A 121,896-nucleotide genomic window follows, 5' to 3' on the forward strand; every position below is an offset into this window, starting at 1 on the left:
ATCTCTACTAAAAATACAAAAATTAGCCAGGTGTGGTGGTGGGTGCTTGTAGTCCCAGCTACTCGGGAGGCTGAGGTTGCAGTGAGCCGAGATCACACCACTGCATTCCAGCCTGGGAGACAGAGTGAGATTCCATCTCAGAACAAGAAGAAAAAAGAAAAGGGAATGGATAATATTGTTGTTTAAGTACTATGATTCTCTTCTCCCCAGTCCCATCTATTTTTTTATTTTTTCTTCTTTTCTTTTTTGAAGTTTCTCGAGTTGAGACAGATTTGCACCTTTGAACTCCATGGCATATTCATCCTCTAACAGCGACACAGAGGACTACAGCTCCAAATCCAATTCCAACCTGAGCCTCTCTGTAGGCTATTTCCCCTGTGAGGACACAACCTCCTGTGAAGACGCAACTTCCAAGGGTCCTTCCATCCACTTTCTCCCTCCCATCCAAGGGGCATGGGGGACTGAAAGGATAAGGAGATGCATGAAGAGACAAGACCAAATTCAGGATGAACCAGAGCAGTTTTGCAAACTAAGCATCTTCCTGGCCTGGGACGTGGACGTCAGTTCCGATAACACAGACGCAATAGCTAATAGGCTTCTAAATGGAGACAACCAGTGGATAGATGAGTTACCAAAAGAGAGAAAAAAACTGTCTGTCAGCAAACTGAATAATCTTGTGCAAGAGTTTCAGACATTTCTAGAAAATCTGAAAGATAATGAAGATGATGATGCCGTGTTTCCTGAAATGACTCAGAAAGATTTCCAGCTGTCCGGCGGCTCCCCTCCGGAAATGGTTCAGGTCAGTCATCAAGAACATGATGCGTGTCAAGACCTGCCCAAGTGCAAACCACCAGAAAATAAAGATGTTATATAGTCTCCACAGACTCCTCTAAGGCTTAAGGAACATGAGCTGGCTGAGGAGAGCAGAGATGCCTCGCAGGACAGCAAGAGATAGGCCTGGGTTGAAGCACAGAATCTTATGATCACTGGGAGGAAGCAGGTCCCAGGGAGTCTGACATGATACCAGTGGGAGACAGATAACAAGGAAAGGAGTCAGGGTGAAGTTGTAGGGAAAAGACTGAGGAATGCTTAGGGAAACAAGAGGGTAGCAAGCAAGGAGAAGGGCTAGCAACTATATCTCCCTCCCCACCAAAAACATATATGTTTAGTATTAATGAGCATTGAAACTTTGCATTGACACTTGGGCTATTTTTGGTAAAAGGATGTGAGTTCCACAAATGAGTAAATGTTGACTTGGCTGCTGTCATGGTTATGCCTACCTAACACGTCCTTCATTTTCATGGCAGATGATAAGCCAGGCAACTACCAGCAAAAGGACAAGCACTCCAGAGATCTCCTCAATCCTGTCAGAGCAGCCGGAGAAGGATAACACTCCTTCCCACACACAGGCCCAGTGCTGCTTGAACTTGGGGTGGGCCTTCAGCTGGCTGAGTCAGCGTATCCTCTCCCCTCTGCTGAGGAGAGATCACCCTGTGAAGGCCACCAAGAGTCCCCATCGGCCAGCACCAAGGAAAAGACTCTTTCACAGAGGCAAGAGAATTCAACCTCAAGAAACCCTCGAATTAGGACATCCCATAGAGACAGATTTTTGAACTTTTTGGAACGTTTAAGATAATCCATAATGGGGATTCCATTAATAATCCCCATCGGTTTATTTTTTCCTCAATAAACAAAATAAATGCTCTTGTTACCCCATGTCTTCCTCTTAGCACACCATCTTGACTCACGTTTCAAGCATATGTGGGCCAGGTGTGGTGGCTCACGCCTGCAAGGGAGTGAGGCAGGTGGATCACCTGAGGTCAGGAGTTTGAGACCAGCTGGGCCAACATGGCAAAACCCCGTCTCTACTAAAAATACAAAAATTAGCTTGGCGTGGTGGTGGGCGCCTATAATCCCAGCTACTCAGGAGGCTGAGGCAGGAGAATCACTTTTAACCTGGGGGCAGAGGTTGCACTGAGCCGAGATCACGCCACTTCACTCCAGCCTAGGCAAAAGAGCGAAACTCTGTCTCAAAAAAATTAATTAATTAAAAAAAAATTAAAATTAAAGAAAATTTTTAAAAAAGAAAAGAAAGTATATCTGTTGTCTAGAAGACAAATTTATTCTCCGGAAATTTTAAGTAGTATTATGCTTCCTAAACTGAAGTATTGTTTTTCTCTCCTCTCACCCATTCTTACTATATTTTACCCTAGTTTATCTATTTTATGTGTTTTAACCTATTTTATCATTAACCCAAATCCCAATTTTCAGTAGGCAGCAGCGTGACCCATCAGATTTCCACAGTGGCAGGATGATTTGGGTTGAACTTGCAGGGCTTGAGCGAGTGGCAGTGGGTATTGAGTCACTGAGGAAATTAATTTTCATTTCAGGAGCTCGGACAGCAGTTCTGATACTCCCCAGAGACCTGACGGGTTCTAGCATGTGTTGCCTGGCTGTAGAAGTGGCCCACTTAGGAGCAATGTGAGGACTGTGAACGCTACTTCACCACTCTAGGTCTAGATGTTCTCATTCAAAAGATGTGGAAGATAATAACACATACCTCACAGGGTTAGTGTGAGAGTTTATGAGGTAACACAAGCACTTGATAAATAATATTACTGTTGTTGCAAGTAGACATTCTCCTAAGGAACTCTCCGGAGAACTTGTTCAAGGGATATCTAAGAGTGAAAGTTAATTAAGAGTCAATTCTCATTGAAACATTTCCCACACAGAGCTGTATTTACCAAAAGCTCAGAGTTTTCAGCAAATCTTAACCAAATCCTCTCCCAACCCATTCCATTCTGCCCTCTGAAACTCATTTGCAATTGTCATTGAACATTCCACTAAAAGTCAACTTCTTTGAGGAAGGCTGCCCTCACCCTTCTTGTCCTGACTCTTACCTCTCCAGTATCTCTACCATTCTCCTCATTCAACCACAGGTTCACTCAATGTCCTCCTTCTTCTGCTGACACTACCATCCTGTGTGACCTTCAGAGTTTATGTGGCAAAGCATATGACTCTTCAGTTTCAAATTCCTTCCTTTCCTCAATTTCAATTCCCTATCCCTCTCCTTCCTCTCTTCTTCCTTCCTTCTACAAATATTTACCAAATAGGGGTGCCAGATACTTTTCTAGCTTGCAAAAAAAAAAAAAAAAAAAAACAAAGAAACAACCCCTCACTCTTTAGGCTCAAGCAACTTGTTTAAGACATAAAGTCAGGCAAACATATGATTATAAAGGGTATGAGTGATAATACTCTGTAGTGAGTAAACACTGAGTTCTAATGAAAAAAATAACCCATTCAGCATGGGGAGGTTGGTTGTAAAAGGTTTCCTATATGAGATTCTTTGAGTTATAAATGGGGACTTCTTTTTTTTTTTTTTTTTTTTTGAGATGGAGTCTGGCTCTGTCACCCAGGCTGGAGTGCAGTGGCCGGATCTCAGCTCACTGCAAGCTCCGCCTCCTGGGTTTATGCCATTCTCCTGCCTCAGCCTCCGGAGTAGCTGGGACTACAGACGCCCGCCACCTCGCCCGGCTAGTTTTTTTTGTATTTTTCAGTAGAGACGGGGTTTCACCGTGTTAGCCAGGATGGTCTCGATCTCCTGACCTCGTGATCCGCCTGTCTGGGCCTCCCAAAGTGCTGGGATTACAGGCTTGAGCCACCGCGCCCGGCCAAGGTGGAGGACTTTAACTGACTTTAATTAGTGTGGAATGGAAGTATGAGATCTTGACTGGTTAATAATGCATGTGAAAGACGGTGTGGTGAATATGGCCCAGGAAAGGCAGTACAGTAGGAGGGAGGAGATTAAAAAAAATAGGGCCCTTTTAGGAATATACGCTCAAGGTCACACCCTGAGACCTCTCACTTCTTCCACCTCCCTGAGAACACCTGCCTAACCCACAACTCACTTGAACACACTCCTCCGCCTTTGCCTGCTCTTTGACTTCACCAAGATTTGGAGTCCTATCACCACACCCGTTCCCCGACTTCCATCCACTTCTGTCTAGATCCAACCCATACACCTCCTTCCCAAACGTGGCATGTCTACCACCTCTAGTAACATCTGCCACACCTTGCCCTTCTCTTCTCCCAAATCTTAAAATCTATACTTACCAAGTTCCCCAAGGGGACCCCCTTGCTCCTCACTGCAGCCAACGCACAAAACCATAGGGATATCCCTCTGCATTCCCTGACTGCCTGGGAGAATCATCCTTAAAGATCCTGCTCTAGAGTTACTATGGGACAATATTGATCCCTCAGGAAAAGGATCATGACCCTCCTTTAGCTGACCCCTAGTCCCTGCCCTGCCACTTTCTTGCCGTGACCTGTACTTTTCAGTCCTCTTTATAGATCTATTTTACCTGTAGACTGTGAGCTCTCAAGGACAAGTACCAGGTCTTAGTTCCTTTTTATTGCAAATCGTAACATAGTGTGCCAGGTGCAGTGGCTCATGCCTGTAATCCCAGCACTTTGAGAGGCCAAGCTGGGTAGATCACTTGAGGTCAGGAGTTTGAGACCAGTCTGGGCAACATGGTGAAATGTTGTCTCTACGAAAAATACAAAAATTAGCCATGTGTGGTGGCCGGTACCTGTAATCCCAGACACCTGGGAGGCTGAGGCAGGAGGATCATTTGTACCCAGGAGGCAGAGGCTGCAGTGAGCTGATATAGCACCATTGCACTCCAGCCTGGGCGACGGAGCGAGACTCTGTCTCAAAAAAAACAACAACAAAAAAACAAAGTCCTAACACGGTGTTTAGTAATGAGTAATCTAGCTCTCTGACTTTATGTAATTCTTTATATGTTCTTAATACATCCTGTCTACATAATTTTTAAAAAGTCAAATACAACAGCTTAAAGAGTTGCTATTCTTTAAGTCAAAAGTGACTGGTCAGTAGGGTCAGAAATAGGAATGAAAAGGGAGGCAGACAAGAAGAGAACATGGCCATCAAGTAGAAGTCAAGTGAGACGGCGACCTATCAATTGAGAAATCTATTAAGACTAAAGGAAATCAGAAACTAAATTGAAAATTTAATTCAACAAATATGCCTGGAGCCTTATTGTTGCTTTAGACTAGACACTATGATAGGCCTGAAAGAAAGATGACATCTCTTACCCTCAAGAGACTTGCAATCAGTTTTATTTTAATTCTTACTCTAGTAATTAAGCTCTAAGAAAAACTCCACCAAAATACTTTAGAAGACTGTCTACACAGAATAAGATGCACTGTTATTTAGTAAGATTTCTCACAAACTTGTGTTTATTCATCAGTGTTTTATAAACCTGCTTGGCAGGTATGAACCTGTCCCTAAAATTTAAGCAATGTGCTTTGCAAGCCTTTACAATAAAGTAAGCTTTCCATACCTTTGAGGTTGACTGGCATGCTATATATTAGAAAGCAGAACAAAGTATTTTAAAGTAGGAAGTATCTCAGTATCTCTTCATTATAGTTTCAAATATGTTATCAGCCAGGCACGGTGGCTCATGCCTATAATCTCAGCACTTTGGGAGGCTGAGGTGCAAGGATCGCTTGAGCCCGGGTCTTTGAGACCAGAAAATTCATGGCTCAAGAAGATGTATGGGTCCAAGTCTAACTGGTCACAAGAACAGTGTCTAAAATCCTCTTACAAAACAAAAGAAAAATGAAGCAAGTTATAAATGATTTCCTAGAGAGTGCTAAAGTCCTTACACCAAATATAAAGAAAATTTTGAAGGAACAGTTAATTGCTTCAAAAATATGTCTCCTCATTCTACATTGCAAGTGGGAGAACTTATATAGCATACAGGACAATCTCTAATTTCAAGATGGACGGGTGGGTTTTATATTGCAATGCCTCGAGTCAATCTTTTCCTGCCACCTACTAATACCTCAAACAAATAGAACAACGCTGTGCTTTCAGAAGTGAAATAAGATCTTCATCAGATAACACTCACTGAGTGAGCCAGTCATGAGCAGAATGAGTAAAAAGCCTCAGGATAAATTCCCCCAAAGGGTTATTAGCCTAGATCAAGAAGTACCAAGACAAAACAATTTCCGCTTTATTCCACCTTTCAAAGGAATTCCATGGTTTTAATGACCATTTGATTTCAATATAACATGCTTTATAAGGAACTACTTCTAAGGCATTTTCAAATGGTATGATATACACCATAGCTTTTCAGATTGTGGCATTGAAAGAAAATTCATCTCATTACTACTGAATTCTCTCAGTCCAAAAGAAAATCAGAATGGCAATTTATTTAGTTTTCCCTCATCTGCATCAGTAAAGATTAATTTAAGTACAAATCTCTAAAAGAAAGAGCTCTCACCCTAGGGTAGAGGTTTCCTGCATACCCACTCAGAAAGGAAAAGAAAACCCTTCAAACATCTTCATAGTTCGTGTGTGTTTGGATAGTTGTTTTCAAGTTTCACTTTCATCGATCCTTCTGTCATGCATCTTTGGGGCCAAGATTTTCCTCAAGCAGGGCATGGGGATGGAAAGGAGAACTTTTCTTCATTAAAATGACTTTAGAAATCAAGTTAGTACCATATTTCAACCATCAATTTAATAACTGATTCATATAAGGATCAAAAATAGATGTTAAAACTATTGAATGAATCACTGCCAGGGAAAAAACATGCACATAGTCTCTAAGATGACCCCGCAGGTGCCTTCTTAGTCATCAAGAGGATTGGGCACCTTTACAATGGAGAGGTCTGGTCAACACCAACTTAGCCAAGTGATTAAACTTAACCTAGCTAATATCATATACCTTTTGAAGAGCAGCAATGTACACTTGCTAGCAATGTTTAATTTGAATCTAATTATGAGGACACCAACAGTTAGATGAATCTAGACTATAGGACATTTTACCAGACAACTGTCTTTGACTTTTAAAACATGTTAACATCATAAAACACAAAATAAGAAAACACAAAAAAGACAGGGAGACAAGAGAGCTCATAAAAGAGATGAAAGAAACATGAGAACCAATTGCTCTTTGTAATTTTTTTTTTTTTTTTTTTTTGAGACAGAGTCTTGCTCTGTTGCCCAGGCTGGAGTGTACAGGTGCAATCTCGGCTCACTGCAAGCTCCACCTCCCGGGTTCATGCCATTCTCCTGCCTCAGCCCCCTGAGTAGCTGGGACTACAGGCACCTGCCACCACACCTGGCTAATTTTTTGTATTTTTAGTAGAGATGGGGTTTCTCCATGTTGGTCAGGCTGGTCTCGAACTCCTGACCTCAGGTGATCCACCCACCTCGGCCTCCCAAAGTGCTGGGATTACAGGCGTGAGCCATTTTTGATGGAATCTTTGATCAAAACCAAAAGCAAAACAAAAACTATGGTAAAGGCCTTTTTTTTTTCTGAATGTGGACTGTACATTAGATAATATGATTGAATATTTGCTGGGTATAATGAGAATATAATGGCTATATAGGAGAATGTCCTGGGTTCTTAGGAAATTTAGACTGAAATATTTAAGGATGAAAGTGTCATGATATCTGCAACTTACTTTCAATTTGTCCAGGAAAAAAGAGAGAGAGAAAATGAGAAAGCAAAGATGGGGAAAATATAAAGAAAAGCTCAGTAAGTAGGTAGCATAGATCTCTATTAAAGTATTACATCTGCTATATTTGTATGACAGTAATAGCTTATGAGGTATATATATATATATATATATATATATATGTATGTGTGTGTATATATATTTAAAACATTAAACATTTACTCTAAACAAAACTTAGATAATAATTTGATTTCTGAAGTGATATAAACTGGGCAAATTCTTTAATCTGGATTCATTCATTGATCCTGGCACCTGCCTTTAGGTTCACAGCTGGCTGCAAAGAATTTTCAGTCTCATAGATTGATAAATATTCATCCTTCAAGTCCTAACTATAAAAAGCCAAATTGGTTCAGTTGAAAACAGACTAGCATCTAGGTAATATTCCAGAACATGTAAGATTTCAGGAGTTTATCTAGCTTTGCTGAGATTAAAAAGAATAATTTTTGCCAAATGGAGAAGTAGGTCCTCTGTCCTTTGAAATGTTTGCAAGTTTCAAAGCCTGAATATCTCATGTTTACCTTCAAAACATAGTACATTTCTGTTTCTCACAAATCAAGAACAGCCTGACACTTATGATGCTAATAATTTCTTCAAATTGTTTTGACATTTTCCTTTATTTTGAGCAGTGACAGATTGTTCTGCTTCTACTAACCTAACAAGAACAGGCATAGTCACTGTATAATGTATTGTACATTCTGGGGGACTTCTGAGAGTGAGAGTGTGCTCTATATAGTCTTTTGTTGTTGTTGAGACAGAGTCTCATTCTGTTGCCTAGGCTGGGGTGCAGTGGCATGATCTCTGCTCACTGCAACCTCCACCTCCTGGGTTGAAGTGATTCTCATGCCTCAGTGTCCCAAGTAGCTGGGACTACATGCATGCACAACCACATGGGCTAATTTTTATATTTTTAGTAGAGACAGGGTTTCACCATGTTGGCCAAGCTGGTCTCGAAATCATGGCCTCAGGGAACTGGTTTTTTGAAAAGATTAACAAAATAGATAGACAGTTAGCCAGACTAATAAAGAAGAAAAGAGAGAACAATCAAATAGATACAATAAAAAATGATAAAGGGGATATCACCACTGATCCCACAAAAATACAGACTACCATCAGAGGATACTATAAACATCTCTACACAAATAAACTAGAAAATCTAGAAGAAATGGATGAATTCCTGGATGCTTATACCCTCCCAAGACTAAACCAGGAAGAAGTCAAATCCCTGAATAGACCAATAACAAGTTTTGAAATTGAGGCAGTAATTAATAGCCTACCAACCAAAAAAGCCCAGGACCAGATGGATTCACAGCCGAATTCTACCAAAAGTACAAAGAGGAGCTGGCACCATTCCTTCTGAAACTATTCCAAACAATTGAAAATGAGGGAAACCTCCCTAATTCATTTTATGAGGCCAGCATCATCCTGATACCAAAACCTGGTGGAGACACACACACACGGACGCACACACACACACACACACAATTCAGGCCAATATCCCTGATGAACATCAATGCAAAAATCCTCATAAAATACTGGCAAACCAAATCCAGCAGCAAATCAAAAGCTTATCCATCATGATGCAGTTGGCTTCATCCCTGGGATGCAAGGCTGGTTCAACACATGCAAATCAATAAACATAATCCATCACTTAAACAGAACCAATGACAAAAGCCACATGATTATCTCAATAGATGCAGAAAAGGCCTTCAATAAAATTCAACACCACTTCATACTAAAAAGTCTCAACAAAGTAAGTATTGATGGAACATATCTCAAAATAGTAAGAGCTATTTATGACAAATCCATAGCCAGTATCATACTGAATGGTCAAAAGATGGAAGCATTCCCTCTGAAAACCGGCACAAGACAAGGATGCCCTCTCTTACCACTCCTATTCAACACAATACTGGAAGCTCTGGCCAGAGCAATCAGGCAAGAGAAAGAAATAAAGGGTATTCAAATAGGAAAAGAGGAAGTCAAAATGTCTCTGTGTGCAGATGATATTACTGCACATTTAGAAAACCTCATCATCTCAGTCCAAAAACTCCTTAAGGTGGTAAACAATTTCAGCAAAGTCTCAGAATGCAAAATCAATGTACAAAAACCACAAGCTTTCCTGTACACCAAAAATAGACAAGTGGAAAACCAAATCATGAGTGAACTCTCATTCACAATTGCTAAAAAGAAAATAAAATACCTAGGAATACAACTTACAAGGGACATGAAGGACCTCTTCAAGGAGAACTGCAAACCACTGCTCAAGGAAATAAGAGAGGGCACAAACAAATGGAAAAAAAAAAATCCATGCTCATAGATAGGAAGAATCAGTATCATGAAAATGGCCAGGGGTCATAGCTGAACAAAAGGCAGCAGAAACTTCTGCAGACTTAAACGTACCTATCTGACAGCTTTGAAGAGAGTAGTGGTTATCCCAGCATGGAGTTTGAGATCTGAGAACGGACAGACAGCCTCTTCAAGTGAGTCCCTGACCCCCGAGTAGCCTAACTGGGAGGCACCTCCCAGTAGGGGCCGACTGACACCTCATACGGCCGGGTGCCCCTCTGAGCCGAAGCTTCCAGAGGAACAATTAGGCAGCAACATTTGCCATTCTGCAATATTTGCGGTTCTGCAGCCTCTGCTGGTGATACCCAGGCAAACAGGGTCTGGAGTGGACCTCCAGCAAACTCCAACAGACCTGCAGCTGAGGTTCCTGACTGTTAGAAGGAAAACTAACAAATAGAAAGGACACCCACACCAAAACCCCATCTGTACGTCACCATCATCAAAGGCCAAAGGTAGATAAAACCACCAAGATGGGGAGAAACCAGAGCAGAAAAGCTGAAAATTCTAAAAATCAGAGCACCTCTTCTCCTCCAAAGGAATGCAGCTCCTCGCCAGCAATGGAACAAAGCTGGATGGAGAATGATTTTCACAAGTTGAGAGAAGAAGACTTCAGATGATCGGTAATAAAAAACTTCTCCGAGCTAAAGCAGGATGTTCAAACCCATCACAAACAAGCTAAAAACATTGAAAAAAGATTAGAAGAATGGTTAACTAGAATAAACAGCATACAGAAGACCTTAAATGATGTGATGGGGTGAAAACCATGGCACAAGAACTACATGATGCATGCACAAGCTACAGTAGCCAATTCGATCAACTGGAAGAAAGGGTATCAGTGACTGAAGATCAAATGAATGAAATGAAGCAAGAAGAGAAGTTTAGAGAAAAAAGAGTAGAAAGAAATGAACAAAGCCTCCAAGAAATATGGAACTATGTGAAAAGACCAAATCTACATCTGATTGGTGTACCTGAAAGTGATGGGGAGAATGGAACCAAGTTGGAAAACACTCTTCAGGATGTTATCCAGGAGAACGTCCCCAATCTAGCAAGGCAGGCCAACATTCAAATTCAGGAAATACAGAGAACACCACAAAGACACTCCTTGAGAAGAGCAACTCCAAGACACACAATTGTCAGATTCACCAAAGTTGAAATGAAGAAAAAATGTTAAGGGCAGTCAGAGAGAAAGGTCGGGTTATCCACAAAGGGAAGTCCATCAGACTAACAGCAGATCTCTCGGCAGAAACTCTACAAGCCAGAAGACAGTGGGAGCCAATATTCAACATTCTTAAAGAAAAGAATTTTAAACCCAGAAATTCATATCGAGCCAAACTAAGCTTCATAAGTGAAGGAGAAAGAAAATTCTTTACAGACAAGCAAATGCTGAGAGATTTTGTCACCACCAGGCCTGTCTTACAAGAGCTCCTGAAGGAAGCACTAAACATGGAAAGGAACAATTGACACCAGCCACTGCAAAAACATGCCAAATTGTAAAGTCCATCGATGCTAGGAAGAAACTGCATCAACTAACAAGCAAAATAACCAGCTAACATCATAATGACAGGATCAAATTTACATGTAACAATATTAGCCACAAATGTAAATGGGCTAAATGCTCCAATTAAAAGACACAGACTGGCAAATTGGATAAAGAGTCAAGACCCATCAGTGTGCTGTAATCAGGAGACCCATCTCATGTGCAGAGACACACATAGGCTCAAAATAAAGGGATAGAGGAAGATCTACCAAACAAATGGAAAACAAAAAAAAGCAGGGATTGCAATCCTAGTCTCTGATAAAACAGACTTGAAACCAAAAAAGAAGGCCATTACATAATGGTAAAGGGATCAATTCAACAAGAAGAGCTAACTATCCTAAATACAAATGCAGCCAATAGAGGAGCACCCAGATTCATAAACCAAGTCCTTAAAGACCTACAAAGAGACTTAGACTCCCACACAATAATAGTGGGAGACTTTAACACCCCACTGTCAACATTAGACAGATCAACAAGACAGAAAGTTAACAAGGATAGCCAGGAATTGAACTCAGCTCTGTACCAAGTGGACCTAACAGACATCTACAGAACTCTCCACCCCAAATCAACAGTATATACATTCCTCTCAGCACCATATCCCACTTATTCCAAAATTGACCGCATAGTTGGAAGTAAAGCACTCCTCAGAAAATGTAAACAGAAATTATAACAAACTGTCTCTCAGACCACAGTGCAATGAAACTAGAACTCAGGATTAAGAAACTCACTCAAAACCGCTCAACTACATGGAAACTGAAGAACCTGTTCCTGAATGACTATTGGGTACATAACGAAATGAAGGCAGAAATAAACATGTTCTTGAAACCAATGAGAACAAAGATACAACACACCAGAATCTCTGGAGCACATTTAAAGCACTATGTAGATGGAAATTTATAGCACTAAATGCCCACAAGAGAGAGCAGGAAAGATCTAAAACTGACACCCTAACATCACAATTAAAAGAACTAGAGAAGCAAGAGCAAACACATTCAAAAGCTAGCAGAAGACAAGAAATAACTAAAAGCAGAGCAGAACTGAAGGTGATAGAGACAAAAAAAACTCCAAAAAAATCAATGAATCCAGGAGCTGGTTTTTTGAAAAGATCAACAAAATTGATAGACCACTAGCAAGACTAATAAAGAAGAAAAGAGAGAAGAATCAAATAGATGCAATAAAAAATGATAAAGGGGATATCACCACCGACCTCACAGAGATACAAACTACCATCAGAGAATACTATAAACACCTCTACACAAATAAACTAGAAAATCTAGAAGAAATGGATAATTTCCTGGACACTTACACCCTCCCAAGACTAAACCAGTAAGAAGGTGAATCCCTGAATAGACCAATAACAGGCTCTGAAATTGAGGCAATCATTAAGAGCCTACCAACCAAAAAACGTCCAGGACCAGACACATTCACAGTCGAATTCTACCAGAGGTACAAAGAGGAGCAGGTACCATTCCTTCTGAAACTATTCTACTCAATAGAAAAAGAGGGAATCCTCCCTAACTCATTTTATGAGGCCAGCATCATCCTGATACCAAAGCCTGGCAGAGACACAACAAAAAAAGAATTTTAGACCAACATCCCTGATGAACATCGATGCAAAAATCCTCAATAAAATACTGGCAAACCAAATCCAGCAGCACATCAAAAAGCTTATCCACCATAATCAAGTGGGCTTCATCCCTGGGATGCAAGGCTGGTTCAAAATATGCAAATCAATAAACGTAATCCAGCATATAAACAGAACCAAAGACAAAAACCACATGATTATCTCAATAGATGCAGAAAAGGCCTTTGACAAAATTCAACAGCCCTTTATGCTAAAAACTCTCAATAAATTCGGTGTTGATGGATCATATCTCAAAATAATAAGAGTTATTTATGACAAACCCACAGCAAATGTCATACTGAATGGGCAAAAACTGGAAGCATTCCCTTTGAAAACTGGCACAAGACAGGGATGCCCTCTCTCACCACTCCTATTCAGCATAGTGTTGGAAGTTCTGGCTAGGGCAATCAGGCAAAAGAAAGAAATCAAGGGTATTCAGTTAGGAAAAGAAGAAGTTAAATTGTCCCTGTTTGCAGATGACATGATTGTATATTTAGAAAACCCCATCATCTCAGCCCAAAATCTCCTTAAGCTGATAAGCAACTTCAGCAAAGTCTCAGGATACAAAATCAATATGCAAAAATCACAAGCATTCTTATACACCAGTAACAGACAAACAGAGAGCCAAATCATGAATGAACTGCCATTCACAATTGCTTCAAAGAGAATAAAATACCTAGGAATCCAACTTACAAGGGATGTAAAGGACCTCTTCAAGGAGAACTACAAACCACTGCTCAGTGAAATCAAAGAGGACACAAACAAATGGAAAAACATACCATGCTCATGGATAGGAAGAATCAATATCGTGAAAATGGCCACACTGCCCAAGGTAATTTATAGATTCAATGCCATCCCCAATAAGCTACCAATGACTTTTGTCACAGAATTGGAAAAAACTGCTTTAAAGTTCATATGGAACCAAAAAAGACACCGCATTGCCAAGACAATCCTAAGCCAAAAGAACAAAGCTGGAGGCATCACGCTACCTGACTTCAAACTGTACTACAAGGCTACAGTAACCAAAACAGCATGGTACTGGTACCAAAACAGAGATGTAGACCAATGGAACAGAACAGAGCCCTCAGAAATAATACCACACATCTATAGCCATCTGATCTTTGACAAACCTCACAAAAACAAGAAATGGGGAAAGAATTCCCTATTTAATAAACGGTGCTGGGAAAATTGGCTAGCCATAAGTAGAACGCTGAAACTGGACCCTTCCTTACTCCTTATACGAAAATTAATTCAAGATGGATTAGAGACTTAAATGTTAGACCTAAAACCATAAAAACCCTAGAAGAAAACCTGGGCAATACCATTCAGGGCATAGGCATGGGCAAGGACTTCATGTCTAAAACACCAAAAGCAACAGCAACAAAAGCCAAAATTGACAAATGGGATCTCATTAAACTAAAGAGCTTCTGCACAGCAAAATAAACTACCATCAGAGTGAACACGCAACCTACAGAATGGGAGAAAATTTTTGCAATCTTCTCATCTGACAAAGTGCTAATATCCAGAACCTACAAAGAACTCAAACAAATTTACAAAAAAGAAACAAACAACCCCATCAAAAAGTGGGCGAAGGATATGAACAGACACTTCTCAAAAGAAGATATTCATACCAACAGACACATGAAAAAATGGTCATCATTACTCACCATCAGAGAAATGCAAATCAAAACCACAATGAGATACCATCTCACACCAGTTAGAATGGCAATCATTAAAAAATCAGGAAACAACAGGTGCTGGAGAGGATGTGGAGAAATAGGAACACTTTTACACTGTTGGTGGGACTGTAAACTAGTTCAACCATTGTGGAAGACAGTGTGGCAATTCCTCAAGGATCTAGAACTAGAAATACCATTTGACCCAGCCATCCCATTACTGGGTATGTACCCAAATGATTATAAATCATGCTGCTATAAAGACACATGCACACGTATGTTTATTGTGGCACTATTCACAATAGCAAAGACTTGAAATCAACCCAAATGTCCATCAATGACAGACTGGATTAAGAAAATGTGGCACATATACACCATGGAATACTATGCAGTCATAAAAAAGGATGAGTTCGTGTCCTTTGTAGGGACATGGATGCAGCTGGAAACCATCATTCTCAGCAAACTATTGCAAGAACAGAAAACTAAATACCGCATGTTCTCACTCATAGGTGGGAAGTGAACAATGAGATCACTTGGACACAGGTAGGGGAACATCACACACCAGGGCCTATTGTGGGGAGGAGGGAGGGATAACATTAGGAGATATATCTAATGTAAATGACGAGTTAATGGATGCAGCACACCAACATGGCACATGTATACATATGTAACAAACCTGCACGTTGTACACATGTACCCTAGAACTTAAAGTATAATAATAAAAAAAAAGAATATGTGGCACATATAGGCCATGGAACACCATTTAGCCATAAAAAAGAATGAGTTTATGTACTCTGCAGGGACATGGATGAAGCTTGAAACCATCTGCCTCAGCAAACTAACACAGAAACAGAAAACCAAACACTGCATGTTCTCACTCATAATTTGAAGTTGAAGAGTGAGAACACATAGACAGAGGGATGTGAACATCACACACTGGGGCCTTCACAGAGTGGGGGCGAACAGGGAGGGAAAGCATTAGAACAAATACCTAATACATGTGGGGTTTAAAACCTAGATGACGGGTTGATAGGTGCAGCAAGCCAATATGGCACATTTATACCTATGTAACAAACCTGCATGTTCTGCACATGTATCCAAGAACCTAAAGTAAAGTAATAAAAAAAAGAAGAGTTAGATCTAAAACAAGTACAAAGTGCTCAGAATAGTCCAGAAAGACAGCTGATGACCTTTTTCTCGAAAATATCTTAATATCACAGTACCAAATAGCCTAACTATGTCAAGCTAAGCATATAACTACTACTAAACAGTAAAGGAAATAGGCGAAAAACAAACAACAAATAAGAAAAGCTGATGGAACAGTAAGAATTTGTGTTCTGAACCTCAAATGAGAACACACAAGACAATTAACTGTTGTATTGTACTTAGGATTCCACCACTGGTAAAGGATTACACCTCAGCTCAAGGTAATAGTCACAAGAAACTCTCAGGGCTATTTCTATCTGAAAGCTGCTATAATTCTACAGAGAGAGCACACGTTATCTTCTGCCTAGGGACTAAATGGATCCTGCTACAGTGGCTGTAAATTGCACATCCCTAATTTAAGTCTCCTCTTGGCTGTAGCAGCTCTGGGCTGTGATTTGACCAGAAGACTAGAACAGCTACAGTACAGAAGGAATGCAGACCCACACCCAGGAGACCCAATCTGGTTTCTTTGTTACAATGCACAGAGCCTTGAGATACTGCTAAATAATATATTTAAGAACTATTGAAATGCCTTTCCCCTCTTCTCTACTCCTGAAGCAATGGGAAACCATGGTTCACTGAAACGATGGAGTCAGAACCCAGGTTTCCCCAAAAGACCATAACATTAAACCACACATCCACTAAATAAGAGTAAAAATTGTCTTGGACCCTCGTACCCCTTCTTAAAAAACTGTTGAGGTTACATATCTAAAAGCCATCATAGATACTTAGGCCTCCTAATTAAATGTATAAATGCATGGAGACTTGAGAGAAAAAACACTACTTGTTCAGTTAGAGAGAAAAAACACTACTGGTTCAGAGACGGCATGTATGTACACACATACACACACCACTTATTTGATCATTTGCTAAATGTGAAAACTCTTCCTCTGTCTACAGTTATACACTAGCATATCTGTCTCATAGAGGAAAAAAAAGTCAAAGTCATTGGCTGCCAATTTCCTAAGAGGTGAGGAGAAAGCAAAGCAACTGAGAATGAAAAGACTGTTATGGCTTTGACAAGATGAGCAAATAGCTTCTAACAGCCCACAGACTACAGACACACACACACACACACACACACACACACACACAGCATCTGCTTGAAGGGAGAGTTCTAAAAGCCCAACTAAATCTCTATCTGATGGTAAAAGTGAGCCTAGATTTTTGGTAGGAAAAGGAGAGAGCACTAAAGAAAAAAAATGGAAAGGAAAACATTTTGTGAGTTCCATGATGAAAACAAGATCATTTACATATTGTCCAAGTTATCATGAACCAATTAAGCACAAAACAAACAATGTGACACAATTCCAAATAAGACTGCCATCCCCAAACAGCATTTTTATAATTTTTAGTACAAATTGCATAAAATAAGATTTAGTTCACAAAAGACAGTCAGGAGATAGAAAACCCCACTCCCCACATAACAATGAAAGTGATAAAGACTGCAAAAAGGGTATAGAGAAAATGGTGCAAAGGATAAATCCATAGTAGATGCTTTTCTTTGGGGATGACATTATCTCAGTGGCTACAAATTGACTACTTACAAACCACTACACTACAGGGTGGAGTGATGATACAGGCAGGCATGAGTGAACAGCTAACCCTACTGCCCCACAACCTTCCTTGGCCTAATGCAGAGAAGACAGAGATGAAGCTGGACAAGGGGCTCCCACCTCATTCTTGTACCTGGGTCCATTCAGCCTCAAAAATGGTATAACAAGACAGCATTCACCACTATCATCCATGAACTCAAGGACCACTGGCACAGAGGAGAGACTAGGGTTTTGCTTGCACTCTTAGGCAAATGAAATTTCATATATTTGCCAGTTCCCAGAACACCTAAGACTGAAAGTATAACCATGAGCAGTGGCTCACACTTGCAATCTCAGCACTGTGGGAGGTCAAGGTGGGAAGATCACTTGAAGACAGGAGTTCAAGACCTCAGCAATACAACAAGACTCTGTCTCTACAAAAAATTTTAAAACCAGCTGGGCATGGTGGCACACATCTGTAGTCCCAGCTACTCAGGAGACTGAGGTGGGAGGATCACTTGAGCCCAGGAGCTCAAGGCTGTAGTGAGCAAGGATCGTACCATTGTACTCCAGCCTGGGCGACAAACCAAGACTGTCTTTTATTAAAAAAAAAAAAAGGGAAAAAAAGAGTATAATGTATGAAATTACAAATTTCCTTTGTGCAAATCTCAGCTCCACATGTCTCTTTGTGAACTAAGTAAACGAGTTCAGACAACCAATAGTGTCTTCACTGACTCACCCTGGGGAGGGACATGCCAAGGACACATTGACAAATGTTTCCCTTCATCCTTCCTCTGAGTTTCAGTCTAAGATGAGGCAAGTAGAAAAATTCTTTTTTGGTTAGTATTCACTACACTTAAATTAAAAACTGAAGTCTCGGCCAGGTGCAGCAGCTCATGCCTATAATCCTAGCGCCTTGGGAGGCCAAGGCGGATGGATTATCTGAGGTCAGAAGTTCATAGACCAACCTGACCAACATGGAGAAACCCCATCTCTATTAAAAATACAAAATTGGCTGGGCATAGTGGCTCATGCCTGTAATCCCACCTACTTGGGAGGCTGAGGAGGGAGAATTGCTTGAACCAGGAGGCGGAGGTTGCCGTGAGCCAAGATTGCGTCATTGCACTCCAGCCTGGGCAACAAGAGTGAAACTCCGTCTCAAAAAAAAAAAAAAAAAAAAAAAAAAACACCGAAGTCTCATATTTTTAAAAAGTGATCTGAAAACTCTCATAAAGTATCAGATACAAATGGGTAATCTTAGTAACAAGAATGAGAAATATAATGACTATCATTTTTAGTGCTAGGTCTATGGGCCCTGAAGCATACTACTAACACTATTGTAGTCAATTGTTACAGCAAAATTTGGGGGCATCTTAGGAGTGGACATTTTACCATCCCCATTTTACAGACGTGGACGCTGACCCAGAAAGGTCATGAGACAAGAAAGTGGTGGAATTGTGATCTGCTCACCACATGCTCACATCCCGTATTTGTTTGGTAAAGTACATTTTTTCCTAGTTCTATACTTTTAAGTTCATTCTTGACTCAAGATTCATACTTTTAGGGACTGGTTTTTCAAAACTTCCTTAAAACAAGTTAGGCTTAATGAATTTGTTCAGAAAATTCTTTGAGAGCTCCTTCTGAGCTCAGGCCTGCCTCCATTTTTCTTTCTCTATTTGTCTCCCTAGACACATCGGGTCTCATAAGCTGAGTCTTCCCTGGGGCTCTTACTTTTCCAGGTTCTTGATCTGATTGGTAAGATATCCTGACAGTTTCTATGGGAATCCAGACACATCTCTCTTCTGGATCTATTTCTTCTTCCCCTACATAGTCCCTTCCTGTACCATGCAACTGAGACCCTTCTCTGCCAGGACAATAAGCCCCACCACACCACTCACATATCAGAGAGGGCTTCCATCTGCCCACACCCTGCAACAGTAATCTACGAAAACGTCTTCATCTGATCCTGTTGAGTAAGCACCTTGCAACATCATATTGAAGCAGACAAATCACTTGGCTACCTAAAGTTCAACATCTTTCCAAAGTGCCACCAAACCAAAATGACTTTAGTCCCTGAACAAACAAAATACAATCATCACGAAAAGATATGCACAACACATTCATAGGAGCACTATTAGTAATACACCTAAGCAAGAGACTACGTAAATGTCCAACAACTGTAAAATAGGTATACAACTCAACAGCATTAGAGCAAAGACAATGCAGAAAATATTGTATATAATATTGTAGATTTCACAAACATAATAAGCAAAACCAGGTAGACACAAAAGATTATTCACTGTATGATTATATTCATAAAGACAAACTAAACAAAGGCATCACAAGGCAGGATATTGGTTGCTCCTGGAGCATGAGGTGGGGAGGGCTCTGGGGTGCTGGTAATTTTCTACTAATCAAGGTGCTGACTGAAGAAGTGTGTCCACTTTGTGACATTTATTCCCTCAAGCTATCCACTTAGCGACGTGTGCACTTTCCTTCATGCATAAGGTCCTTCAGCAAAGAGCCGACTGAGACAGACCCTTGAGCACATCTGGTCCGTGCCCTTTGGATGGCATAAGATCAACGGTTTCCCATGGACATTAGATAGCTCATGGACACAGAGGAAATTCATGAGAGGACTGGAACTGGACATCAGATCTCTTAGCTCCCCACACAGGTACCAAAGCTGTGTGGCAGGATGTTTCTCTAACTTCCTTCCTTTCTGTGACTACAGCCAAGGTTTAAAAGGAAGAGAATCACATTCCTATTATGAATACAATCCAGGAGGTTCCAATCTCTTACTGACATCCATGCCAGGAAAACCATCTAAACATGCTTTAGGATATGGCGAATCAGAGAAAGTCAGACAGTTCACATTCACTGGCTAGGTGACCATCAGCACGCTCCTTACCTCTCTCGTATCCTCATCCAGATCACTGAAGTGTTAACTCCTACCCTGCAAGGGTGCCATGAGGATAAAGTAATAAGTAGTGTCAGGGCCATGCCTGGCACATGGCAAGCATTCAGAAACACTATTTGTGGAATGAATATGGAATCAAATTAATCAAATGCTTGTCACTTGGTAGAAGCTCAATAAATAGTAGTTATTATTAATGAGCAAGAGAAATAGGGAGCAAGTGGGTAAATATGTTTGTGAGAAACCAACACCTCATATTCTATGCCTACTGGGTCATTAATGTGTCAACTAGCAATTCTCACTGGTGTAGATAAGATAGTGAAATGGTCTGTGAGGTGGAGAGTGATGAAAGACTCGAGAAGAGGGCTGTGCTTTTTATCTTATGTGCTACCAGGTGTGTATTTTCCTTCTCAGTGCCAAATGAAGAGTTGCTCATTGCCTGCCACATCACGTCTAAATCCTACAGCCACCTATGTTATTCATGTTACTCTTAGAATTTACAGGTTTTAAAAGGGGGAGTGGATACAAACACTCCTAGACTTAATTAGTAGACTCACTAGAGTCAAGTAATTCTACTCCTGGAAAAAAATTCACATGCTCTAGGGGAAATTGCAGGCTTTAGAGAGGTCTGAAATGAATCATGTCCAGAAGTTACTTCACTTACATTTTTAAAAAGCAGGTTTAATACTGATTTTTTTTTTTCAGTTCTTCAAATCTTGGATGTATATAGCAAGCTAATCCACACAAGTTCTTTGATACTGAAAAGAAACAAATACAAAAATAAGTTAAAACTGATTTCAAATTATAGTACACCAGAAAAAATAAAAGTGGCAAATGGCTAATTATTATATAAACAAAGAACATCAAACTAGATAACATGAGTGTAATTGAAAACAGCAAAACATGTGTTAAGGACTTCCTTCCATCCATCCTTTCTCTCTTACCCTCCTTCTTTCATTCTTCCCCATCCAGCACTCCACCCTTCTCCGCCTTCCTTCCTCAGTTAACCGGACAACCTTAAATATTCCCTGATGACTGATTTTTTCTGCTGGAACCAAGGAGCACATTGTAGTACTCTATGAATGTTTGTTGAGTAAATGAATGAACCATATTTTCCAATATTTTGTTGTTAAGATTAAAAAAATAAGAAATGCCCATACTTTATTATTTTGTTGTCCAACAGGAACAAATTGTAGATAATATGTAGAAATACATATACTGTTTCTGACTTGATTTTTGATTCTCTTATCTCTTTTAAATAACTCATACTTAGGGGGAAATCCCTGTTAGTATATATGGGCACATACATCTCCACCATGATACAGTAATAAAATATATTTTGGTACTAAAAGATCATTTAAAAGAGTAAAATTTCCTTTTGAGATGCCCTCTCTTCAAATACCTCAGAACTATCTGCATCCAAAGGAGAAAGCAAGGTGTCTCCCAGTTAAATACAAGAGATATTGCCACACGTGTTTTACAAACGCATACAGAGTCAGGGCCAGTCCTGGACAAAATTATGACGTACGGATGTGGCTGTTTCCTTCCTTCTATCTGTCCTTTTCAGGATTCATTAACCCCAGATGTTTAATCAAGTAGGGAAACAAAAGGATCAGCTCCAAGGTTGCAACAACTTAATGGATATCCTTCACGAGGACATTTTTATTAAAAAAGAAAAAAAAGCTTCACAAAAGGCAGGTGCTTAACAGTGAAATAAAATGCATTACTGACTATGGAATTTCAGGAATGAATGGGGGTGTGGATTTTCATCGTGGAATTTCTCAACAACCCATCAAATCACATCAGGTAAGTATCTGACGTTCTGCTTTCTCCTACAGCTGGCTTCATATATGGCCCATATATACACACTAATCCCAGCAAATTTTAAGTAATTTATGATATATACATAGGCAAGCTCAAGTTTAAGACTAGGCTGTGCTCTGAAAGTTACAGTCATGTTAATGAGCAGTTTTCAAAGTGAGCTCCTAGGAATCCCACCCTCAGGTGCTTCTGAGAGCAGAGGCAGAAGTGAGTGGATGTGCAGCCTTGTGCGGTGCGATTTCACTTTCATGTTTCATACTTAGACCCAAGATTTAGTTGGGGAAGTGGTTCCTCCAGCTGCTTATGAAAGAGCTGAAACAATCAATGGAACCAAGTAACAATTAGATTAAAAGCTAGTGCAGAAAACCCCAGTCGTCAGTCCACAACACAGCTAATCTAACACCAAAATCCAACCACCACCTGTCATAGGGCCTTTATGGTAAAATACAAGTCCTAACCTGAGTCCCAGGGCAGAGGTCAGCCTGGGTCTGAGCAGATAGGACCTGGGCCTTCTCTTCTTCCCTACTCAGCCCCCTCATCTCCTGCCCTGGAACATCATGAGCAGAAGCAAGGCCACCTACACTTCCATGAGGACTGATCAACAGTGAGAGGGCAAGATTAGGGTGCAGGGGGCCTGCTGATGTTCACAGGATGGTGAAGCAAGACATGGCAGGTTTCTGTAAGTCAGTCACTTCCTAGGCCCTGCCCTGATCCCCACCAGCCTCTTTGCTGGGAATTCCATGTGCAAGGTTTACATGCTTCACCTGGATCAAGGCTCTTGGCTAGGAATGAGAAAGGAGGAAATTAATAGAACAGTTTAAAAAGAAGAAAAATATACCTATGTTCTATGAAATCCAACTCAAAACAATATGTAAAATCAAAAAAGGTGGAAATATGGGAGGAGAATTATGAGAAAATAAGCATTGCCTGAATGTGCTCCAGAGAAATTCACATTGACTAAGAAGCACTGAGTATATTCAATCCCTCCCTCAGCACAGGGCTCTAATTATTTGGCCCAACCAGGACTGAATACAAAAAAAAATTTATAAACATAAACCATTATATTTTTTGTTTTCATCATACTAAATAATAAGTATAAGTAAAAGTAGCTGTACTTGATGGCCCACTAGGAATAAACAAAAAACTACTGTTGGAGTACAACCTTGGCAGACTGAGGTGGGAGAATCACCTGAGCCTAGAGTTTCAGTTCAGCCCAGGCAACATAGCAAGTGCACGCTTTGAAAGAAGAAAAGACAGAAAGAAAAGAAAAGAAAAGAAAAGAAAAGAAAGAGGGAAGGAAGGGAGGGAGGGAAGGAAGGAAGGAAGGAGGAAGAAAAGGGAGGGAGGGAGACAAGAAAAAGAAGAAGGAAGAAGTAGAAGGAGGAAGAAGAAAAAGGAAGAATAAGAGGAAGAGGAAGATGATCAGGAAGAAGAAGCAGCAGCAGAAGGAGGAGGAGGAAGAAGGACGAAGAAGAAAAAGAAGGAAGAAGAAGAAAGAAGAAGGAGGAGGAAGAGTAAGAAGAAAGAAGAATAAGAAGAGAAAGAGAAAGAAGAGAAGGAGGAGGAGGAAGGAAGAAGAAAAAGAAGAAAGAGAAAGAGGAAGAAGGAAGAAGAAGAGGAGAAGGAGGAAGAGGACGAAGAAGGAGGAGGAGGAAGAAGAACAGAAGAAAGAAGGAGGAGGAATAAGAAGAAGAAAAGGAAGAAGGAGGAAGAGGAGAAGAAGAAGAAAAAGAAGAAGAAAGAAGAGAGAAGGAGAAAAAAGAATAAGGAAGAAGGAGAAAGAAGGAGAATGAGAAGAGGAAGAGGAGGAGGAAGAAGAAGAAGGAGGAGGAGGAGGAGAAGGGAAAGAAGATTTACAAGCTTACGTTTATTTTGGACTTCAATCTTTGTCTTAAAAACAGTTTCTGAGATAAGCAGTTTCATGCAAAAGGTTTACTGGAGAGTGATCTGGGGAGAGACACCTGTAAGGAAGAAAACAAGGGAGGATTAGGCAGATGGAGAAGTGGGAGGAGTAGTTGTAACTGAGGCCCAGCTGATCCTCCAGGTTGCTCTGGAGCTAGAGTGGTTCTTTTTTTTTTTTTTTTTTTTTTTTTTTTTTTATTTTTTTTATTTTTTATTTTTTATTATATTTTAAGTTCTAGGGTACATGTGCATAACGTTTATATCATGTATAACTCCCAATGCAATCCCTCCCTCCTCCCCCTCCCCATGATAGGCCCCAGTGTGTGATGTTCCCCTTCCCGAGTCCAAGTGATCTCATTGTTCAGTTCCCACCTATGAGTGAGAACATGCGGTGTTTGGTTTTCTCTTCTTGTGATAGTTTGCTAAGAATGATGGTTTCCAGCTGCATCCATGTCCCTACAAAGGACGCAAACTCATCCTTTTTGATGGCTGCATAGTATTCCATGGTGTATATGTGCCACATTTTCTTAATCCAGTCTGTCACAGATGGACATTTGGTTGATTCCAAGTCTTTGCTATTGTGAATAGTGCCGCAATAAACATACGTGTGCATGTGTCTTTGTAGTAGAGTAATTTATAATCCTTTGGGTATATACCCAGTAGTGGGATAGCTGGGTCATATGGTACATCTAGTTCTAGATCCTTGAGGAATCGCCATACTGTTTTCCATAATGGTTGAACTAGTTTACAATCCCACCAACAGTGTAAAAGTGTTCCTATTTCTCCACATCCTCTCCAACATCTATTGTTTCCTGACTTCTTAATGATTGCCATTCTAACTGGTGTGAGATGGTATCTCATTGTGGTTTTGATTTGCATTTCTCTGATGGCGAGTGATGACGAGCATTTTTTCATGTGTCTGTTGGCTGTATGGATGTCTTCTTTTGAGAAATGTCTGTTCATATCCTTTCCCACTTTTTGATGGGGTTGTTTGTTTTTTTCTTGTATATTTGTTTGAGTTCTTTGTAGATTCTGGATATTAGCCCTTTGTCAGATGAGTAGGTTGCAAAAATTTTCTCCCATTCTGTAGGTTGCCTGTTCACTCTGATGGTAGTTTCTTTTGCTGTGCAAAAGCTCTTTAGTTTAATGAGATCCCATTTGTCAATTTTGGCTTTTGCTGCCGTTGCTTTTGGTGTTTTAGACATGAAGTCCTTGCCCATGCCTATGTCCTGAATGGTACTACCTAGATTTTCTTCTAGGGTTTTTATGGTATAGGTCTAACATTTAAGTCTCTAATCCATCTTGAATTAATTTTCGTATAAGGGGTAAGGAAAGGATCCAGTTTCAGCTTTCTACTTGTGGCTAGCCAATTTTCCCAGCACCATTTATTAAATAGGGAATCCTTTCCCCATTTCTTGTTTTTGTCATGTTTGTCAAAGATCAGATGGCTGTAGATGTGTGGTATTATTTCTGAGGACTCTGTTCTGTTCCACTGGTCTATTTCTCTGTTGTGGTACCAGTACCATGCTGTTTGGTTACTGTAGCCTTGTAGTATAGTTTGAAGTCAGGTAGCGTGACGCCTCCAGCTTTGTCCTTTTGACCTAGGATTGTCTTGGCAATGCGGGCTCTTTTTGGTTCCATATGAACTTTAAAGCAGTTTTTTCCAATTCTGTGAAGAAACTCATTGGTAGCTTGATGGGGATGGCATTGAATCTATAAATCACCTTGGGCAGTATGGCCATTTTCACGATATTGATTCTTCCTATCCATGAGCATGGTATGTTCTTCCATTTGTTTGTGTCCTCTTTGATTTCACTGAGCAGTGGTTTGTAGTTCTCCTTGAAGAGGTCCTTTACATCCCTTGTAAGCTGGATTCCTAGGTATTTTATTCTCTTTGAAGCAATTGTGAATGGAAGTTCATTCCTGACTTGGCTCTCTGCTTGTCTGTTACTGGTGTATAAGAATGCTTGTGATTTTTGCACATTAATTTTGTATCCTGAGACTTTGCTGAAGTTGCTTATCAGCTTGAGGAGATTTTGGGCTGAGACGATGGGTTTTTTCTAAATATACAATCATGTCATCTGCAAACAGGGACAATTTGACTTCTTCTTTTCCTAACTGGATACCCTTGATTTCTTTCTCTTGCCTGATTGCCCTAGCCAGAACTTCCAACACTATGTTGAATAGGAGTGGTGAGAGAGGGCATCCCTGTCTTGTGCCAGTTTTCAAAGGGAATTTTCCAGTTTTTGCCCATTCAGTATGATATTAGCTGTGGGTTTGTCGTAAATAGCTCTTATTATTTTGAGGTACGTTCCATCAATACCGAATTTATTGAGCGTTTTTAGCATAAAGGGCTGTTGAATTTTGTCAAAAGCCTTTTCTGCATCTATTGAGATAATCATGTGGTTCTTGTCTTTGGTTCTGTTTATATGCTGGATTACGTTTATTGATTTGCGAATGTTGAACCAGCCTTGCATCCCAGGGATGAAGCCCACTTGATCATGGTGGATAAGCTTTTTGATGTGCTGCTGAATCCGGTTTGCCAGTATTTTATTGAGAATTTTTGCATCGATGTTCATCAGGGATTCTCTTTTTTTGTTGTGTCTCTGCCAGGCTTTGGTATCAGGATGATGTTGGCCTCATAAAATGAGTTAGGGAGGATTCCCTCTTTTTCTATTGATTGGAATAGTTTCAGAAGGAATGGTACCAGCTCCTCCTTGTACCTCTGGTAGAATTCAGCTGTGAATCCATCTGGTCCTGGACTTTTTTTCGTGGGTAGGCTATTAATTGTTGCCTCAATTTCAGAGCCTGTTATTGGTCTATTCAGGGATTCAACTTCTTCTGGTTCAGTCTTGGGAGAGTGTAAGTGTCCAGGAAATTATCCATTTCTTCTAGATTTTCTAGTCGATTTGCGTAGAGGCATTTATAGTATTCTCTGATGGTTGTTTGTATTTCTGTGGGGTCGGTGGTGATATCCCCTTTATCATTTTTTATTGCGACTATTTGATTCCTCTCTTTTCTTCTTTATTAGTCTTGCTAGCGGTCTGTCAATTTTGTTGATCTTTTCAAAAAACCAACTCCTGGATTCATTGATTTTTTGGAGGGTTTTTTGTGACTCTATCTCCTTCAGTTCTGCTCTGATCTTAGTTATTTCTTGCCTTCTGCTAGCTTTTGAATGTGTTTGCTCTTGCCTCTCTAGTTCTTTTAATTGTGATGTTAGAGTGTCAATTTTAGATCTTTCCTGCTTTCTCTTGTGGGCATTTAGTGCTATAAATTTCCCTCTACACACTGCTTTAAATGTGTCCCAGAGATTCTGGTATGTTGTATCTTTGTTCTCATTGGTTTCAAAGAACATCTTTATTTCTGCTTTCATTTCGTTATGTACCCAGTAGTCATTCAGGAGCAGGTTATTCAGTTTCCATGTAGTTGAGCGGTTTGGATTGAGTTTCTTAGTCCTGAGTTCTAGTTTGATTGCACTGTGGTCTGAGAGACAGTTTGTTATAATTTCAGTTCTTGTACATTTGCTGAGGAGTGCTTTACTTCCAATTATGTGGTCAATTTGGAATAAGTGCGATGTGGTGCTGAGAAGAATGTATATTCTGTTGATTTGGGGTGGAGAGTTCTATAGATGTCTATTAGGTCCGCTTGGTGCAGAGATGAGTTCAATTCCTGGATATCCTTGTTAACTTTCTGTCTCGTTGATCTGTCTAATGTTGACAGTGGAGTGTTGAAATCTCCCATTATTATTGTATGGGAGTCTAAGTCTCTTTGTAGGTCTCTAAGGACTTGCTTTATGAATCTGGGTGCTCCTGTATTGGGTGCATATATATTTAGGAGAGTTAGCTCTTCCTGTTGAATTGATCCCTTTACCATTATGTAATGGCTTCTTTGTCTCTTTTGATCTTTGATGGTTTAAAGTCTGTTTTATCAGAGACTAGGATTGCAACCCCTGCTTTTTTTTGTTCTCCATTTGCTTGGTAGATCTTTCTCCATCCCTTTATTTTGAGCCTATGTATGTCTCTGCATGTGAGATGGGTCTCCTGAATACAGCAGACTGATGGGTCTTGACTCTTTATCCAGTTTGCCAGTCTGTGTCTTTTAATTGGAGCATTTAGTCCATTGACATTAAGGTTAATATTGTTATGTGTGAACTTGATCCTGTCATTATGATATTAACTGGTTATTTTGCTCATTAGTTGATGCAGTTTCTTCCTAGCCTCGATGGTCTTTACATTTTGGCATGTTTTTGCAATGGCTGGTACCAGTTGTTCCTTTCCATGTTTAGGGCTTCCTTCAGGGTCTCTTGTAAGGCAGGCCTGGTGGTGACAAAATCTCTAAGCATTTGCTTATCTGTAAAGGATTTTATTTCTCCTTCACTGATGAAACTTAGTTTGGCTGGATATGAAATTCTGGGTTGAAAATTCTTTTCTTTAAGAACGTTGAATATTGGCCCCCACTCTCTTCTGGCTTGTAGAGTTTCTGCCGAGAGATCTGCTGTTAGTCTGATGGGCTTCCCTTGTGGGTAACCCGACCTTTCTCTCTGGCTGCCCTTAAGATTTTTTCCTTCATTTCAACTTTGGTGAATCTGGCAATTATGTGTCTTGGAGTTGCTCTTCTGGAGGAGTATCTTTGTGGCGTTCTCTGTATTTCCTGAATTTGAATGTTGGCCTGCCCTACTAGGTTGGGGAAGTTCTCCTGGATGATATCCTGAAGAGTGTTTTCCAACTTGGTTCCATTTTCCCCCTCACTTTCAGGCACCCCAATCAGACGTAGATTTGGTCTTTTTACATAATCCCATACTTCTTGCAGGCTTTGTTCATTTCTTTTTCTTCTTTTTTCTTTTGGTTTCTCTTCTCGCTTCATTTCATTCATTTGATCCTCAATCGCTGATACTCTTTCTTCCAGTTGATCGAGTCGGTTACTGAAGCTTGTGCATTTGTCACGTATTTCTCGTGTCATGGTTTTCATCTCTGTCATTTCGTTTATGATCTTCTCTGCATTAATTAGTCTAGCTGTCAATTCTTCCACTTTTTTTTCAAGATTTTTAGTTTCTTTGCGCTGGGTACGTAATTCCTCCTTTAGCTCTGAGAAGTTTGATGGACTGAAGCCTCTTCTCTCTCATCTCGTCAAAGTCATTCTCTGACCAGCTTTGATCCGTTGCTGGCGATGGGCTGCTCCTTTGCAGGGGGAGATGCGCTCTTATTTTTTGAATTTCCAGCTTTTCTGCCCTGCTTTTTCCCCATCTTTGTGGTTTATCTGTCTCTGGTCTTTGATGATGGTGACGTACTGATGGGGTTTTGGTATAGGTGTCCTTCCTGTTTGATAGTTTTCCGTCTGACAGTCAGAAGGACTGTCTGTTGGAGATTGCTTGAGGTCCACTCCAGACCCTGTTTGCCTGGGTATCAGCAGCAGAGGTTGCCAAAGATAGAATATTGCTGAGCAGCGAGTGTACCTGTCTGATTCTTCCTTTGGAAGTTTCCTCTCAGGGATGACTCCACCCTGTGAGGTGTGGGGTGTCAGACTGCCCCTAGTGGGGGATGTCTCCCAGCTAGGCTACTCAGGGGTCAGGGACCCACCTGAGCAGGCAGTCTGTCCGTTCTCGGATCTCAACCTCCGCCTTGGGAGAGCCACGGCTCTCCCCAAAGCTGTCAGACAGAGTCGTTCGCCTCTGCACCGCCCCCGCTGCTTTCCCTATTGGACCTCAGCTGTGGGCTGTCCCCAGAGGTGGAGTCTACAGAGACAGGCAGGTTTCCTTGAGCTGCTGTGAGCTCCACCCAGTTCGAGCTTCCCAGCGGCTTTGTTTACCTACTTAAGCCTCAGCAATGGCGGGCGCCCCTCCCCCAGCCTCGCTGCTGCCTTGCGGATAGATCGCTGCAGACTGCTGTGTTAGCAGTGAGGGAGGCTCCGTGGGCGTGGGACCCTCCCGGCCAGGTGTGGGATATATTCTCCTGGTGTGCCTGTTTCCTTAAAGCGCAGTATTGGGGTGGGAGTTACGCGATTTTCCAGGTGTTATGTGTCTCAGTTCCCCTGGCTAGGAAAACGGATTTCCTTCCCCCTTGCGCTTCCAGGTGAGGCGATGCCTCGCCCTGCTTCAGCTCACGCTGGTCAGGCTGCAGCAGCTGACCAGCACCGATTGTCCGGCACTCCCTAGAGAGATGACCCCAGTACCTCAGTTGAAAATGCAGAAATCACCGGTCTTCTGTGTTACTCGCGCTGGGAGTTGGAGACTGGAGCTGTTCCTATTCGGCCATCTTGCTCCGCCCCTTAGAGTGGTTCTTTAGAGTTATCCCAAATTGGGGAAAGGAGCCAGTTTTTTTTTTTTTTTTTTGAGACGAGTCTCCCTCTGTTGCCCAGGCTGGAGTGCAGTAGCGGGATCTCGGCTCACTGCAAGTTCCGCCTCCTGGGTTCACGCCATTCTCCTGCCTCAGCCTTCCGAGTAGCTAGGACTGCAGGAGCCCACCACCATGCTCGGCTAATTTTTTTGTATTTTTAGGAGAGACGGGAGTTTCACTGTGTTAGCCAGGATGGTCTCAATCTCCTCACCTCGTAATCTGCCCGCCTTGGCCTCCCAAAGAGCTGGGATTACAGGCATAACCCTCTGCCCCAGCTGGGGTCAGGATTTTTTTATCCTTGCATCATCCACACCTGGGAGGCATTGTAATCTTGGATCAAGGTGGTTCCCTGCAGCCAAGAGCAATTTCAAATGAAGGATGCACCTATGAGCCAGCACTTCCAGCAGCTTAGGAATGAGTACATCTTCCCTGAAGATGAGATCAAGATGGAGACCATAATACCTACCTTCTCCTTACAGACACGTTTATATTGGGACACATTCTCTTCTTCATTCTTCTACTCATTGTTCTGTATCAGGGCAGTTTACAGAGCACCTTATTACAGCCGTCCCAGTCTCTTTACATATCTCCCCTACGTCCTTTTCTTTGGGATTATTCACATTTATACAGTCAGATATCATTTTATAATTTTTTCCCTTTTTTCTGTTATATATGCTGTATTTGTCTGTTCTCACGCTATTAATAAAGGCATACCCGAGGATGGGTAGTTCATAAAGGAAAGAGGTTTAATGGACTCACAGTTCCACATGGCTGAGGAGGCTTCACGATCATGGTGGAAGGCAAAGGAGAAGCAAAGGCATGTCTTACATGGCAGCAGGCAAGAGAGAATGAGAGAGCCAAGCAAAGAGGGAAACCCCGTATAAAGCCATCAGATCTCACGAGACTTATTCACTGCCACGAGAACACTGTGGGAGAAACCACCCCCATGATTCAATTATCTCCCACCCGGCACTTCCCACAACATATGGGAATTATGCAAGCTACAGTTCAAGATGAGATTTGGGTGGGACACAGCCAAACCATATCATATAGTGTTTTTCTGAATCTTTATAAATCTGCTTTCTTAAACCTATACATTCTGTTAGAATGCTATTATTGCATAGAAACTTTCTCCCATATAACCAATCTTTTCTTTCTTGTTGGTTAGAAAAAATTTTTTTGAATATTATTTGCCATTTTGGTTTTATCTACTTTCTAAGAATGTTTTAGTTAGAGTTATTGGTTGTAAACAACAGAAAATAAATCTGGCTCAGTTAAGGAGGATAATAATTTTGGGAAGGGTTAAAGGTTGCACAATAAGCAAGAAAACTTACCAAACTTGGGCAGGAAGCTAGACAGACAAAGCACAGCCAAGGTCCTGCCCAAAGAGCCATTGGTGTAGGATGTTCTGCTGGCAATGATCCTGTGGGAGAGACAGCTGTGCTGCTGATGTCTGTAGCCTCTGGATGCTAACTCTCATGCCTCTGAACTTACAACGTCTCTGTAGATAAAGTAACTGTACTCATGTTACAGTCCATGCTCTAGCTACCAGAATTAAGGAGAAAGGCTGGGCCAGGCAGGGGGGCTCATGCCTGTAATCTCAGCACTTTGGGAGGCCAAGGCAGGTGGACTGCATGAGGTCAGGAGTTCAAGACCAGCCTGACCAACATGGTGAAACCTCATCTCTACTAAAAATACAAAAATTTGCCAGGCGTAGTGTCAGTTGCCTATAATCCCAGTTACTCAGGAGACTGAGGCAGAAGAATGGCTTGAAGCCAGGAAGCGGAGGCTGCAGTGAGCCAAGATCATGCCACTGCACTCTGGAGGACAGAAGACTCTGTCTAAAAAAAAAAAAATGAAGGGAGAAAGGCTATCATTCCCCTGCAGCTTCCATGTAGTGAACAGAGACTGGCATTCCTTATGTTTCCCCTTGTGACTTTCCCAAAGAGGAAGGTGGTCATACCATGATCTACCAAAATAATAAATGACCATTAACACAAGACTCAAGAAATGCAAGAATTGTAGCCAGGCACGGTGGCTCACGCCTGTAATCCCAGCACTTTGGGAGCCCGAGGCTGGCAGATCAACTGAGGTTAGGAGTTTGAGACCAGCCTGGCCAACATGGCAAAACCCCATCTCTACTAAAAGTACAAAAATTAGCTGGGTGTGTTGGCAGGCGCCTGTAGTCCCAGCTACTCAGGAGACTGAGGCAGGAGAGTCTCTGGAACTCAGGAGGCAGAGGCTGCAGTGAGCCGTGATCATACCACTGCACTCCAGCCTGGGAAAAGAGTAACACTGTCTCCAAAAAAAAAGAAAAAAATGTAAGAATTTGTCAATAGTATCCCTCAAGACAATTAGTTTTCGGAATGTTGGTATACTTGGATTCTTACATGCCACTTTTACTTGCCCCTCTGAAATGTTTATAATTTATGTTAGGAGAGCATCTTTTTAAAAATAATTAATTAATTTGAAAAGTTTTTGTAGAGAATGATGGTTTCTAGCTTCTCAGCAAACTATCGCAAGGACAGAAAACCAAACACCACATATTCTTACTCATAGGTGGGAATTGAACAATGAGAACACTTGGACACAGGAAGGGGAATATCACACACCCGGGCCTGTTGTGGGGTGGGTGGAGGGGGAGGGACAGCATTAGGAGATATGCCTAATGTAAATGACCAATTAATGGGTGCAGCACACCAACATGGCACATGTATACATGTGTAACAAACATGTATGTTGTGCACATGTACCCTAGAACTTAAAGTATAATTTTAAAAAAAGTTTTTATTTATTTATTTATTTATTTATTTTTTATTGTAGACAAGATCTCACTGCATTGCCCAGACTTGTCCTGAACTGGGTTCAAGTGATCCTCTGACCTCGGCCTCCAAAGTGCTCCAATTACAGGTGTGAGGCACCCAGATAAGAAAGAGTTTTTTTATATAATCTGCTGTTCTATGTCCTTATTATACTCACAACAGCATTTTTGTTTGTTTCTATTTTTTTCTAGGCTGAGGTTTTATCAGATGTTACAAATGTGTTCTGTGGGGGAAAATAATACGTCTTTAATCATATAAAATGAGAAGCGCCATAAACTATAATTCTCTTTTCAACACAGTAGCATATGAAAGGTTTTGAAAAATCCAGAAGTAAAGAGGTAGATGTAGGTTGGGCACACTGGCTCACACCTGTAATCCCAGCACTTTGGGAGGCCGAGGCAGGAGGATCTCTTGAGGCTAGGAGTCCAGCAAAAATGGGACTGTGGCTCCCAGAATCCTGAGCCATCACTGGAATTCCTAGCTTCTTGCAAAACAGCAGTGGCAGTGTGGTGTTAGAAATCTCAGCAGCACAGCACTCATGGGATCTGGGCAATGTTCCTTTCCCTTTTGCTCCTCTAGCCTTAGGAGTTGGCAGCTTCCAGTACTTACTGATATCTGGGTTGCATCCATTCACATTTTTGTCTCTTCAACCCCACTAACGCTTTTGCAAACTACCTGCTGTGTTAATGGCTCAGTGTTAGAAATACCTAGAGTGGTTTCTGTTGTTCTGACAGATCACTTAAATATGCAAACATGGTATTTTCCCCCCAAGAAAACATATTAACATTTTGTATGACTACAGTATTCTGCACACCATAGTTTAGGAAATATAAAAAACCTAGAGTTATTTATATTGTTCTGACTAGACACTGAAATATACAAACATGGTATTTTCTCCCCAGAAAATATATTGACATCTTTTATGATGATGATATTCTATATGACATTATTTAGGAAATGCAAATAGCCCAAATCCCCTTCACTTTTGTTTTCTAGTTGTTTTTTTCTGCAAATAGGAACTTTGACTACTACACTACTATTATTACTCACATTATATTACTTTTTTTTTTTTTTGAGACAGAGTCTCACTCTGTTGCCCAGGCTGGAGTACCGCAATCATGTCTCACTGCAGCCTCAACCTCCTGGGCTCAAGCAATCCTCCTCCATCAGCTTCCTGAGTAGCTGGGAGGATCACCTGAGACCAGGAGTTCAGGACCAGCCTGGGCAATGCAGCAAGACTTTTAAATAATTAATTAATTAATTACTTTTTAAAAGATGCTTCCCTAATATAAAAATACAAATACCATTGTATTTTTAGTAGCGACAGGGTTTCGTCATGTTGCCCAGGCTGGTTTCAAATTTCTGAGTTCAAACAATCTGCCTGCCTTGGCCTCCAAAAATGCTGGGATTACAGGTGTGAGCCACCAGGCCCTGCATATTACATATTTTTAACCAAAGTTTCACTTAAATTCTATATTCCACATACATGTTCCACCCAAGAATTCTTATTGATACCTATAAAATCAAATATCAAGCTTATTTTATTCACCATCATTCTGTCTACTGATATATGGATATAACTCTCAACCAACCCATTTATTTATTCTTGAGATAACTTACATGCAGTAAGGTATATAAATCTTACATGTACAGCTTAATTAATTTTTACATAAGCATCAACTAAAGATACAGATATTTCCAGCATTCCACAAAGCTTCCTCATCCCATTCCATCAATATGTCACTAAAAATGATGACGATCTGAACTTTACCATAGATTAGTTCTGCTTGCTTTTGAACTACATACAAATGAAATCATACAATATATTATTTTTATGTCTGTCTTCTTTCAATATTTTGTATGAGATTCATCTATGTTGTTGAACGTGGTTTGTTCATTCTTATTTCTGTATCATTATAGCATTATAATTCATTCACAATTTATTTGTTCATTTGACTCATGATGAACATTTGAATTTTTATCAGGTTAGGACCATTACTGTAATTGCTATGAACACATTCATCCATGTCTTTTGGTGGATATAAGCACTCACTTCTGCAGTGTTCATACTCAAGAGTGGAACTGCTGGTTCAACGAGTGTGTATACATTTGACTTTGTAGATACTGCCAGAATTTTTTCCAAAGTGGTGTACAAATTTGCTCTGCATCCTCACCAAAACTTGCTGTTGACATTCTGGTGGAGGTATAGTGTTATTTCATTATGGCTTATATTTGGTTTCTTGATACCTAAGCATGATGAACACCTTTTACACTTAGTGGCCATATGGATCTTCTCTTTCTTTCAGGTACACATTTCCACTCATTTAAGAATATTGAGTTGTCTGTATTTTTATCATTAATTTGTAGGAGTTTCTTACAGGAGGAGCCTTTGAAAAGTTCACGGAAAATGTGTATTATATGTTAAAAAAAAAAACTATGCATAGATTTATTTGTTTTTGCACCAAAATAAACTCATACTGACTTAATATAATATGTCTGAACAGGATCTAGTTTGAAGTCCTAAGAAGGATAAGACATCAATTTGAAAAGAGCCCTTATCAGAGCAACATGAATTCAGCTAAAATTGAAGCAATAACAAGACATCAAATTTATGGTGAAGCTTAAGTGGAAGAATGGTGAAATTATTGATGTTTTACAAAAAGTTTATGGGTACAATGCTTTAAAGACATTAGCAGTTTACAAACGGATAACTCATTTTAGGAGGGATGAGGTGATACTGAAGATGAAGCCTGCAACAACACACCACTCACATCAATTGGCAAGGGAAAAATGTAATTTTCTTCATGCCCTAATTGAATAGGACTGACAATTAACAGCAGAAACAATAGCCAACACTATAGACATCTCAATTGGTTCAGCTTACACAATTCTGACTAAAAAATTAAAATTGAGCAAACTTTCCACTAGATGGGTGCCAGAACCATTGTGCCCCACAAGAGCAGAACTTTCCATGGAAATTTTAAACAAGTAGGATCAAGATCCTAAAGTATTTCTTCAAAGAACTGTAATAGGAGATGAAACATGGTTTACTAGTACAATCCTGAAGATAAAGCACAATCAAAGCAATAGCTACCAAGAGGTGAAAGTGGTCCAGTCAAAGCAAAAGTAAACTAGTCAAGAGCAAGGGAGGGCTAAGCACAGTGGCCCATACCTGTAAACCTAGCACTTTGGGAGACCAAGGCAGGAGGATCACTTCTCAGGAATTCCAGACAAGCCTGTCAACATAGTAAGACCTTGTCTCTACAAAAAATTTAAAAATTAGCCAGGCAAGGTGGTTGTGTGCCTATAGTCCCAGCTGCTTGGGTGGCTGAGGTGGGAGGATTGCTTGAGCCCAGGAGTCCCCTTACATAGTCTATGTGTGAGTTTTTTATTGGATACATGTATTAAAGATATTTTCTCTCAAGGCCAGGCACAGTGGTTCACAACTGTAATCCCAGCAGTTTGGGAAGCTGAGGCAGACAGATCACTTGAGGCCAGCCTGGGGTGACAGAGCAAAACCCTGTCTCAAAAAAAAAAAAAAAACAAGAGCAAAGATGATGGCAACATTTTTGGGAGATGCTCACTTTGCTTATTGACTTTCTGAAGGACCAAAGAATGACAATATTGCCAGGTGTGGTGGCCCAATGCCTGTAATCCCAGCTACTTGGGAGGCCGAGGCAGGATATTTGCTTCAACCTAAGAGGGGGAGGTTGCAGTGAGACGAGATCACACCACTGCACACCAGCCTGGGTGACAGAGTGAGACTCTGTTTCAAAAAAAAAAAAAAAAAAGACAGTATTATGACAATGCTTATTGTGAGAGTTTTGAGAAAGTTAGCCAGTTAGCAGAAAAATGCCTGGAAAGCTTCACCAGAGAGTTCTTCTCCACCATGACAATGCTCCTGCTCATTCCTCTCATCAGTCAAGGGCCATTTGTGAGCATTTTGATGAGAACTCATTAGACATCTACCTTACAATCCTGATTTAATTCCTCCTTACTTCTTTTTGCCTCAAAATATCTTTAAAGGGCACCAATTTTTCTTTAGCTGATAATGTAAAAAAGACTTCATTGACATGGTTAAATTCCTAGGACCCTCAGTTCTTTAGGGGTGGACTAAATGGCTGGTATCTTCACTTACAAAAGTGTCTTGAGCCTGATGAAATATGTTGAGAAATAAAGTTCATGTTTTATCATTTAATTTCATTTTTCATGAAGTTTTGGAGTCCCCTTGCATAGTCTACGTATGAGTTTTTTATTGGATACATGTATTAAAGACATTTCCTCTCAAGGCCAGACACAGTGACTCACACCTGTAATCCCAGCAGTTTGGGAAGGTGAGGCAGGCAGATCACTTGAGGCCAGGAGTGCGAGACCAGCCTGGCCAACATGGCAAAATGACATCTCAAATGAAAATGCAAAAATTAGTGGGTGTGGTGGTGCGACTGCAATCCCAGCTACTCAGGAGGCTGAGGCATAAGAACTGCTTGAACCCAGGAGGCAGAGGTTGCAGTGGGTTGAGACTGCCACTGCACTCCAGCCTGGGCAACAGAGCAAGACTCCATCTCAAAAGAATATGTTTATGTCTATATCTATCTTCCCTCAGTCCATTGCTTTTCTACTCGATTAATTCTGTCTTTTGATAAATAGAAGTTCTTAATTATTTTTTCTTTGAGACAGGGTCTCACTCTGTCACCCAGGTTGAAGTGCAGTGGCCCATTCATGGCTCACCGTAACCTCAACCTCCTGGGATCAAGCTAATCTTCCACCTCAGCCTCCTGAATAGCTGGGACTACAGGCACGTGCCACCACACCTGTCTAATTTTTTAAAAATATTTTGTACAGATGGAGTCTTGCCATGTTGCCCAGGCTGGGTCTCAACCTCCTGGACTCAAGCTATCTGCCCACCTTGGCCTCCCAAAGCGTTGGGATTTCAGGTGTGAGCCAACACACCCAGCCTGAAGTTCTTCATTTTACCAAAGTATAATTTATCAGTCTTTTTTGTTACAGATAGTACATTTCTGTCCTGCTTATTGTATTTTTCTCTACACTAAGGTCATGAAGATATTTTCCTATATTTTCTTCCAGAGCTTTATTTGGACTGGTGTAAACCTACATCTAGGTCTTTGACCATCTCAAATTAATTTTTTATGGTATACAGTAGGAATGAGGGTTAATTTTTTTCCACATTGATACCCAGTGGACCTGGCACCATTTATCAAAAAGACCATTCTTCCCCCTGATGAATTGTAGTGATGTCTTTCTTACAAATCATGTGACTGTTTTCATGCAGATCTGTCCCAGGATCAGCATTCTGTTCCACTGACCTGTGTGTCTATTCCTGAACCAATATTACACAGTCTTAGTTACTAGAGTTTCAAAGTCAGTCTTGTTATTTCTTGGCCCTTTGCATTTCAATGTATATATTTTCAAGGAGAATCTTCAGTCTAATGAAATGTAATTATCAAAATGCTTGGGTTTAAGTGTACCATCTTTCTACTCCTTGTCTGTCTCATCTGTTTTTTATTCCTTTATTTCACCCTTCGTGTCTTGTTTTGTATCAAACTATTGTTATTTCATTTTTCTCCTCTATCAGCTATTAGAACTACAAGTGTGTGCCACAGTGCCTGGCTTTATTTTTTTTTTCTTTTTTTGAGGCAGAATCTTGCTCTGTCACCTAGGCTTGGATGCAGTGGCACGATCTTGGCTCACTGTAACCTCCGCCTCCAGGTTCAAGTGATTCTCATGCCTCAGCCTCCCAAGCAGCTAGGATTATAGGCATGTATCACCATGACCTGCTAATTTTCATATTTTTAGTAGAGATGGGGTTTCACCGCGTTGGCCAGGCTGCTCTTGAACTCCTTGCATCTGCTCACCTTGGCCTCCCAAAAGGCTAGGATTACAGGTGTGAGCCATGGCACCTGGCCTGCGCCTGGCTTTCTATTAGCATTTTGACAACTTTATTGAAATATAATTCATATATCATGTAATTCACCCATTTACAGTATACAATTCAATGGCTTTTAGTCTATTCAGAAAGTTGTGCATTCATCACCTCAATTGCTTTCACATTTTCATTGCCACAAAAAGAAATCCTGCAGCCCTTAGCTATCATCTTCAATTCCCCCATATCCCCCAGCCCTTGGTAACCACTAAACTAATTTTCTAACTCTATAGGGTTGCCTATTCTGGATATTTTATATAAACATTTAGAAAACTGTACACAATGGGTATTGGTGTGATATTATCTGAGTGTGTGTGTATATATAAGACAGTAAAAAGGAAAAAAGATAAACTTCTGAATAACACATGGAATGAGGAAAGAATGGGAAGAGAGAAAAAGTGGGGATAAATTTTTATATTTTCTTTTTTTTTTTTTTTTTTTTTTTTTTTTTTATTGAGACGGAGTCTTGCTCTGTCGCCCAGGCTGGAATGCAGTGGCTGGATCTCAGCTCACTGCAAGCTCCGCCTCCCGGGTTTACCGCCATTCTCCTGCCTCAGCCTTCCGAGTAGCTGGGACTACAGGCACCCGCCACCTCGCCCGGCTAGTTTTTTTTTTTTTTTTTTGTATTTTTAGTAGAGACGGGGTTTCCCCATATTAGCCAGGATGGTCTCGATCTCCTGACCTCGTGATCCGCTCGTCTCGGCCTCCCAAAGTGCTGGGATTACAGGCTTGAGCCACCGCGCCCGGCCTAAGTTTTATATTTTCATGGGCTTGGACAATCATGGGCACTTAAAGATCAGATTTATGTTTATAAGAAAAGAACAACTCTATTTAAAAGTGGGTGAAGGACATGAGCAGACACTTTTCAAAAGAAGACATATGTGCAGCCAACAAGCATATGGAAAAAAGCTCAATATCACTAATCAATAGAAAAATGCAAATCAAACACACAATGAGATACCATCTCACACCAGTCTGAATGGCTCTTACTAAAAGGTCAAAAAATAACAGGTTCTGATGAGGTTGCAGAGAAAAAGGAGCACTTATATGCTGTTGGTAGGAGTGTAAATTAGTTCAACCATTGTGGAAAGCAGTGCAGTGATTCATCAAAAAACCTAAAAACAAAACTACCATTTGACCCAGCAGTCCCATTACTGGGTATATACCCAGAAGACAAATCGTCCTATCATAAAGACATATGCATGCATACATTCACTGCAGCACTATTAATAACAGCAAAGACATGAAATCAACCAAAATGCCCATCAGTGGTAGATTGGACAAAGAAAATGTGGTACATCTACACCATGGAATACTATGCAGCCATTAAAAAAATAAGATCATGTCCTTTGTAGGAATGTGAATGGAGCTGGAGGTCATTATCCTTAGCAAACTAAGACAGGAACAAAAAGCCAAATACCACATGTTCTCACTTATATGTGGGAACTAAATGATGTGAACACAGGGACACACAGAGGGGAACGATAGATACTAGGGCCTGCAGGAGGTTGAAGGGTGAAGGGTGGGAGGAGGGAGAGGATCAGAAAAAATAACTAATGGGTACAAGGTTTAATACCTGGGTGACAAAATAATCTGTACAACAAACTCCCATGACACAAGTTTACCCATGTAACAAACCCATACATGTACCCCGTACTTAAAAGTTAAAAAAAAGAAATCAGATTTATAAATTAGGATGCTGAATTCCAGGTTCTTGGTGAAGTTTCTTAAAAGAAACTAACATTGCACAGATGTGCCAACAATCCTAAGTATAAAAGTTTTGGTTCTCAAATATCTGCTGAAGAAAGACTGGTACACATTTTGGCACTGTAATAAGAATCAACAAGCTGAAACCAGTTTTTTCCTTCAAAATACTTCAAAGGAAATGTGCACCTCAGCCACTCCTATCCTTTTCTCTAGAAGGTAAATAAAGATGACTGATGCAATTGGTGATTAAAAGCCTGTATTGTTCTTAAATGGACAAAAAGGGCCTTGTAAGGATTTTTAGTTTCATTCTTTATAATTATTTTTTCTTTTTATTTCAAGAAAGCGCCAAGCTTGTTCCTACCTTATTTGCACTTGCTGTTCCCACTGAATGAGTCCTGGTTCTTTGCTCAGTGGTTTCCTCTAATGATCAAAGTATTGAGGGCCGGATGCAGTGGCTCATGCCTGTAATCCCAGCACTTTGGGAGGCTGAGGTGTGCTGATTACTTGAGGTCAGGAGTTTGAGACCAGACTGGTCAACCTGGCAAAATCCTGTCTCTACAAAAAATACAAAAATTACCTGGGCATGGTGGCACATGCCTGTAATCCCAGCTGAGGCATGAGAATTGCTTGAACCCAGGAGGCAGAGGTTGCAGTGAGCCAAGATCATGCCTCTGCACTCCAGCCTGGGCAACAGAGTGAGACTGTCTCAAAAAAAAAAAAAAGAAATACTGAGTTCATATGCCACCTCCAAAGATAAGCCTTTCCATTTAACTATATCTAAGTCTTCCCCACTTCTCACCATCTCTTCCCATCTCCTGTATCCAATCATCCTGTTTTATTGTCTTCTTAGCTGTTATTTACACTATCTGAAATTGTCTTTTTTATGTATTTATTGATGGAATAAATGTTCTCCTCCCTCTACAATGTCATTTCTATAAGAACAAGAACCTTGTCTGATGTATCTATTGCTGTATCCCAGTAGTGCCTGCATACAATAGGGGCTGCAATAAATATTTGCTGGACAAATTAATATATAAAAGAACTTTCCTAGTATCCTCAGTTTTTCAGGCCACTGTGCTGAACTCTCTACAATATTGTCTCTGCCCTATTATCACATTAAGGTAACAAAACAACATATAGTCAACAGAAAATTAAATACACTCAATAATTAAATAACATATACTTTGTTCGAGGAGAGTCAAAGTTCAATATAACACACTTTTTTTTTTTATACAGAGTCTCGTTCTGTCACCCAGGCTGGAGTGCAGTGGTGGGATCTTGGCTCACTGCAACCTCTGCCTCATGGGTTCAAGCAATTCTCCTGTCTCAGCCTCCTGAGTAGCTGGGACTTACAGGCATGCACCACCACTACTGGCTAATTTTTGTATTTTTAGTGGAGACAGGGTTTTGCCATGTTGGCCAGGCTGGTCTGAAACTCCTGACCTCAGGTGATCCACCCACCTCAGCCTCCCAAAGTGCTGGGATTACAGGCATGAGGCATTGCGCCCAGTCTCATACACTTATTAATTCTACAAATCTTCTTAATTCGGTGAAGTCTAAGACCATGTAAGAGACTGAGCTTTTATGATGTTTCTGATTCCTACACTTACAAGACATAAATGAAATTTGTAGATTTAGAATGACATATTGGGAAGTGCCTTGTTTGGAATCACAGGAACTGCCACACACAGGCTCTGGGTCAATGGACAATTAACTTCTGAGCCTCAGTTTACTCTTGGGAATAAACTCAATTTACCCTTAGGGATACTGTCTTAGTCTGATTTGTGCTGCTATAACAGAATACTAGAGACTGGGTAATTTTAAGTGAATAGAAATTTATGTCTGCAGGCGGGGAAGTTCAAGATCAAGGTACCAGCATCTGATGAGGGTCTTCTTGTTATGACGTCCCATAGCAGAAGGTGGAAAAGCAAGAGAGGTTGAGAGACAGACAGAAACAAATGGGGCGCCGAACTTGTCCTTTTAGGAGGAACCCCGTCCTGTAATAATGAGCCCACTCCCACAATAATGTCGTTAATACATTTATGAGAGCTCTCATGGCCTAATCACCTCTTAAAGGTTCCACCTCTTAGTACTATTACAATGGCAATTAAATTTCAACATGACTTTTGGAGTGGACATTCAAACCATAGCAGATACCTACCCCACAATAACTACAGGGATGTTGTGAGGCTTAAGAAATAAAGCAAACCAGCCTGACATGGTGACTCACACCTGTAATTCCCGCACTTTGCAAGGCCAAGGCAGACAGATCACTCGAGCTCAGGAGTTCATGAGCAGCCTGGGCAACATGGTGAAACGCTGTCTACAAAAAGTATTAAAAATTAGCAGGCTGGGCACAGTGGCTCACGCCTATAATCCCAGCACTTTGGGAGGCCAAGGTGGGTGGATCATGAGATCAAGAGATCGAGACCATCCTGGACAACATGGTGAAACCCCATCTCTACTAAAAATATAAAAATTTTTGTATTTGTGGTGGCACACACCTGTAATCCCAGCTACTTGGCAGGCTGAGGCAGGAGAATCGCTTGAACCCAGGAGGTGGAGGTGGCAGTGAGCTGAGATCATGCCACTGCACTGCAGCCTGGTGACAGAGTAAGACTCTGTCTTGAAAAAAAAAAAAAAAATTAGCTGGCCATGGTGGTGTTTCTGTGGTCCCTGCTACTCGGGAGGCTGAGGCAGGAGAATCACTTGAGTGCCACTGCACTCCAGCCTGGGCAATAGGAGTGAAACTCTGTCTAAATAAATAAATAATAAAGCAAACCAATTATAAACAACATTTACTGGTCATTTAGTACCAGACTAAATCCTTTACATGTATTATTAATATAACCCACATAGGATCATGTGGGTTATATTAATAATACATGTAAAGGATTTAGTAAGTATTTAGCAGTATGTTATTGTTATTTTGTATATATGGTAACTGAGACACGGAGTGATGATGGGACTTAACCACGATCACGTGATGCGTAAGTGGTGGTATAGCCAAGGTTCAAACCCAGAGCCTGTGCTCTCACTCATTGTTCTTTATGTTTTCCGTATAGTAAAGAGTTTTTCAAGGATGATTTGTCAAGAATGCTTTGACCAAGAAGGTCTTGCAGCAATAATCAGGAGTTCACTTAGTAAGAGCTTGCCTTTCCTAAACTCAACTCATGGCTACTAAACCTACAGCCAATGTTACTGGTATTCTCGATAGCTGCATCTGATTCCCAGCAAAGTCATGAGACTAAAATGCAATGCTGAGTCATCCTATATGACCCAGGTTCTGCATAGTGTGCTTTACTTGGCAACAATTCCCTTGCTTTGCTTTAGCCAAACTGGGGGAAAAAAAAAAAGCTGACATTGCACTTAAATCTCAAGTCTGAAAAAGACTTTCTGAATTCCTATGAACCAACTGTTGTTAAAATAAGTACAAATCAAGAGAATTAAGTTTAATCAATCTAATAAATAAAGAGAGCCTTAGCCAGGGCTAGGGGTGTATCTGTTCCAGCAGTGTTCTAAGGAAGAATAGGTAATTACTGTACTTTTTGATTACTTGCTGATGCATTTAGAATAAGCCCAGTGTCTGAGACAGCATTCTATGTGAGGATGGAACTTAACTGTCTTCTAAAATTACAATGCATATTTAATCTCTTATTGGATTTTTTTTCTTTGGAAGGGACTTGTTCTCAATAATTTCTTCATTGTGCTGAGAACAATAATTTTAAGATTATGGATATGACCATGGTATCTAGGAGTTTTATTACATTTTTGGCTCTGGCAGAAAAAAATTGTAATTTAAGAAAAATTCTCCAACTTTTGCCAATTTGCGGTCTAAAAAATATAAATATAATTAATGTAAAAAGTCTGGATAATTCTTTTAAAAATGAACCTCTTTTACTCTCAGAAGAGTTATGTGATTTATGAGAGTCATCTATATTATAAGAATTCTGTTTTTTTTTTTTTTTAAAGTAGAGATGGGGGTTTCACGATCCAGGGTGGTCTCGAACTCCTGGCCTCAAGTGATCTGCCTGCCTCAGCCTCCCAAAGTGCTGGGATTACAGGCATGAGCCTCTATGCCCTCCCAAGAAATGTTTTAAAATATGCTTTGTTTTTATAAAATTTGGGTTGCTATTGATGGATTTCATTAAGCAATATTTCAAAAATAACAATTGTTAATATTATCACTGGTCTCATCATAAATATATCAGAAAAGTCTCTAAATAATGGGAAGCTGTCAGGCTCATAGGGAGGATACAAGTTTTCCAAAATTCCAATTTTCACTTGAAAACTCAAATTTTTTTCACTAGCAAACAATACTGTTCAGTTGTGTTCCTAGAAGTGACGGGAATACTTGCTTCATTTTATGAGATAAAATGATATGATGGTCTGGTTATAAGTTTAGTTTACTTCAATATTTGGTGTTAATGGCCCTCAAAGCTAAAAACAATCCTGCAGAGAAGTATGGATTCAAAGGGAAGGGTTAGCTTCACTTACTAAATCAGAGTATTAATTTTTCAGTTCATTCACCAATTAAAAAGATATGTTAATTACCCTGATCCAATCACTATACAGTATATGTATTGAAACATCACTATGTACCCCATGAATATGTACAATTATTATTTTTCCAGTTATAAAAACAAAACAAAAAAGAGGAGCAAAAAAGGGAAATTTTTGTTTAAGTAATAAATTTATATCTTCTCCGATGTCAATAAATTACTCTTGGAAGCAATAAAAGGTTTTGCATTTTCACATTTTAAACAAATAGGTTCAAAACTAACTTTGAAAATACTTAAAACTAGAACAGATAAATTTGTTTTAGCAACATTTTAAATCTTCAGATAGGAGAGTTTTATAGATGGACATACATCATTTTTGACAATAAACTCTTACAACTATGGAAATATTTCCAATTATCTTTTGTCAAAATGCATTTTGTTTTGGAGTTTTTTTCAAAATGTGGATATATATTTTCTCACTTATTGTAAAGTGTTCCCTTTTCCTGGAAGTGAAACATTAAACATGTTTTGGTATATACATTTATTTTATTTTGTTTCTCATTTTTATTTCCATACAACCACTATGAAACATTTACAGTGTTTTAAAAAAAATTAAATACTATATACACCTATTATATGATCCAGCCATTCTACTCCTAGATATTTACCTAAGAGAAATTAAAGCTTAAGTCCATACAAATACTTGTATGTAAATGTTCATAGCCACTTTATTTCTGTTGGGCAAAAATTAGAAACAACTGAAATGTCCTTCAACAAGTAAACTGATAATGGTTTAGTCATACAGTGAAATATGTCACAGTAACAAATATCTAAGTAACAAAAAGGTATGACCTATTGATACAAATAAAGTACATATTGTAGATTCCATTTATATAAAACTCTAGAAAATGCAAACTAATCTAAAATGACAGAAGGAAGATTAGTGGTTGTCTGGGGTAGGGAAGCAGGAGCAAGGAGGTCTCCCCTCCTTGAAGATAGCATTTCATAGGGGTATGAGAAAACTTTATATATTTACCATCAATATCATCAAGATGATCAATATATGTGTCATCTTGATTGTGTTGATTTCATTGGTGTATACATATGTCAAACTCATCAAACTGTACAGTTTAAATAGGTGCAGTTCATTGTATGTCAATTATACCTCAATTTTAAAATGAAATGAAAAAACTACAGTGAGTTACCACTATACACCCACTAGAATGGCTAAAGTTAAAAGACTTTGCCCAGTGCTGGTGAAGGTGTGGGGCAGCTGGAACTCTCATACACTGCTGGTGAGAACGCAAAAGGGTACAATGACTTTGGAAAATAGATTGGCACTTTCTTGAAAACTTAAAATACATTTGCCAAATATCCCAGCCATTCCACTCCTACATATTTATTCCAGAAATATGGGAACATGTCCACACAAAGACTTGTATATGAATATTCAAGGCAGCTTTATTCATAATAGCCCAAACCTGGAAATAGCCCAAATGTCCATCAACAGGTCAATGGATAAACATATTTGATAGCTCTATTAAATGGGATACACTATTCAACAATGAAAAGATTGATACACCAACAAGATATATAAATCTCAAAATCAATATACTTAACGAAAGTAGCCAGACCAAAAAAAAAAGAATACATGCTGTATGATTCCATTTATATAAAATTCTAGAAAATGCAAACTAACCTATCAGAAAGCAAATCAGGAGTTACCTGGGGCTGGGGGTAGAAGGAAGGATAAAATTAAAAGGAGCAGGAGGAAACTTTTGGGGTTGATGAAATGTTCATTGTCTTGATTTTGATAATGGTTTCATAGATATATGTCGAAACTTACCAAATGTGGAAGGTTAAGGTTGCAGTGAGCTATGATTGCGCCATTGCACCCCAGCCTGTGTGGCAGAGCAAGACCCTGTCTCAAAAACAAAAACAAACAAAAATTTAGCAAATTGTGCACTACACACACATACATACAAACACATATGTAGTTTATTGTCATAAATTATACTTCAATAAATCTGTAAACAAACAAAAAACTGGAATATGATGGTTGCTAAATGCTATCAATGAATACTTTGGGGGAAAAATGAAAGGCTAAGGGTATTAATCATCGATTGAAGGCAAAGTGTGAAAGCTAGAAGGCCTCTTTGGCAGCAGATGCTCATCTCTTGTAGTCTGGAGGCAGAAAAAACCGAGGATCAGATTCAGCCTTTAATTCCAAGAGTAGTGAACAAGCTCTAAGATATGTGATTCTCAACTCAGGCAAGTTGGCTTCATCAAGGTCAGGGAGGGTATTGATGAGAAGAACTGTGATCTTAAGACTTGGAATGGGTCCTCTTGGTTAATATACTGAAAATCTTGAATCACAATTCCCCTGATTCCTCTGGGCTGGCACAAGCAGCCTTCTCTTCTCCCTCTCTTAAAGGTTCTGCACATTTCCTGGAAGATGATGCCAAGTCCTCTGCTTTGCAAGATAGATGCCACCCCCCACCCACCCACCTCTGCCACCTGATATACTTTGGATGTGTGTCCCCACCCAAATCTCATATAAAAAATCCCCAGCATTGGAGGTAGGCCATGGTCAGAGGTGACTGGATCATGGTGGCAGATTTCTCATGAATGGCTTAGCACCATCGTCTTGGTACTGTCATCACAATAGTGAGTGAGTTCTTGTGAGATCTGGTTGTTTAAAAGCACCTCCCCCTCATTCTCTTGCTCCTGCTCTGGCCATGTGATATGCCTGCTCCCCCTGTACCTTCTGCCATGGTTGTAAGTTTCCTGAGGCCTCCCCAGAAGCCAAGCACTTGCTAACATTGTGCTTCCTGTACAGCCTGCAGAAACGTGAGCCAATTAAACTTCTTTTCTTTATCAATTACCTAATCGCAGGTATTTCTTTATGGCAATGTGAGAACAGAGTAATGCAACTCCCACCTCATATTCTGGCTACCCAATAATAAATTAGGATCAATCATGATATAACACAGCTTGGGGGTGCTGGGCCTGTTATGGAGGAAAAGGTGCTGCAGGTCCTAGTTAGGATACACTGGCAGGAGCTGAGAAAATACACATGAGACTGGAACATGAAAATGCAGTCAAGGAGAATAATGTTGGATAAGGGAGAGTATATCGACATAGGGATGGATCATTCTCCTGTCATATTACATTCAACATCTTGGGTAACAACTGGTTCATAAAATTTCTACAAATGTAACAATCTCGTGAGAGTTGATGAGAACAAGTCCATCTTGTGAGAGCTGGTTCTAGACACCACTGGCTAAGGCTGATGGTTGAGTTTGGTACCAAACTACGCTACCTGATGGCAATGAGAATAACAGGATCCCCAAACAAAAGGTGCCTGGTGGCAAACCTAAATCATCAGAACCAAAATAGGCTTAATTACTCTAATAACAGCAAAGTCTGAGTAGCAAGTAATGGAGTTTCTGACCCTCCGAGAGCTATGAAGATTAAGAGAAGATGAGTCCCTAAGAGCAAGAGAGATGGGCAGCATTGCAATCAATGGAATCAATTAAATGGGATGCTATTCAAAAATAAAGACTGATGCATTAACAATATGTGTAAATCTCAAAATCATTGTACTTAATGAAAGAAGCCAGGCAAGAAAGAGTATGCCATATGATATACAACAGATGACTAAAATCCTGAGAGCACTTCCCAACAAAAAGTCATGATCTCTTCCCTGTTTCAGAACTTGAGACCCTTTCAGATTCAGAACCCAATGACTGAATAACAATGAGGATCTTGCATGAGAAAAAACCCTATAACACAAGTGTTTACAATGATTCGCTCATACGTATCCCAAAGAGACTTGTGGCCATTTACTCAGGTTACTGTATACAAGGGAAAGAGACAAGCCAAGGCATTTTGAGGAGTGTTGGTGGCAGAGTCTGTTTTGACATTAATACCTAAGAATTAATGCAGAATTAATTCAAAGGGGCATTATCAATGGCCACCTTGCTGGGGAAAAGGGTTATGGTTGCCAGATAATACATGGGGTCCTCGCAAAGATCCCACTCACAGTAGGTCCACTGGTCCACTAGTTTCATGACCCATCACTGATTATTTCCCTGGTCACTAACTTTGTAGTTAGCACAACCCCCACACTGGTTTCTTAACCAGTGGTGTAAGAGCTGTGGAAGTAGGGAAAGTCAAGTGGAAACCCTGAAACTGTCCCTCTCATCATGTCTCAGCCAATATAGTAAATTTTAAAAGAATACTGCATTGACAATATTGTACACAAAAGACAAATATTATAAATAATTGTAAAAATGTAAAAAAATTATAATATATTGTAAATTAAAAACAATATTGCCTGGGATTATGGTAGACATTAAAGTCATCCTTAAAGACCCAAAAGTTGCAGGCACTGTGATCCCCAGCACGTGCCTACTTAATTCACTGGTCTGACCCTATAAAAACAAGATATGTCTTAAAAAGGATGATACTGGACTCCTGCTCATCTATAAACTGATTTACCTTCCATAAAAATGCCATGAGTTAGTTACTAATATTATCCTCATTTTACAGTTGCACTGAAACATAGGTAACTTGCCCAAGGTCACACAATTCAGTGGCAATGCTAGGGCTGGGAGGCACAAAAGCCTGTATTATTAATATTTTTATACTGCATTTCCATATAGGACTGTCCTTCAGCTATGAAGTGGCAGATTTCTGATGTGTGGTCTGTCAACACACACAACACATGCACGTGCACATAGAAGATAATTTATCATCCAGAGAAAGTGCTCACACAACTTTCTTTGTGGTTGATGCCGGTGCTTCACTTCTTTATGGTGGGCCTAAATGGACACATACCACGAAATTGTGTCCCTAATATTTTGTTTTGCTTTCAGATGAAATAAACATTTGGTCATCATATTCCTGTTACTGGCTCCAGGAAGATACCAGTTCAAACTAGAATCATAATACCAGCTTTGATTGGATTCCAGGGTAATCTTAACTTGTAGCTACTGCTACCAAGCTAGCTAATCCCCAGTAGTATTTGAGTCAGGAAACATCCTTTCCAACCATTTCCTCCAACCACTTCCTGTATAAAACCAAAGTTCACGCCTGTAATCCCAGCACTTTAGGAAGCTGAGGGGGGCGGATCACGAGATCAGGAGATCAAGGCCATCCAGGCCAACACGGTGAAACCTCATCTCTATTAAAAACACAAAAAATCAGCCGGTCGTGGTGGCACGCGCCTGTAGTCCCAGCTACTCGGGAGGCTGAGGCAGGGGACTCACTTGAACCCGGGAGGTGGAGGTTGCAGTGAGCCGAGATTGCGCCACTGCACTCCAGCCTGAACGACAGAGCGAGACTCCGTCTCAAAAAAAAAACAAAAACAAAAAAACAGTTCAGGGTCAAACTGCCCTCTTGTGGTGAAATATTGCTATCTGGTCTTCAACACTTGCCCTTTGCATGTAAGTTTTCGATCCGCCTGGCATTATTTATTTTATTATTTTATTTTATTTTATTTTTTTATTTTTATTTTTTTGAGGCGGAGTCTCGCTCTGTCACCCAGGCTGGAGTACAGTAGCGCGATCTCGGCTCACTGCAAGCTCCGCCTCCCGGGTTCACGCCATTCTCCTGCCTCAGCCTCCCGAGTAGCTGGGACTATAGGCGCCCGCCACCACACCTGGCTAATTCTGTACTTTTAGTAGAGACAGGTTTTCTCCATGTTGGTCAGGCTGGTCTAGAACTCCCGACCTCAGGTGATCTGCCTGCCTCGGCTTCCCAAAGTGCTGGGAATACAGGTGTGAGCCACTGCGCCTGACCGGCATTGATTTTTTAATTTTATTTTTCCCCCCCGCCCCGCTCTGTCGCCCAGGCTGGATGGAGTGCCAGTGGTGCGATCTCGGCTCACAGCAGCCTCGGCCTCCCGGGTTCAAGCGACTTTCCTGCCTCAGCCTCCTGAGTAGCTTAGATTACAGGCACGTGCCACCACATCTGGCTAATTTTTGTACTTTTAGTAGACATGGGGTTTCACCATCTTGGTCAGGCTGGTCTCCAACTCCTGACCTCATGATCCGCCCACCTTGGTCTCCGAAAGTGCTGGTATTTTTAAATATTTTTATAACAGTTTTATTGAGATATTATTCACATACCAGGCTTTAAAAATATACAATTCAGTGGTTCTTAGTATATTCACAGAGTTGTGCAACCATCACATCTAATTCCAGAACATTTTGATCACTCCTCCCAACTCCACAGGCATTGACTTTAATGTAATGGCATATGCATATATAGAAATACATATATAAACCAATTATTCTAGCACTAGATTCCATTCTTTCCCCAGGGACTGCAACCTCATCTCTCATAAATCAACTTTTCATGTCTGTGTGAATTTGGTTTTGATCTATTTAGAGACTGGTGTACAGTATTTGTCTATTCCTGCACAAATTATTAAAGCAAGCTTTGCCATTCTGTTATCCTTCCTCATGAGTATCTTGATTACTATTGGCCCTAACTCACCAAGTTCCACAGAAATCCCACTGGAATCTTAGTTAAAATTGTGTTATCTATGGACCAGTTGAAGAAAACTGACACATTTACAATACTGACTCTGTTCCACAAAGATGGTATCACTTTCTACTTATTTTGTTTTAAAATGTTTTAAATGAAGTTTTATAATTTTTTTGTTATATGCATCCCTAGATATTTTACATTTTTGTTATATTTGTTGTATTCCTGAATCCTTATTATTTAATATCACTGAAAATGTGCTTTAAAAAAAAAACACCTGTTTTTCTTACCATTTGTTGCTGGTATGGTACGTGTTGTTTTTATGTCCAACGACCTTCCCAAAACCTATCCATGGAATCTTCTTGATTTTCTATGTAATTATATCATCTTTAAGTAATGAGAGTTTTGTTTCCTTTTTCTCTTGTAATTTTTATTTCTTTCATGCTTAGATGTGTCGGTGAGAATCACCACCTCAAAGATGAGTAGATGTGGTGGTCTTAATAGGAAGCTCTGTCTTATTCCCAAGCTGAAAGGGAACAAATTTGAGCTTCCAGTAAGATGGTCACTATAGTTTTGTACATACCCTTTATATTTTAAAAATTCTTTGCTGTTTCTCCTTTGTCAAGAGCTTTTTCATAAATGGATTTTGAATTGTATCAAATGCTTCTCGCAAATCAAGATAGATGATCATACTGATTCTGATTTTGATCTGTTAGAATGGCAAATTACAGGCCGGGCGCGGTGGCTCAAGCCTGTAATCCCAGCACTTTGGGAGGCCGAGACGGGCGGATCACGAGGTCAGGAGATCAAGACCATCCTGGCTAACACGGTGAAACCCCGTCTCTACTAAAAAATACAAAAAACTAGCCGGGCGAGGTGGCGGGCGCCTGTAGTCCCAGCTACTCGGGAGGCTGAGGCAGGAGAATGGCGTGAACCCGGGAGGCGGAGCTTGCAGTGAGCTGAGATCCGGCCACTGCACTCCAGCCTGGGCCACAGAGCGAGACTCCGTCTCAAAAAAAAAAAAAAAAAAAAGAATGGCAAATTACATTACTATATTTGATCAAATCAAAGATTCTATCAATTTTAAAACACATCATTATTTTATGTTTCAGCAAGGAAGAAAATAAAACAGCTGCCCTTTGAATATTCCAATTTACAATGTTTTTTAAAAGGGCATCTCTAAATTGACAAAAATACAAAAACTACATTTTCTAAAGATAGAACTGTCATGCATTCCTGAGATTAAACATACATTTATTGGGATATATGTAATTTTTAATACCCACTGTCTCTAATTTGCTATTTTTCCATGTTTAAGAGTGAGATTTCGTTGTTATTTTTAATTTTTGTACTGATACTGTAAAATTTTGGCAAGAGTTATATACTTTCTATATAAAACTGGAATTCAAAGAAACATGGCATATTTAGCAAAACTAACTCACTAACTCACTATTCTCATTAATAAAACTCTAGGCTTGGTAGCTAGAAAGTTTTATTACTGCCTTTTGTTTTTGTTTTGAGACAGGGTCTGTCGACAAGTCTGTCACCAGGCTGATGTGTGGTGTCATGATCATGGCTCGCGGCAGCCTGTACCCCCCAGGCTCAAGTGATCCTCCCAACTGAGTAGCTGGAACTTCAGACATGCACTACCACACCAGGCTAATTAAGCGTTTTGACAGCTGGGCACAGTGGCTCATGCCTGTAATCCCAACACTTTGGGAGGCCGGAGGCAAGCGGATCACCTAAGATCAGGAGTTCAAGACTAGCCTAGTCAACATGGTGAAACTCTATCTCTACTAAAAGTATAAAAATTAGCCAGGCGTGGTGACTGGTGCCTGTAATCCCAGCTACTCAGGAGGCTGAGGCATGAGAATCGCTTGAACCCAGGAGACAGGGGTTGCAGTGAGCCAAGATCACGCCACTGTACTCCAGCCTGGGAGACAAGAGTGAAACTCCGTCTCCAAAAAAAAGAGTTTTGACCATTGAGTCAAATTGGGTGTGATGGCTCATGCATGTAATCCCAGCACTTTGGGAGGTCGAAATGTGCAGACTGGTTGAGCCCAGGAGTTTGAGCTCAGCCTGGGCAACATTGCAAAACCCCATCTCTACTAAATATACAAAAATTAGCTGGTGGAATAAACCTGCCATCCCAGCTACTCAGGAGGCTGAGGTGGGAGCATAGCTTGAGCCCAGGAGGTCACGGCTGCAATGAACTGTGATTGTGCCACTGCACTGCAGCCTGGAAGACAAGAGTGAGACCTTGTTTAGCAATTTAAATTTATTTATTAAATTATGTATTAAACTTTTTTTTTGAGATGGAGTTTCACCCTTGTTGCCCAGGCTGGAGTGCTCGGCTCGCTGCAACCTCCTCCTCCCAGGTTCAAGCGATTCTCCTGCCTTAGCCTCTCAAGTAGCTGGGACTATAGGTGCCCACCAACACGCCTGGCTAATTTTTTCTGTTTTTAGTAGAGACGGGATTTCACCATGCTGTTCTTGAACACCTGACCTCAGGTGATCCATCTGCCTCAGCCTCCCAAAGTGCTGGGATTACAGGCGTGAGTCACTGTGTTAGCCAAATTTAAACTGTTTTTGAAGTTTAAAGGATTAAGTTTGAATGATTTAAAGGACAATTTAAATTTTAAATAATTCAATCAATAGTCAAAACTCTCTTTTTTTGACCATACTCTTTTTGAATCTCAACTTTGGGCTTTGTTTATTCTATGGTATGGTTGTTTTCTTAATTTCCGCTGTTATCTTTATTGTTTCTTTCTCTTTCAGTTAGACACTGACCTTGTTAATTTTCAGCTTTTGATCCTAATATAAGCAAGAAACACTTGCATTTTCTCCTACATGCTGTCTTGACCGAACACCACAAGTTTTTATGTATAGTTTGTTTTCATTACGTTCTGAATTATGCTCTGATCTTTCTCATTTCTTCTTTTGACTCCTGAGTTATATCTTAGTATTGGATTTTTAACTCTTCACCTTTATTAATTTTATCCTGAATTGCACACAAGGTGATCTGAAACAGATTTCTTACCTCACAGTAAATGAGTGCCTCTGCTCTCTTTGCCCCAGCCTTACCCCTGGGGCTATCAGTGAGAGTCTATGAGATTTTTTTCCTACCCAAGTGAATGAGGTCAAGTCAAACAAACAAAAATCCAGACTAGGTACAGAATGACTATATTTGAAATGATTATTAAAATAGCACTATGCTCTGAATGCTTGTGTCCCTCCCAAGCCCACAAATCTGTATGTTGAAATCCTAACATATGAATGATGATGGGTCGAGCCTTTGAAAAGTGACTAGGTCAAGAAGGTGAAGGCCTCATGAGTGGGATTAGTACCTCTAAAGAGGCCCAAGAGTTTCCTTTGCTTCTTCTACCACGTGAGGACAGTGAGAAGGTGCCCCACCAGACATGAAATCTGCCAGTACTTTGATCTTTGACTTCCCAGGCTTCAGAACCATGGGAAATAAATTTATATTGTCTATAAGCTATTGGCTTATGGTATTTTGCTATATATAGCAGCCTGAATGGATGAATACAAACAGCGAGAGAGGAACTATTGGAATAGGGTCAAGGAGACTATTGCAATAAGGAGAATGCTTCAAAGGTAACATCTGCAAGCATCTCAAAGATCAGATGCAAACAGGTTTTTCTCTTTTTCTCTTACAGGGAGGAATAAACAGGCTAGAAAAAAACTAGTGTGGAGGAGAGGAGCAGGTGACATTAATGGGACAGTTGAGCAGGAAATGTCCTTCCTGGTGGCTAGCCAATTTTCAGGAGGGGCAGTTAAGGAGGAACTATTCCACAGTCCAGTGCTGGCTCAGGCTGAGGGTGGATCAAAGTCCAGCGGTTTACCGGGAAGGGAGCAGCATAAAATTGGGTCGAGTTAAAGGGCATTTTGTTCAGATTAGTCTATGAGGAGAAATAGTTCAACTAATTATTCTGAGGCCAAGAATGGGATTTGGAGGGTCTGAGTCTGGCTTAATCATAGGTAAATGAAGGGGTTATTCACAGTTCAAGTGGTTCTTTGCAATAAGCCATTTCCTGAAATGTAACAAGAGGGAGAGATTTCTTAACTGTCACTGTTTTCCAGAAGCACAGGGCTCAAGTAAAGGTTAATACTGTAGTCAAAGGCCAGGTACCACATAAGCAGGAGACAGGGAGACAGGTTGGGGAGTGTTTTACATGTCATACTACTACCTCTCTACATTTAGCATGTCCTCAATGGGACTATTCTCACTGGCATTTGTGTGTAGGGGAATAATAATTGTATCTATTCCAGCAACACATCTGAAGTAGAAGCCATGATCACAATGCATCAAGTCAACCTGAAGGGTCTTAGCTACCAAGTAATATTCATCTCCCCACCTCACTGGTTACCTTGCCCAGCCCCCAAGTTGAATTCAGGTGCCCCTTCTCCTTACTGGACCAGTTATGATAGTAATTTAGGCACCTGTATTAAGAAACCATGAAGCTTTTCGTTCCTCCTTTCCCATGGGCTTCCAGAAAATTTCAGCAGGGGTATAGAGTCTGTGGTCCTTCAAGAATAGAGAGAATATGGCTTAAACCTAAGGATTTTTCTCCTTTAAACAACTTAGATATGGGTAAAAGAAGAAAGAGGGACCAGGGAATGCAAGACACAACCATCGTTTTTGGTCCTCTCGAAGCTGGGTACCAGGCAGTAAGGTCATCGCTGATAAATCCATTTTGGCTTTGAGAATCCCCTAATCCAATAGTCGTATCACACAGTTTTCCAAGTGGGGCCAAGGGGTGTGTATGTCTTGGGTGACCTGGACTTAACTGGCACTACAATAACCTCGTTTAGCAATAATGGCTTCAGAGTGATGTGGTTAGTGAATTTTTTTTTTATTCTCCTTCTTTCATTCTTTCACTTCCCTAACTCTTCCCATATTTTGTGTAAATGCTAATTCCTTGATGAAATTTCTTATTCCTGTAATGTTTGTAGGAGCATTTTTTCTCATGGCTACATTGCATTAAGTCTACCTCACATTGACACGTTTTGCTACCAGAAGTGGTAGCGGAGACACAGAATCTTAGGGATGGAAATCTGGAATTTGTTCTCTGATCTGACTGGATCAAAAGGCAATAATGTTTCCATTGCCAAGGTAATTGACAGTCTATGGTAAAAGTTACTTATCACTTGTAGTCACTTGGTTTGTTAACTAACGCCTAGACACAGGATTTACTTATATAACACCTAGACACAGGATTTACTTATATTAAATCAAAGTGAAATGCCAGAATATCCTTCCTTGGTATACAGGGAATGGTATCAAGGAATGGTATCAAGGGGTGAAATTATACATAACTTACTCACTCACATCCTATCTTCTCTGGAAGGATCCAGAGGACACTCTCTTCATTAAGGCTTTAAAAAAAATCATTGGCAGGGGTACTATTCTTGAAAAGCTCTAATGGCTATTATCACAGGTCAGGAGTGATAAAGGATACTCCCATTGAAATTGGCTTCCGGCCAGGGGCAGTGGCTCATGGCTGTAATCCCAGCACTCTGGGAGGCCGAGGTGGGTGGATCACCTGAGGTCGGGAGTTAGAGACCAGCCTGATAAATATGGAGAAACCCCGTCTCTACTAAAAATACAAAATTGGCCAGGCGTGGTGGTGCATGCCTGTAATCCCAGCTATTCGGGAGGCTGAGGCAGGAGAATCGCTTGCACCCGGGAAGCGGAGGTTGCAGTGAGCCAAGATTGTGCCATTGCACTCCAGCCTGGGCAACAAGAGTGAAACTCCATCTCAAAAAAAGAAATTGGCTCCTTAAATTCAATGGAGATGATGGGAGTTAGGATGTAGTTAAAGCACAAGCGGAAAGATTTAACATCCAGAAACAAAGAGTTTGGTTACCATATCCGGCAGCAGAGCAAAATGGTAATCAAAATGGTTTCACCCACAGAAATCTTTAGGGTTAACTGACAGTGGTGCCTAGAACTGAAATAGAGAAGCAGGATATTAAACTTTTATTAATTTACATATGAAAAAAGCAAACTGAAGGTCTAGTGAATAAATTTCTATCTTTAATTACAAGCCACAGCTTCTTATCCAGTTTTTAGATTTAAATCAGCTTAGATCATTGACATTTAATTATTGCTGTATTAATGAAATAAAATAAAATTTAGGTTTACTATTGTTTTATTCTGTTTCTTGTTCCTGGGTTACCTAAATCTTTTTTAGTATTCCACCTTAATATACTGATGCTTTTGAAAATAATCTGTGTAGGTTTTTAGGGAAAAATCTGTGTTGCTCTAGGGATGACACAAATACTTAATTTCTTACAGTCTATTGTCTAGTATCAATATCTTGAGGTCAGGAGTTTGACATTAGCCTGGGCAACAGAATGAGACCCTATCTCTAAAAAAAAAAAAGAAAGAAAAAAATTAGCTGGACGTGGTACTACATGCCTGTAGTCCCAGTTACTGAAGAGGCTAAAGTGGGTGAATCACCTGAACCTAGGTTGAAGCTGCAGTGAGTCATGATCACAGCACTGCACTTCAGCTTGGGTGACAGAGACTTCAACTTAAAAAAACAAAACTGTATATGCTCTACAGAGAATCACATAAAACAATGTTAATTTTTTTCTTTCAATTAACAAATGTAATTTTTAAAACCTCAAGAGAAGTCTGTTATATTTACCCTATACATTGTGCCTTCTTTATTCCCGCCATTCTAAGTTTCCTTCTGCTATAATTTCCCTTCTAGAAAGAAGGGAAATCTTTTTAGAAGCTTTTTTCTTAGAATTTTTTTTTAGAAAAAAACTTCCCTTGACAATTCTTTTAGAGCAAGTTTACTAGTGATAAATCCTGTTAGTTCTCTTTCATTTGAAATGTCTCTTGACCTTTTCTTTTTATTTGTACCTTTTTGACTCCTTTATAACACTTAGGTACTTTGAAAAAGTTTTCTGATCAAATCTTCTCTCCCCCCAAAACTATAATGAAGAGTACAGATTTATGCCAAATGTCTGTGATAGCAAAGTGTTTTTAATAAACATCAATGAAAATACACAGTTAAAAGTTCAAAAAATTTCTATGACTAACCAATAAATTGCTGCAACTTTTACAGCTAATGCTGGTGTTCCTGAAATTTGAAACATAGTACTTTTCAAGAACTGTGGACAAGTTTGATTGTGACAAAAATAACAGGCAGAGTGCTCTATTGTTTTTGTTTTCTCCTGAAACTTAAAACTCTGAATAGCAACAGACTCCAGCAAATGTAGCTCAGGATATTCTGAAAAATACAGCCCCAGAAGATGGCCAGTTGAAATGTGGTCCACATTTTAATTCCACCTTTCCAGTGGAGATAATCAGTAGACTCAAAGAGATCCAAGGGTTGGATGAGTAACCATAGTTGAAAATGCTGACACAAAGTATTATTTGGCAATAATAAAGTGAGGTGAAATGGTGCCAAGTAACTGATGTAGTGGAAGTTATGTTCTGGTCTGACTAGAATACAGCGATAAAAGTTGAGAGGTTAATAAGGATAAAAGACAGAACCTTCAGATAAATGAAGAGAATGAGAAAGAATTGATTCAAAAAACATACTTCATTGTGATGACAAGCAAATTAAGGAGACGGATGAAAAAAAGCAAGGTGAAAAGAAATAGGAAAAATAGTTCAGGATGTAGAAAAATTTTTTCACAACAGCAAGGAAATTCTCTTGACAGAGAAATTTCTTGGTAAAATAAACATGGAGATGAACTAGAACAGGTATGAGGTTCTGGAAGAAGAAACATTTGCATAAATGTGACTTTCTTATCCAGCCACACTAACTCTATTTCTTAAAAGCAATACAATTTCTAAAACTTTCTTGTTCAAAGCTCAGATTTACACAATGCCACCTCTAAGAGGCAGAACAGTAGCCTAAACTAAAATGTTCCTTATGTCTGTTCTTATTATCTTCTCCTCTGGCTTGAGAGATGTTTTGATTTGCAAAAGTACTGGCCAATACAACAAAATAAAGACATAAATTAAGTCATAATAGAATTTTACATGTTTCCTTATATTACGTTCATTAATGCATTACCTGCCTTAGTAATTTCACTCAGTTAAAAAATGAGTATGATGGTTTAAAGCTGGTTCAGTCATGATTTTATAGGCTTATTTATCAAGAGTGAAAACAGAAGACTATTAAAAATAGCTAAAAAGGTAACGTATCATAGTGTTTAATGTTTCTGTAATTGTTGATAAGGCTTGTATCTAAGTCTGATGCAGAATTATTAATGGCACTCAAATAGTTCTTTTCTCAGCCACATAGTATCCACTGGTGCTATGAATCTGGAAGAGACTGGCTATGGGTACCACTTCTTGTCTTCAGTTGTGACTGTGCAATATCAGCAAGTGCGCTTTGTATCTTTTCCAGAAGCATGTCTCCTCGATAAACAACATCCTCCAGACATGTAGCAGCTTCATGGTTTTCTTCTTCTAGCTTATATAAGCTAGCAGCCTTTGTAAAACATAAATTTTAAAATCTTTAGAGTTTAGAAGGAGAGAAGCTGTCGCAGATGTACTTATTTTTAAATCTGGATGACTTTGCAATCATTGTGATATATTTTTCAGTAAAAAAATTCTAAAAATCAGATAACTTTTAAGAATTTTCCCCAGGTGAATTATTAAAAAGAAAGACTTTTCAATTAGAGATCTCTAGATATCTGTAAGTAACTCCCTCTCACACTACGTTTGGACACCATTATTCTACTCCACATCTAGAATGCCATCCTCCTCTCATTCTTCACTAGGAAAAGAGACAAAATTGAGGAAAATAAGAGGTTTTCTTATCAGGGAAAATTGAATATTATAACAAAAGGTGCTATGATTTGAATGTGTCCCCTCCAAAATTCATACATTAAAATCTAATCCCCAATGTGATGGTATTAAGAGGGGGAGGAGCCTTTAAGAGGATATTAAGTCATGAAGGCAGAGCTCTCATAGATGGAATTAGTACCCTTAAAATATGGCTTGAGGTTGAAGAGGGAGCTCTTGCTCTTTTGCCCTTCTGCCTTCGGCCATGTGAAGAAACAGGAAGAAGATCCTCAATATGGTCCTAAACATGGTACCATGTTTAATAAAAATTCATTAGTCATGCACAATGAGTAATAAATGCCTTGATCTTGGACTTCCCAGACTCCAGAACTGTGAGAAAATAAATTTTTGTTCTTTATAAATTACTGTCTCAGGTATGTTGTTATAGCAGCACAAATGGACACAGACAAAAGGTATTAAATTTACCTCCTTTAATTCAAAATTCTCTATTACTGGTAAAATTCTCAAAGGAATAGAGGCTTACCTGTAAAGCAGCTGTAGATTCTTCACTGGGTAAGGAATCTATCAAAACATCAATGTCTTTTGCTGTTCGTGCAATCAGTGCTGCAAAAAGCTGGGCATACTCTAGAGATAAAGATACTGCTAGATTAGGATATTAGAAAACCTCAAGTTTTCAGAAACAAATTTTAAGTTCATGAAACCAGAAACTTCATATAGCTTTTTCTGCCCTAAGATTCTAATGATTCGGCCAGGCGTGGTGGCTCACACCTGTAATCCTGGGACTTTGGGAGGCCAAGGCAGGCGGATCACAAGGTCAGGAGTTTGAGATCAGCCTGACCAACATGGTGAAATCCCATCTCTACTAAAAATACAAAAATAAGCCAGGCGTGGTGGCATGTGCCTGTAATACCAGCTACTCAGGAGGCTGAGGCAGGAGAATCCCTTGAACCTGGGAGGAGAAAGTTGCAGTGAGCCAAGACTGGCATCACTGCACTCCAGCCTGGGTGACAGAGCGAAACTCCGTCTCAAAAAAAAAAAAAAAAGATTCTAATGAGTCTAATGATTAAATACACACCAATCCTGTTATACATTTAGCTCAAATTGGGAATTAAGCATAATGTATGTCATTTCATTTATTATGACAATATAGTGGTCACTTGAATAAAGAAATTTATAAATGGGATGCCTTCCTTGTTAAGGTCCCTCACTCAGCTAAATTAATACAAATTCTCCTCTAAAGGAGTAACAATGTATTATCTGACATGAACCAGAATTATGAGATGTTAGGTGAATTGACTAAGTTTTTTACAACAAACAAAACTTGCAATATCCTCAAGTAACAATATTTTTAGAAACAAAATAAGCTGAATTTCTCAAGAAATCTAATTTTAAAGGATAACAAAAAATGTGAGAGTCAAAATAAGAGAAGCTAAGAAAATCTGTTTACCTTCTGTAGGGTTAGCAGGCTGGTCTTTGTTAATTGCTGTCTGAATATTACTGAAAGAGGCAGGAGGACCACATTGCTGCAATACTCCAATGGCATTACAAAACTGATCTGCAAGCTTAGGCCAAAGAAAACATGTCGAGGTTAGAAAGGACTTATCAGTTTTAAGGACTTTATTGGTAACAACAACAATAAGTTTCTGTAATGATAATCTCTGAGCAAGGGAATAAAACAGAAAGGAGTAATTGTTGATAAAATAAGCCAGTTATTATTAACGTTGATTACATGTTTTAATTCTGCAAAGAAACTAAGTTTGGTATCAATCTAGGTGAAGTTAAATTTGATATAAATCTAGTTGGAACAGTTGAAATACAAAACAATCTTTCTTTTCTTGTGATAGTAAAATGATAAGAGAACACTGGCCAATACTTATTGTAAGCCACAAGTAAAGACTTTTTGGGGACAGTGATGGAAAAGAGCAAATCTGACTTATAAATATCTAAGTATGGCATCACGTTTAATAAAAATGTATTACTCATGCACAAAGTATATGATTCCTTTTCTGAGACTGGAGTAGTTATAAGCGTAAAAAAATAGTGGGGAAAAGGCTGCTCAGAAAAGCACCTTGAGTAATCAGAAATGTATCTGTTCAAGACTCAGTTTTTAAACTCTTGTACTCTAAAAGTACTCCGTAAGTACTTTTAAAGATGGAGAAATCAATTCCTTACCATCTCCAAATTAAATACACCTATCCTCCCCACCAATTTCTCTCACCTAGTCTTGACCTCTCAAACCTCCTATTTCTAATAAGCATTTCCTTTGGGTTTCTCTGCCATTGTTTCAATGACAGAACTCAAAGGCAACTGTTTCCTCTGTTTAATATTTAATTTGTATTGAAAGTCTCCTAGTCAACCAGTCTAACTTCAGATTCTTACTTTCCTTTGATCTTCAAATTCTGCCAATACCACAAATCTTCCTCTTTTCCTTCTATCATTATTGTTGCTTAGTTCAACCAATTATCTCACACCAGAATTATTACAACAGCCTTCTTGCTGTTTGCCAGTTCACCAGGTTATTTATTTTACCCTGATAAAAACATTTGAGCTTACTCCACCACTGTCTTCAAGGTAAATCTCCAACTCAGGCTGTTTTGAAGCTTTCAATAATCTAAGTCAACTCTACTGACTCGTTTTCCACTACTCCTTCATATTTACCTAACTAGTCATAAAGTCACTTATGACTAAATGGCTTTGCCCAGGTTTTGCTAATAGTAATGGAGCAATAAGTGCTCAGACGCTATACAAACCTAGATCCTAGCTCTATTAACCCAGGTAGCATTTTTCATTTTTAAATTGGATACATTCTCCTATTACAGTATTGTTGTGAGGAAGACGAAACACACAAAATATTCAACACAGTGTCTATCTGTTCCATCCTTCAAAAACTTCTAAGATCCATTTAGTCAACAAAACTTTATGGAAAATAACTATGACAAGTACTACATTTAAACACTATAGAGACATAGTGAATGAGACATAGCTTCTGCACTCACGGTTTTCAGAGGGTAGAACAAATGTTAAAAGTTATACAAATCTGATTAGGATAAATGCTAAGAAGATTCCCCCTATTTCGGTTCACATCACTCCATATTCCAATTTACTTCAGAACCTGAAGCTGAAAATACTCAATTCATTATAACTCCCTAACCACATACTGTTTTTCTGTCACTTAAATGTCTCCTGAGTATGACATTTTTTTAACCTCCTTAAGGAGTATCTTTTTGCAAACATGATAGTGCTTATACACAGTAGGCACTCATACTAGTTATCCTAAAGGCTTTTCTCCAAAATCCAATTATCAACATGCCTAACCTGGAATTAAGGCCATATTCATTCTGTCCTTACTATCCTTCTAGTTACAAGACATGTATGAATATGCAAACCTTTCCCTAAAATAAGATTTCTATCCATCAGCATCATTACAATTTGATTTTGTAAAACCTCAAAGGAGTAGTTCCCTGAGGAAGGCTGACTGGCAGCTCAGGCAAGTCCCTGCAGGGCAGAATTTATCTTGGTGAATTCAACATTTAGAGGCTGGTCCTCTCAGCCTTAAAAACTAGTGTTATTCACCCAGGGTAGATCAGTTTATCACAAGTAGATTCACACTCTTCAAGTGTACAAAGCCTGATGGATTAAGAAAAATGCCAAGTTATTAGCTTACAGTGAGGAAAAAAAACTGGCAAAGAAACCAGGTACTTAGGTTTTCCTCTCAGCATGTTTTCTCTCTAGCCCCTTATCTAGGACGTTAAATCACAATCAGACAATGAGAAACATAACTATCAATGGAAAACTATTTAACAGAAAACTATGTAACTGGTAATGGTAATAAGTACACCCATTGCCGCATGGGAATACCCACTGACGTCTTGGTCAACCGGATGCATATATTATGTCGGTCCCCTATGGTTATAACAAAGCTGAAAAATTCTTATTGTCTAGTGACATCATAGCGGTCCTAATGCTGTAGCGCAATGCGTCACTTAGTGCTTGTGGTGACGCTGCTGTAAAGCAACCTACCGCACTGCCAGTGTATGCAAGTATAGCACACACAATTAAGTACAGTCCATGATACTTGATAATGATACTAAATAACTTTGTTACTGGTTTATGTATTTACTGTTTTATCGTTATTTTACATTGTACTTCTACTTAATAAAAAAAAAAAAGTTATCGCCGAAACCATGCATTTCTCAGAACATAACCCTTCATTAAGGGCCCATGACCGTATGCGCATCCTCTGGCTTTGCTTCTACTTTCCACTCAGGCATAGCGTGGAGGAAAAATAAGCAGAAGGAACAAAGTTGGGGAGCTACTTACAAGACTTGGCCTTTAATAGAGAGTAGAATTTGGGGGAGACGTTAAAAAAGACTTGTAAGCCGGGCACGGTGGCTCACACCTGTAATCCCAGCACTCTGGGAGGCCGAGGCGGGAGAATCGCTTAAGGCCGGGAGTTCGAGACCAGCCTGGGCAACATGGTGAAACCCCGTCTCCACTAAAAACACAAAAATCAGCCGGGCGTGGTGGAGGGCGCCTGTAATCCCAGCTACTTGTTAGGCTGAGGCAGGAGAATCGCCTGAACCCGGGAGGCGGAGGGTGCCGTGAGCCGAGATCGCACCACTGTACTCCAGCCTGGGCGACAGACACTGTCTCCAAAGTAAAAAAAAAAAAGAAAAGAAAAGAAAAAGAAAGACTCAAATAAACGGAAAGACATACGAGAATCAGAAGATTTCCTATCATAAAGATGTCCCCAAACTGATGCATTCTGAGGGGTGGCCAAGAGACACGAGATGGAAGGAGACTCTGGGCCCACAGGAAGGAGCTAAGATGAAAGAAAATCTCTCACCTCAGCATCGCTCCGCACCAACCTGAAAGCGCTGGTGAAGGAATACTCTGGGCTGACATTTCATTACAAAAACCCAGTCATCCACAGCACGAGATCTCCCTTGATGGATTCAAACTGATGAGGACAGAAAAGAGCTCCTGCTTCTCCTCCCATGCCCCAAAAGAGATCCCGTAAGCACCGCTGACAAGAAAATAAAACTGTCCTCAGTGAATACGACAGGACCGCGCAGCCGACAAGTCTTGGCGGCCTCACCCGGACAAGAGCAATCTTCCCGGTCTCCTCAAGCGAAAGAGGCTGCTCCCTCCCGCACCCTCAAGCACCGCCAGGCAGCCGGCCTCAAACCTCCGAGTTCGCGGTGGCGCCTCCCGAGAGAGCGCTTTATGCCGAAGCCCTGTGTCTCAGTCCGCTTTCCACTTCCAAGTTTTGCCTCCTGGGCCCCTTTTCTCCCTTGCTTTACCTCAGGAAAAAGAAAGAGGCTAATCGAATGAAATTCCTCACCGAATTCACAGCGTCTTGAAGCTGCGTGAGCCGATCCGCCATGTTCCTCCTGCAGCAAACAGACGCCAAAACAGCTGCTCTTCCGCGACTGGGCAGCTCTGGTACGCGTCATGGCCAATCCCAGGGCTGTTTTCTTGGAAGGGGTGGAGTCGGAGAGAACTCCCCGCCCCGTCAGGAGTGGGTGGTACTGCCGAGGCGGCCTTAGAGCGGGCTACACCTGGGGAGAGGCTGCATCTTTTGAGTAACTGGGGAATGGTCTGGGGTCCATCGCTTTGAGGGGCTGAAAAACTCTCTTTGAGGTTGTTAGGTGTTAAAGGCTTCAGAGATTGTTGGATTCAGCGGGGATTTTTTTTTTTTAGTGATTTCTCCTATCCTCTCATGTGTTTACTTATTGACCACATTGAAGAGTAGATTGATTTATTTATTTATTTATTTATTTATTTATTTTGAGGCGGAGTCTGGCTCTGTCGCCCAGGCTGTAGTGCAGTGGCGCGATCTTGGCTCACTGCCAGCTCCGCCTCCCGAGTTCACGCCATTGTCCTGCCTCAGCCTCCCGAGTAGCTGGGACTATAGGCGTCCGCCACCTCGCCCGGGTAAATTTTTTTTTTTTTTTTTTGTAGTAGAGACGGGGTTTCACCATGTTAGCCAGGATGGTCTCCATCTCCTGACCTCGTGATCCGCCCTCCTTGGCCTCCCAAAGTGCTGTGATTACAGGCATGAGCCACCGCGCCCGGCCAAGAAAAATCAGCTGCACAATTTAGATTTAGAGTTGGGACTTATTGGGAGTTTAAGTGTGAAGAGTGATAATAGAAACCTGGTATTTAAGGAAATTTAGCCTGAGGATAGTCTGGTAAGAAATGAATTTGGAGTCGGCAAATAACACGTTTGGAGACATCAAACTCTCATATCCTCTTTCTCAGGCTGATTATCCGTGATTACCTTCCTGCGGCTGCGGGGTAGGTGGTGGACACAGTCCCCGGGGAACTCAGCTTGCTGGATTTATCCCAACCCTTGCTGGGAAGCACCACTTCTGCTTCACACCCATGCCCCACCCTCATCCCCAAACAGTCTACAGACTTACTGGGGCCTCATTAAGAACGTGGATGAGGCATGCTCCCCATAATGGGACTAATGAGAAATCACTCTATAATTTGTTCTAACTGTAACTTGGGGGGAATCTACAACCTTCTCCTCCCACCTTCACTTGAGAGTGTACTTTACTGAATGCCTGCCACATGCCAGGAAATATATCCAGTGCTCAGTGTGCAAAGATGAATAAGCCAAGGACTCACTAAGAGGAAGGTTTTGCAGTTGTCCAAGATTAAGATGAGCTGGGCCTAAAATAGGGTGTTGACCCTGATAAGAGAGGAAAGAAAAACTAAAATATATTTTTGAGAAAAAAATTAATATGGATTGATGACTGATTGAATACAGTTTAGTCCACTCCGTAAGAATACTAAGTTTTGCAGCGTGATTGAAGGGAACTTGGCCACTTGAAGTAGAGAAGTCACTTCAAGACAACTCATATTGTGACACAGTTTTTGTCCTGCCACTATCTTCCTAGTAGGTCTTCCGTGCCTTCACAGAGACCTCAGGTTGATGTCCAACTATCTCTGCCTGGTTGTCAAGATTTACTATAATCTGGCTCCAGCAAACAGACCCAGCCTCACCTCTTGATAATTTTCTAAGTGAAATAATCCCCTGTTTCTGCCAAGGGCCCTGACCCCTTGGTTTTCCTGGTTCTTCAGCCTCTTTTGGCCACAGATCTTTTTAAGAATCAGATAAAAGCTGTGGACCCTTTCCCCAGACCTGACTCTCAACTTAGCCTACATTTGAAAAGGGTTATGAAGCTCTTGAAGCTGTAGACTTCAGGAATAACCCATCTGCCAAATATAGTCTGTGCATCTAGCTCAGGATTTCTCAATGGCCGCACTCTTGACTTTTTAGGCTAGATTATTCTTTGTTGTGGGATGCTGACCTGTGCATTGTAGGATGTTTAGAAGCATCCCTGTCCTCTACCCCTGAGATGCCAGCAGCATTCCCCCAATCCATTTATGACAACATAAAGTATCTCCAGATAGTCCCAAATGTCCCTGGGGGGCAAAATTGCCCCCAATTGAGAACCACTAGTCTAGCTGTTTCCTCATTCTTTACCTTTCCCAAAGCAATTTCTTTCCTGCTATTTAATCCTTACCCTACCTTTTTAAGTTTTACACTTCTCATATAAATTTTATGAATTGCAAGAGTCCATAGGGACCTCTCCTTTCTTCCTTTCATGATTTGGACACTTTCTCATGTGCTTTTTCATTTGCTTCTCTGGCATCGCCAACTGGATTATATGGTTTTAGGAGCAGGAACCCGGTATTACAGATCTCATATTTTAAACACACAATTTTGGTGAATACTTTCTTTGAAACTTTATATTATTAAAAGTTTCAGAGATATAGAAGAGTAGAGAATATAGTGAACCCTCACATAACTTTCACCAGCTTCAGCAGTGAGCCACTCAATAGTCAATCTTGTAAGTGCTTTGGTTTTTATGATTGTAGCAACTATTTTTTTCAGAAAAACACCTTTAACAATTTTTAAATACCTTTAATACAGTTGCAATTTATTAACTATCTAAAATGTTCCTAGTGCCGGGATGAATAACTATAAATAAGCATTTTTCTATACCACACTCCTTGAAATTCCCTAAACATGTTCTGCTGTTTTACAAAAATGCACACCATATAAAAACACATATAATTCTTTCTTCCTTGTATGAAATGCCCACACTTCCATCCACATCTCCACTTTGCTCCCTTGGTGATTGTCCTCATAGTCCTAAAACCTTATTTTATTATTTATTTATTTATTTGAGACAGAATCTCACTCTGTCACCCAGGCCGGAATGCAGTGGTGGGATCTCGGCTCACTGCAACCTCTGCCCCCAGGGTTCTAGTGATTCTCCTACCTCAGCCTCCAGAGTAGCTGGGATTACAGGCGCCCATCACCACACCCAGGTAAGTTTTTTGTATTTGTAGTAGAGACGGGGTTTTGCTATGTTGGCCAAGCTGGTCTCGAACTCCCACCTGAGGTGATCCACCTGCCTTGGCCTCCCGAAGTGCTAGGATTACAGGCGTGAGCCACTGTGCCCGGCCTATTATTATTTTTTTACTCACCACTATACTAGTGAACAAAATCTTATTTTAAACATATCTTTATAAAAGCCTTTCCTGAATTCTGAAAGTAAGTTAAATGCTCCCAATCTTTAACACAATTGTTCCTTACACTTCTGTTATTGCACTTAGCACACTGAGGTATAATTATTTGTACATCACGCCAATTCACCTACCAGTCCACGGGCTACTTGCAGGCAGAAAACATATCCTGTTTCCATATTTCCAGTACCTAGCACCTAACATTTAGCCTGGCACATATTTATTAACCAAATGAATGAGTTTCCTAGCATGATAATTTCCATATAATAGCTACTAAATAAGCGTTTATTGAATTTAACTTAATGAACAGTCAAATAATGTAAAACACTACCCACAAAAGAGCACACGAATTAAAAAATACAGGATGAAGGTGAGATTAGAGTGGGAAAGAATGAATGGGCAAATTTCACAGAGGTTCAATCCTGCCTTTTCCCTGGATCCCCGCTCCCAGCTCCATTTAATGTATCTTAGGTTTTATTTAAAAATCTAGGGTAAGTTTTTTCCCTTCCTCCTTCTCTCCCTCCTGCCCTTCCTTCCTTTTCTAAATTTTAACAGACTTTTGTTTTATTAGCTACAGAGTCTTGCTCTGTCACCCAGGCTGGAGTACAGTGGCATGATCATGACTTGCTGCAAACTCAAACTCCTAGGCTCAAACAGTTCGCCTGCCTCAGCCGCTTGAGTATCTAGGACTACAGATGTGCCCCACCACGCCCAGCTAATTTTTTTTTTCTGTTTTTTTTTTTTTTTTTGTAAGAATGGGGATCTCACTATGTTGTCCAGGCTGGTCTTGAACTCCTGGACTCCACAGATCCTCCTGTCTCGGCCTGCTAAAGTACTGGGATTACAGGCATGAGCCACTGCGTCTGGCCTAAACAGACTTTAAGGCTCTAGTAATGCGTATCTTGGATTTGGGAATCTTTTCAGTTTCTGCATTTCCTTTCAATACATAGGAAAAATGAACTCATCTGCAAAGCTGCTAAGCTTGTTTGCTTCTCAGCTCTCCAATGGAACTCTGACATGAGCATGTAACCCCAGCCAGTCATCCTCCCAAGCTGTCACAATACCATACTTAGAAGCCAAGGTAATGAGGCCCTGTTCTGATTGCTAACACATCTGTCATCAGCTGTCATGCATGCTACAGGCAACTGCAGGCCTGGGGAACTGCGATGCAAAGGTATGGAGGAGAGAGAATAGGCTCAGTTCAGGAAATTGAAATTAATTCAACGTGGCCAGCATGTAGAGGTCTGATTTTAGTTGCAGCAAGAACCTAGGGAAATGAACAGGAGTTGCATCACAAAAAGCATTTATGTGTCATACTTAGGAAGATGTACTTATATCTTGAATGCTTTTACAAGAAAACCTTTAAAATTATATGTATCTTTTACAAAATCATAATTTCTTATTCAAAAATGATACACTTCAATGTAGAATTTTTACACAGAAATGTGCAAAGAAAATCATTCTTAATTTAACCACCTAAAGATAACTATTTTAAACATGTTGGCATGTATTTTTCAACCTTTTTTTCTATGCACATAACCAGGAATGCATACTACAAAGAAAACAAGGCAGGCACAGTGGTTATGAGCCTGCAGTCCCAGTTAGTCTGGAGGCTGAGGTGGCAGGATTGCTTGAGTCTGGTGACAGAGCAGGAGCACCGTTATCTTGGACAAACACTGCCACTTTAAGTTCCAGCTCCCTTTCTAGCCTCAGCCATTTCAAGGAAATCACTTCTCTTCTAACTATAAGCAGCCAGAAAGAGGAGACAGTAAAACACAGATAAGACAGCTCAGGCACAAAGGGAGGCGAGAGAAAAGTCTCTTGGGTAACTGCCAAACTTCACCCTCATACAATGGACCCCAGTAAAACAGTGGGCCTTAATAAGTACCTTCCTTTCCCTTCAGATGCACTAAGATAGGGAAGGTAAAAGCACACTCAGGGATATGCTTGCAGCTGCAAAAGGATGTATGGGAACAGACACACAACTCTCCCTCCCAGATAAGCACAGCAGACACAGAAGTAGTCCAAGCCTCTGATAAACTCTCCCACCCTAAATCCTTAAATACTCTTAGTCTGTAAGAGAGTGTGCCTCTAACCTAACTGGCCAGAAGCCCCTCTCAGGTTTGTTTTCTCTACAATAAACCCGTCCTTGACTTCTAAGTCACCTTTCCTGTTTCTTTCCTCTTCTTTAATTCTTACATCTGGGAGTTTGAGGCCAGCCTGGGTAACATAGTGAGATCTTGTCTCTTAAAAAAAATTACAGGCCAGGTGTGGTGACTTGTAATCCCAGCACTTTGGGAGGCCAAGGCAGGCAGATCACAAGGTCAGGAGTTCAAGACCAGCCTGGCCAACATGGTGAAACCCCATCTCTACTAAAAAAATACAAAAATTAGCCGGCCATGGTGGTGTGTGCCTGTAATCCCAGCTACTTGGGAGGTAGAGGCAGGAGAATTGCTTGAACCCAGGAGATGGATGTTGCAGTGAGCCAAGATTGCTTCACTGCACTCCAGCCTGGGCGACAGAACAAGACTCCATTTCAAAAAAAAATACAAACAAACAACAAAAGTGTATCCATTCCTCTGAGTCAATAAAAGATGTATGTTAGAAAAAAAAAAAGAAAAGCCACATACTATATATACTTATTGCATCATCAGTTGCCTTTCCATAAAGACTTCAATCAGAATATAAATGAAGGGCTGCACAGGATCCTATTATAAAGCTGTATCGTAGGTTATTTAATTCCTAATTGTTGGGCATTTAGGTTGTTTTAGATGTTTTTGCTACTCTAAATAATACCTTCATGAATAGTTTTGTACACTAAATTTTTTTTTAAGAGATGGGGTCTCACTATGTTGCCCAGGCCAGAGGGCAGTGGCTATTCACAGGTGCAATCATAGAGCACTGCCCCCTTGAACTCCTGGGCTGAAGAAATCCTCCTGCCTCAGCCTCCTGAGTATCTGGGACTACAGGCATGTACCACTTCCCCCAGCTTATACTAATTTTTATATGTGTATTTAATTATGTACTTAAATCTAAAAGTGGATTATACCAAATCTACAAAAATAAGATTTTTAAACATTTTTGATGCAGATTACTTTATTAAAGTGTATATTCCCACTATCCCTACCACTAAGAATGCCTCCTTCTCAGCTCTTTTATCCATACTGGATGTTCTTATACTGTAAAAATATTTACATATTAATTTCTTAATTTGATTTGTTTACTAGTGAGATTGAACTTTTTTCATGTATTTACTGGTAATTTGTATTTCTTTTTTTTTGGGTGAAATTCCCTATTTGTGTCCTTAGCTAATTTTTATTTTTTGGTCATCAACTTGCCTTTTCATATTGCTTATGTGTTTAATAAAATTTAAATATTTATGTAAAAAGTATTTATGTAGCCAAGCCTACCAATCTTTTCCTTTATGGTTGTTTCCTTTGCTGTTTTGCTTCTTAGAAAGCTCCTCCCATTTTGAGATCAATTTATTTAAAAAAAAAGAGAGAGCCCTCTTCTGCTAGTTCTTTTGTGGTTTATTACTTTGCTATTTTGTTTTCACAATTAGTGTGAGATAGAGTTCTGATTCTCTCTGCCCATAGTGCAGCTAATCAGTAATAACACAATTTATTGAATAATCCATCCACTGATTCAGATGCTACTCTTATCATAATAGTTCCTTTCATGTTCCTTGGATTTCATCTACTGAGGATTATAGGAATAGGGGCATGTGGGAGAGTGAATAAGCACTACAGAAATAGATAGTGGTACCAAAGGTGTGAAAATTTGGACTGGACAGTGGGAGAGCAGAAAAGGAACTGTGCCTGTGGCAAAGATTATTTGCTTGGCCAAACTTTAGTATGGCTTCTGAATCTTCTGCTAGGTCCATCTGTGCACTTCTTTGTAAAAATCCAGTTTCAGCGAAGAACCCCCCCTTTCCTCCATATCTAATGTTTCCTCACCCTCCACCATCCCCCAGGTGATGTTCTGTCTTCAGGATGAGTCCTGTTAGGTCAGTTTCACCAAATGCCCCTTACCTCTGATGGAAATTTCCTCTTAGTAATTTTCCATCCGCTGAACTCCATGCTGCTGATTGGCTACCAATTCCCTCTTCCCCGTGCTGTGTTCAGAGTTGAGCCCAGTCCCTCTTCCCCACTGCAAGACCCAGTTGCAGTGGTCCCTAAGCCAATTGAGACAGTCCTCAATAGTCTTCGTTCGGTGCTTCAAGTATCATTGAATAATTTTGTCTTTAACACCTCTTCACATTATGGTCACAGCTATAGATGGTTAGTAGTGGGTTAATTGAACATGTAATTTCCAAGCTGTAAGTTGCTCATCAAAATATGTAAGTGAAAAAAACTAAAACCAGGGAAGGAAAGCAAGACAACCCTCCCCAAATAACTTTAAGTCTATGCGTCTAATTCCACATCATCGATGAGCCATTTGTCACATGGACTACTGTCCCTTAAACAGCACTCAGGTATGAGACTTGAGAGGAAGTTCAGACCAAGGCCGTGTCTTCGAGGATATTTCGCTTAGAGAAAACGAAACTATTTTTAAATGTAGTGCTCATGACTAGTGCGGTAAACACTACACAAACAGCATTCTCCTGGCGTTGTTATACTAACATAAGCCTCAGCAGCGAAGACAATTGCTACCGGGGGAAATAACCTTCGACTGTGTTTTTCGCAACCGATTCCTCTTTTTTTTGGCTGTTGTAAAGGACCGTTAAAGACGGAAACAGGAGGTTGGTGACGTTAGTCCGCAACAGAAAGTTATTTTTTACTTTCACAGCGGCTTGCCTACTTGGTGAGATAAAAGTGGGAAGACTGGACCTCAAGCCAGGACGTCCTGGGAGCTCCCGGGAGCGTCGCGGGCTGCGTGTTCCCCGCGCGCCGGCAGGAGGCGCGCGCTGCCTGGAAACGCCCCAGCGCCGCCCGCGCCCAGAGACCCGCCGCAGTGACGCAGCGAGAGCCCGGGAGGAGGCGCGGGAACGCGCGCCTGGGGTCAGGTGCCGGAAGAGGAAACCTCTCGCTGGCGCTAGGAGTGCGGCGGGGCGCGCGCCGGCGGCTGCGGAGCTGGCAGGTGCTAGGCGTCTGCACCTGGCAGGCGATGGCGCCCGGTGCGGGCGCCCCGGGATAGCGCGGGCGAGGCTGCAGGGCCCCGGCGCGCACGCCCGCACCCGTCCCCGGCCCTGGCGTGGGCCCAGCCCGGCCCAGGCAGCAATGGGGCTCCTGCAGCTGCTGGTTGTAGCGGTGCTGGCATCCGAACGCCGGGTGGCGGGTGCAGCCGAGGTCTTCGGGAACTCCAACGAGGGTAAGGTCGGGGCACCTGGCTTCTGCATCCCAAAGTTGCTTTTGCATTTCTTGCAAGGTCAAAATCCGCCCGGGGTCTGTCAGCCTAGCAGGGCGATGGTGCTGGGGGCGTTGGTACTTGCCGGGTGGTGAGTCCAGAACGGGCACGAATGGTGTTTCCTGCAGTGGAAACACGCATGGCTAAGGAGGCCTTATTATTAACCTCCTCATTTAGCGGAGAAAATGGGAAGAGACAAATAATTCTCTTTCTTTTAATGTAGTATTATCTCCCTTAGGGAGCAGCCATGTTTGTGGCTTTAACTTACTAAAGCGCCTCTTTGCTCCCCAGTAGACTGAGCTTCTGGACAGCAACACTTGGGGTGGAACTAGGGGCTTAATGACTGATGGCTCTCAAGCTGCATGGAACTTTTACACCCCCCAAATCTAGAGGCTTTTCAAATTGGTTATGTTCTACAGAGTTTGAGAGGAAAAATGAATCCAGAATGGGGCTTTATTTATTTTTAAAGAGCCTTTACCATCTAATTTATTAATACCATCTGGAGACATGAAAACATTCCATACTCACAATGAGAAATAAAGGACTTTCTGAATTACAGATACGTAGACATACATACAGATAATGTACACCCTCAATTCTACAGGTTCAGCCACAGATGAAAAATAAACACAGAAACACAAAAGTTTGCCAGTCCAGGTATCAGAGTTGTTCTCCTTACTTGAGGGCAAGAAATTTCTAATCGATTTGACCTCAAAAAAGACAAGTGGACAAAAACTGTGTTCTCTGTTGTCTCATATCCCACAGGAAATAGGTCTCTATGAGTTTACAATTCATTTACAAAATTCCCAATCATTGCAGGTACCAACAGGAAATAACTTGTCATCCATAAATGAACTGTAAAAAGTAACAATTTAATAGAGAGTAAAACTAAAATGAGAAAAACAGGAATCAACGAAGTTCTCTTGCCACTTCAAATTCACCTGTGGGAGCCAAGAAGAAACATGCCTGGACTTGGCTCCCTATGAGTACACCATTTTTGATGATTTCAGGTGCCTTTTTTTTTTTTCAGCTGGAATCTCGCTCTGTCGCCCAGGCTGGAGTGCAGTGGCATGACCTTGGCTGACTGCAACCTCCGCCTCCTGGCTTCAAGCGATTCTCCTGCCTCAACCTCCCTGGGTAGCTGCGATTACAGGTGCCCACCACCACACCCAGCTAATTTTTCTATTTTTAGTACAAACGGGGTTTCACCATGTGTACAGTCTGGTCTCGAACTACTGACCTCGTCATCTGCCCGCCTTGGTCTCCCAGAGTGCTGGGATTACAGGCGTGAGACACCGCGCCCGGCCGATTTCAGGTGACTCTTGCTCATCTCAGTGAGAACTCAGAATGGAATGTTAGATTGTAGGTCTTGTGCTTGGTGAATGAGTTTGGGCAACAGCTCATGGTTTGTTAATATAAAATGTAAAAGGCACTAGTTGTGCCAGGCAGATCATCATGTGCTTTTCCATGAAATTAAGTGCATTCTGTTTTGTTTTGAGGTTTATAGACTAGTTGCAGTTCTGAAACATAATATTTTCTGAATAATGTGATTGTGTTCCTATGCACTTATATTTGAGAAGCCCTTGTGCAAACTGAATTCTAGGATCTTTGTATAGGACTGAGGCCAAAGTTGAAAAGGGCATTTTTTTTTTTTTTTTTTTTTTGCAGAAAAACTTTGCTTATAATAGAGCACTAACATTCCCTGTGTATAGTGTGTGCCAGGTGCTTTCCATGTGCAGTGTTATTTAATCCCCACCACCCTACAATATAATGATCTTCCTCACTTATCAGAGGAACAAATGAACAACTGCTAGGGTTACAGATGGGACTTGAACCCAGGTTCAAGTCCTGCAAATTTCATAGTCCTTCCACTTCAGTAAAGCTGCCTTCCAATAAGAATGTCTTACATGGCATGGTGCTTTGTACTTAATCCTTCTGTGAATCCTCATTCTTCAAAATAGCTTTATGATGGAGGTAGAAGAGATGCTATCTCCATTTTAACAGGTGAAGAATTTGAGATATTAGAGTTTTTAGTTGATCAAGGCCAGCCCCTGAGTCAGAAGAGCAGGCATCCAGACCTTTTTCTTTCTAGTTGGTGTTTTAGTATTTCATACCTAGAAATTTTTATACAAAAGTTAAAAAATATGAATAAGTTGAGAAATTAATATTTTTTCAAACACTGTTTTTTGCCTCTTTGCTATGATTAATAGCACTGATATTCCTCAACATTATTCTTTTTGCCTTGCATTGGTATTGTCATTCTGTGCAAAAGAGGGACAATGTGGGGACTTAACTGCTGAGTGATAATAAAAGCTGATATTCTCCACATCCATCAGATAAAAATCAGTATGGAAAGGTAGAAGGATGTAGTTCAGGATTTGCATAATCTTCCTAGAAAATGGCTGGATTGATGTTTGATGATGATGATTCTGATAACCATACAAACTGAAGAAATTGAGCATCTACTGTAATTTAGGAGGATTTACCCATCTTTGGCAGGATGAGCTAACTTGCATGACTTCAGTAGTGGCCTAAATGCTAAATAAATCTTGGAACGTGGCAGATGGAGTTCCTAGAATGTCTGAGGAGGGTGCGACCAGTGGGCACATGAGATGGATCATACTTTTAAGCAGTTTTTCCTTCTCTTGGAGTTCCAGTTCACTGCTGCCTTTAACATCTTTCATTTGTTTAGATTCATATCCAGTAACTCCTCTGGAATTTCATAGTAATTGGACTTGAGCACAGCATCATTTGGGCCTTGCAGTCTTCGTGCTATTGATGGTGCTTTACCAAGGTAGCAGGCCATTTGTGGCTAGTTGCAAGTGCTGTCTTTCTCTAAAAAGTGTATGAAGCTAATATGTTTATTTTTGTGTTTCCTTTCAACCTTTAGGGCTGTTGAACATTTGTAAGAAGATAACAGTGAGAAATTGGGAGGGGCAGTTGACAGCTGACCAACTCAAGTAGCTGAACTGTTTTTGTTTTTAATCTGAAGAGAATTATGAAGACTAGGCTATGACAGATTTCTCTTAGAATTTGGTTGTTGTATTGAAGCACAAACAGTGGAAGTAAATTTTAGTAAAATAGTAAAAAGGAGGAGTTGGAAATTGTTATGGTTGCCAGATTAGGATCTGATTCAGAAAGAAAAAGGAAAAGGTTAGGATTGGGCAGCACTTTTTAAAGTGGAATTATTGGAAAGAAAAAGTGATTCTGAGTAAGAATGGAAGATGGATGTGAAAATTGTTTCAAGTCCCTTCTGTCGGTCAGATGACAAAAAAAGCCATTTCTTTTTAGAGGAAAGCTAGTGGAAGTGCCCGAACTTGATATTAGCCATTTGCTTTGTAATATCTTTTGATGTACTATCTTTTTTCCTCCTACTCTCCAAGTCATAAGATCTAATTATGCCTCATAAAATGCTTCTAATAAATCCTTTTCCATATGCCTTAGAGGTGAAGTTAAATTCCTGTTACCTTCTTCAGGATATCTTTTGGATATGTGTCTTCTTTTGCTAAATCTGTTTTTATGAACAGAAATTGTATGAGTTTCTAACAGACTGAGCTGTTTAAGTTGCCTTGACTTTCAGCATCTTTTGTTGTCACTCTGTGGAAGTTTCTTTCTCAACGTAATGCTTATGATGTGCCTGGAATTTCTGTGACTGCCCTGTACGTGTTAGTCCCTTTCTTCCCGCTAATTTATTTACACTTTGAGTGCCTGATTCTCTTTCTTTCTTTCCTTTTCTTTCTTTCTTTTTTTATTATTATACTTTAAGTTCTAGGGTACATGTGCACAACGTGCAAGTTTGTTACATATGTATACTTGTGCCGTGTTGGTGTGCTGCACCCATCAACTCGTCAGCACCCATCAACTCATCATTTACATCACGTATAACTCCCAGTGCAATCCCTCCCCCCTCCCCCCTCCCCATAATAGGCCTTGGTGTGTGATGTTCCCCTTCCTGAGTCCAAGTGATCTCATTGTTCAGTTCCCACCTATGAGTGAGAACATCCGGTGTTTGGTTTTCTGTTCTTGCTGAGTTCTCGATAGTTTGCTGAGAATGATGGTTTCCAGCTGCATCCATGTCCCTACAAAGGACACGAACTCATCCTTTTTTATGGCTGCATAGTATTCCATGGTGTATATGTGCCACATTTTCTTAATCCAGTCTGTCACTGATGGACATTTGGGTTGATTCCAAGTCTTTGCTATTGTGAATAGTGCCGCAGTAAACATATGTGTGCATGTGTCTTTATAGCAGCATGATTTATAATTGTTTGGGTATATACCCAGTAATGGGATGGCTGGGTCATATGGTACATCTAGTTCTAGATCCTTGAGGAATTGCCATACTGTTTTCCATAGTGGTTGAACTAGTTTACAATCCCACCAACAGTGTAAACGTGTTCCTGTTTCTCCACATCCTCTCCAGCACCTGTTGTTTCCTGACTTTTTAATGGTTGCCATTCTAGCTGGTGTGAGATGGTATCTCATTGTGGTTTTGATTTGCATTTCTCTGATGGCCAGTGATGATGAGCATTTTTTCATGTGTCTATTGGCTGTATGCATGTCTTCTTTTGAGAAATGTCTGTTCATATCCTTTGCTCACTTTTTGATGGGGTTGTTTGTTTTTTTCTTGTAAATTTTTTTGAGTTCTTTGTAGGTTCTGGATATTAGCCCTTTGTCAGATGAGTAGATTGCAAAAATGTTCTCCCATTCTGTAGGTTGCCTGTTCACTCTGATGGTAGTTTCTTCTGCTGTGCAGAAGCTCTTTAGTTTAATTAGATCCCATTTGTCAATTTTGGCTTTTGTTGCCGTTGCTTTTGGTGTTTTAGACATGAAGTTCTTGCCCATGCCTATGTCCTGAATGGTATTACCTAGGTTTTCTTCTAGAGTTTTTATGGTATTAGGTCTAACATTTAAGTCTCTAATCCATCTTGAATTAATTTTCATATAAGGAGTAAGGAAAGGATCCAGTTTCAGCTTTCTACTTATGGCTAGCCAATTTTCCCAGCACCATTTATTGAATAGGGAATCCTTTCCCCATTTCTTGTTTTTCTCAGGTTTGTCAAAGATGAGATGGCTATAGATGTGTGGTGTTATTTCTGAGGGCTCTGTTCTGTTCCATTGGTCTATATCTCTGTTTTGGTACCAGTACCATGCTGTTTTGGTTACTGTAGACTTGTAGTACAGTTTGAAGTCAGGTAGCGTGATGCCTCCAGCTTTGTTCTTTTGGCTTAGGATTGTCTTGGCAATGCGGGGTCTTTTTTGGTTTCGTAAGAACTTTAAAGCAGTTTTTTCCAGTTCTATGAAGAAACTCATTGGTAGCTTGATGGGGATGGCATTGAATCTATAAATTACCTTGGGCAGTATGGCCATTTTCACAATATTGATTCTTCCTATCCATGAGCATGGTATGTTCTTCCATTTGTTTGTGTCCTCTTTGATTTCACTGAGCAGTGGTTTGTAGTTCTCCTTGAAGAGGTCCTTTACATCGCTTGTAAGTTGGATTTCTAGGTATTTTACTCTCTTTGAAGCAATTGTGAATGGCAGTTCATTCATGATTTGGCTCTCTGCTTGTCTGTTACTGGTGTATAAGGATGCTTGTGATTTTTGCACATTGATTTTATATCCTGAGACTTTGCTGAAGTTGCTTATCAGCTTAAGGAGATTTTGGGCTGAGATGATGGGATTTTCTAAATATACAATCATGTCATCTGCAAACAGGGACAATTTGACTTCTTCTTTTCCTAACTGAATACCCTTTATTTCTTTCTCTTGCCTGATTGCCCTAGCCAGAACTTCCAACACTATGTTGAATAGGAGTGGTGAGAGAGGGCATCCCTGTCTTGTGCCAGTTTTCACAGGGAATGCTTCCAGTTTTTGCCCATTCAGTATGACATTTGCTGTGGGTTTGTCATAAAACTCTTACTATTTTGAGATAACGTTCCATCAATACCTAGTTTATTGAGAGTTTTTAGCATGAAGGGCTGTTGAATTTTGTCAAAGGCCTTTTCTACATCTATTGAGATCTTCATGTGGTTTTTGTCTTTGGTTCTGTTTATATGCTGGATTATGTTTATTGATTTGCGTGTATTCCAGCCTTACATCCCAGGGATGAAGCCCACTTGATCATGGTGGATACGTTTTTTGATGTGCTGCTGGATTTGGTTTGCCAGTATTTTATTGAGGATTTTTGCATCGGTGTTCATCAGGGATATTGGTCTAAAATTTTCTTTTTTTATTGTGTCTCTGCCAGGCTTTGGTATCAGGATGATGCTGGCCTCATACCAGAAGAGGATTCCCTCTTTTTCTATTGATTGGAATCGTTTCAGAAGGAATAGTACCAGCTCCTCCTTGTACCTCTGGTAGAATTTGGCTGTGCATCCATCTTGTCCTGGACTTTTTTTGGTTGGTAGGCTATTAATTATTGCCTCAATTTCAGAGCCTGCTATTGGTCTATTCAGGGATTCAACTTCTTCATGGTTTAGTCTTGGGAGAGTGTAAGTGTCCAGGAAATTATCTATTTCTTCTAGATTTTCTAGTTTATTTGCATAGAGGTGTTTATAGTATTCTCTGATGGTAGTTTGTATGTCTGGGGGGTTGGTGGTGATATCCCCTTTATCATTTTTTATTGCATCTATTTGATTCTTTTCTCTTTTCTTCTTTATTAGTCTTGTTAGCGGTCTATCAATTTTGTTGATCTTTTCAAAAAACCAGCTCCTGGATTCATTGATTTTTTGGAGGGTTTTTTGTGTTTCTGTCACCTTCAGTTCTGCTCTGATCTTAGTTATTTCTTGCCTTCTGCTAGCTTTTGAATGTGTTTGCTCTTGCTTCTCTAGTTCTTTTAATTGTGATGTTAGAGTGTCCATTTTAGATCTTTTCAGCTTTCTCTTGTGGGCATTTAGTGCTATAAATTTCCCTCTACACACTGCTTTAAATGTGTCCCAGAGAGTCTGGTATGTTGTATCTTTGTTCTCATTGGTTTCAAAGAACATCTTTATTTCTGCCTTCATTTCGTTATGTACCTAGTAGTCATTCAGGAGCAGGTTGTTCAGTTTCCATGTAGTTGAGCGGTTTTGATTGAGTTTCTTAATCCTGAGTTCCAATTTGATTGCACTGTGGTCTGAGAGACAGTTTGTTATAATATCTGTTCTTGCACATTTGCTAAGGAGTGCTTTACTTCCAATTATATGGTCAATTTTGGAATAAGTGTAACGTGGTGCTGAGAAGAATGTATATTCTGTTGATTTGGGGTGGAGAGTTCTGTAGATGTCTATTAGGTCCGCTTGGTGCAGAGTTGAGTTCAATTCCTGGATATCCTTGTTAACTTTCTGTCTCGTTGATCTGTCTAATGTTGTCAGTGGGGTGTTAAAGTCTCCCATTATTATTGTATGGGAGTCTAAGTCTCTTTGTAAGTCTCTAAGGACTTGCTTTATGAATCTGGGTGCTCCTGTATTGGGTGCATATATATTTAGGATAGTTAGCTCTTCCTGTTGAATTGATCCCTTTACCATTATGTAATGGCCTTCTTTGTCTTTTTTGATCTTTGATGGTTTAAAGTCTGTTTTATCAGAAACCAGGATTGCAACCCCTGCTTTTTTTTGTTCTCCATTTGCTTGGCAGATCTTCCTCCATCCCTTTATTTTGAGCCTATGTATGTCTCTGCATGTGAGATGGGTCTCCTGAATACAGCAGACTGATGGGTCTTGACTCTTTATCCAATTTGCCAGTCTGTGTCTTTTAATTGGACCATTTAGTCCATTTACACTTAAGGTTAATATTGTTATGTGTGAACTTGATCCTGTCATTATGATATTACCTGCTTATTTTGCTCGTTAGTTGATGCAGTTTCTTCCTAGCCTTGATGGTCTTTACATTTTGGCATGTTTTTGCAATGGCTGTTACCGGTTGTTCCTTTCCACGTTTAGTGCTTCCTTCAGGGTCTCTTGTAGGGCAGGCCTGGGTGGTGACAAAATCTCTAAGCATTTGCTTGTCTGTAAAGGATTTTATTTCTCCTTCACTTATGAAACTTAGTTTGGCTGGATCCTTTTCTTTCAATAAGTAGATGAACCTGTGAAGCACAGGAAAGCTAATGGAAGTTAATAAATGATACTTTATTGTATAGCCTTGGGCAGTTTAAAAAATTGTTTCCCATTTGTTTGAAACTTTCAGCAGCCAACTGATAGCAGCATAGTTACCTCAATTTTACTTTGAGGGAACTGAAGCCCAGAGGAAATACGTTACTTGCCTGAGGTCACGTAGTTGAGCCATCATTTAACAAACATTTACTGTATACCAGTTAGGTGACTATACTATGTTAGACATTAGAACATCAAAAATGACAAAATCCTGCACAGCCAAGAATCAAACCACAACTGGTTTGGTTAAAGCGATCTTCTGATAAAATTGTACAGTGGATGTCGGATTGCCAAGGTTACACTGCCAAAGTATTTTCACACAGAAGTTAGGTTAAAGATAACTAAGACTGGGAAAAAAATACATATGTATCCTTTGCTTGTTTATCAAATACTATGTTAGGAGTTCTCAAACCTGGCTAAGCATTAGAATTACATGGAGAACTTTTTATAAAAAGTATATTGGTGAAGAGACAGCTAGAAATAGAAATTTAAAAGAAAAAGCAGGGCCGGGTACTGTGGTTCAGTCTGTAATCCCAGCACTTTGGAAGACTGAGTGGGGGAGGATATCTTGAGGCCAAGTGTTCGAGACCAGTCTGATCAACATAGCAAGACCTCGTCTCTACATAATGTTAACAAATAAAATTAAAGAAAAGAAAAAGTACATTTAAAATAGGCTCAAGAAACATTACGTATTCTGGGATGATTATCATGGGATATGTAAAGACCTCTACAGAGAAAATGACATAATACATCTCAGCATTCTTTAGTTAAATTGAGAAACTAAAGAAATAGAGGAATATCGCAGATTCATAGATTACAAAATACTAAAGATAAAGATATTTCAAAGATATCATTTCTCCCTAAATTAATGTATATAGTCAGGGCCATCCCAATCAAAATCCCAGCAGGTTTTTTTTTTTTTTTTTGGTGGATATTGACAGGTGGATCTCTAAAGCTTATATGGAAATGAAAAGGACCAGAAATAGTCAAGATAAATTTGAGGAGGAAGAACAAATTTGGAGCAGGAGTTAAGAGAGTTGTAATATTTGTGTTAGGATTGGTGTCTATAGCTAGACAAATAAGCCAGTAGAATACAATTGAGACTCCAGAAGCAAACACATACGTTCACTTGACTTATGTGAAAGGTGGAACTGCAAAGCAGTAGGGAGATGGTGGTATTTTAAAATTATTTTATTTGTATAAACTTATGGAGCACAAGTGTAGTTACAGGATATATTGTGTAGTGGTGAAGTCAGGGCTTTTAGCGTATCCATCGCTGGAATTACGTACATTGTACTCATTAAGTAATTTCTCATCTTCGGCCCCCTCCCACCTTCCTCAGTCTTCAGTGTCTGTCAGTCCACAGTGTAGGCCCCTGTGTATACATTACATAGCTCCCATTTATAAGTGAGAGAACATGCAGTACCTACAGGGTGGTATTTTTAGTGAAGGTTGCTGTCAAGTAGATAAACATATGAAACAATGAACTGTGACCTCTATCTTACACCATGTATAAAAATCAATATCAGACTGATCTTTAGCTCTAACTGTGAAAGATAAAACAAACTTCTAGAAGTTAACATGGGACTGTATCTTCATGATCTTGGTATATGTTGGCAAAGATTTCTTTAAAATGACACAAAAAGGACTAATCATAAAGGAAAAACCTGAGAAATTGTCTGCTAAAATGAAAACTCTTAATCTAAAGGTAACAAGAGAGTGAAAAGACAAGCAACAAGAGTAGGAGAATATATTTGCAACATATCTGTCAGAATACTCATATCTATGATGTTTTAAAAACTCCTAAAATTGAAGAAGGGCAGACAGTTCCATTTTTAATATATGTAAAAGACTCGAACAGACTGTTTTCACAAAGAGAATATCCGAATAGCCAATAAGCAAAGCAAAGGGTTCTTAACACCCATGAGTAATTAGGGAAGTGCAAATTAAAATCACAGTCAGATACCACTATCTACCCAGCAGATAAATGAAGGATACCATTGGCAAAACATTGTTGGAAGACTGGCAGTATCTACTGAAGCTGAAGATGAGAATACCCTATTACCTGATAATTCTACTCATAGATTCCACCCAACAGAAATGTGTATATGCATTTACCAAAAGACATGCACAGAAAATGTTTAGAGTTATTTATAACTCTAAACCAGAAATACAGATGTTTATTAACAGTAGAACAGGCCGGGCGCGGTGGCTCAAGCCTGTAATCCCAGCACTTTGGGAGGCCGAGACGGGCGGATCACGAGGTCAGGAGATCGAGACCATCCTGGCTAACATGGTGAAACCCCGTCTCTACTAAAAATACAAAAAACTAGCCGGGCGAGGTGGCGGGCGCCTGTAGTCCCAGCTACTCGGAGGCTGAGGCAGGAGAATGGCGTGAACCCGGGAGGCGGAGCTTGCAGTGAGCCGAGATTGCGCCACTGCACTCCAGCCTGGGCGACAGAGCGAGACTCCGTCTCAAAAAAAAAAAAAAAAAAAAAACAGTAGAACAGATAAATACATTGTAGCATGTTCATTTCATGAAGTATACAAGAACGGTAATGAGTTATGGCTACTTATGGCAGCTGGAATGAATTGCACAAACATAGTGCTGATTTTAAAGAAGCCAAACACACAAAAATTGTGTGTAAATTCTATTCAATTGAATTCCCCCAACTAAATTCCTAGTGTTTGAACTTAGGACCCTGTTTCCCTCTGGGGGAGCAAAGAAGATGTGATTGGGAGGGGCCACAAGGGGACCCCTAAGGTGCTAGAATGCTGTTTTGGTGCTGGTTAATTCATGGGTGTGTAAACTTTGTGTATTTCTCTGCATAGTATTTAATGAATATTTGTTTTTTAATTGATACCTGGACCTTAGCCCCAGTGATTTTGATTTAACTCATCTGGAGAGGGTCCCAGGCAGCAGTGTTTTGGTTTTTTTTTTTTAAATCCACTGCAGATGATTGTAATGTATTAGCCAGACTGTATAATCACTGTATTATAATTTCTTATGAAAAGGACACCTTATGGTCACTATAGAAAATTTTGAAAATAAGGAAATGTGTAATGAAAAGAAAAAAAATCACTTAAAATACACTCCCAGAGATATTTCCTCTTAATACCCCTACCTATTTTGTCAAGTGACCAGATTATAAATAATGTATACAATGTCCCTCCCTTTTATCATCTGGCTTCTGCCTGGTTCTCGCTATAGGCATTTGAGGAAAGGAAGATGATGAGGCATCATTTTCCTGTAGCTTTTGGGAAATCCAGGAAGTAACAGATGAATGTTATAATTATTCCTGAAATGTAGGTATATTTCTTGAAGAAGAATTCAGAAGCAAAGACTGCAGATTAATTTTTGGTCCTAATCATTATGTATTCTCACATGGTCTGTTTGTTTTTATTTCTGGATTTCTTAGACTAAAACAAGACTTTTTAGGTACAGTTTAACCATTTAAGATCAAAGGTCATCTGTTACACTGTCACAGCAAAAACTCTCTCAAATAGATTTATTGCCTGACACATATGCTTTCTGGAATAGTCTTCCACAAAATCAGAACTATTTTATTTCTTACTAATTTATTATTCATGCTGTAATCATAACAGCCTAGATGTTCATTAATAGGAGATTGGGTAAATGATTATGGTACATACCCAGAATGGAATACTCTGTAGCTTTTAAAATGGTAAAGCTAGAATTATCTGTGTTGTTATGGAAAGATGTATTAGACCTGTTAAATGGGCAATATCAAACATACATGTATCTTTTTCCATCTGTGTGGAAATATGCATGCTGATATCTGCCTAAGCCCTAAAAGATATATCCCAACTGTTAGCAGTGATGATTTCTGTACAGTGTGCTTGCTGGAGGAGTTGACTTTCTGTTTATTTTGCACCTTTTATAAGGATTATATATTTTCTAGAAAAATATTACCATTTTAAGGGAAAGCAAAACAGTGACAGAATGTTAACAGAATGTCCCATTTTGTCCCTTTTTTTTTTTTCCTAGTGTGTGTTCCTATTTTATAAACATTTAAAATGTAGAGTTGGCCTGGCGCGGTGGCCCATGCTTGGAATCCCAGCACTTTGGGAGGCCGAGGTGGGTGGATCACGAGGTCAAGAGATTGAGACCAGCATGGCCAACATGGTGAAACCTAGTGTCTACTAAAAATGCAAAAAATTAGCTGGGCGTGGTGGTGTGCACCTGTAGTCCCAGCTACTCGGGGGGCTGAGGCGGGAGAATCGTTTGAACCTGGGAGGCAGAGGTTGCAGTGAGCTGAGATCATGCCACTGCACTCCAGCCTGGTGATAGACCCAGACTCTGTCTCAAAAAAAAAAAAAAAAAAAAAAAGAAAGAAAAAGAAGGACATGTGTGAAAAAAAAAAAGTCAGCCGGGAGGGGTAGCTCATGCTTGTAATACCACCACTTTGGGAGGCTGAGATGGGCAGATCACTTGAGGTCAGGAGTTCGAGACTAGCCTGGCCAACATAGTAAAACCCCGTCTCTACTAAAAATACAAAAATTAGCCAGGCGTGGTGGCACATGCCTGTAATCCCAGGTACTCAGGAGGCTGAGGCAGGAGAATTGCTTGAACCTGGGAGGTGGAGATTTCAGTGAGCTAAGATTGCCCCACTGCACTCCACCTAGGTGACAGAGTGAAACTGTCTCAAAAAAAAAAATAAAAAATAAAAAAAAGAATCAGTTAAAATATTCTCCCAGAGATACTTGCTTTTAATATTCCCCTACTTACTTTGTCAAGTCATCAGTTGTTTAACAGTGTATTTTAGTTTCCGTGGTTCTGTGTTTCCATACTGTCTTTCCAAAGTTTTGTTTCTCCAAGTATTTTTGAGTTGTGATTCATCCTCATCCTGGGTGATAGGTTAAGGGAAGGTTAAGAAAAGTTTACCATGAAGCCTTCTCTAGTTGATGGCTTCAGTCTCTTCCAGGGCTTTTAAAGGCTCTGTATACTGTTCTGATGGAAGGCCCATGTCATGGGAGATAGACATAAGGATTATTAAAACATTTTCTAAAATATATCAAAGGGCAAATTTCAGTGATAATTACAGAAGTCTTGGATAACCTTTATGAATTTGTTTGATCATGGTGCCCAACAACTAGAGTGCCTACTCCACAAGTACCTTATAAATATTTGCCGAATAGGGAAAATGAGAACAAAAGGGAAAAACTGAAGATGTAGACTAGAAAAGGCAGGGTAGTGAGTGAGTTGAGTGCTGTGAACTGTGAAAGGATAGAAATCTTATTAATTTCTAGAAAAACAGACTGACACTGCCAAAACAGGTGGGAATTTTTAAGGCTTGGAGGATGCATGATGGATGGAACCAAACTTGAAGGGCAATATGTGAAACATTTTTAGTGTAATTTACTGAAATCCATGTAGTTTTATGTAAAATTTGCTTTTCTAATAAAATAATCATGATGATGGGAAGGCCTGGAAAATTTAAACATGTTTTTCTTGTTTCTCTTTAAAAAGAAAAAACACACGCACACAATTTTTTTCAGACTTCCTCACCCAGATTCTATTGACCACTCCTTAATATTTTAACCTCTGTTCCAGCTGGAGTTTGGTCCATATAAGATGTAAAATGTCTTTCTGGTTCCATAAATAGGAAATATACTATCTTCATTTGTCATTGTTAAAACTACTAAAATTTTCTCTAGAGTTTTAGAAATGAAATTGTAACCATAAGTAACCTTGTGTTCTATCATCATTTTTTTAAAATTAAGTTATGAATGTAATATAGCATCACAGAACTTAGGAAAAATATATAGAGGTTAACATTATTCTAGTCTTAGCCCTATTTGTGTCTTCTTTTTGGCTCTTCTTCCACATGCTGCTCATTCTTGATTTTTTTTTTTTTTTTTTGGTTCTGTTTGGTTTTAAATCATCCAGTGGAGCTTTTGTACTAAAAAAAAAAGTGTTGAAAATTGACCTTCTTGGGACATAGTATATAAGAATGTGTTTTTAAGTTATTTAGTATCTGAAATGTTTTCTTTTGCCACCCACCGACTCTAATTTCCTTCTAAAATAAAACATGACAGTTCCACTGTGGAACTCGGGTGAATTATAATCTTTTTTTCATCAACGCCTTTTCATCTATATTTAATCTAAATCTTCTGTTTATTTGTTTAGAATTGAACCCCGCAAGACTGCTTATGTGAAGCTTGGGATCTCCTCTGCTTTTCATGCAGGCAGATACTGACTGTAGGATGGGGGGTGAGGTAGGAATCTAGGACTACACAGGAGTAAAAGCAACCTAATTAAAGGAATATTTGAGAGTTCGATCGAGAAAAGACAGAGCTGGTGTGCAGCTGGCAGAAACACACCACAGAGAAGTGGAGACAGTCAGTGAGATGCAGGCCATGGAGGCAAGTAGACAGATGGGACAGGCCTGGAAGAGGTGTTGAAAAACTGTTCATGTTATAACCTATCTTTTTTATGCACTCTGAGCTTGATCCTTAAGCAAACAAAAGCTCTCTTTTCCAGGATGCCTGTGGTTCACAATAGTATGTGCAGTGCCTGGTGTGGGCCCTCAACAGACATTTTTGTCAGTACTGATGGCACCTTCCTTTGCAGTCTCCATGAGACAGATGAGGAAATTGAGGCTTAAGTGGATTTAAGGAACGTGCCTAAAATCACACAGCTGGTAAACGCTGGTATTAAATTGCAGCCACCTGTGTCTCTTCAGGCTATGCTGACTTCAGAATTCACTAGACAGTTATAGTTCTTTAACACCAGCACATTCATGATTGTTAGTAGCCCCACAGGATTGTCATCTTCAGATTCAAGGACTCTGTTCCGAAGATCATTGTTATTGCTACTGCCAGAGGGGAAGTTTCTCTGGGCTCCAGGAGCCTGTCTTCGGCATATCTTTTGAAACACCTCTTGCATTTTTGTTCCGAGCTCTATCATTCACTGGCTGGATGACCCTGAGTGGGCTGCATCACTTTTTAAGCCACATTGTCTTTAGCAGGGAAATAGGAGCAATAACCGTCTTTACCTCAAAGAGTTTTTCTGAGGATTAAATTCCACATTCGTTTATGAATGTGATCTCTGCAAATTGATATGAGAGTACCAGTGTTGTAATGAAAAGTTTATCTCGTTGTAGGTCTTATTGAATTTTCTGTGGGGAAATTTAGATACTTCGAGCTCAATAGGCCCTTTCCAGAGGAAGCTGTTTTGCATGATATTTCAAGCAATATGACTTTTCTTATTTTCCAAATACACTCCCAGTATCAGAATACAACCGTTTCCTTTTCTCCGGTAAGTACGAATAATTATTTTAGTAAAAATCATTTCTGTATTTTGGGGTCTGGTATTTAGTATGAGCATTAGAATTGGATCTCTCTCTCTCTCTCTTTTATGTTTATGACCTTATGTCTTAAATGTAAAAAAATCAAAATAGGATGTTTTCAAGTTAGTGATTGAGAGTATCGCAGGCCTTTCTTGAGTGTGGCAGTCTCTGACCTAAAAAGGGGTAATGGAGAACTGAGTTGGGGGGAAGGGCACCCTGTGCCAAATGTTACCACTATGCAGGCAAGTTTTTTTCGTGATTTCCCACCTTTTCATTTTCTTACTTTAGTGGGGCCTTAGTAATTTTTACCTGAGAATGTACGTTTTAATGGATTTTCATTGTTGTTTAGCTATAAATTTGAACTTTACCCAGAACCCTATAATATCAACTTTATTCTTTGGACTCTGTCATGCAAACAACAAAAAAATTATAGTGCTCAGTTCATCCAGCCCTGTGCTATGCCTCCAGCAGTGTTAAAGACTTTATTATAGATATCATCACTAAACCCCTTAACCTCAACCTCAGCTTTAGAAAGTTTTTAAAATTCCCTGGGTTAGCTTAAGCTATGAAGGATCTGCCATTTATGTAATCTTTTACACATCTATATTTAGTCTCTATGATGCCCTAGACCAATGCATGCATTTTACTTTGTATGAAGTTATACTTCATTTTATTTGTCCTAAGCCTATCTTATAATATTCTGGAATTTGGTAAACAAATCTGTCTTAATCCAATTCATATGTAATTTAAAAAAATTTTTATTTTTATTTTTTTAGAGATAGGATCTCGCTTCATCACCCAGGCTGGAATGTGGTTGTGTGATCATGGTTTAAATTCCTGGCCTTAAGTGATCCTGGAACTACCGGCACGTGTCACCACACTTGGCTAATTTTTAACATTTTTTTTTGTAGAGATGGGGTTTTGCTATGTTGCCCAGGCTGGTCTTGAACTCCTGGCCTCAATGATCCTCCTGCCTGGGCATCCCAAAGTGCTGGGATTACAGGCATGAACCACTGCACCCCAGCCTATGTATAATAGTATAGGCATTGGTCACACTATCTTTCTTACTATTGTATTTTTTTATTCCTGCCTTCTTGCCCCTACCATAGCGATTTCGAAATTGTGTGCATGTGGTTGTGCACGTGTGTGCGTGTGTATTGTGGGGGTGTGGGGGGGGTAGTTAATAGACTGGTAATGGAAGAGTTCAACTGAGGAAAAAAGGAAAGGAATAAATAGTATTAATTACAAGAGATACCGATGTCACGCATATGTTGAATTTGCCCAAGTTCTTTGCAGCTAGAGCAGAAGGTAAAGCATGTTAAATTTCATAACTTCCTTAGAAAGGAAGGAGCATGCCAGTTCCTCGGGGGAGGCAAGTTTTTTATGGCACTGAATTCAAAAGACAGCTTCCTATTCAGGCTCTTCCATAGGAGACTTGGTAAAATGGCACATAGATGAGTTCTTTCTTCTTCTTTTTTAACTAGATCCATTAAAACAATTTTTAATTAACAAACAGTATGATTTTCTTCCTAATGACATTACAGCAAGACAACATTTGGAGGAAAAGAGAGAGGATGGAGGAAATAAGGATTTATATTTGTTGAATGCCTACTATGTGCTAGGCCAGTGGTTCTTAAGCTTCTGGAGCCATAGACTGCTCAAGTCTATGGACTCAAATATAAATATATAATTTCTTGGGGCCCTTCAGAAACCCTCAGGCCCCCAGTTAGGAACCCCTGTGTTTGGTTTCCATATGGTTAATTCTCATTAAAGCTCAACAAAGTAGTAGTGATACCTGTTTCTACATCTGGGGAAGCAGAGCTTGGATGAAGAGATGCCAGCATCACCAGTGAGAAAATAGACCTGGATGGCAGCATCTTGGGCCTTGATTTCTATGCAGAAAGGGTCTTAGTTGTCCTTAATTATCATTTTATTTCTTGGACTGCCTTTAGTTCCCACTGTTATATTACTTAGAATATGATGGCCAGAACTGCACATGGCTCAGGAAGTGAGTGGTCTGTGTGAAGAGAAGTGCTTCTGTTTCCTGTGCCCTTCCTGATAAAGTGTGGTACTTTTGGTTTTTTTGGGTCATGAGGGCAGTTGGCTCTTTGAAACTGTTGACTTGATCATTTGTCAATTAATATTTGAGCCATTCTTTCTTGTGCTTATCAAATTGAAACTGCTCTGCTGCCTTTTCCTTCCCATTTCCTTTACTTTGATAGAACCTCTTGAATCTATTACCTCTTAGCTTAGCATTTTATTATTCAAAAAGCTTTCCAAGCAGATGGGAGTGGGGGATGGTAGAAAGGAAGTGTGTGAGGAAGGGGCACAAGGAAACTTGGGGTGATGCATACATTTACTATTTTGATTGTGGTAATGGTTTCACAGGTGTCTATGTATATCAATACTTAAAAGTATACTTTATGGGCCAGATGCGGTGGCTCTTGCCTGTAATCCCACCACTTTGGGAGGCCAAGGCAGGCGGATCACGAGGTCAGGAGATCAAGACCATCCTGGCTAACACGGTGAAACCCTGTCTCTGGTAAAAATACAAAAAGTTAGCCGAGTGTGGTGGCAGGTGCCTGTAGTCCCAGCTACTTGGGAGGCTGAGACAGGAGAATGGTGTGAACCTGGGAGGCGGAGCTGGCAGTGAGCCAAGATTGCGCCACTGCACTCCAGCCTGGGTGATAGAGCTAGACTCTGTCTCAAAAAAAAAAAAAAAAGTATACTTTATGTACAGTTTATAGTATGTCAGTTATAACACAATTAAAAAGGTACTTCAAAAACTGAACTCCTTGGGGCCAGGTCTCATGTTTTTGTCTTAGTGGTCTTAGACACGAAGACAAAACATTATTTGACATAGTAAATCTTAATTCAAGTTAATTGAAACACTTGGGAATTTCACTGTTCATCTGCTATTCCTGATCAAAGATTATTTTTATAGACAGAATGTTTGTGTCTTCACAAAATTCACAGTTGAAATCCTTATCCCCAGTGTGTTGTATTAGGAAGTGGAGTCTTTGGGAAGTGATGAGGTTCAACAAGAACGGGTACAAGAAATTGTTGTATCCTGAGTCTTCAGCCTATAAGAGGGCCCTCCGCAGAACCCAGCTGTGTTGGCATCCCTATCTTGAACCACCAGAGTCTAGAATTGTGAAAATAAATTTCTGTTGTTTATAACCACCTAACCTGTGGTACTTTGTTATAGCAGCCTTAACTAAGACAATCATATATTTTTCAAGAATGCTTTTTCCATGTATATGTGTGGGCATGTGAACATAGAGATGAAAAGAATTCCCTGGATATTTGAGGAAGGTTTTTTTTTTCTGTTTGTTTTGAGAAGATTTGGAATAGGACATGCACACTAGATCAGCTCGGTAATTTATATGTTTTGCTTGACTTCCTATTCATGATGATGTTTCTTCTTGACTGCAGACTCTCCTTCCCAATGCCTCGGAAACAGGCACTGCCAGTGGACTGGTTTTCATCCTTAGACCGGAGCAGAGTACATACACTTGGTACTTGGGGACTTCAGGCATAGAGCCTGTACAGAATATGGCTATCCTACTCTCCTACTCAGAAAGAGGTAACCCTTCTGTCTTCTCCTCCCTCTTGCTCTTTGGAATATGGAATGTGTTCATGAAACTTTAAGGAAAATGATCCTATTAAGATTGTTTGTTGCAAGTATAATTTATGTAATCAGAAATATTTTATAGTAAGAGAATTAGCATGATGACTGAAAGCTCAGGTAGTGACTAGGAGAACATGTTTGTTCATTCAAAAAGCATTTAGGGAGGAGCCCTTGGAGAAGCAGTAATAGTTAAGGCAAGACATAGTCCTTAACAGTTTAGTTATTCTGAGCAGAAGCAGTAAGCTCTATGTCATGAAGAAGAATGATTTGGAGAATGGCGCGTTGTAGGTGTGGCTGCAGCTGGAGTGTGGAGGGCCTTGCATACAATTTGAGGTTTGCACTTTATTTTGAGGTAGGTTCTAAGGAGGCATAGAGTTTTTAAGCAGAGGAATGGTGTGGTCCATTTCATCTCTTAGAAAACCAATGCTAGAAGCAGTGTGGGGATGGATTGGAGAGGGCACAGCAGAGTCAGGACTCAGCACAAAATGAGAAATGAGGATCTGAACAGAGGCCATGAGAGGCAGGATGGAGAAGAGGAGCTGGATTTGAGATATCCAGAAGGTGGAACTGATAAACACAATGACTGGTGGTCACGGATTATAAGAGGGAAGCATAGGTTTCCTATTTGGGCAGCAGGGAAATAGTGATACAAAACAGGTGTGGAAACATGGTGGTGCCGGATGTTTTGGGAGGTGGGACGGAGTAGATGATAACTTCAGTTTGGGACACAACCTGAGATGCTTGTAGGACATTTGGGTGGAAATGCACAGTAGGTAATTTAAATAAGGGCTAGAGTGGAGGGGTGAGATTAGATTCCCAACTAAATAGCTGTTATTAAAAGCTGTGGCAGTGAATGAGATTATCCAGGCATGTACTTGGATATTTAGGGCAAAAATCATAGCAAATACTTTCATAGTGCCTACTGTGTGTCAGCCACTGTTTCTAGCAGATAATAACTGCTGAGGAATAAGCACAAGACTGTGTAGTAGTCAAGAAGGTAGGAAGAGAGCCTGGAGGTTCTGCCTTTAAAAGGGAGCAGGCCGGGCATGGTGGCTCACACCTGTAATCCTGTAATCCCAGCACTTTGGGAGGCTGAAGCTGGTGGATCACCTGAGGTCAGGAGTTTGAGACTAGCCTGGCCAACATGGTGAAACCCTATCTCTACTAAAAATACAAAAATTAGCCAGGTGTGGTGGCAGGTGCCTGTAATCCCAGGTACTCAGGAGGCTGCGGCAGGAGAGTTGCTTGAACTCAGTGGGTGGAGGTTGCAGTGAGCTGAGATTGCACCACTTCACTCCAGCCTGGGTGACAGACCGAGACTCCATCTCAAAACAAAAACAAACAAACAAAAAAACCAAAAACGGAAGTGTTAAGTTATACTCTACAGAGAGGTCAAGAGAACTGACTGAAGGTGTCCATATGCTAGAGCATGTAGGAGTCAGCGGTGGCCCTTTACGAGAGTCACTTTAGTGGCATAACAGGGATGGAGGAGTGAAGGTGAGGTGAATAAATTTAGACTACTCTTAAAGCTTGGGGGTAAAGGGAAGGAGAGACGGCACTAATTAGGAAAGGAGGTAGAATCCAGAAGATTACTGGAGTAGTAGATAGGAAATGTTAGCTGTAACAAAAGGCTAATTACCTGATAAGAAACCATAGACTTAATTAAGGCTCTCATCAAGGGCAGTGTACACAGAAAAATTATGAACAGAGGAGCTTCAGCTGGCATACATACCATTTGTGGTGTGGTAAAGATCCATAAATGCAGAAAAAGGAGAGTATGAAAGAAGAGCATAGAATTTGGAGGAAGATTCCAACATGATATTGAAACTTATATACACACTGTGTATCTGCATTCCAAACCTGGCCAGAAGTAGTCAACCAATAGCCAATCTTTTTAACTCTAGACTAGAGGTTGGCAAACTACAGACCATGAGCCAGATCTAGCCTGCTGCCTGTTTTTATACTTTTAAAGTTTTACTGAAACACAGCTATGCCTCTTCCTGTACGTATTGCCTGTGGCTGCTTTCTTGCCACAAGGACAGGGGTGGGTAGTTACTGCAGAGACCATCAGACTGACAAAGCCTAAAATACTATCAGGCCTTTTACAGAAAATGTTTGCTGTGCCCTGCTCTAGGGCCCTGAACCTCAGTTAACTCTACCCTCTTTAACCTCAGTTCATGAAATAGTATAAGACTAGAAGCTCTACATTTATATTTAACTTCTATTTGGAAAGTTCTTCTAAGGTAGAGTTCTGTTTTTCTGAGTATGATTTGGATATGTAAGAATTGTTTGTTTAGTAACTTCCCTATTTCTTATCCAGATCCTATCCCTGGAGGCTGTAATTTGGAGTTTGATTTAGATATTGATCCCAACATTTACTTGGAGTATAATTTCTTTGAAACAACTATCAAGTTTGCCCCGGCAAACCTAGGCTATGCGAGGTATGTCTGTCTCCCATCTCTGAGAAATGCTTTTAGAACATACATGACGACAGTTGTGTAGATTTGACCAGCTCTCTCAAGTCCCTAGTTCTCTGTAGTAAAATAAGTTATTTAATTTTGGGGGTAATTGATGTAATTTAAACTTCATTATTAATATTTGGGCTGTCATTTACAGTTAATATTTTCCCACTTCGTTCTTGTGAACTCTTTTTATTTGAAGAGCCAGATGTGAGTCTGTTATGAGCTTGAAAGTACATCCTGGTTTTTTTTTTTTTTTTTTTTTGAGACGGAGTCTCGCTCTGTCGCCCAGGCTGGAGTGCAGTGACCGGATCTTGGCTCACTGCAAGCTCCGCCTCCCGGGTTTACGCCATTCTCCTGCCTCAGCCTCCCCAGTAGCTGGGACTACAGGCGCCCACCACCTCACCCGGCTAGTTTTTTTTTTTTTTGTATTTTTAGTAGAGACGGGGTTTCACCGGGTTAGCCAGGATGGTCTCGATCTCCTGACCTCGTGATCCGCCCGTCTCGGCCTCCCAAAGTGCTGGGATTACAGGCTTGAGCCACCGCGCCCGGCCATCCTGGTTTTTATAAAGCACTTTAAATATAGATAGCACTCAGTAGCCCTGAAACATCCTTATATTTTTATAAAGATTCATTGTTTTAATTAAAGCTGTGCCTCAGTTTCTGCTTTAATAGTAATGATAGCTAACATTTGAGAACACTTGAATGCTTCCTGTGCATTGTCCATGGTGCTGAGTGTTGTTATGTAGGGCAATTGCTGTTATTTTACAGAAAGGTTCCCTAGGGGTTATGGAGGTTAAGTGACTTGCTAACAAATAACAAATCTGGTATCTTCTTTTTTTTCTTTTTTTTTTTTAAATCGGAGATGAGGTCTTTCTATGTTGCCCTGGCTGGTCTTGAACTTCTTAGCTCAAGCAATCCTCCTGCCTCAGCCTCCCAAAGTGCTGGGATTACAGGCATAAGCCAGTGCACCCAGCTTTTTTTTTTTTTTTAATTTTTTTTTGTCTCCCCAAAGCTGTAGTATTACTCTAGGCCTGACTGTTATCAGAATCCAGTGATATAATCACCCTTGCCTGTTGGTGTTCATCTTAGTTTGTGGTGCTGTAACAAAGTAGCACAGACTGGGTGGCTTATAAACTTCTTTCTCACAGTTGTAGAGGGTAGAAGTCCGCGATCAGGATGCCAGCACAGTCGAGTTCTGGTGAAGGTTCTCGTCCAGGTTACAGACTGCTGGGTTGTCATTGTGTCCACACATGACAGAAAGAAGGCTAGAGGGCTCTCTGGGATCTCCTTTATGAGGGCAGTAATTCTATTCATTAGGGCTTCACCTTCATGACCTGATTGCCTCCCAATATCATCACATTGGGAGTGAGGATCTCAGCATATTAATTTTGGGGAGACACAAACATTCAGTCCATAACAGTGCGTTACTTTTCTTCAGAATACCAATTGTTGCCACTGCAAAAAGTGAACTGTTAAATTGTAATTATTGTTGCAAGTGTTTGAAATTAGGGCTCTTGGTTCCTTTTTATAGATGGGACTTGCACCACAAGAGATTGATGTTTCATTTTGTTGGTTGACTTTAGAGGTGTAGATCCCCCGCCATGTGACGCTGGGATGGACCAGGATTCCAGGTGGAGGTTGCAGTATGATGTCTATCAGTATTTTCTGCCTGAGAATGACCTCACTGAGGAGCTGTTGCTGAAGCATCTGCAGAGGATGATCAGCGTGCCCCAGGTGAAGGCCAATGCTCTCAAGGTAAATCTGAGTCCCATGATTTGTGTGGCTGGATTGTGATACCTGTGTCAGAGTTGAGACAGGGAGAAGCTACCAGGATCTTGTTTCTTTACTCTTTTCTCCTTTACTGGGGACACTCACTTTATTCTCTTTTATTTTGTTATCATCTTGGGAGTCTTTGCTGGTGATACCTCAAAATGATGTTGGCCTTTGAGGAGATGCATGTAAATTATGTTAAGTTTTAGTTGCAGCCACATCTGTGACTTGGTAATCTGAAATGTGAATGGAAGGAGGTGGTAATTTTCTATGTACTCCCACGACTATTGGGTAAACATTTTTGGCAAGTATGAAGATTACATTGTTTTGAGAAAAAAATAATGAGAAACTGCTTAAGGATACACGCATTGGCATTCATATTTGAACCCAAACTCAAAGTCTGTAACTTGGAGAAAAATTCTTCTCTGAGCTTTTGAATCCATGGACCAGTGGCATTGGCATCACTGGGGAGTTTGTGAGAATTGTGATTCTTAAGCTCCACCCTGGAACTACTGAATCAGAATTTGCATTTTATAAGATCCCGCCAGTGATTCTGGCCGGGTGCAGTGGCTCACGCCTGTAATCCCAGCACTTTGGGAGGCCGAGGTGGGTGGATCACCTGAGGTGAGGAGTTCGAGACCAGCCTGTCTAACATGGTGAAACCCTTTCTCTACGAAAAATACAAAAATTAGCCAGGCATGTTGGTAGATACCTGTAATACCAGCTACTCGGGAGGCAGAAGCAGGAGAATCATTTGAATCCAGGAGGTGGAGGTTGCAGTGAGCCCAGATCATGCTGTTGCACTCCAGCCTGGGTGACAAGAGTGAAACTCCATCTCAAAAAAAGAAAGAAAAAAAATATGTCTCAGGTGATTCTTATGCATATTAAATTTTGAGACTCACTGCAATAGATCATTTTTGTGGAGGGCAGGATTTTATCTTTATGTCTTGAAAAGTGCCTAACAGCAATGTAATATATGAAGTCATCCTTCAGTCTAATGGTTGACGGGTGGAGTTTTTCTAGGCAGCGTCATTGTGCTTATTCACAAAATAAGAAGCTCTGTTAATAAGGTTTATTAGTTGCTTTATTAGATATGACATACTATTATTTTTATGAAGGATATAAGAACTTGTATAATAGGCTCTTTTTAGGTTACTTTTAACTTTTATTTCAAAGAATATTTTGTTCCAGAATGTGGGGAAACCCTCAAAGACTAATGAGGGTATGTCAAAGATTCAGGAGCCTGTTTGAAGGGCTTACACTGCCAAATTTGGGGCAATTCAAGAATCAAGAAAAGAAAAAGATTGTGGTTGTCAGCCTTGAATAAATACAAATGAAACCTTCCTCAGTTGCCACCACTGGAGGAAACTCTTACACCAAATTACTCCAAAATTGATAAAGGAATTTAGCCTGCCTTTTTAAAGGAGGAACTAATTCTTCCCCAGTTGGTGAGAGAAAGCTCTTTGCAGAAGAGTGCCAGCTAATATATGTGGAAGGAGTAATAGAGAATTAGATGATCACCATTTTCTGACCCTCAATGAAATAAATCCAGCAAGGATCAGCAGGTGAAGGTTTTTAGGGGACAGGATGTTTCTAGGGTATCTAAGTAGCATCCTTCAATTAATTCTCATTGTAAAAGGAGAACTGCTTTAAAATGGAGTGACCTGATAGTCTCCACCTATTCCAGGTGGGCAAAGCTAGTTTCACTGAAAATGGGTCAGCCTGTATTATGAGCTCATGTAGTGCAGTCTGACGTTATCACCATTGCCTGTGGTATAGTCTAGCATAAAATGTCTAACCTGAGTTTAGTCCATTGGATTCCCTATTTACAGGAAGTTCACCATCGCCTGTGGTATAGTCTATCACAAAATGTCTAATCTGAGTTTAGTCCATTGGATTCCCTATTTACAGGAAGTATGGGGGATAAAAGAATAAGTTAGACACAAGATTGTGGAATACTCTGTGAGAATACTGACCATCTCTTCTGCAGTCATTGGGTGGCTGGGAGAGAAAGGAGACAGACTGCTCTAGATTACTGAGATTGGCCACAAGCAGCATACATGGAACTTGGTTTGATCTTGGGTAAGAAGGAGAAAAGCTAGAAAAGATGTTAGAGGTCAGGAACAGTGGCACACACCTGTAATCCCAGCACTTTGGGAGGCTGAGGCAGGCAGAGCGCTTGAGCTCAGGAGTTCGAGACCAGCCTGGGCAACGTGGCAAAACCTCATAGCGACTAAAAAAAAAACCAAAAAGTCCCGAGTGTGGTGGTGCGTGCTTGTAGTCCCAGATGTTGAGGAGACTGAGGTGGGAGGATCACTTGAGCCTGGGAGAAGTTGCAGTGAGCTGAGATCACGCCACTGCACTCTAGCCTGGGTGACAGAGTGAGACCCTGTCTCAAAAAAAAAAAAAAGGAAAAGACATTAGGGAAAATCTGGATCATGTATTAGCTAATAAGAAAGTATTCATTTTCTTAGGTGAGCTAAGGTATTGTGTTTATATAGGAGAATATTCTTGTACAGATGGTCCCTGACTTATGATGGTTTGACTTACGATCTTTTGATTTGAGTTTTGATCATTTCCTAGGCTAGCAATATGATACTCTTGCAACGCTGAGCAGTGGCTGTGAGCCATAGCTCCCGCTTAACCACATGGGTAAACAGCTAACATTCTACAGTATACTGTATTCAGTAAATTACATGAGCAATTAAACATTTTATTTTAAAATAGCCTTTGTGGGCCGGGCGCAGTGGCTCACGCATGTAATCCCAGCGCTTTGGGAGGCCAAGGCAGGAGGATCACAAGGTCAGGAGATGGAGACCATCCTGGCTAACATGGTGAAAACCTGTTTCTACTAAAAATACAAAAAATTAGCTGGGCGTGGTGGTGGTAGCAGGTGCCTGTAGTCCCAGCTACTCAGGAGACTGAGGCAGGAGAATGGCGTGAACCTGGGAGGCAGAGCTTGCAGTGAGCTGAGATCGTGCCACTGCACTCCAGCTTGGGCAACAGAGCAAGACTCCATCTCAAATAATAATAATACTAATAAAATAAGCCTTTGTGTTAGATGATTTTGTTCAACTGAGTCTGATATAAGTGTTCTGAGCACATTGAGGGTAGGCTAGGGTAAAACCGTGATGTTTGGTGGGTGAGGTATATTAAATGCATTTTGACTTTACGATGGGTTTATCCTGATGTAACCCCCTTGTCAGTCTGTACTTAGACTTACATCTGTACTGAGTACCTTGTTACTCACAGTGTGGTAGGTGGTTGCATAGCATTGGCATCATCTGAGAGCTTTCTAGAAAAGCAGAACTGCTGGTACGACACTGACTGAAGTATCAGATCTGCTTTTTAACAAGACTGTCCCTCTGCGATTCACAAGCACATTAAATTTGAGAAACACTGTGGTAGGACATGCACAGTGAAGTGTCATGATATCTGTAACTTACTTTCAGCAGTAAAAAAACAGAGATGGGGAGAAAGGAGTGATAGAGAAACAAATATGGTAAAATACTAACAATTGTTGATAATAGGCAGTGTATAGTCTATTTATTGTGTTATTCATTCAACTTAGTGTGTGGTTTAAATTTCTCATGATAACTTGGGAGTAATATTAACAGTTTGTTGAACTTGATCAGACCTTTGCCCAGGAAACAAGTTATTGAAGGCTAAGCAGTATTTTTAAACAGTGGTACTCTGATGTAGGAGGGCTTGTAATTATTTACTCCTGAAACCCTAATATTTATTTCTCTCAAATTAGTGGGAACATAGGTATTAATGTTCTATAAAGCATTTGTTTCTTCTGTGTTATAGTTTACAATGGAATTTCTGAAGTTAAGAACTACCACTACATAGCAAAACCTTATGTAATATTTTCTTGTTTCAGAGACTGTTAGACAAAAATAAGTGGGTACTGTCTGACATGTTAACAGACTGTCTACATTAGTCTGTGGTTAACATTGAACACATCCTCGGTGTTAGGCATTGGGCTGTACACTGAGGAAAGAGCAGTGCACAAGAGAAATACAGTTCCCATCCTTGTTTATAGTCTAGCAGAGGAGAAAAACAACTTTTTTCGTTGTCCTAACTAGCATTTATACATTATTTGTATCTCATTTTCCTTAAACTATTAAAAAAAATCTTTGGAAGCATTTTATGTAAGAGCTTGCTTACATTAGCACATACAAAGCATGTAAGATGGCCTTTTGACCATATTAAATGGGTTGGTGAATATTTCAAACAAGAATTATAATTTATAAATATACCATTTAATATTACACGTAGGTGGAATTATCACAGAATAGCTTTAAAAAATCCCCTAAACACTAATCATGTGTTATTTTTGGCTTCAGGTGGTTACCCTAACAGCTAATGATAAGACAAGCATTTCCTTCTCCTCCCTCCTGGGACAAGGTGTCATATACAATGTCATTGTTTGGGACCCATTTCTAAATACATCTGCTGCCTACGTTCCTGCTCACACATATGCTTGCAGCTTTGAGGCAGGAGAGGGTAGTTGTGCTTCCCTAGGTGAGTATATGGATTTAAACTTTTACAAATTCTCCTTTGGCCTTGCAGATAATGCTTTTGTCTAGTTCTCATTCATTCATTTAACACATAACCTTTTGAGCCCCTACATTATTCCACTCTCTGCTCTAGGCACTAGGACATAGCAGTAAACAAAACAGCAAAAATACTCGTTCTCCTGGAGCTTATATTATAGTGAGGGAGATGAGACAGACAAGGTAAATTTATAAAATATGTAATACATGAGAAAATGGTGAGTGCTAAGAAGATAAATAAAGTAGGAAAGGGAGAGAACACGTGCCAGTAAGAGGAAAATTCGAGATAGATAGAATGGCCAGGGCAGTCCTTGCTGTGCCACGCATGTATGTGGGTGTGGCGTGTACCAGGCAGAGGGAGCAGCCAGGATGAGGGCCTGCACCTGGGAGCCTGCCTGAGGGTGTCAAGAGCTCTAGTGAGGACAGGGGTTGCAGGAGAACGAGGAGGGCAAGGGGAGTAGAGGTGAGGCGAGAGGTGCGGGGGCAGGCAGCTCGCGTGTGGCCTTGTAGATTATAGTATGGGATTTAGCTTCTATTCTGAACGAAAGGGAAAGGCATTGGAAGGTTTTGAGCAAATGGTGCCATGATCTGACATATTTTAACGGGATCACTGGCTGCTTTTTGAGAAAAGACGGAGGCAAGAGCAGAAATGCAGATTGGTTAGGAGGCCACTGAAGTAATCCAGGGGAGAGAGAAGAGTGGGTTAGGTAGATTGGGGGCAGTGAAAGTGTTGTGAGGTGCGTGTGTGTGTGTGTGTGTGTGTGTGTGTGTGTATTTAGCAGTTTATCTTGAAATAGTTTCTCAGAAAATATGCAAAAATAGTATGAAGAATTTCTGTATAATCTTCATCCAGATTCCTCAAAGCTTAATGTATTAGGCAATTTGCTTTTCATTCTCTCTTCTTCTCTCTTTCTTTCTATATACAATTGACCTTTGAACAGTGTAGGGTTTGTAGGGGCTGACTCCTGTCCAGTGGAAAATCTGTGTGTGTAACTCTTTTCTTTTTTTCTGAGACAGGGTTTCACTCCTGTCTGGAGTGCAGTGGCGTGATCTCGGCCCACTGCAACCTCTGCCTCCCAGGTTCAAATGATTCTCCTGCCTCAACCTCCCGAGTAGCTGGGATTAACAGGCACACACCACTATGCCTCGCTAATTTTTGTATTTTTAGTAGAGTCAGGGTTTCACCATGTTGGCCAGGCTGGTCTCAAACTCCTGGCCTCAAGTGATCCACCCGCCTTAGCCTCCCAAAGTACTGGGATTATAGGCATAAGCTACCAGACCCGGCTCGTGTATAACTTTTGACTTCCGCAAAACTTAACTACTGTTAGCTTAGTGTTGACCAGAGAAGCCTTATTGATAATGTAAATACTTGATTAACATGTTATATTTGTCATAGACTATAGTCTTACAATAAAATGAGCTAGAGAAAAGTAAATGTTATTAAGGAAATCGTAAGGAAGAGAAAGTATATTTACGATTCATTAAGTGAGAATGGATCATCATAAAGGCCTTCATCTTCGTCGTCTTCACATTGAATAGGAAGAGGAGGAGGAAGAGGAGGGGTTGGTGTTGCTGTCTTGGGGTGGCAGAGGTGGAAGAGGAGGCAGGAGAGGCAGGCACACTCAGTGTGACTTTTACTGAAAAAACATCTGTAAGTGGACCCATGTTGTTCAGGGGCCGACTGTGTATGTATAGATATGTATACACACACACAAACACACACTACTCTTTTCTTCTCTGAACCATTTGAGAGTAAGCTGCAGACATAAAGACCTTTTTTGCCCTTAAATACTTCTGTATTTATATCCTTACATACCCATAGTAAAATTATCAAAATTACAAAGTTAACATTGATATGGTTGTTATTTAATTCACACATTACCACATTTGCTAGTTGTTCCAATAGTGTCCTTCATAAGCAAAAAAAATTTTTTTTGTCTGGGTGCAGTGGCTCACGCCTGTAAGCCCAGCACATTGGGAGGTCAAGGTGAGCACATTGCTTGAGCTCCGGAGTTCAAGACCAGCCTGGGCAACATGGCGAAACTCTGTCTCTACAAAAAACACAAAAATTAGCTGGGTGCGGTGGCACATGCCTGTGGTTCCAGCTACTTGGGAGTCTAAGGTGGGAATATCACCTGAGCCCAGGAAGGTCGAGGCTGCAGTGAGCCATGATTGTGCTCCTATACTCCAGCCTGGGCAACAGAGCGAAACCCTGTCTCCCCATCAACAAAACTAATTTTTTCCTCTCACCAGAGTTCAGTTTAGGATCCCACGTTGCGTTTAACTGATGTATCTCTTTAGAGTCCTATAATCTGAGGCAAGTCTTTTTTTTTTTTTTTTTAATTTTAATCTTTTAAGATCCTGACTTTTTTGAGAAGTACAGAATATTTAGTTTTTTAGAATGTCCTCAATTTGGGTTAGTTTGATATTTCCTCATAATTAAATTTTGATTATGCTTTTTTGGCAGGAATACAAAGGAAGTGATGTGTCCTTCTCAGAAGGATCTTGTCTCTATTTATTTGTCTCTTTACTAGTGGTGACACCCTTCATAACTTGGTTAGTGGTGTCTTGCCAAGTTTCGCTACTGAAGTAACTGTTTTTTTTTTTTTGAGACGGAGTCTCACTCTGTTGCTCAGGCTAGAGTGCAGTGGCGCGATCTCGGCTTACTGCAAGCTCCGCCTCCTGGGTTCACGCCATTCTCCTGCCTCAGCCTCCCTAGTAGCTGGGACTACAGGCACCCGCCACTACACCCAGCTAATTTTTTTGTATTTTTAGTAGAGACGGGGTTTCACCGTGTTAGCCAGGATGGTCTCGATCTCCTGACCTCGTGATCCTCCCGTCTCGGCCTCTCGAAGTGGTGGGATTACAGGCGAGAGCCACCGTTTCCTTTCTTAAGTGTCTTTAGGGGAAATACTTCGAGTGTCAGTAAATATCCCATTCTTAAACTCTCACTTGCTAGTTTTGGCATCCAGTGATCTTTGCCTGAAACATTTATTACTAGGTGGTTGCCAAATGGTGTTTTTCTAATGTATCACTCCTTCTATGTTTATTTGTTGCCATTCTACTCTAAGGAAGAGTTTTCCCTCCCCTCCCATTTATTTATGCATGTATTTATTTTAAGCCTGGACCCGTAGATTCCTATTTTATTCTCTGGATGAAATCCTTTACTGTCACTTATTTTCACGTTCAAATTGTCCCAGATTTGGCTCATGAGTGGCTGGATATGTTTGGAGTACAGTGTACTGATGGATTGGATGAGGGGTTTGAGAGAAAGAGGTGTAAAGGACTTTGTAGTTTTTGGCCTGAGCAACTGGAGAGAGAGAGCAACCATTCACTGAGGTGGGAAGGACTGTTGGAGGAGAAGGTTGGGAGGATACATTGAGAGTTCAGTTTTGGACAAGTTCAGTTTGAGAACCCTGTTGAACGTTTATGTGCAGATGTTTAACTGATGGTTGATTATATATATATAAGCCTGGAATTCAGAGGAAAGTCTTAGCTGGAGAGCATCTTGGAAGTCTTCAGACTGAATATATGGCATTTAAAGCCTCATGCTAGATGGTGTTATCTATAAAGGGGTGGCAGAAGTGGAAGGGGAGGGAGGCAAGAGAGGCAGGCACACTCAGTGTGACTTAGAGAAAAGGGAGGGGTCTGAGGACTGAGCCCTGGGTGTTCCAGTGTTTAGAGCTCAGGAAATTGAAGATCCTGCCAGTGGGCTAAGCCAGATTGGTAAAAGGAAAATGATGTTTGTTGAAGCCAAGGGGAGATGGTATTGCACGGAAGAGAGAGCGATCAACTTTGCGGATGCTGCTGATAGGTCAGCTAAGAAAGAGACTGAAAATGACTCTTGGATTTAGCAACATGGAGGCCATTGGTACCAGTGAGAGCTGTTGCAGTGGAGAGGTGGGGTGGGCGCCTGACAGGAGCATGTTCAAGAACAAATGGGAGCTAGGAGCACAGAAATTGGAGAAAGTTCAAGTAGCTCTTTCAAGGAGCTTTGCTCTAAAGAAGAAAGTCTATTAGTTGTGTTCAAGCCAGAGATTATGGTTCTCTCCCTCTGCTAGAGCCATACCCCACTGTTAAAGAAAAAAAAAAATCAATGACACTAGTTAAAGCACAGTAAGGAAGATTTTATTCAAGGTAGGGGGTAGTATTACAATAGGCACAGGGACCACTGTGATGGAATTTTGCAGTGGGGAAGAGAGATTGGGCTCAACTCTTGAGTACTACACGGGCTAGTGGGAATTTGTAGCCAAGGAGCAGGGTGGGAGTCAGTGGATGGAAAATTTCTAAGGGGAAACATGAGGGGCAAGGGGGCATTCTGTCTGCACTGACCTGAGGGGATTCTTACTGAAGACAGACCAGGGTGGTCAGACATCACCTGGGGGATGGATGGTGGAGGATGAAGAACTCGATTAGATATCGAGGGTGATTTGATATCAAGCATAGGGGATTCTTGCTAAGCTGGCTTATCAGAGTTCTTGCTGAAGCTGGATTTTACAAAGATGTGCACAGATGGGCCTAGGAGGGGGTTCAGGAGACTGACTGAAATTTAGCCAAGCAAAGACTCTTTGTCACCACTCAGTCTTCCATGCTAGACAGTCTTCCACTCAAGATCCTTGAGGGATACAATGCAAGAGACCTAGGCAGATATAAGTTTGTGTGTATGTATATATATGTGTGTGTGTGTGTGTATATATATATATATATATATATTTTTTTTTTTTTTTTTTTTTTTTGAGAGCGTCTCACCCTTGTCACCCAGGCTGGAGTACAGTGGCATGATCTTGGCTCACTGCAACCACCGCCTCCTAGGTTCAAGTAATTCTCATGCCTCAGCCTCCAGAGTATCTGGGATTATAGGCGTGTACCACCATGCTCTGCTAACTTTTCGCATTTTTAGTAGAGACCTGACCAACCATATTGGCCAGGTTGGTCTTGAACTCCTGACCTCAGGTGATCTGCCCTTGGCCTCCCAAAGTCCTGGGACTACAGGTGTGTGCCACCTCACCTGGCTAATTTTTGTATTTTTAGTTGAGACAGGATTTTACCATGTTGGCCAGGCTGGTCTTGAACTCCTGGACTCAAGTGATCCACCCGCCTCAGCCTCCCAAAGTGCTGGGATTACAGGTGTGAGCCAGTGTGCCTGGCCCTGTATTTTTAACCCATGAACTGAAGTATGTCTCGGTTCCCCCATTTCTTTCCCTTGAACCCTTCATACAAAAGCCCCTTCTAAATAGAAAGCCCCCCAGGCCTGTCTCTCTCTCTTAGGCTTAGGAGACAGAGAGCTCTGAGCCAGTTGTTCTTCCCGCCCAAAGTTGAACCTTCCTAGTGATGTTGGTTCTGTTTTTACTCTCATTTTCACAATTGATGAGTACTTGGGTGCTTTTCCTGAGCTTGGAGTAGGAAGGCTATATCCATATTGCCTCCTAACTAAAACCTTGCCCTGTGGTTCATAACCCTTAGCAATACTGTCATAGTTAAAAACACTTTAACCTTCGACTTGCTCCTGTCCTAGTCTGTTCACTGCTTTCGTTCCCCAAAGTGACTGCCTGTTTTATGTCTTGTTTTATCATAGATTCTGCTTCTGATGAAACCTTCCATACCCTCTCATTTTACTTGTATAATTGTTTCTCTCCTTCCTTCCTGGTATTGTGATAAGGGATTTAGTTCCCCTGTAATGTTATGGAAGAGTATCTAACTGTGTCTTAGTTTTTATTGGGTTGGAACACCTTGCTGTCTTGGTGATTATACTTGCTGAAGAGTTCCACGGGATTTTCATTTGAGAAAATCATCCCAGCGAATTTAATGGTTTTGGTGTAAAAATTAAATTCTAGAACCATAGTCAACTACAGGTCTGAAATAAACAGAATGTGATGTTTTTATCTTTCGTATAATGTTTCTGGGGTTTTTTTTGTTTGTTTGTTGTTTTTTGAGATGGAGTCTGGCTGCGACACCCAGGCTGGAGTGCAGTGGCCTGATCTTGGCTCACTGCAACTCTGCTTCCCGGGTTCAAGCAATTCTCCTGCCTCGGCCTCCGGAGTAGCTGGAACTACAGGCATGTGTCACCAGGCCTGGCTAATTTGTGTGTTTTTGGAAGAGATGGAGGGTCTCACCATGTTGGCCAGGCTGGTCTCCTGACCTCAAGTGATCGCCCACCTTGGCCTCCCAAAGTGTTGGGATTACAGGTGTGAGCCACTGCGTGCAGCCATCGTTTAATCTTTCTTACAGGCTCCTTATTCTCAGAAAAGCTGATATGTAGGCATATACTATCCCCTGTGAATTCTGCTCTTCTGTCTTGTGTTTCTTATTTTACTGTATGTCTTCATGGTTTCTCCATTCTGAACACTCTTAGGCATTTTATGTATTTTGATTTGTAGCAACCTTGTTATATTTTAGCATGAGATTGTATAGATGTTTTGGTTTTTCATTCAGGGATTGTTTTCTTGCATTTATCTCTCAGGAGTCATGATGGTGGGTGATGAATTTAGTGAGCATATTTTTCTCTTCAGTAAACTAAATGATACCATGCTTCATCATTGGTTGTAATGCAACATTTTTCTCCAAGGCAATATATATAATTGAGAAGACTGGTAGTAGTTTGTGTGTGTGTGACTTATACATGTAATGCATGTTTTTAAATTGTGCGTTTCGGTTTAAATTTTTTATTGTGAAAAACTTCAGCGAACCTCCATATACCAATTATCCAGCCTTAACAATTTTGATTTATGGCCATTGTCTTGTTTCAGCTGTGTTCTACCTGCTTCTCTGCCTCTCCACCTCATCACCCTCCTTTATCACTTGATAATTTTAAAGCAAATCCCTGGTCATCATGTTACTCACAAATATTTCAGTATCTATACCTTAAAGATAAGCACTTAAAAAATAGAACCACAGTGTCACTAACATAATTTTCATTTTAAAATATTGAAAATATTTCATTAATAGCATCAAATTAACAGCCAGAGTTTGCTTCTGGAGTCATCTCAATTGTTTTCCACAGTTTGTTTGAATCGGGTTTCAGATGAGATGTATACATAGTATTTAGTTGATGTGTCTTTTAAATCTCTTTTAACCTGTATTTTCCCTCCATCTCCCCCACCGCCTCCTCCCCACTCCCTGCCACCTTTTGTCCATGCAGTTTATTTGTTGAAGAAACAGGATTATTTGTTTTAGGAACACTCCCTCTCTGTTTCTCTCCACTCTACCCAGGAGTATGTCATAGGAAGTGTTCCATACCTCTTTCAGCAAGCATATATTGTCTGGATTCTCTTTTTGTTAGAGCAGCAGTTGTTGATACTGATTGTCTACATAGGTTCATTCATTAGGGGTGGCAAGAGTATTTTAAAGATAAATTTGTAATATACATGTATGGGATAAATTATGTCAGTTCACTTAGCTTTTTTGATGAAGGTGTTCTATAAATATTAATACAAAGTATCAAATTGGATGTATTATCCACTAAATTTTCATTATTTTGTAGGAAGAGTGTCTTCCAAAGTGTTCTTCACTCTTTTCGCCCTGCTTGGTTTCTTCATTTGTTTCTTTGGACACAGATTCTGGAAAACAGGTATTATGTCCAGTGTAGTTGCTGTTTCCATTTTGCGGTCTTTTCTCTTTAATGTTGCCGGGGAGTGACCTGTGAGGAGAGTAAGCACTTACTTATCTCTTTTATCTTCATAGATTTGTAGCTGGGGTCTGTAGTCATGAGTCTACTGAGTTGTACTGCATTTTTATTTTTTTCTCTTCTCCCTGCAGCGGAGTATAACCTTCTCATTAACAGGGGAATACAATTATGCAGTGAATTTTATCAGCTGCTAGATCTGTTAGTTGACTAAAGATAACCGAGATTAGGCATTGGTTGTCAGGGCCAGGCTCAGTGGCTCATGCCTGTAATCCCAGCACTTTGGGAAACTGTAGGTGAGAGGACTATGTGAGGCCAGGAGTTTGAGACCAGTCTAGGCAACATAGTGAGATGCCTTCTCTACCAAAAAAAGAAAAGTTGGGGCTGGGTGTGGTGGCTCACACCTGTAATCCCAGCACTTTGGGAGGCTGAGGCAGGCAGATTACTTGAGTTCAGGAGTTTGAGACCAACCTGGGTAACTCGGTGAGACCCTGTCTCTCCCAAAAATACAAAAAAATAGCCAGGCTTGATGGTGTGTGCCTGTAGTCCCTGCTACATGGGGAGGCTGAGGTGGGAGGATTGCTTGAGCCTGGGAGGTGGAGGTTGCAGTGAGCCAAGATGGTGCCACTGCACTCCAGCCTGGATGACAGAGTGAGATCCTGTCTCCAAAAAAAAAAAAAAAAATAGGTTGGTTGTCTTTGTAAAACTATGTGTGGATTGTGGTGATGGCAATTGACTTGGTTTCGCACGAATCAGGCTATGGGGCTGCAGTGTACAGTGAGTTTGAAATGTCTGCTCAGACCTGAGAGATTCAGATGCCAAAGGGAACACCAGCATCTACATCCGTGAAACACATTGAAGAACTGGGATGTAAATCATGCTCACTGGATTGGTTTGAATTATTTGGGCTGCCTTTTATATAAGTGATGTTTTTGATTACTAAAAAATCCTTAATCAACAAGATGTATAACTGAGAATCAAGGTAGCTCAACTGTAATCCTGATCTAATAAAGCTCTTTAAACTTGTGGCAAATTGTTTGAAATAGCAACTCCTTTCCTGCTGTTATGACACTGTTTTTTATTAATTGGGAAGAGATTATTGTGAAGAATATATAATATCTCAACATGTAGATTGATTCTGTAACAAAGAACTTAGTTGCTAAGCTGTGGTCTCAAAGTTATCACTAGCTTTTTTTTTTTCTTTTTGAAGAGATGGAGTCTCACTGTGTCTCCTAGGCTGGAGTGCAGTGTAGTGGCTGTTTACAGGTACAATCATAGTGCACTACAGCCTCAAATTCCTAGCCTCAAGTGATCCTCCCACCTCAGCCTCCCAAGAAGCTGAGACTGCAGGCTCAAGCCACCATGCCCCACTCTGGGTTTTTTTGATATATGGATATGTATCATTTTATATTTATTGAAACTGAGATACAGTACAAGTATTACCAAGAACAACTGTGAAGAATTTAAGAAAATAGGTAGAGCTATGGCCTCCATGATCAGGATTAGGCTTATTTGTGGGAACAAAGTTACCTGTATGCTTGCATTACCAGCTGTTTTAATGGATGAAGGTAATGATTGATCATTCTAAACAGGATAGGATGAATTAAAAGAAGATATAAAAGTTATATTTTGCTTTGGAGCAGTTTGGGTTTCTTTTACCTTTTACGTTTTATTTCTGCTTACAAAATTATTAAAATGTAGTGTGTAATTTCACATCAGACACACGTGACAAAGTGCTATTGTTTTAAGCAGAAAAAATAAATATATTAAAGTGAGCTATGAAATGAACAAATAACCATTTAACAATGGAAACTGACCTATATACAAGAAAGTGTATCCTGTAGTTAGTACTTTAATATTGTATCTATTTGATAATAACTACTCCCATGACTGCTGAATTTCTTCTGCCTTTCAGATGTTTTTTTTCCTCTGAATGCTGTAACATGTAAATTCCAGGAGCTTAAGCATGTATCTGCAGATGAACTATTTAAATTGCACTGTAAAAAGGGTGCCTAACCATAGCTTTTGTTGTTTTGCTTTTTTCCTTTCCTGGTGGTTTGCCACTTAGAATTATTCTTCATAGGCTTTATCATCATGGCATTCTTCTTTTACATACTGATTACAAGACTGACACCTATCAAGTATGACGGTAAGTGAAAATTACATAGTTTAACTGGGTATTCAAGAAGGCAGGTGCTGTGTTTTACTTTACCTTTCCTTCTACAGTTTGGCCTATATTGTGTGTGACAGCCTGTTAAGTGTATAAAATAATGGTCCACCTAGGCTCTGGACACCTTTTCTGAACTACTCATTCAGACCTTCTGGGTTTTTAATCTGTATCGTGAATTCCTTGGTACTTAGGGAAAGGAAGACCCATATTGATTATAGACCTGTGTTCTGGCTATGTGATATGTTGAAGATATGAGATGTATAGCAAGCAAAATGTTGAGGTTTTCTTTACCTGAAAACAGACACCCCCCTGCCCCATTACATTTAACAGAATGCTTGTCACCTTCTCCTTCTCAATCCCAATTTATTGACAAGCCAAGCCTGTCACTGGTCCTGTGAGGTTTAGCTCCCTGGCTAATTTCCTTGTCTCAGCCCAGACCCCTCCCTAGAGAGGGTTGCTCAATGCTGGCTTCATGGCGCCACTGAAGAGCCCTCAGTGCCTGACCTACAGAAAGCTGAAGCTGGCGTTAGTAATGGTATTGTATGTCTAAGGCACGCAGTTGGAAGTACTGCCGGTGATCCAGCAGTTCATCCTCTCTCTGTACAGTGCATCTGATTCTGACAGCTGTCGCTGGAAGCGTCGGTGGAATGTTCTTGGTAGCTGTGTGGTGGCGATTTGGAGTCCTCTCGATCTGCATGCTCTGTGTTGGACTAGTGCTGGGGTTCCTCATCTCATCAGTGACTTTCTTTACTCCACTGGGTAAGCGATAAGTAACTGATGTTTTGTGTGTTTTAGTCACTGTTTGAATACTGCCTCATTGGATTTGCATCCTGGAGTGGCGTTGCATGTCAATGCTGCTGCTGTGGAGTTCTGCAAATGCATTGATGGTGTGACACTTTCAGACAGCACCCGTACCAGTAAAAGTCCCTCCTTCCTCAAAGGCACATTAGATGAAATATAGAATGTCTTTAGAGGTAGCTTTGTAGCTATTTGTTGTGTTAGGGGTGTGTGTTTATTAGAAATCATGGAGGTAAAGGGGCTCTGCTCTGATGGCAGCTGAGTTGGGGAACCTGGTACTTTGTTTCTGGTCTTGTACCCTCAACTTCCACTCCCACCCTTTGCCAAACCCCAGGTGTCCCTGAGGTACTTAACCACCCTGGGGCAGTAGCACAGGGATAGTTCTGGGGTTTTTCGGTGTTTTTTTAAAAAGTAATTCAATTGCTATCAGTTTTTAAAATCTGGTTAACTTATAAGTTAACTTTCTTTGCCATTGTTTAATAATTTACATTTCCTGATTGTTGTCAAAAACAAAGAAAGTATCTGCACTCAAAAGTATTCTATTTGGCTGTTTCCTTTCTGTGACAGTGTTCTTAAAACACTAAAGTTGATGGGACTTTAGATATAAAAATAGCCATTTTATGAGGCTGTAAACTCTATAGAGAATGCAGGATATAGTGGAGTACAAGTCATGTGTCCCTTATCTTCCTGAAGATTTTTTTTTTCTAAGACTACAGAGAATTGACAACCTGTGTTTACTGTCTAAAGCCCTTTGTTCTGACTTTAGCAAACCTAGAGGCAAGCATATTCCTTCTGGCCCTGCTACAGGTAGCCTTTTATCTGGATAGTCTGATGAAAAGCAGTGTTGTGTAGGCTCGGCTAAATGACAGATTCACATGGGGATGTTTTGGAAAATACAGATTCAAGGCTGTACCCAAGATGTGCTAAATAAAATACTACCTAATGACTGGGCATGGTGGCTCATGCCTATAATCCCAGCACTTTGGGAGACCAAGTGGGAGGACTACTTGACCTCGAGTTTGAGACCAGCCTGGGCAACATAGTGAGTCCCCATCTCTACTGGGAAAAAAAAAAAAAAATAGCCAGGTGTTGTAGTGCACACCCGTGGGCTCAGCTACTCTGGGAGGCTGAGGCTAGAGGATTGCTTGAACCCGGGAGGTTGAGGCTGCAGTGAGCTATCATGGTGCCACTGCACTCCGGCCTGGGCGACCGAACAAGACCCTGTCTCAAAACAAAAAGACCACAAAAACCAACTATTACTTAATGGGCTTCCCCCCTTTCGTTAATGCTTAGAGGATGGAGGGATGATAAGGTAGAATTTCTATTAATTTAATGTACTTTTCATGAGTAGAATGAGCATAAATTATACAGTCAGGAAAAAACCCTCCTTATGTATTCTGGCTCTGTCACTAGTTCCCTTTCTAGCTTATAACCTTGGGCAAGGTATTGAAACTTTGTTCCATCATTTGTGAAATGATCTGATAGGATAGATGTGAGGAATGAGAAAACAGAAGTAAAGAGGTCTCTTAATTTTCATCTTTATAAAAGTAGTCTAGAGCAGTTATCTCTAAACTTTTTGACATACTATTCCTATTGTTAAAAATAATTTTAGCGTATGCCCTTTATATATGTTTGTTTAGGAACTATCTCATAGCTCAAGGACAGAGTGATCATCTCCTCACTGCTAGTGGGTGCAAACCCATATTTTTATTTTTCAGAGACAGGATCTCTTTATGTCACCCATGCTGGACTGCAGTGACATCATAGCTCACTGCAACCTCAAACTCCAAGGCTCAAGCCATCCTCTTACCTCAGCCTCCCAAGTAGCTGGGACTACAGGTGTGTGCTGCCATACCTGCTAATCTTTTATTTTTAGTAGAGACAGAGTTTCACTGTTGCCTAGGGTGGTCTTAAACTGGGCTCAGGCAGCCCTCCCACCTTGGTCTCTCAAAGCGTTGGGATTACAGGCTTGAGCCACTGCACGTGGCCTACATACATACACACACACACACACACACACACACACGAAATATATATATATATAAAAATTTTTTTTTCCCCCTGAGACAAAGTCTCACTCTGTCTCTCTGGGTAGAGTGCAGTGGCGCAGTCTCGGTTCACTGCACCCTCCACCTCCCGAGTTCAAGTGATTTTCCTGCCTCAGCCTGCCGAGTAGCTGGGACTACAGGTACATACTACCATGCCCAGCTAATTTTTATATTTTTAGTAGAAATGGGGTTTCTTCATATTGGCCAGGCTGGTCTCAAACTCCTGACCTCAAGTGATCTGCTCGCTTCAGCCTCTCAAAGTGTTGGGATTACAGGTGTGAGCCACCACGCCTGGCCAAGAGGCCTATGCATATTTTTAAGCATAAGCATTTGAAAAATATTTGGCTGACTGCTACAATCTGATTAGATTGTTAGTTTTCACCTTATGTGGGAAGCAATGAGCTTCTTCTCTGAAAGGGTCCGTTCTTCATATGCATGCATCATAACTGTTTTTAATACCTAGATTTCTTGAAAGCCTTTTTTAAAAAAGCCACATGTGTATTTTGTGAAGGTGAATATAGTTAAACTAGAGAATATAATCTGTAAGTTCACCTCAATGGCATGTTGCTGTTGGCTTCAGAGCATATGGAGTCTCAAGGTCCAATCCTATAGCCTAGGGACTCCCACTCTTCCACTCTGACCTGGATATGTAGGTCTCGAGGCATGGGGCCATTTACAGATGGACTGAACGGTGGTGCCAGTGTCAGTATTAAACAGCAATCAGGCTATTCTTGCTTTTTAAACTTAATTTATAAAGAGGAGTTCTTATATATTTGTTCTGGGTCAGCCTAAGTTGTACAGCATTTTAGAGTCCAGCAGCAGGAGAAGGGTTTAGGAAGAGCAGATGGTTGGTTGGTTCCTCTTTCCTGATACATGAGGAAATCACACGTCACAGTGTGCAGTGGCATGACAGGACATGCTTTGATGGTAAAAATCTGTTAAGTGGATTTGCTGTTTACACTGGGTTCATGGCTTAACTTTGAATGCCTTTTATTTATATTTTTTATTTTGCAGTATGAAATCATGAAGTCAGAAATATAGAGCTAACGGGTGATTTAGAGCCTGGAGATATAATTCAATGTCATTTTGAGGGTTAGGAAACTGAGGCTCAAGTTCATAGAGCTAGTGAATGAAAGAGCTTGGACTATTCCAGTCTCTTCTAAATGATTGTTAATAAATGTGCAGAGCATTGACCTGCTTGATTCCCCCCACCCAGTTTCTAGAACACATCCTTCAAAGAAGATTGTATTGACAGTTAAATGAAGAAAATTAGAATTCATTTCTAGTTGCCAACATATTCCCTGGTTGTTACTTTAAGCCTTTGATGTATATCTGTGTTCAGATGTTCCAAGAAACTAAATCTAACTTGGTAAAGCTGTTGTTTACTCTTAGTTTCTTTTTGCTTTTTCAGGAAACCTAAAGATTTTTCATGATGATGGTGTATTCTGGGTCACTTTCTCTTGCATAGCTATCCTCATTCCAGTAGTTTTCATGGGCTGCCTAAGAATAGTAAGTGTTTCATCAAAAGTTAGATTTATTCATTATGTTATCCTGTGTTCAGCTGATCACTTATTTCATCATTTTGCATGTTTACTGGGGAGGGCTGTGTTATCTGTATCAGATGATTGCTTCTAAATAGCCTTGTTACTATGAAAGCAAAGGAAATTCTATTTATGATTATCACATGGTGTTCCCCCCCCCCCATTCAAACGGAGCATCACAGTCAGTATGCTTTTAAGTGGGAGCAGAGAAGGTAGTGCTTACTCTAGTACACCAACCTGATGGGTCATTAGTTTCAGCTGGCTTCAGAAGAGTGCTTCTTCCTCTAATTAGATTTTATTTTTGAAGTTCCTTCATAGGGAAGATCTTTTCCATAGTATTTGGATAAGCTGAACTGTGTTTTAAGAACTCATATGGATGTTGAAGGTTGTTTTCAGTTTATCTTTCCAGGGAACTTCTGTTCAGCTCTGAGGGGGTCTGGTCCCTTTTCATACCTGAGGGAGCAAATGTGATTTCCTGTGATTGAAGCCAGTGGAGGGTTAGAAACTGCTTTTGTTCTACCATGGATGATGCCTAAACTCTTCCACTCTTCCACAGCTGAACATACTGACTTGTGGAGTCATTGGCTCCTATTCGGTGGTTTTAGCCGTTGGCAGTTACTTGTCCACAAGCCTTTCCTACATCACTTTGAATGTACTCAAGAGAGCGCTCAACAAGGATTTCCACAGAGCTTTCACAAATGTGCCTTTTCAAACTAATGGTAAGACTCTTAAATCCAAAAACCAGTGTGACAGCACGGTAGGAGTCTTGACCCACCTATGCTAACCAGAGCACTTGGAGACTAAATTTAAAGAAAGTCAACTGGGACAAAAGGAGGGAACACAGCATAACAATGCTGTGAGAACCCTCCGTTACGATAACTTAGGATTGTGGGAGCAAAGCATTTAAAATTTTAAGATGAAGATAAAAATCTACTACATGAATTTCCTTAAGAAATTTCCAAGATTATTTAGGTTTACCTGGTCATTCTCAGTGGGGAGAAAAATGCTGACAGTAAAGACTTTTGACACTTACGGCTGGGGATGGAATGAGGGATGAGAATGACAACCTGATTGAATTTTAAGTTATTCCCTTGTTTCCCTCCTTTAATGAAGCATGCAGTTTGCTAGTTGAAAGAGTTTTTAATTAGTAAGCATGTAGTTTCCCTCACTTGTAAGATTCTATCCATTACAGATTTTCTATAAATTTTTTGAAGAAAAAAATGACTGCCACATGAATTGTTCAGATTGTAAGATACGTTGACTTCAGAAATGTTGAAGTGTGGAGAGTGAAAAAGCATGTCCTGGAATTGAAGATATATTGCATAAGCACAATTGTGATTGTTGCGATTTTATTTTAGGGCAAGTCTTTCCCTCTACCATCCAGAGCTTTCCCTTTGGATAAGAGGTTGATGGTAGAGACCTCGAAATCCTCGAAAACCTTAAAACTCTTGCAAATTTTAAGTACCAGACAGTGTTTTGCCGAGCCTTTTACTAGAAGCTGAGTACCAGCCGGGCGCAGTGGCTTACGCCTGTAATCCCAGCACTTTGGGAGGCCAAGGTGGGTGGATCACGAGGTCAGGAGATCGAGACCATCCTGGCTAACACGTTGAAACCCTGTCTCCACTAAAAATACAAAACATTAGCCAGGCGTGGTGGCGGGTGCCTGTAGTCCCAGTTACTCGGGAGGCTGAGGTAGGAGAATGGTGTGAACCCGAGAGACAGAGGTTGTGGTGAGCCAAGATCGCACCACTGCACTGTAGCCTGGGCGACAGAGCGAGACTCTGTCTCAAAAAAAACAAAACAAAACAAAAAAACAGTAACGATTGGTTGAATGTTTTCATGTGCTCCTATACCTACACTGTGAGTGCAGTAGGGCCCCATATGGAGTGGAATGGGAAAGAAATGAGCATGGTGGCATCTGATGTTCCATGACATACATATGTGAAGTATAACTAGATCACTGCCTTCCTCCTCGAACTCCCTCTGAAAAAACACACAACCAACCGTGGGTACTTGTTACATAATGTTGGAAGGCCAAAGATCCAAACAACTGATTTTTTTACAACCTGTCTGGACTTTCAAATGTCTGTAATAGAAAAATCCTAGTTTCAAAAATAAGACTGTGGCTTCCCCACTGATTCCTTGGTTTGTATGTGAGGAACTACATATGTGTTTGGACTAACTCACCAGAAAGTCTATTAGAAAGGAAGATACAGATTTAGTCCATGAAGGGTTGTGTTATTATGTTAGATTTTAAAATACTAGAGTTCAAACTGTACTTTTTCTACTGTTTTTTAGACTTTATTATCCTGGCAGTATGGGGCATGCTGGCTGTAAGTGGAATTACATTACAGATTCGAAGAGAGAGAGGACGACCGTTTTTCCCTCCTCACCCATACAAGTTATGGAAGCAAGAGAGAGAGCGCCGAGTTACGAACATTCTGGACCCTAGCTACCACATTCCTCCACTGAGAGAGAGGCTCTATGGCCGATTAACTCAGTTCAAAGAGCTCTTCCAGAAGGAGCAGCCAGCTGGAGAGAGAACGCCCCTGCTTCTGTAGATGTCCAGGGGTTTGGTTAGTGTGCCTCAGCTTTGGAGTTCATGCCTGGAGTGATTCAGCAGTCTCTGGTGCAAGTCTAATAAGAGATCAGGCATATAGATCTGTGCTTTGCATAATATTATGGTGCCCTTATTGATATACGGTAAGGGTGTATACTAGGGGATTAGGATGATTCTGAGAGAATGAGAAAGATGACCAAAAAGTTGGTGGTAGGGAGGCTTTTCCTTATTTCCAAATACTTGAGAAATTACCTTTTGGTTTCCAAATCTATGATCAACTTATTCCATTAAATAGATACATTTAAAACATTAAAAACTGATTCTCCTGCAGAGCCCTGGTGTTTCTTTTTATAGCCCCTTGAAACAAGTCTCTCACCTGAGTTTGTCTGAACTTTTGGAGGGAGTTTATTACTGAGTCTTTATTTGTGACAGTATTTGGAGATTGAGGGATTTGATACTTAGGCCTTTGAATTTTAGAAAACAAAAAGAGAAGCAGGCCAGGCATGGTGGCTCACACCTGTAATCCCAATTCTGGGAAGCCAAGGTGGGAGTATCGCTTGAGTCCAGGAGTTTGAGACCAACATGGGCAACACGACAAGACCCCATCTCTATAAAAAAATTAAAAAATTAGCCAGGCATGGTGGCACGTGCCTACTCCTAGCTCCCAAGGAGACTGAGATAGGAGGATCTCTCGAGCCCTGAAGATTGAGGCTACAATAAGCCACTAGCTCCAGCTTGGGTGACAGAGACCCTGTCTCAAAAAGAGAAAGAAAAAAACAAAAAAAAAGCAACTTATTTTCTTACTAAAAGCAGTCTGATTACTTAGTTGCATGTCCTTCTTAGTATCATACATTATCCGAAAAGTTACCTTTTTGTTTAAAAATTTTTAAATCGTGATAAAATACACATAAAATTTACCTTCTTATTCATGTTTAAGTGTACAATTCAGTAGGTTCCCTTTGTTTTTGCCTTTTATGGCTTAAAATGGTAATTGAAATAGCTAAATTATTATTTGAAAATAGGCCAATTTATATAGATAATAGAATTTTACAAGGGTGATTTATTTATATTCCAAATAAAGGAGCCCCCTTTTTTTCAAGGCCTTTTAAAATACTGTCAACAGGTGATCTTTAACTGCATTAGATGACATATGGATTATGTTTGTTTTTAGGAAATAACCCCCACCTTAATCTATATTGCCTACCAGGTGCGGTGGCTCACGCCTATAATCGCAGCATTTTGGGAGGTCGAGGTGAATGGATCACCTGGGGTCAGGAGTTCAAGACCAGCCTGGCCAACATAGTGGTCTCTACTATATTCTAGTATAGTAGGATATATACTCCTATACCCCATCTCTACTAAAAATACAAAAATCAGCTGGGCATTGTAATGCAGGTACCTGTAATCCCAACTACTCGGGAGGCTGAGGAAGGAGAATTGCTTGAACCCAGGAGGCAGAGGTTGCAGTGAGCCAAGATCATGCCACTGCACTCCAGCCTGGGCAACAGAGTGAGACTCTGTCTCTAAATAAATAAATAAATAAATAAATAAATAAATAAATAAATGTCTATATTGCCATTAATAAGAAAACCTTAGAAAAATTTGTACTTCATAGTTCTTTCTGCTCAGTTAGCTGTGTTAGCATTAGTGTAAAATATAACTCTTAATAATTTCTTTTCTGTACAAAGCCTTTGTACAGAAAGGCTTCATCCTTAAAGTGATGAGGGTGGAGTCAAAAAGGATTCAGGCGTTTAGAGGAGCTGCTTTTCATTAGGACCTTGGAGAGTCCCCTCAGTTTTGACACCCTTCTTTCACCACAAGAAAGCACTGGACACCCTGGGTTGCATACTTACTACTCAGGAGCTTTCCCCCCAGCTTTCAGAGCACTAAATTATTGTGAGCTGGTGTCTCTGCAGGCCTGAGTATTAGGGTTGGTGAACATTGTTGCATACACATTTGTGAGTTAACCACTATTTAAATGATGCTGCTTTTTAAAGTTTTTTCAAAGTACAATAGATTTTTGAAGTTTCAGGTAACTGGAAAAATCTTTAACTTTTGCTTTAAGTGTTTGGGGCAGGATAAAACAACATACAAAATATAAAACAATTTTTGCTTTGAAAAATTCAATGCAGGTGACCATTTACTGCTTATTCTGTAATGCTTACTGTCTATAACTAACTTCAGTAACACTGAAACTTGATGAAAAGTTTTTTAAAATTATTTACTGTAAGGACAAAGTTATATGGAATGTTTGTGAGTTAGTTTCTATACCATCTGAATGTACTGCCAGTGAAGACTGTAAAGACACAACACACTATTTTGGAGGGAGGATACAAATTGTTTAAAATTTTTCATAATTTGTGAATAAGTTTGTATAGTTTTTATAATAAATCCCTATTTTGAAAAAAATGCTAAAAAGCTTCATTAAATACTTTCATAAATTTTTTCAGATTATATTTGTACGATAGCTACAAGACACAAGGAATTTCATAGCTATAAAAAAGTTATTTAATATGGGCAAACAATATAGTTCTTCATTTTTAAAAAATCACAAAGATAATTAACAGGAAGTGAAACCTGGGGCAATGTGTTAAAAGATTAATTTGGTGTTATTAGCACTTCAGATGTGTCAAACTAAAGAAAAGTAGCAGTTAACAGGAAACTCTGTTGAACTGTTCTTTAAAATGTTTTCA

General features: G+C 40.4%; 3 protein-coding genes across 4 annotated transcripts; 2 read left to right on the forward strand and 1 right to left on the reverse strand.

The window, feature by feature from the left end:
- The first annotated feature begins 218 nt into the window (after positions 1-218).
- Positions 219-1,716, forward strand: CUNH12orf71 (chromosome unknown C12orf71 homolog). Its single transcript, XM_033222600.1, has 2 exons — positions 219-799; positions 1,308-1,716. The coding sequence occupies exons 1-2, from the start codon at positions 290-292 to the stop codon at positions 1,611-1,613; spliced, it is 816 nt and encodes a 271-aa protein (XP_033078491.1). The 5' UTR covers positions 219-289; the 3' UTR covers positions 1,614-1,716.
- A 56,228-nt stretch (positions 1,717-57,944) lies between these two features.
- Positions 57,945-66,171, reverse strand: MED21 (mediator complex subunit 21). The gene is made up of 4 exons (XM_033222601.1): positions 66,050-66,171; positions 62,153-62,267; positions 61,229-61,329; positions 57,945-60,388 (listed from the first exon to the last, which is right to left on the reverse strand). Exons 1-4 carry the CDS (start codon positions 66,089-66,091, stop codon positions 60,212-60,214), a joined length of 435 nt encoding a protein of 144 aa, XP_033078492.1. The 5' UTR covers positions 66,092-66,171; the 3' UTR covers positions 57,945-60,211.
- A 7,986-nt stretch (positions 66,172-74,157) lies between these two features.
- On the forward strand, positions 74,158-121,612 carry TM7SF3 (transmembrane 7 superfamily member 3). 2 transcript variants are annotated; one of them, XM_033222602.1, is made up of 12 exons: positions 74,158-74,562; positions 89,858-90,012; positions 93,479-93,629; positions 95,995-96,115; positions 97,720-97,891; positions 102,256-102,433; positions 109,946-110,032; positions 112,155-112,235; positions 112,863-113,015; positions 116,514-116,611; positions 117,200-117,362; positions 118,942-121,612. In XM_033222602.1, the coding sequence occupies exons 1-12, from the start codon at positions 74,472-74,474 to the stop codon at positions 119,202-119,204; spliced, it is 1,713 nt and encodes a 570-aa protein (XP_033078493.1). In that variant the 5' UTR covers positions 74,158-74,471; the 3' UTR covers positions 119,205-121,612. The 2 variants fall into 2 exon arrangements, with proteins under 2 accessions (XP_033078493.1, XP_033078494.1); XM_033222603.1 differs by lacking the exon at positions 109,946-110,032.
- The last annotated feature ends 284 nt before the right edge of the window (positions 121,613-121,896 follow it).

Source organism: Trachypithecus francoisi, unplaced genomic scaffold (assembly GCF_009764315.1).
Source record: "Trachypithecus francoisi isolate TF-2019V2 unplaced genomic scaffold, Tfra_2.0 Lachesis_group11, whole genome shotgun sequence".
Taxonomy (NCBI): Eukaryota; Metazoa; Chordata; class Mammalia; order Primates; family Cercopithecidae; genus Trachypithecus; species Trachypithecus francoisi.

Excerpts from the sequence above, each read along its gene's own strand:
- CUNH12orf71 (XM_033222600.1), top strand. The coding sequence starts at position 290 with ATGGCATATTCATCCTCTAACAGCGACACAGAGGACTACAGCTCCAAA. Across the intron at positions 800-1,307 it reads CCCCTCCGGAAATGGTTCAG|ATGATAAGCCAGGCAACTAC; the intron begins GTCAGTCATCAA and ends TTTTCATGGCAG.
- MED21 (XM_033222601.1), bottom strand. The coding sequence starts at position 66,091 with ATGGCGGATCGGCTCACGCAGCTTCAAGACGCTGTGAATTCG. Across the intron at positions 62,268-66,049 it reads TTCAAGACGCTGTGAATTCG|CTTGCAGATCAGTTTTGTAA; the intron begins GTGAGGAATTTC and ends CTTTGGCCTAAG. Across the intron at positions 61,330-62,152 it reads GCCTGCTAACCCTACAGAAG|AGTATGCCCAGCTTTTTGCA; the intron begins GTAAACAGATTT and ends CTTTATCTCTAG.
- TM7SF3 (XM_033222602.1), top strand. The coding sequence starts at position 74,472 with ATGGGGCTCCTGCAGCTGCTGGTTGTAGCGGTGCTGGCATCCGAACGC. Across the intron at positions 90,013-93,478 it reads CAACCGTTTCCTTTTCTCCG|ACTCTCCTTCCCAATGCCTC; the intron begins GTAAGTACGAAT and ends TCTTGACTGCAG. Across the intron at positions 117,363-118,941 it reads TGTGCCTTTTCAAACTAATG|ACTTTATTATCCTGGCAGTA; the intron begins GTAAGACTCTTA and ends ACTGTTTTTTAG.